Here is a 144179-nt window from a genome sequence, read left to right on the forward strand (position 1 = left end):
TTCCGAATGCACTGTATTTTATAGGCTATGCATTGGATAATGGCACAAAGCTCTAATCAAATTCAGAAATGTATATGCTTTTGAATGACATGTCTGGTTTCGTGGGATGTACCGGGTTACCCGAAAGAAAAGTGATTTATTCTCTGGATGGGACATTTGTAAAATACCAGGAAAATATTCAACCCTAATGGTGATTGAAGGAATTTGCTGACAAAATATATGGATAGTTTACTATAATTTCATCTGTCAAACAGGTACAGGCCTTCCTCTTTTTTCTTAAATAGGAAGGAATATGCTCCAACACAAAGCGCTCTTATTGTTAGTAGCCTAAAGTCATTTTCATTTGAAGACCGTTTAAATGAATTAGACCTTCTCGAATTAGTCTACTTTCAGGACCTGTGCTCTGTCCATCTCCGCAGCTCCCACTTCATAGTAATGTAAATTACTCTATGGCTTATTGTGAGATCAATAACTCTAAAGAAATAGTTTCATTATATGCAATGAAACACATTGCTTTAATTCAAATCAATTATAGTCGTAGCTCTAGTTGTCCTCGTCTTCAGGTTCTCCCTCTCAAACTGAACAGGACATCAGTAGGCCTAGTCCGCGCCACAGATTATTTTAATTTTTTACACCCTCACACCTCCTGAAATCAAATCAAATGTTATTTGTCAAATGTGCTGAATACAACAGGTGTAGACATTACAGTGAAATGCTTAATTACAAGCCCATAACCAACAATGCAGTTTTAAGAAAGTGCCACAGTACACAGCACAGTTATTGGTAGGTAGCACAAAGGGTTTACCTCAGCAAAAACAGGGCAGGCCAGGGCTCATGCTTACATTTTTATTTGTTTTATTTAACTAGGCAAGTCAGTTAAATAGCATGCTATAGAGGCAATGTATGGTATCACTGTATAAGTGAGTTAGCTAGCATGCTTTTTTAACATTTTAAAATGTATTTTTAAAATGCTATAAATGTAATATGTTATTGCTCTATAAGGGAGTTAGCTAGCATGCTTTAAATGTAATGTGTGTTATTGCTCTATTAGTGAGTCAGCTAGCATGCTCTAGATGTAATGTGTGTTATTGCTGTATAAGTGAGTCAGCTAGCATGCTCTAGGTGTAATGTATGTTATTGCTGTATAAGTGAGTTAACTAGCATGCTCTAGATGTAATGTATGTTATTGCTCTATTAGTGAGTTAGCTAGCATGCTCTAGATGTAATGTGTGTTATTGCTGTATAAGTGAGTCAGCTAGCATGCTCTAGATGTAATGTGTGTTATTGCTCTATTAGTGAGTTAGCTAGCATGCTCTAGATGTAATGTGTGTTATTGCTCTATTAGTGAGTTAGCTAGCATGCTCTAGATGTAATGTATGTTATTGCTGTATAAGTGAGTTAGCTAGCATGCTCTAGATGTAATGTATGTTATTGCTGTATAAGTGACTTAGCTAGCATGCTCTAGATATAATGTATGTTATTGCTGTATAAGTGAGTTAGCTAGCATGCTCTAGGTGTAATGTATGTTATTGCTGTATAAGTGACTTAGCTAGCATGCTCTAGGTGTAATGTATGTTATTGCTGTATAAGTGACTTAGCTAGCATGCTCTAGATATAATGTATGTTATTGCTGTATAAGTGACTTAGCTAGCATGCTCTAGATATAATGTATGTTATTGCTGTATAAGTGAGTAAACTAGCATGCGCTAGATGTAATGGCCGCATTAGCTAATACACTGTTGTTGTTACAGATTCATCAACATCATTGAGCCATCAACATGATTGAGCCCTGCACATCTATGTAAGAGTGGCAGGTAGCCTAGCAGATAGAGCGTTGGGCCAGTGAAACCAAAAGTGAAAAATCTGTCGACGTGCCCTTGACCAACAAATTCTTATTTAAAATGACGACCTACCTCGGCCAAACCCGGACAACGCTGGGCTAATTGTGCGCCACCCTATGGGACTACCAATCACGGCCGGATGTGATGCATCCTGGATTGGGAACGCCTATCCATTGCAGTGTAGCCTAGTTTTATATACACCATCCCAGCAGCACAAAAACTAGGGAAGGAAGTCCATTTTCGTAGAAATATAACTTTGCACTGTGCTTCTCCGTGCATGGTCTTGGTATAGCCTCTGCCTATAGTATAGGCTATGGATCATGTTGGATTCTAACTACTTTATTGAACTTTGTATAGGAAAGTTACTGTGAGGTGAGTACAGAAGGTGTCTGTCCAGACATGTTTTGTTCTTGCTGTGTATTAATATTTCTAAGGATGGAGGTTAAGAGCAACAGGCTAGTCTCAGTTCCTGATAAGTTAGGTTAGTTTCTATGTAACTAGGGCAAGGAGAGAGGTGGAACTCAACATCGAGATGAGGACAACAGTTGAAGAGAGAAGAAACCTCTGGGAGGAGGGCGGCAGGGGTCCACCCCAACGACACTAACCACAGTTCTATCTCACACACCTCTCCGCTCATGCTGCTCTGGACTCAGGCAGGGCCATGACAATGTAATAAGTAAGAGGAACAGAGACTGATTGTTTATCTTAGAAGTGGTGAGTGGTGACTCCACCTAGTTGGAAGGTATAAATATATGCTTGTGTGACTTGTATGTTGTATTTGCAGCTGAAGCATCCAGTGGGTTTAATAAAGCTGGTTTGTGCTTTTACTAGTTGTCCATCTGCGTTTCTACTCTGTTTGTTCAGAACTTAGCTTGATATTGCGGACCCAGCAGAGAATCAGGGATGAGGGGCATGATGAGATACTATAATATGCAACTAATTCTCAAACCCTGAGCAATGAGACATTTAATTGATTACAAATTACATGACCCTCCCGTGAATTTAATTAAAAAAATACTAAACCCTCCCCAATTTTCCGCCGTGTAACAATGGTGTACATTTAAATCTCTCCCTAAGAAACATTTGTTTAATGATATACATACTTTGAAAATACCACGTTTATTAAATTGTCTTCTAAAACTTGATTTGTTATTTTAGTCATTGGTGATGAATGTATTTGGATAACTGCATTGAAGTTGATTGATCTGCTCATGAAAAATAAATATTCTAGATTCGTTTGTGCTGCTCAACCTATGGGTTATCTATACAGAAAATATGTTTTCGTTTAATTTATGTCATTCAAACTAATTTAAATGTATATGTACAGTTGAAGTCGGAAGTTTACATACACTTAGGTTGGAGTCATTAAAACTCGTTTTTCAACCACTCCACACATTTCTTGTTAACAAACTATAGTTTTGGCAAGTCAGTTAGGACATCTACTTTGTGCATGACACAAGTACATTTTTCAACAATTGTTTACAGACAGATTATTTCCCTTATAATTCACTGTATCACAATTCCAGTGGGTCAGAAGTTTACATACATTAAATTGACTGTCTTTAAACAGCTTGGAAAATTCCAGAAAATTATGTCATGGCTTTAGAAGCTTCTGATAGGCTAATTGACATAATGGGAGGTGTACCTGTGGATGTTTTTTATTGAACCAGGCAAGTGAGTTAAAACAAATTCTTATTTTCAATGATGGCCTAGGAACAGTGGGTTAACTGCCTTGTTCAGGGGCAGAATGACAGATTTGTCCCTTGGGGATTTGAACTTGCAACCTTTCAGTTACTAGCCCAACTCTCTAACCACTAGGCTACCCTGCCTAGTGGGGTACGTTCAAGGCCTACCTTCAAACTCAGTGCCTCTTTGCTTGACATCATGGGAAAATGAAAAGAAATCAGTCAAGACCTCAGAAACAATTGTAGACCTCCACAAGTCTGGTTCATCCTTGGGAGCAATTTCCAAATGCATGAAGGTACCACGCTCATCTGTACAAACAATAGTACGCAAGTATAAACACCACGCTGCCGTCATACCGCTCAGGAAGGAGACGTCTCCTAGAGATGAACGTACTTTGGTGCGAAAAGTGCAAATCAATCCCAGAACAACAGCAAATGACCTTGTGAAGATGCTGGAGGAAACAGGTACAAAAGTATCTATATGCACAGTAAAACAAGTCCTATATCGACATAACCTGAAAGGTCGCTCAGCAAGGAAGAAGCCACTGCTCCAAAACCGCCATAAAAAAGCCAGACTACGGTTTGCAACTGCACATGGGGACAAAAATCGTACTTTTTGGAGAAATGTCCTCTGGTCTGATGAAAAAAAATTGAACTGTTTGGCCATAATGACCATCGTTATGTTTGGAGGAAAAAGGGGGAGGCTTGCAAGCCGAAGAACATCATCCCAACCGTGAAGCACGGGGTTGGCATCATCATGTTGTGGGGGTGCTTTGCTGCAGGAGGGACTTGTGCGTTTCACAAAATAGATGGCATCATGAGGATGGAAAATTATGTGGATATATTGACTCAACATCTCAAGACATCAGTCAGGAAGTTAAAGCTTGGTCGCAAATGAGTCTTCCAAATGGACAGTGACTCCAAGCATACTTCCAAAGTTGTGGCAAAATGGATTAAGGACAACAAAGTCAAGGTATTGGAGTGGCCATCACAAAGCCCTGACCTCAATCCTATAGAAAATGTGTGGGCAGAACTGAAAAAGCATGTGCGAGCAAGGCCTACAAACCTGACTCAGTTACACCAGCTTTGTCAGGAGGAATGGGACAAAATTCACCCAACTTATTGTGGGATGGTTGTGGAAGGCTACCCGAAACGTTTGAGCCAAGTTAAACAATTTAAAAGCAATGCTACCAAAAACGAATTGGGTGTATGTAAACTTCTGACCCACTGGGAATGTGATGAAAGAAAATAAAAGCTGAAATAAATCATTCCCTCTGCTATTATTCTGACATTTCACATTATTCAAATAAAGTGGTGATCCTAACTGACCTAAGACAGGGAATTTTTACTATGGTTAAATGTCAGGAATTGTGAAAAACTGAGTTTAAATGTAGTTGGCTAAGGTGTATGTAAACTTCGGACTTCAACTGTATCTACTCAATAGATGTTTCTACACCTCTACAAGCCAATTAGCTAGCCCCCAGTTGTTTCTACAATGTATACAAATACAGGTTTTGCAGTATAAGGGACATGTTTTCATATTCAATTTCATATTGAACAGTTCAGGTATGACACACTTACTATTGGGGAATGGAACCAGAGAGGAAGCTTGAAGCCCTTTCCATGCCTCATTGTTCAGATTGGAAGCGCTGTGAACTCACCTGTGAATGCCCAAGTCTACCACAACCTTTCCTATTTTGTTCGTAAGCACCACAGCACTTTAGGCAGCCATTGTTCAAAATGTGTTCATGTGTCCAGTACAATGGGAGGGGGTCTGGCATGCACAGGGGAGGACCAGGAGGTTGAGCTCAGACTTCTATTTAGGACTAGGATCCTATCCAGAGTTTCCAGATTAAAAGTGAGGACAAAACCAGCCTGCCTCTCTCCTTCCACACTGGGTCCTGATTGTGACAGTTGAGCCCAGTTTGCACTGCAGGATCCAGATATGGCATCAGTGAAGCTGGAAGACTGCAGTCAAACACTGGAGCTGAATGTCAACATTAAAGACGAAGAAGAGGAGAAGAAGAGGAAATCTGTTAGTCATGGTAAAACCAGGGTCTAGCTATGAATTATCTTAAGATATTAGACCTCCATAAGTTATGACCCAGTCTATTGCTATGTTGAATTCTGACATTACACATCCCTGAAGCACTTCTGACTATACATGTAATTACGGAAGTTCAATCAATAAGGCTGGTCTGAATGGTTCATCACTTCATTCATCTAGTAAACTCTATGGACACAGATTAAGCCTAGTCCTGGAATAAATTGCACTTTTAAACTGAACTCACTGAAATGGCTTTTCTCAGACATGGTTTAAAATAGTCTCAGACTTGCCATAGTCTAGATTTAAAAAGTCTGACTTTCAGAAGGATGATTATAGTTAACCTAGATCTAAGCAGTGGGGAACCATGAGGGCCTTCAGAGAAGGCTAAGGATTGATATAAATGTATAGAATTTTTTTAAAGAATTTCGATTTTAATTTGTATTTCATCTATACAATAATTGTAATCATTTTCTGATTTCATCTCTTCAGTTTGTGTTGGAAAGAGGAGGGTTAAAACTGAAGAAGGAGCAGACCAAAGTGCAGCGTGTGTGTCGTTACACATTTTATTTTCACTGTGAAACTATGCAGTACATAAACATAAACTAAAGGGGGAAAAAGAACGTGACGCAGAGGTGAAACACACTAACTCACAAAAAATCTCCCACAAAGCCAGGTGGAAAAAAACACCTACTTAAGTATGATCTCCAATCATCCCAAACAAAACCCAACATAGAAATGCGAAACTAGAACATAACAACATAGAAAAACTAAACTAGAAAACCCCCATCACACCCTGACCTACTCTACCATAGAAAATAACAGCTTTCTATGGTCAGGACGTGACACTCTAGATAGAAAAATCAAGCTAGCTCAGCCAGCCATTTGCTAGAGTCATGGGTAACAGCTTATATGGAGAGTGTCTGAAAGTGGGTGTGTTGACAGAAGTGGGAGGATAAAAAGAAGTGGGTGTATGGACAGCAAATCCACTAATTGGGAAGATTGGTTACAACAGAAGACCATTTTGCGTGGCTGATTGTTGTTTGTAGAATTTTAGCTAAGCAAAACCCTAACCACATTTTGCAACACCCTAAATTGGAATACTAATATATCAAATACGGGTGGGGGGAAACAATTTGGAGATAATATTATTCACATAACATTTGATCTTGTATCAAATATCTCTGGTAGTATTTCTGCCACAAGGGAACTGAAGCAATTGTCCACTTGGTGGAGCAAGAGTTCCACTGACCGTCGCCTTTTCCAAGCTGTCCTGTGGTCCATCAAACTGCATTTGAATGTTGAACCACATCATCAACGCAAATATTGTGAACAATAAAAATAGCCTGTCTTTTTATATCTGTCTGTAAAGCCTTGTATGATAAGACCATTGTGAGGAGGCCTTCATAAAGTTGACCTCCTAAATTACTAGAGACCAAACTTCAAAGATGTCCATGGTACTGGACTGCAGTAAGAGCTAGGCCGGAGCTGTCCTGACGTATGGTTCTGGCTGCCTTACTCAGTCACTACAACAAACTTCATATCATGGACATAAAATGCCATTAGGCCTATTGAAGATACCATATATGTAAGTTACTTGTTTGGTGTCTTGTGAATCAACCTGTATGGGCATTAGGGTTGAATATTTTACCAGTATTATACAAATGTTCCTTCCCGAGAATAAATCACTTTTCTCCCGGGTAACCCAGTATTTTCTGCCAAAACCGGAAGTGTCATTAAAAAGCATTATAACACATATAAATGTCTGGATTTGATTAGAGCTTTGATCAGCATGAAAATTCAAACCTGATGCTACCTGTCCCGACTACTCCCGCTCGTCCTCTCTGGCACTCGTTGTCAACAGTTTACTCATCATTACACACACCTGCCACCATCGTTACGCGTACCTGCCCTTCATGAGACTTACCTGGACTCCATCACCTTCCTGATTACCTCCCCTATATCTGTCACTCCCTTTGGTTCTTTCCCCAGGCTTTATTGACTCTGTTTCATGTCTGTATGCTACTCGTGTTTCTTGTTTTGTTCCATGTTCATTTATTTATTAAATTCACTCCATGTACTTGCTTCCCGATTATTAGCTTACACGTTACACTACCTGAGCCTGATGAGACATATATTAAATACATTTTATGAGCCTTATATTAAAGACATTTAATGAGCCCAAGCCCAAAAAAGGCCAAATGATTGATTGTGCTGTTATCCAATAGGTCCACCAGGGGCCAGATTCACAAAACTTTCTTAAGAAGAAAGTTCTTCTTAACTGCCATTTATCCCTTAAATATACACTTAGGAAGAAAGTTAAACAAAGTTGGTTTTCCCATTTTCTTGCACTTGTTCTTATGTTTCTCCTTTTAAGCTAACAGTTAAGAAGAAATTTGATTCTTGAAAATAATGTTCTTAATTCCAATAACTAAACCCTTAAACTCAGGGCAGTGAGAGAAAAAGCTCTTCAAAGCCATTGAACATGTTTAATTCACTCACAAACTTCATTTGAAAGTTTCAGTATTGGTTATTTTAAACCCAATAAAAAAATGTAGAACCGTAATCTCAGTAAGAAATATGCTAACATGATTGGCATTGTTAGATATATAGCTATCTAAAAGTGGTTGCCTAGCAACAATCACTTAAGAAGAATTGTAAGAAGATATTTGAGAAGTTGGTTAGAAAATCATTAAATCTTAAGATATTGTTGAGAAATTGCACTTATTTTCATAATTTTGTTGTTTGATACAAAGTATTGGAAGATGTTTGGTCTCTCTGAAGGCCTAGGTCCTATAGTCACGGGTCACCACTGGATCTAAGTGAAGGCTTCAATTAAACCTGTCCAGAGGCAGGTTTAACTTGAGATTAATGGATGTTGGCCCCCAGGTTGACCTTGGCAATGAGAGAAACTGGATTACCTGGACTATTTCAATGATCTCAGAACAATTAGTGTTTTATGAAGAGTCTTTCATCCTGTGTTTAATATTTATTTATTTTTTGTTTAGAATGTTTAGAATGGTATCATGTTAGGGGTTAAGACAATGGGATGATTCTGGAAGGTGTTCCGGAAATACCATTTTCAGAAAGTGTCACTTTTTGCCAATACTCACCTTCCTTAAAAGTAAAAATTATCCTTCACATATTCAGTCAGTTTATGTACTGTTTATTATTTCTCCAGTGGATGTAAATTCTGGTGTTATACGTAGAGGAGTAGGCAATCAATACAATTTCACAATTTTGATTACACTGAGTTTGATTAAAAAATGACACTTAAATTACAATGTTTAATTCTAATTTCATTATAATTGTCATACCGTTGTAAACACCAAATATTAATCATACAACTAAATAAAGTGTATATAGTGCATAAAACAGTCCCAAATTAAATGTGAAATAAAATAACAAAAAATTCACTGTAATATGCAGCAAACTAGTGTTTTTCCAATGTTGTAGCTGTCATATTATGGTCATGATATGCTTTGCAATGTTGATGACAATGGAGTAGAGATCTATTAGTGGCAGACATCTCTAAAAAAGTCTACCAGACATTTTTACAGCAATCATTTTTTTTTACATAGTGGTCATCAAAGTTTACTGTAATGTAACTAGTTTGTAAAAAATGACAACGCTAAAGAATGTGGAGATAGACCATGTAGTTATTTAACACTTTATTATGTATAATCTCTATTTAATAAATTACAAAAACAATACATAGTGTGTGTGTCTATGTACTGTGCTTGCATGTCATGACTTGAAACACATTTTTCAACATTTGCTAAACAACACTCCCGTTAGGCTACTGCAGCATAACTCTACCTGTGATGTAGTTATTATCTCTATCTGTGGAGTAGAGTGCGTCTGACTCAGTTTCTCTACCAGAAAACATGTGATACTGTAAAGTGCTGTGTATTCGCGCGCACAAATGTAGGAGCAAACTGAAGAGCTACTGGATGACTTGACTGCGATTTGCAGGTGTGGGCTCACCAGAAGCCAAGGCAAGTTTTTATAGACTCCCTAAATCAGCTGGCATCTGATTGGCTCACTTGCCAAGGTATTTGAATGATCACGGCTGTTGACTAGAAAACAAACTACTTGGTAAATCTAAGATTATACGTAACAATAGATACATTCCATGTTTATTCTTTCTACGTTTTAAGATTCTTCAACACATCAGACAACTGTTCATAAAATATATCAAAGTTAGCTAGGTAGCTATCAACTTTGACAACTGAAGACCACCATGTTGAATGAACATTTTTACTCAGGATGTACAGTACATTACCTACCGTACGTTGATGAAGTATGTTACATTTATCTCCAAACGGCTGCAAACTCATTGGGTTTGCTTCTTGCAAAAACGAAATATCAAAAGCCTCTTTAATTGAAAACATGTTATGCTGTTCATGTCAATAATAAAATGAAAGTTCTGTGCACTCCAAAATTAAGTGTCAATTTAGCACAACTATTTCACCAATACCGTGTTTCCCTCAATCAAATAAATCAGTTAATGTAACTGTCAGGGTTTACAGATGGGTAAAGGAAGCGTTAGGAAAGGTAGAGTCAGGCAGAGTGGTTTTGTTTTGATTTCATGCATCTCAGAAGAGCAGAAGGAGAGAGTGTTGTGGCTTCATAAAATGTCGACATCTGAAGTGGGGTGCTTTGATCTTCAGAGCAGAGCACCAATAAAAAGGTGTTATATCTGGAGTTTAATTAAGGTGTTATATAAAGGTGGTATAAAAGGTGTTATATATGGAGTTTAATTAAGGTGTTATATAAAGGTGGTATAAAAGGTGTTATATCTGGAGTTTAATTAAGGTGTTATATAAAGGTGGTATAAAAGGTGTTATATATGGAGTTTAATTAAGGTGTTATATAAAGGTGGTATAAAAGGTGTTATATCTGGAGTTTAATTAAGGTGTTATATAAAGGTGGTATAAAAGGTGTTATATATGGAGTTTAATTAAGGTGTTATATAAAGGCGGTATAAAAGGTGTTATATCTGGAGTTTAATTAAGGTGTTATATAAAGGTGGTATAAAAGGTGTTATATATGGAGTTTAATTAAGGTGTTATATAAAGGTGGTATAAAAGGTGTTATATATGGAGTTTAATTAAGGTGTTATATAAAGGTGGTATAAAAGGTGTTATATCTGGAGTTTAATTAAGGTGTTATATAAAGGTGGTATAAAAGGTGTTATATCGGGAGTTTAATTAAGGTGGTATATAAAGGTGGTATAAAAGGTGATATCTGGAGTTTCCTCGGACATTGAGGTTCATCGTCTTAAGCAGAAGATTCCAGGAGTGGTTGGAGCACTAAACTGTGTAGTAGATGGAAAGGAGGAAGAAAGTCAATCAGTTTTACTGTTGTTTGAAGAATAGTATCTGTCTATTCATGTGAAGCTGGGATACATAAGATACACAGTGAGAGTTTTTATGAATAAGCTGTTGCAGTGACAAAATTGCTAAAAGTATGGCCATGTATCAAGTGTGTGCCGATGGATTCAATATGTTATTGAAGAATCTGATGATGTACGGGGAAGCAATTGTGGTGGAAATCACATTGACGAATTCCCAGAGTGCCCTGCTTGGTAGTGAAGGAGTTTGAAGTAGCAAGGATGTTGTCTGTACAGTAGAGTAGTTCTCTTACAGGGAGGCGTGGGAAATAGTTGAAGGAGTGGAGCTGAGGAAGCTATAGCAGTGGATGCCCCGCATCCTGTTGAGATTGAAAATGTCGTTCACCAGTTGAGGGATGCCGATACACGGATTGTAAAGAATTTGTATTTTGTTGCATTTATTATGCAGGTGATTATTTATACTGCCCAAACGTACAATAAGTCTAAGAAACTGGGCATACTGTAATTGTATGTGCGGCTGAATGTTTTTTGAGTCTCCAGGAATTACCAGGTGAAGCATTGCAGGGAATACTGGCTGAAAATGTTACCCCCTCCCAGGCCCCTGAGTCTGTGTAGAGATGTGATTTTGATTGGACTGTGACTGAAGATGTTACCCCGTCCCAGGCCCCTGAGTCTGTGTAGGGATGTGATTTGGATTGGACTGTGACTGAAGATGTTACCCCGTCCCAGGCCCCTGAGTCTGTGTAGGGATGTGATTTGGATTGGACTGTGACTGAAGATGTTACCCCCTCCCAGGCCCCTGAGTCTGTGTAGGGATGTGATTTTGATTGGACTGTGACTGAAGATGTTACCCCCTCCCAGGCCACTGAGTCTGTGTAGGGATGTGATTTGGATTGGACTGTGACTGAAGATGTTACCCCGTCCCAGGCCCCTGAGTCTGTGTAGGGATGTGATTTGGATTGGACTGTGACTGAAGATGTTACCCCCTCCCAGGCCCCTGAGTCTGTGTAGGGATGTGATTTGGATTGGACTGTGACTGAAGATGTTACCCCCTCCCAGGCCCCTGAGTCTGTGTAGGGATGTGATTTGGATTGGACTGTGACTGAAGATGTTACCCCCTCCCAGGCCCCTGAGTCTGTGTAGGGATGTGATTTGGATTGGACTGTGACTGAAGGAGTGGGATGTTTTTTTAATTGATCTGTTTTTGTATTTTGTGTGATGACGTCCCTCACATCCCCCGTCCCCCTTTTCTACAATGGACATATTTTTGTTCCTCCAGTTTTCTAACCGTACAGTAAATGGTGGCAGACACATATGATGAATGATAAGAGGCTGTATGCTCTCTTATAAAGGTCCTTACTACTGAATAGTGTTAGTTCACATTACATTTGTGTGAACATCATTTACCAAAGAAGAAGTCATTTGTACATCAGTCCAATAGATGTCTCTGTGGTTACAGGTGCCAAGCGTATGGGCATGTGGCAGCAGTGTGTTGGAGGGATGTTCCTAGGTGTGAGAAGTGTGCAGAAGGTGCATTAGTGTAGTAGTATTGGGGGAAGAAGTGCTATGTTTTAATTGTACGGGTGCCCATGGTGCTGGGGTTCAGAAGTGTCTGGTGGGAGAGAGGCAGGTTGAGATTAATTGAGTTAGAGTAGTGCAGGGGGTGTGGTTAGAGTAGTGCAAGGGGTGTGGTTAGAGTAGTGCAGGGGGTGTGGTTAGAGTAGTCAATTAAGATAACCTTTATTGCTACAAGTATGTAATAGCATGTTAACACTTTCTAATATCGAAAGAACATGTCATAACATGCTAGGTGACAAATCCGTCAAGTTATTACCACGTTCAGTGAAGGTTGTTATCTGTTGTTTTTTTGTCAAACCGAGTGAGTGAAGAACGCAAACAAATATTTGAAGTCTCATAGCTAGAGATTTGGGGTTAGAATAGAAATACCTTTTATCATTAGTGGTACATGGGTAAAATCACTGAGGAAGTCCAAAACATATTGTAAGCTATGTGTTGTGATAATTGCATTGTTTGCGCTATAACCTGTTAGTTCATATGACTTGCCCCTGTGGTATATAAATATACATTTTATTTCACCTTTATTTAACCAGGTACGCTAGTTGAGAACAAGTTCTCATTTACAACTGCGACCTGGCCAAGATAAAGCAAAGCAGTGCGACAAAAACAACAACACAGAGTTACACATGGGATAAACAGACGTACAGTCAATAACACAATAGAAAATCTGTATACAGTGTGTGCAAATGAAGTAAGGATGTAAGGCAATAAATAGTTTCCAACTTCGGTCATTTTTGCAATTCGTTCCAGTCATTGGCAGCAGAGAACTCGTAGGAAAGGCGGCCAAAGGTGGTGTTGGCTTTGGGGATGACCAGTGAAATATACCTGCTAGAGCGCGTGCTACGGGTGGGTGTTGCTATGGTGACCAGTGAGCTGAGATAAGGCGGAGCTTTACCTAGCAAAGACTTATAGATGACCTGGAGCCAGTGGGTTTGGCGGTGAATATGTAGCGAGGACCAGCCAACGAGAGCATACAGGTTGCAATGGTGGGTAGCATATGGGGCTTTGGTGACAAAACGGATGGCACTGTGATAGACTGCATCCAATTTGCTGAGTAGAGTGTTGGAGGCTATTTTGTAAATGACATCGCCGAAGTCAAGGATCGGCAGGATAGTCAATTTTACGAGGGTATGTTTGGCAGCATGAGTGAAGGAGGCTTTGTTGCAAAATAGGAAGCCGATTCTAGATTTAATTTTGGATTGGAGATGCTTAATATGAGTCTGGAAGGAGAGTTTACAGTCTAGCCAGACACCTAGGAAGTCAGAACCGTCCAGGGTAGTAATGCTAGGCAGGCGGGCAGGTGCGGGTAGCGATCAGTTGAAGAGCATGCATTTAGTTTTACTAGCGTTTAAGAGCAGTTGGAGGCCACGGAAGTAGCGTTGGATGGCATTGAAGCTTGTTTGGAGGTTTCTTAACACAGTGTCCAAAGAAGAACCAGATGTATAAAGAATGGTGTCGTCTGCGTAGAGGTGGATCAGGGAATCACCCGCAGCAAGAGCGACATCGTTGATGTATACAGAGAAAAGAGTCGGCCCGAGAATTGAACCCTGTGGCACCCCCATAGAGACTGCCAGAGGTCCGGGCAACAGGCCCTCCGATTTGACACACTAAACTCTATGTGAGAAGTAATTAGTGAACCAGGCAAGGCAGTTATTAGAGAAACCAAGGCTGTTGAGTCGGCCGATAAGAATACGGTGATTGACAGAGTCGAAAGCCTTGGCCAGGTCGATGAAGACGGCTGCACAGTACTGTTTTTTATCGATGGTGGTTATGATATCGTTTAGGACCTTGAGCGTGGCTGAGGTGCACCCGTGACCAGCTCGGAAACCAGATTGCACAGCGGAGAAGGTACGGTGGGATTCGAGATGGTCGGTAATCTGTTTGTTCACTTGGCTTTCGAAGACTTTAGAAAAGCAGGGCAGGATGGATATAGGTCTGTAACAGTTTGGGTCTAGAGTGTCTCCCCCTTTGAAGAGGGGGATGACCGTGGCCGCTTTCCAATCTTTAGTAATCTCAGACGATAAGAAAGAGAAGTTGAACAGACTAGTAATAGGGGTTGCGACAATGGCAGCGGATAATTTTAGGAACAGAGGGTCCAGATTGTCTAGCCCTGCTGATTTGTAGGGATCCAGATTCTGCAGCTCTTTCAGAACATCAGCTGTCTGGATTTGGGTGAAGGAGAAGCGGGGGGGGGCTTGGGCCAGTTGCTGCGGAGGGTGCAGAGCTGTTGGCCGGGGTTGGGGCAGCCAGGTGGAAGGCGTGGCCAGCCGTAGAGAAATGCTTATTGAAAATCTCGATTATCGTGGATTTATCGGTGGTGACAGTGTTTCCTAGCCTCCTGGCCTTATATAGGCCTAAGGCCTAGACAATAAAACGCAGTGGCAGAATAAATTCAACCACACATTTGTTTCCTTACCATTACGGAGAGCTACATCTGTCCAGTGAACTCTACAAAACATATTGCATGTAACAAACAGTTAAGTGACCTACAACATGGTCAAGCAAGGTAATGTTGCTGACATTTTAGGACTACTATACAACTATTGATTTAGAACCATGGAGAGTTACCGCAAGTCAAAGAAAACAGGAGCTGCCTCCACTATTCCAGCACCATTTCAACTTCAACATTTGAACATCATCTAATCATCTATGCTTAGTCTTTTTGGTAAAAGATACCAACAACTGTTTAGTCCAATCAAAGTAAGATAAATATGATGTAGCTGTCCATGGCACTGATGTATGTGTGTGCAAGTAGAAAAAACATCTCACCCTACTCGTAGAGAAACACCAATGCCATCCTCCTCTTTCATGTTGCCTGAACGGTCAATGACTGTCATAGAGTAAAGGTTTTAGTTTTTGTTGTCCTAGGCTACCTGGCTAAAATACTTGCTCGCTAGGCTAACTTCCTTTCATAGGAAACAATGCTCCTGGCCACCTAGGTAACATTAGCATTCGGAAAGTATTCAGACCACTACACATTTTGTTACATTACAGCCTTATTCTAAAATTGATTCATTAAATTACCTCATTAATTTACACACAATAGCCCATAATGACAAAGAGAAGAAAAGTTTTTTTTAAACAAATACCTTATTTACAGAAGTATTCAGACCTTTTGCTATGAGACTCGAAATTGAGCTCAGATGCATCCTGTTTCCATTGATCATCCATGAGATGTTTCTACAACTTGATTGTCTGTGCACAATCATGTTTGTACCATGTTTTGTGGTGCTACCATGTTGTGTTGCTACCATGTTGTTGTCATGTTGAGTTACTACCATGCTGTGTTGTCATGTGTTGCTGCCTTGCTATGTTGTTGTCTTAGTTCTCTCTATGTAGTGTTGTGTTGTCTCTCTTGTTGTGATGTAGGTTTTGTCCTATATTGTCACGTCCTGACCTTAGAAAGCTGTTATTTTCTATGGTAGAGTAGGTCAGGGCGTGACAGGTTTTTTTTTCAAGTTTAGATTTTCTATGTTGTTATGTTCTAGTTTTGTATTTCTATGTTGGGCTTTTTTTGGGATGATCTCCAATTAGAGGAAGCTGGTCATCGTTGTCTCTAATTGGAGATCATATTTAAGTAGTTGTTATTCCCGCCTGGGTTTGTGGGAGATTGATTTTGAGTTAGTGTATGTTGTAACTCTTCGTCACGGTTTGTTATTTTTATTCATTTAGTTTATTTGTATATCTTGCATAGTTTCACAGTGAAAATAAAATGTGCAACGATACACATGCTGCACTTTGATCCGCTCCTTCATACAACAAACGTGACACATATATATATATATATATATATATATATATATATATATATATATATATATTTGATCCCCGTCCCCGCAGGAGGCCGTTTGCCTTTAAGTAGGCCGTCATTGTAAATAAGAATTTGTTCTTAACTGACTGGCCTAGTTAAATAAAGGTAAACAATAATAATGAATACAATTGGGAGTCCACCTGTGGTGAATTCAATTGATTGTACATGATGTGGAAAGGCAATGATGGAGGCCACTGTGTCCTTGGACCTTCAATGCTGCTGAAATATTATGGTACTCTTCCCCAATCCTGTTTCGGAGCTCTATGGACAATTCCTTTGACCTCATGGCTTGGTTTTTGCTCTGACATGCACTGTCAACTGTGGGACCTTATATAGACAGGTGTGTGTCTTTCTAAATCATGTCCAATCACTTGAATTTACCACAGGTGGACTCCAATCAAGTTGTAGAAACATCTCAAGGATGATCAATGGAAACAGGATGCAGCTGAGCTCAATTTTGAGTCTCTTAGCTAAGGGTCTGAATACTTATGTAAATAAGGTATTTCAGTTTTTCAATTTTTTTAAAATTTTTAACATTTCTAAAAACCTGTTTTTGCTTTGTCATTGGAATTGAGACTGAACGATCTATAACTCACATTTGTGCATTTGGTTGGGTTGACCAGAAAGTTAAATTGTTGCTTTAATATTAGGAATTTGATGCAGGGACTGTGGTTGAAATTTAGCCGGCTGGCTAAAACTGGCACTTTTACTGAAACGTTGATTAATGTGCACTGTCCCTGTCAAGGCTGTGGGTAACTGGTGAAAGGAGTCAGGCGCAGGAGAGCTGAGATGCGTGGACAAGGTATTTAATTCAAAAAACACCAGTATAAACACAATACTGTGGTGCTGGAAAAATACCGGTACCACAAAATAAACGGGCGTAAATACAAAACCCGGTAACAATATATCAGCCGTCAGATACAGCCTTCCAATAAAACAAACACGCACACAAACATGGGGGAAACCAGAGGGTAGCTATAACATGTAGCTATAACATACTGAGTGAATGAGAGCTGTCAGGGGATTAGCTCCAGTGTGAATGTGGAGGGAAGTGTGAGCTGAGTTTTTTTATCTATAACGTTATCTAAGTGTTCCGTCCACCATCTCCCATCGTAGTCTTGGACTACTAATAATAGCACGTGGTGTTATTGAGCACTGGTGTTGTTTTATATGTATAGGAAGTAGCGGTCTATAGCATTTCTGGGAATTGTCTATGTAGTCTGGGACCACTGTACCATAGTCTCTGGGAGGCTAGAGAACCGTTGAAAATACATATGGTGCATAGGATGCACATGGTGTGGATGTGAATGCCTAAGTATAGAAGTTATGTAGGGAAAAGTGAATGTGAATTTCCTGCACAGCAGGACATGCAAACTTGTGTATTTTAGGTTTAAAAAGGCTTCTAAAGTTAGTAATTTCCACTTTAAAATGTCAGACTTCATTTGCCCTAACGAAAAATGTATCAACCCCTACAGAAAATGTCCATTAATTATAATCCACATTTCCTGTTGCTGCAGGATTATGTTCCTACTGTAGAAAACTGGCTCAAATTAAGATCCTTCACCTGTTTAAAGCAAAGGATGGGTACAAAAAAGCTGACTACTGTAAAACCTTAGTAGTGTATGGGTGAAGTGGGCCGTGGTACTCATTAGAATTTCTTATTTTTTTTTCAGCTTTTGATCTTCTCATTTAAAACATGGTTTTTGTCACACCCTGATCTGTTTCACCTGTCATTTTACATTTTAGTCATTTAGCAGACGCTCTCATCCAGAGCGACTTACAGTAGTGAATGCATACATTTCATACAATTTCATACATTTCAAAAAAAAAAAATTCTGTGCTGGCCCCCCGTGGGAATCGAACCCACAACCCTGGTGTTGCAAACACCATGCTCTACCAACTGAGCTACAGTCCTTGTGATTGTCTCCACCCCCTCCAGGTGTCGCTTATTTTCCCCAGTGTATTTATCCCTGTGTTTCCTGTCTCTCTGTGCCAGTTTGTCTTGTATGTTTCCAAGTCAACCAGCATTTTTCCCGTTCTCCTGATTTTTGCATTCTCCTTTTTCTAGTCCTCCCGGTTTTGACCCTTGCCTATTTCTGGACTTTGTACCCGCCTGCCTAACCATTCTGCCTGCCTTGACCACGAGCCTGTCTGCACCTCTGTAGCTCCTGGACTCTGATCTGGTTTTGACCTTTTTGCATGTCCACGACCATTCTCTTGTCTACCCCTTTGGATTAATAAACATTGTAAGACTCCAATCATCTGCCTCCTGTGTCTGCATTTGGGTCTCACCTTGTGCCTTGATAGTTTTTGTGTTTAATTTCCATGGTTTTACATCAAAAGCTGATTTACATTACTCAACATTTCCACACGCAAAAAGCTGTTAATAAGGTGTGTCGTCTATCTGAGGTAAAAGTACACAATAATGACAAAAGGCAATAGAAATAAGGTAGTTATTAGTATTTATTCAATATTACTGTGAAATACTAAGAGCTGATTTTCCAGAGGGAAGCGAAAAACCAGAAACCCATTTAAGCCAATATGGGATAAACTGGAAAATTATTCCCTGATCTCTTTTAACAAGACAATCGAGCAAGCTCCTGGAAAATACAACAATCTTCAACATAAACTTTGTAAGTTACTTTAAAGTTTACTGAAGACACCCCTAGTACTAAAATACTGTACCTGTCAGCAAAAGTGAGTTATCAAAAAATACATAATTTACAGCAAACATCAGACATAGGAACTTTTGTACATATAAATCAGGGGTGGCCAAAATGGTTGTGCAGGCTTTTTTCTCCAGCACAGTTCTACCACATCTGATTGGACTATTCAAGGTTCTGATAAGCAGATGACTAGAGGTATGGTGTGTTGTAGAACAGTCAGAAGTTACAAATATCACAGCTGAGATGCAGCAGAGTGCTTCCTCTGAAGTTATATGACTGTGTTTACACATTCAGCCTAAGACCCCAAATCTGATTTCCTTTCTATATCCAATCTTTTTTTCAGACCCATATCAGATTTCGGCATTCACACTCAGAAGTCACACAGAAATGCAATTCTCATTTCCTGTCACTGCTCCTTTACATTTTGGGGTGGTGGTCATGGTAACGTCACGTGCCAACAACAAAAAAATCTGAGCATTCAGACAGAGGTCGTATATGGAGGATGGGGTTTGTATCAGGATTCTGCTCCACATATGGAGGTGTTATAAATAGGATATCAAAAGATCAGATTCAATGTGTTTTTTTGCTGTTTACACATTAGGGAAAATAACAGATAGGTATCATATATGCAAATAACTGTCAAAAAATCTGAATTGGGCTGCAATAAGGCGGCATTTACACAGGCAGCCCAATTCAGATATTTTTTTAATGAATTGGTCTTTAGATTGGGCAAAGGATCAGAATGGGGGTGCATGTGTAGACGCAGCCCAAGTACCTCAGAAAACCATGAGGATGAAAGCCAACATGACATTAGATACCATGCTTACCTCATCCACCTCAGGAACTTGCAAATGTTTTAGAACATGGTGTATGTAATCTGCTGAATGTAATCTGCTGGATGTAAGCTTTCCATGCTCAACTGGAAGCGTCAATAGACGATGAAGTGTGACGCCTCCCACAAATAATAAATAAATACAAAATACACAAATAAAAACATTTAAATAAATACATAACATGGAAAAGATTTGAAATGTGTTATCACTCTGATTTACAGAGATGACCCATGGTGTAGTGATTAATAATAATTAGGTGGGTGCTTATATTCGTCCTATTTCACACAGTGTGTATTATAAGCATGTCTGAATTGGAAATATGTTTTTTTTCATATCCCAACTCCCCCTGAGACACCGGCCAGGGTCTGCCACTATCAACGGCGACCCCGGAACAATTAGGGTTAAGTGCCCTGCTCAAGTTCAAACTAGCGACCTTTTGGTTACTGTCCCAACGCTCTAACCGCTAGGCTACCTTTCGTAGTAGTTCCTGTCCAAACGACGTCACTAGGTGTGGTGAGGGGCTCAGGTGTTCCAGGGGACATCATCTCAGCACCAGGCCAAGGCACCTCAAACTGCAAGAGAAACAGAAACTGGTGCCAGTATAACGTTTCATCATATTTTCAGAGTTAGAGTAATGACACAGAGGAGATCAATGCCCCCCTCTCTTTCTCTCACACACACACACACACACACACACACACACACACACACACACACACACACACACACACACACACACACACACACACACACACACACACACACACACACACACACACACACACACACACACACACACACACACACACACACACACACCTACCTAACAGGGATCAGCACATTTCCAAATCAGTTTCTCTGTGTTACAGCTGCCCTACACGCTTAGTAACAATAGATAATGAAACATTTGAAGTAATTTATTTGACTCTTACACACAAAGTAACTTGATAAAGTGAATAGGATAACAACCTTGTATTTTCTATGAATAAAGTGTTTGAATCATCCTCCTTGATTTGTTGTTGAAGTCAAATTCTTTCTATAGGGGAAGTTCCAGTTTCAGAGTCAAATGCTTCTTCCATGTGGAGGCGCTTCAATGTCACTGTATTTTCATTGGCTACATTGTCATGATATGGAGGGTTCTTCAGATGTTATCTTGAGTTTGTCTATTTTCTATAAAACCAGCTTGATGTCAAAGCCTATGCTCAACTTGTAGAAGCTTAACTTGAAACTAAAAGTACAGACAGAGAGACAGAGACAGAGAGCCTGACAGACAGACAGACAGATGTATATTTACATACAGATAAGTAGGTAAGCTGAGCTCCAGAGAAGACATTGTGCAGTAACTCTGCCTCAGACTTGTAGTACCACTCCGGTTCAACCAACACCATGCTCAGCAGTTTCTGAGAAACAACAAAGAAAGATAAATATATCATCACATTTCAATTTGGTAAATTCAGAGATCTTTGTGGGGAATATTGTGTCTATGCAGTCTATCATAAAGGTTTAATGCAAAACCTGCCAATGGGCCTACAGTCATTGTGGAACCTTGGAACCACTGTAAAACATAGTTTGAAGAAATGTTGGAATTTGCAGTGCAACCTTCAAAAGGAATATGTGCAAATCGATTGTTTTTGCAAAAACTTTGAAATATGATATTTTGACCACATACACAACATCTAAGTAATATAATCATAATGAATCTAGTTGCGAGAGTCCTCCTGATTTCAGGGTTATCAGGCTCTGTGCATCAAAAAAGAGAACATTTGATAAAGTAATCTGAAAGCAGTCAAATCTCATATTCCACTGGAAGGCACAGCACATATTCCAGAATAACAGCATTAATGGTTCCAGGGAAACACATGTAAGTTTGACAATCAAGATCATAGTAAAACTGTACTTTCTCTCAGATACTGTATCTGAAAAAAGACCCGATCTTCAATCACCCAGCTAAAGATTGAGGGTTTATGGAGGGTAAGTTTGGGTAATTTGTTCTTTTCATACATTAAAAGAGACAGAATGAACCAATCACTGCACCTGTGGATGAAATATATTGAAAGTGACCAGTACAATGATATGATTCACAGGCAAAGCATAAGAAGGCAAGTAAATAGGTTGACTATAACAATAAGTAAATAGGTTGACTATAACAATAAGTAAATAGGTTGACTATAACAATAAGTAAATAGGTTGACTATAACAATAAGTAAATAGGTTGACTATAACAATAAGTAAATAGGTTGACTATAACAATAAGTAAATCGGTTGACTATAACAATAAGTAAATAGGTTGACTATAACAATAAGTAAATAGGTTGACTATAACAATAAGTAAATCGGTTGACTATGTCTTTGCACTATAACAACAAGAGTCACTGAGTTACCACTGATCCAGATATTGGAGACTAGATTGAGCTAGCCCACAAAGAATAAACACACACACTTACAGTACAAACATGCCAATTATCATGTATGTATTTACAAACCATGGCCTCTTTCACCAGCCAATGAGACTTGATCATTGACTGGAATCACCATAGAAACCTCCTTAGTGGCACCACCAGAAGGTACCACACACTTAACCTTGGTGTCTGTCAGGTAGACTGGACACTACCACTGTTGCAGTAGTTGTCACAGTGACAGTTCCATTGGGATGGGTGACATTGACCATAGTAGACTTTTCCAAAGCAATGTGTTCTGTGTGGTCTCAGGCCACTATCAGAGAGTCGTCCCGTGGCAAAACAATTAAATATTTTATACTCTATTTCTTACCTACAGTAAGTACAAACACTGTCTACTTGAAATCATAAACCCTACTGTTAATTACAATATGTGTCTTACTAGACTTGTGGATTTCAGTCATCATGTTGAGGGTTGAGTGTTGATAGTTCTTCCTGTTCTATGTCATGGACTGTGGGAATTTGGGCTAAAGATTGATTGTCAAACTTACAAAAACAATGTAAAAGTAATACTGTAATTTCTCTTTGTCAACAGCATGGTAAAACTTACCTTCTCATTGTATTTCTCAGTTTGCACCACAGTACCACAGCTCCACAGCACACAGCAATGAAACACAGTGAACCCATCACTGAAACAATTACTGTTGGCTTAACTGTGAAAGATAACAAGATGAGAATGGTACAATTCACAGATAAGAGTCAGAGATTAGTTGTGGTCATTATATTAATGACTGACCACTGATCCTGTCACCATCAGTGACCTCAGGTACACCTAGCACAGAACATACAGAGACAGTACTTCAGAATGACACCAGCATGTTGGTTGTTACTGTAGGCATGTACAGAACCATTTCTCACCAGGAAATGAAGCTTGAGTTCTAGCTGGAATAATCATGGATACGTTCTTGGTGACACCTCCAGAGAACAGTGACACCACACAGACAACCCTGGTGTCTTTGTCAGGTAGACTGAATGCTGCCAGTGTGGAAGTTATGGTGACAGTGACATTGGGATGGGTGACATTGTGGAACTTTCTAGAATTTCTGTGTCATCCCAGGTTACTATAGGAGCAGGTCGTCCAGTAGCAGGACAGAGTGGTGTGACTGTTGATGGTTTGTGTGGTGAGTGAGGGTCTATTCAGCTCTATAGTATAACAACAAAACACAGTGAATGTAAATACTATAATGTTTTCATGTACATCAAGGTCAAGTGGATGCATGATGAGTTAAGGGAATTGTTCCTGGGTTAATCATTTACACACAGGTCAAGGTAGAACGGATTGAAGGCATTGGCGGCCATTGTTCCTGTTTTAAATGGATAACACATTGTTTGAAGACCTCAAAAGTAGGCTAATGTTAAGGTGAATCCTCAATTTAGATTTTAGAGTGTAATGTCTCTTTAACCCCACTTTACAGTGATTGTATTTTACCATTAACTCGGAGGCCGAGTCCACTGATAGCTCCATCTGGATAGGCGTTAAACAGACACTTGTCGCAGGACTCGTCTCTTCTTTTTATTTTACTAAAGGCAGTCAGTTAAGAACAAATTCTTATTTTCAATGACGGCCTACCAAAAGGCCTCCTGTGGGGTGGGGGCTGGGATTAAAATATAGGACACAATACACATCACGATGAGAGAGACCTAAGACAACATAGCATGGCAGCAACACATTACAAAACAGCATGGTAGCAATACAACATGGCAGCAACACAAAACAGGGTACAAACATTATTGGTTACAGACACCAGCACACAGCACAAAGGGCAAGAAGGTAGAGACAACAATACATGACACATCCATAACCTGAGCAGAAACCAGATTGCATACCAGAGAGACAACTATAGACATCAAGAAAGCCAGTCAGTTGATTATTGACAAGTTTTTCCAGCAGTTTTGATAAGCAGGGCAAAATAGAAATAAACTCAGCAAAAAAAGAAACGTCCTTTCACTTTCAACTGCGTTTAGTTTCAGCAAACTTAACATGTGTAAATACTTGAATGAACATAAGATTCAACAACTAAGACAAACTGAACAAGTTCCACAGACATGTGACTAACAGAAATGGAATAATGTGTCCCTGAACAAAGGAGGGGTCAAAATCAAAAGTAACAGTCAGTATCTGGTGTGGCCACCAGCTGCATTAAGTACTGCAGTGCATCTCCTCCTCATGGACTGCACCAGATTTGCCAGTTCTTGCTGTGACATGTTACCCCACTCTTCCACCAAGGCACCGGCAAGTTCCCTGACATTTCTAAGGGGGGGTTTACGTGCTCAATGGGATTGAGATCCGGGCTCGTCGCTGGCCATGGCAGGACACTGACATTCCTGTCTTGCAGGAAATCACGCACAGAACGAGCAGTATGGCTGGTGGCATTGTTATGCTGGAGGGTCATGTCATAATGAGCCTGCTGGAAGGGTACCACATGAGGGAGGAGGATGTCTTCCCTGTAACGCACAGCGTTGAGATTGCCTGCAATGACAAGCTCAGTCTGATGCTGTGACACACCGCCCCAGACCATGACAGATCCTCCACCTCCAAATCGATCCCGCTCCAGAGTACAGGCCTCGGTGTAACGCTCATTCCTTCGACGATAAACGCAAATCCAACCATCACCCCATGTGAGACAAAACCTTGACTCGTCAGTGAAGAGCACTTTGTCAGTCCCGTCTGGTCCAGCGACGATGGGTTTGTGCCCATAGGCGACGTTGTTGCCGGTGATGTCTGGTGACGACCTGCCTTACAACAGGCCTACAAGCCCTCAGTCCAGCCTCTCTCAGTCTATTGCGGAGAGAGTCTGAGCACTGATGGAGGGATTGTGCGTTCCTGGTGTAATTCGGGCAGTTGTTGTTGCCATCCTGTACCTGTCCCGCAGGTGTGATGTTCGGATGTACCGATCCTGTGCAGGTGTTGTTACACGTGGTCTGCCACTTCGAGGATGACCAGCTGTCCGTCCTGTCTCCCTGTAGCGCTGTCTTAGGCGTCTCACAATACGGACATTGCAATTTAATGCCCTGGCCACATCTGCAGTCCTCATGCCTCCTTGCAGCATGCCTAAGGCACATTCACGCAGATGAACAGGGACCCTGGGCATCTTTCTTTTGGTGTTTTTCCAGAGTCTGTAGAAAGGCATCTTTAGTGTCCTAAGTTTTCATAACTGTGACCTTAATTGCCTACCGTCTGTAAGCTGTTAGTCTGAACGACCGTTCCACAGGTGCATGTTCATTAATTGTTTATGGTTCATTGAACAAGTAAGGGAAACAGTGTTTAAACCCTTTACATTGAAGATCTGTGAAGTTATTTAGATTTTTACAAATTATCTTTGAAAAAGACAGGGTCCTGAAAAAGAGAAATTTATTTTTTTGCTGAGTTTAGGCCTATAACAGTTCAAATCAGCTTGATCTCCCCCTTTAAATGAAGAACGAACTGTGGCTGCCTTCGAAACAATGGGAGAGGAGAGACAGGTTAAAAAGGTCAGAGATAGGTTTGGTGATGATAGGGGCAGCAACCTTAAAGAAGAAAGGGTCTAAACCATCTGACCCAGGAGTTTTGGGGGTCAAGTTTAAGGAGCTCCTCGGACTCAGTGACAGCCTGCAGGGAGAAACCTTTGGAAGATCGGTCTTGCCGAAAGGTTGTAACCAGAATGGTTAACATCAGCACTCAAAACACTCTTCCTTAACCATGTCACAGTAATGACCAAGCTATACAGAGCACCCTCTGTATATCTTGGAAAAAGGAATCCTTGATAGAATTATTCTTTCCAGCTCATTTTGTCCAAAATGAGGTTGTAGGTTTGGAGTTTCGATCTGGAGTTAAGGTTATGTTGTGGAGGGTAGAATCCTGTATATGTCTCTGACGAAAAATACAAGTTTATTTAACTCCAAAACTATGTTATTGTAAAAAACATGTTGAAAAATGTGAGAGCTCACATGCAGCAGTGTCTCTCTTAGCAGAGGGAGCGTCCACTTGACACTCCTCTGATGACGATAGAACAGTTCTGCAGTCCCTCGTCTTCAAACTCCACTTTCCTCTGAAAATCTTTGTTAACAAATCAGCTGTGGTGTTTGCTGTGAGAAGCCATATTGTCTCTTTTTGCCAGGTGACTTGCAGCATGTCTTTCATGAGTTCACAGTTTAATACTGCATCTTCTCCTAAGGGTTGCTGTGACAACCTGCTGTGTTTTCATTTTTTTTAAATAATGTGTTACGCTTGTTCGGGTAGCACTCCTCACAGGCAGTTTGGGGTACGCTTTTTTTGTTGGTGAGATGAAACTACCAAAATTCTGAAAGGTATTATTGTACATCAGAATTGCAACAAGATTTGTACAAGCCTAAAATCTTGGTCCGTAATCGTAACATGTTGTTTGTATGTACACAGATGAAAGTTCACGTTTATGTTTCATGTATGGCTATTCTTACAATCCTAACAATTTAGAATGGATTTTCTTACGATCCTTACAATACATACGATCAACGTTTTGGAAGATATCTGGCTCCACAGATTTATGACACATTGTATAACAAGCGATGTCACAACATACACTACAACGTTGTTTAAACATTTTATTTATAAAGTAGAAAACAAACACACAACAAAGTACATTACAACATTGTGTATCTTACAGCATTTGATTAAGAAAAAGTGAAGAATTATGAAAACCACAAAAAAGTCTAGTGTGGATTTATCATGTTTCATCATTAACCAACTACAAAATATATTTACAAACGGTATTTATTAAGTATAAAATAAACAGCAGGCCTATGTGTGTCAGCCATTCAGTCCACTATTCAGTACCCACAATGCCTATGGATAGAAACGGTCTTTAAACCACACAGATGTGTGTGAGACAGTATGGTAGTAACTCAGTTCTCACAACCCTCTAACAGTTTTATAAGATAGAAAAGTTAAAACTGTCAAGTGTTGACAGCTATGGTCTAAAACAAACAGAACTGACCAGAGAGTTTAAAATACACTACCATTAAAGTGATCATTACACTTTTATTTAATCCATTTTAGAATAGTTCCAAAGGCTGAGCCTAAAATAGTGTATAAGACGTCATACAAGAAGTTTTGTTGTGAATCATATGTTGATGAGGTAAATAATATTTGCTGGTCTTTGATGTGTAATGAGGAGCAACCAGACACTGCACTTGACACATTTATGAAATTGCTTATTCCAGTTACTAATTAGCATGCACCCATTAAGAAAATGACTGTAAAAACTGTTAAATTCCTGTGCATTGCTGAGGAATTGAAAAATTGTATGGTTGAGAGGGATGACGCAAAAGGTCTGGCAGCCCAACTGATTGGCAAACGTATTGCAAATTAAGAAATCACGACTAAACAAAATAAAACTACACTATGAAACAAAAATAAATGATATAAAGAATCATAGTAAAAAGCTTTGGAGCACCTTAAATGAAATATTGGGAAAAAAGGCAAACTCAGCTCCATCATTCATTGAATCAGATGGCTCATTCATCCCAAAACCAGCTGATATGCCAACTACTTTAATGACTTTTTCATTGGCAAGATAAGCAAACTTAGGGATGACATGCCAGCAGCAAATACTGACACTACACATCCAAGTATATCTGACCAAATTATGAAAGACAAGAAAAGTGCTTTTGAATTCTGTAAAGTCAGTTTGGAAGAGGTGAAAAAATTATTGTTGTCTATCAACAATGACAAGCCACCAGGGTCTGACGATCTGGATGGAAAATTACTGAGGAGCTGATGATAATGCCACTCCTATTTGCCACATCTTAAATTCAAGCCTTTTAGAAAGTGTGTGCCCTCAGGCCTGGAGGGAAGCTAAATTCATTCTGCTACACATGAATAGTAGAGCCCCCTTAACTGGCTCAAATAGCCAACCAATCAGCCTGTTACCAACCCTTAGTAAACTTCTGGTAAATTTTTTTTTGACCAGATAGAGTGTAATTTCACAGTAAACAAATTGACAACAAATTGACAACAGACTTTCAGGACACTCAACAAGCACAGCACTGACACAAATGAATGATGATTGGCTGAGAGAAATTGATGATGAAATGATTGTGGGGACTGTCTTGTTAGACTTCATTGCAGCTTTTGACATTATCGATCATAGTCTGCTGCTGGAAAAACATATGTATTATGGCTTTACACCCCCTGCTATAATGTGGATAAAGAGTTACTTGTCTAACAGAACACAGAGGGTGTTCTTTAATGGAAACATAATCCAGGTAGAATCAGGAATTTCCCAGGGTAGCTGTTTAAGTAAAGCCAGTGTGTCTGTGTATACAGATGACTCAACACTATACACATCAGCTACTACAGCAACTGAAATGACTGCAACACTTAACAAAGAGCTGCGGTTAGTTTTGGATTTGGTGGCAAGGAATAAGTTAGTCCTAAATATTTCCAAAACTAAAAGCATTGTATTTGGGACAAATCATTCACTAAACCCTAAACCTCAACTACATCTCAAAATGAATAATGTTTAAATGGAGCAAGTTGAGGTGACTAAACTGCTTGGAGTAACCATGGATTGTAAACTGTCATGGTCAAAACATATTGATACAACAGTAGCTAAGATGGGGAGAAGTCTGTCCATAATAAAGCACTGCTCTGCCTTCATAAAAACACTATCAACAAGGCAGGTCCTACAGGCCCTAGTTTTGTCACACCTGGACTACTGTTCAGTAGTGTGGTCAGGAGCCACAAGTGTAGTTGTCTCAGAACAGGGCAGCACGGCTGGCCCTTAAAAATACACGGAGAGCTAACATTAATGACATGCAAGTAAATCTCTCATGGCTCAAAGTGGAGGAGAGATTGACTTCATCAATACTTGTTTTTGTAAGAGGTGTTGACAAGCTGAATGTACCAAGCTGTCTGTTTAAAATACTTGCACACAGCTCGGACACCCATGCATACCCCAATCGACATGCCACCAGAGGTCTCTTCACAGTCCCCAAGTCCAAAACAGACTATGGGAGGTGCACAATACTACATAGATCCATGACTACATGGAACTCTATTCCACATCAGGTAACTGATACAAGCAGTAGAATCAGATTTAAAAAGCAGGTAAAAATACACCTTATGGAACAACGGGGACTGTGAAGAGACACATAATGGTACAGACACATGCATACGCATACATTGTGATATTGCTGTATGGTGGTATTAAACATGTTGTATTGTAGAGATGTAGTAGTGTAATAATGTTATTTGATGTACTGTTTTATATTTTGTTTTATATGTAATGTAAGTACTTTAATATGTTTGGACCCCAGGAAGAGAGAGTAGCAGCTAATGGGGATCCCTAAAAAATACAAATAACATACTGGAACAACAATGGAGCAATGCAACAAATGCAACTCATTTGCATGTACAGTGGGGGGGGAAAGTATTTAGTCAGCCACCAATTGTGCAAGTTCTCCCACTTAAAAAGATGAGAGAGGCCTGTAATCTTCATCATAGATACACTTCAGCTATGACAGACAAATGAGAAGAAAAAAAATCCAGAAAATCACATTGTAGGAATTTTAATGAATTTATTTGCAAATTATGGTGGAAAATAAGTATTTGGTGAATAACAAAAGTTTATCTCAATACTTTGTTATATACCCTTTGTTGGCAATGACACAGGTCAAACTTTTTCTGTAAGTCTTCACAAGGTTTTCACACACTGTTGCTGGTATTTTGGCCCATTACTCCATGCAGATCTCCTCTAGAGCAGTGATGTTTTGGGGCTGTCGTTGGGCAACACGGACATTCAACTCCCTCCAAAGATTTTCTATGGGGTTGAGATCTGGAGACTGGCTAGGCCACCAGGACCTTGAAATGCTTCTTACGAAGCCACTCCTTCGTTGCCCGGGAGGTGTGTTTGGGATCATTGTCATGCTGAAAGACCCAGCCACGTTTCATCTTCAATGCCCTTGCTGATGGAAGGAGGTTTTCACTCAAAATCTCACGATACATGGCCCTATTCATTCTTTCCTTTACACGGATCAGTCGTCCTGGTCCCTTTGCAGAAAAACAGCCCCAAAGCGTGACGTTTCCACCCCCATGCTTCACAGTAGGTATGGTGTTCTTTGGATGCAACTCAGCATTCTTTGTCCTCCAAACACGACGAGTTGAGTTTTTACCAAAAAGTTATATTTTGGTTTCATCTGACCATATGACATTCTCCCAATCCTCTTCTGGATCATCCAAATGCTCTCTAGCAAACTTCAGACGGGCCTGGAAATGTACTGGCTTAAGCAGGGGGACACGTCTGGCACTGCAGGATTTGAGTCCCTGGCGGCGTAGTGTGTTACTGATGGTAGGCTTTGTTACTTTGGTCCCAGCTCTCTGCAGGTCATTCACTAGGTCCCCCCGTGTGGTTCTGGGATTTTTGCTCACCGTTCTTGTGATAATTTTGACCCCACAGGGTTATATCTTGCGTGGAGCCCCAGATCGAGGGAGATTATCAATGGTCTTGTATGTCTTCCATTTCCTAATAATTGCTCCCACAGTTGATTTCTTCAAACCAAGCTGCTTACCTATTACAGATTCAGTCTTCCCAGCCTGGTGCAGGTCTACAATTTTGTTTCTGGTGTCCTTTGACAGCTCTTTGGTCTTGGCCATAGTGGAGTTTGGAGTGTGACTGTTTGAGGTTGTGGGCAGGTGCCTTTTAGACTGATAAGTTCAAACAGGTGCCATTAATACAGGTAACGAGTGGAGGACAGAGGAGCCTCTTAAAGAAGAAGTTACAGGTCTGTGAGAGCCAGAAATCTTGCTTGTTTGTAGGTGACCAAATACTTATTTTCCACCATAATTTGCAAATAAATTCATTAAATTACAGGCCTCTCTCATCTTTTTAACTGGGAGAACTTGCACAATTGGTGGCTGACTAAATACTTTTTTTGCCCCACTGTATGCAGTCTCCATGACTAGCACTCTACCAGGATGTTCAAATAAGGTTGTACTAATACATTTAGAATGGACTGGAGATTGTTGTGGTCCTGAAAGACATTAACATCAATGATACTGATAAGAGTCAAATCATCTGTTGTAGTAGTGTACTGATATAACTGCTTTGTGGGTATTTACAGTTACATATTCTCCAGGGAGGACATATGATGCTGAAAAACAATTCAGTGTTTTCTAATCTATTTCTTACCTACAGTAAGTACAAACACTGTTTACTAGAAACCATAAACCCTACTGTTAATTACAATGTGTCTTACTGTTAGATTAGACTTCTAGATTTCAGGGTCATCATGTTGAGGGTTGAGTGTTGATGGTTCTTCCTGTTCTCCTGACTTCCTGTAGGATTTGGGGTAAATATTTATTTCGTAAGTTTGACAATCAATGTCAAAGTAATACTGTATTTTCTCTTTGTCATCTGAACAGTAAAACTTACCTTCACATTGTATTTCTCTGTTTGCACCACAGTGCCACAGCAGCTCCACAGCACACAGCAATGAAACACAGTGAACCCATTACTGCACCAATCCCTGTTGGCTTAACTGTGAAAGATGACAAGATGAGAATCATAAAATTCACAGATAAGAGTCAGAGATTAGTTGTGGTCATTATATTAATGACTTACCACTGATCCTGTCACCATCAGTGACCTCAGGTACACCTAGCACAGAACATACAGAGACAGTACTTCAGAATGACACCAGCATGTTGGTTGTTACTGTAGGCATGTACAGAACCATTTCTCACCAGGAAATGAAGCTTGAGTTCTAGCTGGAATAACCATGGATACGTTCTTGGTGACACCTCCAGAGAACAGTGACACCACACAGAGAACCCTGGTGTCTTTGTCAGGTAGACTGAATGCTGCCAGCGTGAAAGTTATGATGACTGTGACAGTACCATTGAGATGGGTGACATTGACCATTGTGGAATTTTCTAGAATTTCTGTGTTGTCCCAGGTTACTATAGGAGTAGGTTGTCCAGTAGCAGAACAGGACAGAGTGGTGTGACTGTTGTTGGTTTGTGTGATGAGGAGTGAGGGTCCATACAGCTCTATAGGACCACAACAGACACAGTTCACAGTGAGACCACAATGATTCAATTTACATGATTTAGTAAATGATTCCATTTTGATAAATGGTTTCAAGACATTGGATGTATGATCTAATAAAATGGCTGCTGTTCTGTGTCAATCATTTACAGTACATTATGTTATCAGATTTTACCATTTACATGGAGGCAGGTCCTTCCACTGATTGGTCCATCTGGAAAGGTGTTAAACAGACACTTGTAGCAGGACTCATCTCCTCTTGACACTCCTCTGATGACAATAGAACAGTTCTGCAGTCCCTCGTCTTCAAACTCCACTTTCCCCTGAAAAGGTAGGTTGACATTGGGACCTCGTTTGCTGTAAGTGGCCACATTTTCATTCGCCCCAGTTGTCTCTTTTTTGCCAGGTGACTTGCCGCACATCTTTGAGTGTCATGAGCTCACAGTTTAAGACTGCATCTTCTCCCAGGGTTGCTGTGACAACCTGCTGTGTTCTCACCAGATGAGAGAGCCCTGCATGAAGAAAGTTACACAATACTTAGTACTTACTACATTACAAACTCTCTCTCACACACACACACTCAGTTGGTAGAGCATGGTGGTCTTGTGGGTTTGATTCCCATACTATAAAAAAATGTAAGTCGCTTGGAGAAAAGAGTCAGCTAAAAGCTATATTTTTAAATATATATATTTATAGATTCTGTCGCACAGGGCTTTGCCTTTTTCTGTTTTTGACTATTTATGTTAATACAATGTGCAGGAGGGCCAAATTGCCAATTGTATGACTTTGAGGCAATTTGTGTTGCATAGTTTAGTGTAGTGTATTGTAATGTTGTTATGTAGTGTAGTGTAGTGTTGTGTTGTGTTATGTAGTGGTGTTATGTAGTGTAGTGTTGTGATATGTTGTGTTATGTAGCGTTATGCAACTTGAATAAGGAAGAGTGAGACAGAATGAAACATGTTTGTGATGTCATCATGAAATGTGTAGAAAGTTCTACTTTGCTGAAAGCAGACAATAACCACTTTATTATGAGGCATTTCATCACTTTACCTAAAGCAGTCAAAGATGACTTTATAGTGAAGCCATAACCAAGTGGCGGACCGCGGTCCAGATCCACACCTAGAATACGGACCCCACCTATTAATACGGACCGCGAGTCCCAAGATCTTTTTAGGAACTCAGTCAGGCTTTCAACTTACAGCTGTTGGTAGCTGCAATAGTAGAATCAACAAGGTACACTTTTAAAATATGGTAGTGCACGGGCAGTTTTCCTCTTATGTCATTCCCTGACAGAGCTATTTCTAACTTGATCAATATCCTGTTGATCAACTACTAGCCCAAGTCAGCTAGATAGCTGGTTAGCCTAACTTATCTATCTACATCTTGTAGTTGTCATGGCCAGATTAAGTGACCAGGGGCCTCGACCCCCAAGGGCCCGGCATTTTGTTGAATCACTCAGGTACAGTATCATATGAACACACATAAGACATGTCAAAATGTGTAGAATTGCAGGAAATTAGCTTAAAAACATCTAAATGTTCTCTCCACCAACAAGAGGGCTGTGAACAGTTTGAACAGTTTGGGGTGGCATGGGTTGTGAGGTTGGGGTTTGTTTCTATGCCGATATATTACAATATCCATCTGGACCTTTGTCACCTCGGAAAGTTGTGTGACTGGACCTTCTCAAATAGTAGTTGAGTACCCCTGTTATACTGGCTAATAAGTATGCTATAACACACCATGAGAAAGATGATGTGCTGCTCATTGACAAAAAATGTATAAAAATGCATCACACTGACGGTCATTATTATGCTGTATGATCCTTGAGGAAAAAGTGACCAGCAGTTATGAAGCACTATGTTGCTGTATATTATAAATCATTATGGTTAGAATTATAATGCATTAGGAGACTTTATGAGACTTAATGAGTATTTATTTGTCGCTATAACTATGCTTATACCACATGATTAACCTATCAGTGCATTATGAGTACATGTATAATGCTGTATAGTGCATCATGCATATGGGATTCATAGAAAGTGTTACAGTATATACAGTATATACTGTGCATTAGGAAAGTATTCAGACCCCTTGAACTTTTTCACATTTTGTTACGCTACAGCCTTGTTCTAAAATTGAATAATTTTTTCAAGAAATCTGAGTAACTGACAGCATTATGGTTTAGTAAGTGACTGCAGTATGGGTTAGTAACTGACTGGAGTATGGGTTAGTAAGTGACAGCAGTATGGGTTAGTAAGTGACAGCAGTATGGGTTAGTAACTGACTGCATTATGGGTTAGTAAGTGACAGCAGTATGGGTTAGTAAGTGACTGCAGTATGGGTTAGTAACTGACTGGAGTATGGGTTAGTAAGTGACAGCAGTATGGGTTAGTAAGTGACAGCAGTATGGGTTAGTAACTGACTGCATTATGGGTTAGTAAGTGACAGCAGTATGGGTTAGTAAGTGACTGCAGTATGGGTTAGTAAGTGACTGCAGTATGGGTTAGTAACTGACTGGAGTATGGGTTAGTAAGTGACAGCAGTATGGGTTAGTAAGTGACAGCAGTATGGGTTAGTAACTGACTGCAGTATGGGTTAGTAACTGACTGCAGTATGGGTTAGTAACTGACTGCAGTATGGGTTAGTAACTGACAGCAGTATGGTTTAGTAACTGACAGCAGTATGGGTTAGTAACTGACAGCAGTATGGGTTAGTAACTGACAGCAGTATGGGTTAGTAACTGACAGCAGTATGGGTTAGTAACTGACTGCAGTATGGGTAAGTAACTGACAGCAGTATGGGTTAGTTACTGACAGCAGTATGGGTTAGTAACTGACAGCAGTATGGGTTAGTAACTGACAGCAGTATGGGTTAGTAACTGACAGCAGTATGGTTAGTAACTGACAGCAGTATGGGTTAGTAACTGACAGCAGTATGGGTTAGTAACTGACAGCAGTATGGGTTAGTAACTGACTGCAGTATGGGTTAGTAACTGACTGCAGTATGGGTTAGTAACTGACTGCAGTATGGGTTAGTAACTGACAGCAGTATGGGTTAGTAACTGACTGCAGTATGGGTTAGTAACTGACAGCAGTATGGGTTAGTAACTGACTGCAGTATGGGTTAGTAACTGACTGCAGTATGGGTTAGTAACTGACTGCAGTATGGGTTAGTAACTGACTGCAGTATGGGTTAGTAACTGACAGCAGTATGGGTTAGTAACTGACAGCAGTATGGTTAGTAACTGACCGCAGTATGGGTAAGTAACTGACAGCAGTATGGGTTAGTAACTGACTGCAGTATGGGTTAGTAACTGACACCAGTATGGGTTAGTAACTGACAGCAGTATGGGTTAGTAACTGACAGCAGTATGGGTTAGTAACTGACAGCAGTATGGGTTAGTAACTGACAGCAGTATGGGTTAATAACTGACTGCAGTATTGGTTCATGTGTTGAATTATTAAAGTAACAAACTACAGAATGTGTGGACATCAGTGAATATAAGGAACTATGACTATAGATACATTTACATTACATTTAAGTCATTTAGCAGATCAATCCTCTTACTTTGTTCACTGATTAAATCATAGTTTATACAGTGACTGACTACACAGTAAAAAGTGACTCACTACAAAGTGAATTTCACTACATTCATAATGTAATTTATCTGTATATATATTTTAGTCTATCTGTGTAGTGGAAGATAAATTAAATAAAATAATGAATGCAGAGTATTGAAATAAATAGGTTTGAACAGTTAAATAGGTTTGAAAGCACCTCATTTCATAAAGAAAAGCAACAGCGTCAGCAATACTGTGTCAATTAAAATAAAAAGCTGACAAATGCAGTATATCATGTATAAAACAGATATAACTCACCTTTAGGGAGGACTATTTGCTGAATAAACAGGTAGTTGTGGAGCGTAGGAGCCATGGTGAAAATGTGAGTTCTCACATGAAGAATTTTGAATTTCCCACCTGACTGAATGGACCTATCACAAACGGACCTTTTGGGCGAAAGGCCCTCCCCTTACACTAAAAGTGAAAGTAAACTCTGCTGGTGTATTACCAGTGTTAGTTGAACTCTTAAAACAGATAGGAGCTGACATATTACACACACACACAGCCAATGGAGCCTGGTGCAGCGCTATAACAACCTAGCCCTGATTGTGATGTTACTGTAAGCAGAGCTAGAACAAAGTAGTCCTGATTTTAAATGGGGATTTTACTGTAAAACAAGGTGACAATGGGTGATTTTTTAAATACAGCGTATAGTTTTATATCAAACGGGGAGAACACAATATATTTAAAGAATGCTTTTGAATCTTAAACAATATAAAACATTATACAGCTCAAGTGAGAATAATAGCCTGATTTATTAACAGTGTCAAATCAAGTGGGGTCAAACACAACAAGCAACATCCATGATTAAAATAAATACAAACAGGAACTAAAACTTGATACACTTAAATCTAGTGAACAAGGTACAGTATATCAAACAATCAAAGTGCAAAACATTATCATCATCACCATTATATTTTAAGGGCTCAAATACATTCATACATTGTATTGATATAAAGGAGGTAAAACATCCATGTATCTGTATTACTATAGGTACAGTATGTAATAATAACAGCATAAACCTCACATTAACACAAGTGCTATCATATTTAAATGGATTCAAGTTAAATGAAATAGGATATTCTCCCCGTCTTCTTCCTGGTGTGTCATAAAGTCAACTGTAGGTGGTGCTGTGTTCTAATAGATTTTATTTCCTCACTGACAAACCTCATCTCTCAAAACTAAAGTGCAATTTCAAAATAAAAAAACAGTATTTGTGACATTATGTAATGTATGGTGCAGGTGTAAATTAGCTTACATATGACTGGGGAAGAAATATGACTCTGACAACTCAAAAAGGTTCAATATATGTATCTAGAACACAGTGCCTCTACCTGTCTGACTGTCTCATTAGAAATGTTTGTCATAACTACATCCTTCTAAACGTAGGAACTGGGCTAATAAAGAACACTAATAAAGAACAGGAAGGCCTGCACACTGTTCATCCTCCCAAGACTCCCAGACACTCTCATCCTCTTTCATGAATAGTAGTACTGTATCTTGCTAGTCGCCATGCATTTAATATGACCTTTGTCATTCAATTAGAATATACTGTAATATTCTAAAGATAGATTAGTAGTCTGGTTGAGACATTTTAGAGGATCTCATCTCTTGAGGAACAGGGCTCTTCTGCAACTGGACTCTAAATACCAACAGCGCTCCGATGCTCAATAAAAACCTCTGTCAGCTAAAGTACATAAGTATAGCAATCAACACAGATGAACATTTACACACTTTCCCCAAAAGCGTCCTGCTCGTCTGCTGTGGTTGCTGCTTGCCTGTAACCTGCCAGATAGAACGTGAAGGTTAGACTTTACTGTAGGTAGTAAAGACATACAGTGCATTCAGAAAGTATTCAGACCCCTTGACTTTTTCCACATTTTGTTACAGCCTTATTCTAAAATGGATTACAATGTCCCCCCCCCCCCCCCCTCATCAATCTACACACAATACCCCATAATTACAAAGCAAAAACAGGTTTTTAGAAATGCTTGTAAATATATATATATATATATATATATATAAATATATATATATATATATATATATATATATATATATATAGTGCCTTGCGAAAGTATTCGGCCCCCTTGAACTTTTGCCACATTTCAGGCTTCAAACATAAAGATATAAAACTGTAATTTTTTGTGAAGAATCAACAACAAGTGGGACACAATTATGAAGTGGAACGAAATTTATTGGATATTTCAAACTTTTTTAACAAATAAAAAACTGAAAAATTGGCCGTGCAAAATGTCGCAAAGTTCAAGGGGGCCGAATACTTTCGCAAGGCACTGTATATTTTTTTTTTTAAGTATCCAGCCCCTTTACTCAGTACTTTGTTGAAGGACCTTTGGCAGCGATTACAGCCTCAAGTCTTCTTGGGTATGACGTTGCAAGCTTGGCACACCTGTATTTGGGGAGTTTCTTCCATTCTTCTCTGCGGATCCTCTCAAGCTCTGTCAGGTTGGATGGGGAGCGTCACTGCACAGCTATTTCCAGGTCTCTCCAGAAAATGTCGAACTGGTTCAAGTCCGGGCTCTGGCTGGGCCACTCAAGGACAGTCAGAGACTTGTCCCGAAGCCACTCCTGCGTTGTCTTGGCTGTGTGCTTAGGGTTGTTGTGCTGTTGAAAGGTGAACCTTCACCCAAGTCTGAGGTTCTGAGCATTCTGGAGCAGGTTTTCATCAAGGATCTCTCTGTACTTTTGTCCATTCATCTTTCCCTCGATCCTGACTAGTCTCCCAGTCCCTGCCGCTGGAAAACGCTTGGCATTCAGGCCAAAGAGTTCAATCTTTGTTTCATCTGACCAGAGAATCTTGTTTCTCATGGTCTGAGAGTCCTTTATGTGCCTTTTGTCAAACTCCAAGCGGACTTTCATGTGTCTTTTACTGAGGAGTGGCTTCCATATGGCCACTACCATAAAGGCCTGATTGGTGGAGTGCTGCAGAGATGGTTGTCCTTCTGGAAGGTTCTCCCATTTCCACAGAGGAACTCTGGAGCTCTGTCAGAGTGACCAATGGGTTCTTGGTCACCTCCCTGACCAAGGCCCTTCTCCCCCAAATGCTCAGTTTGGCCGGGCGGTCAGCTCTAGGAAGAGTCTTGACGGTTCCAAACTTCTTCCATTTAAGAATGATGGAGGCTACTGTGTTCTTGGGGACCTTTAATGCTGCAGGCATTTTTTGCTACCCTTCCTCAGATCTGTGCCTTGACACAATCCTGCCTCGGAGCTCTACGGTTTTTGCTCTGACATGCACTGTCAACTGTTTGACCTTATATAAACAGGTGTGTGCATTTCCAAATCATGTCCAATCAATTGAATTTACCACAGGTGGGCTCCAATCAAGTTGTAGAAAAATCTAAAGTATGATTAATGGAAACAGGATGCATCGGAGCTCAATTTCAAGTCTCATAGCAAAGGGTCTGAATACTTATGTAAGTAAGGTATCTGCATTTTTATTTTAAATACATTTGCAAACATTTATAAAAACCTGTTTTTGCGTTGTAATTATGGGGTATTGCGTGTAGATTGATAACGGAAAAAAACTATTTAATCCATTTTAGAATAAGGCTGTAACGTAACAAAATTTGGAAAAAGGGAAGGGGTCTGAATACTTTCCGAATGCACTGTACACTTTATCAGTAACCATTCTAGAGCTCTAAGACATGACTTGCCCACAGCTGATGCTTCACACAGTTTATTTCATAAAGCCAGAGACATATTTTATATATATACTGCTCCAAAAAATAAAGGGAACACTTAAACAACACAATGTAACTCCAAGTCAATCACACTTCTGTGAAATCAAACTGTCCACTTAGGAAGCAACACTGATTGACAATACATTTCACATGCTGTTGTGCAAATGGAATAGACAACAGGTGAAAATTATAGGCAATTAGCAAGACACCCCCAATAAAGGAGTGGTTCTGCAGGTGGGGACAACAGACAGCTTCTCAGTTCCCATGCTTCCTGGCTGATGTTTTGGTCACTTTTGAATGCTGGCGGTGCTTTCACTCTAGTGGTAGCATGAGACGGAGTCTACAACCCACACAAGTGGCTCAGGTAGTGCAGCTCATCCAGGATGGCACATCAATGCGAGCTGTGGCAATAAGGTTTGCTGTGTCTGTCAGCGTAGTGTCCAGAGCATGGAAGCGCTACCAGGAGACAGGCCAGTACATCAGGAGACGTGGAGGAGGCCGTAGGAGGGCAACAACCCAGCAGCAGGACCGCTACCTCTGCCTTTGTGCAAGGAGGAGCAGGAGAAGCACTGCCAGAGCCCTGCAAAATGACCTCCAGTAGGCCACAAATGTGCATGTGTCTGCTCAAACGGTCAGAAACAGACTCCATGAGGGTGGTATGAGGGCCCGACGTCCACAGGTGGGGGTTGTGCTTACAGCCCAACACCGTGCAGGACGTTTGGCATTTGCCAGAGAACACAAAGATTGGCAAATTCGCCACTGGTGCCCTGTGCTCTTCACAGATGAAAGCAGGTTCACACTGAGCACATGTGACAGAGTCTGGAGACGGCGTGGAAAACGTTCTGCTGCCTGCAACATCCTCCAGCATGACCGGTTTGGCGGTGGGTCAGTCATGGTGTGGGGTGGCATTTCTTCCTGACTGCCATTAGGTACCGAGATTAGATCCTCAGACCCCTTGTGAGACCATATGCTGGTGCGGTTGGCCCTGGGTTCCTCCTAATGCAAGACAATGCTAGACCTCATGTGGCTGGAGTGTGTCAGCAGTTCCTGCAAGAGGAAGGCATTGATGCTAGGGACTGGCCCGCCCGTTCCCCAGACCTGAATCCAATTGAGCACATCTGGGACATCATGTCTCGCTCCATCCACCAACGCCACGTTGCACCACAGACTGTCCAGGAGTTGGCGGATGCTTTAGTCCAGGTCTGGGAGGAGATCCCTCATGAGACCATCCGCCACCTCATCAGGAGCATGCCCAGGCGTTGTAGGGAGATCATACAGGCACGTGGAGGCCACACACACTACTGAGCCTCATTTTGACTTGTTTTAAGGACATTACATCAAAGTTGGATCAGCCTGTAGTGTGGTTTTCCACTTTAATTTTAAGTGTGACTCCAAATCCAGACCTCCATGGGTTGATAAATTGGATTTCCATTGATTATTTTTGTGTGATTTTGTTGTCAGCACATTCAACTATGTAAAGAAAATAGTATTTAATAAGATTATTTCATTCATTCAGATCTAGGATGTGTTATTTTAGTGTTCCCTTTATTTTTTTGAGCAGTATATATATATATATATATATATATATATATAGAGCCAGAGAGAGATGATATACTATGGTTCTGATTATAGACATTCACTCAATTGGTCTTTCTAAGGTGTTATTACATCACATCTAGTCTCTCATGACTGTTAAGCAAACAAGACTAACAAAAGTGACATCATCAGATAATCTTGTGCTGACTCACCTTTTTTCTTTTGAAGCATGACACTGCCGCAGATGACTAAAATGGAAACGATTAGGAACACTGGAATGCCAACCGCCCACGGGGATGTCCTCCTGTCATCTGGAAGGTGAAACATTATTATAATTTAAAAAAAATTGATTTAACTAGGCAAGTCAGTTAAGAACAAATTCTTATTTACAATGACGGCCTAGGAACAGTGGGTTAACTGCCTTGTTCAGGGGCAGAAGGACAGATTTTTACCTTGTCAGCTCGGGGATTCGATCTAGCAACTTTTCGGTTACTGGCACAACGCTGTAACCACTAGGCTACCTGCCGCCCCTATGAAATTGCAGTGATCATGCGTTTGGAGAGATCCATTTCTTGAGAAGAGGAAGCTGGGAATTGTACATCCTCTTTCCAAAGAAGTCTGTTTGAATAGCATGTTGATATGGATTTCCCCCTTTAACATATCATCCATCCTTCATGTAGCTTCCCTGAGGGGCTGGAAACTACCCAGAACTCAATAAAACAATTGACTCTACAGGGAGTGACTCGTGATTCTTTACCACAGTAGTCAAAATTAAACTTAACTGGTGAGATTAGATAACAGCACTACTAGCATCACAACATTAGGCTCTGGCAACAAGCCTGATCTCATTGTGCTCACCATTCTGTTGGAATGTTAGAATAGTGAGCTGTAGCACAATCTGGCTGGTTCACTAGACTATCCCAAAATGTCACTGGAGATGAGGTTTTCTCAATGTTGTTTTCAAGTTGAACCATTCTGTACTGACACGCTAAAAGTGTATGGTCTAAAAGTATATGACACGTCAACATTACGTACCTTCTTCAACCTCCCTCTCTCCAGGGAGAATAGGAAGCAGGACCCGCTCGTGTCTCTGTGTCCTCATCCCATTGTTTACGATACAGTCCACGTATCCCCCTGAGCCTGGCAACAGTTGGAGGGTGATGTTGCTAATGGCTGTGACAGTTTGGTCTTTGTTAATGACAGTCCAGTTGTTAGGTGTCTTTATGGGTACTGCTGCAGAAATGTTCCATTGGATCCAAGGTGCTGGTTTACCCGTGGCAGAGCAACTGACCACAACTTCCATGTCTGCTTTAGATTCAGTGCTGGGGACTTTTTGCATTGTGGCTCTCACTTCAGATACACCTTTGAATAGATGAAACAGGGAATATTAGATCATATTGATTTTATTTATTTTACAAAGCAGGTCAATTAAGAATACATTATTATTTACAAAGATGGCAAAAGGAATCCTGTGGCGCAGGGGGCAGGGATTAAAGGTCTAGGACAAGACAGTCAACACAATAAATCTGAGAAGTCATAATTCCATTTCATATTTTGGTTAAAAGGCTTAATAAACCCATAATAAACCCTTGGCCCATACTGTATGATTCAGAAATCATGCCTTAGCAAAGATCCCACTGTAAGACTTTTCTGTAATTTCAACAGTAAAACACTGTAGGATGCATAGTATAATACCATAAATGTGTTTTACAGCTGTAATTTTGCTTTATAGTACCATTTTCCTTACTGTAAAACATTACAGCATCCATTTACATTTACTGCAAGGATGCTGTAATATGTCTTTACAGTAAGGAAAATATTAATGTAAAACATATTACAGCAGCTCTGCTGTAAAGCAAAAATACAGTATTAAGCTGGCTACTGTGGTGCCAGTGTAATGCTGTAATTTTACAGGGAAAAGTTTTACAGTGATGCTATAAAGGGTGACTAAAGGATTATGCTATTTGGCAAAGAACCAGATGCAAGGGCCTTTAGGCTTCCTGTACACAGGCAGCCCAATTCTTATTTTTCCACTAATTGGTCTATTGACCAATCAGATCAGCTCCATTGCCAATAATTGGACAAAATATCAGAATTGGTCTGCCTGTGTAAACAAAGCCTAACATTACCCTCTATTTTATGATTTTGCTCATAATTAGTTGTGAAGCATATATGTATTGTTAGACTTTATGATTACTGTATAACAGTGTTTTCCCAAAAGGATTCTCTCCAAGAATACCCCCAGAGACTTTTTAGGCTCCTATACTACTAGCACACCTGATTCAAATAGGCCTAATCAAGGGCTTGATAATTAGTTGAGCAGTTAATTAATTAGTAACTAGTAAATTCGTTAATTCGTTAATTAATTACTTGACTAACCTTGAACGGTAAGACATGTCTGCTTGGGTATTGAACCACTCGGGTAAACATTGAAGGAACAAATATAGCAGGCTTCGTCCGTCCATGTTACATTCTTCACGGTAATGGACGACGAGTTGAGAGATGCCTCCGTGAAAACCACCTTGCCTCGGTGCGGGTCTATGATTTGAGCTCCAAACCGCTTGCTGTAGGTGGCCAGATTCTCCACCGAGTCGTCTTTGAACAGCCTCTGCCAGGTGACTTGCAGCACACCTGTCGAGTCCGCATGGGTGCAGGTATATGATGCGTCGGCATTGAAGTCAACCCTGGTGTCTCCTCTAGCTACGATGTTGACAGAGACTGCTAGAAATGGAAGAAGGAATGTTTAACGGGTAAATAAAAGTTTAGCCTTACAAAAAAAAGCTATGACCTGTCAAACGTGGGAAATGTTCCTTTATCTTATACAAGCAGAATCAACTGATCAGATCCATGGAAAATAACGTACCTTCAGACAGCACGCATAAGATAATTAGGTAAGTGTTCATTCTCAGCTGGTGAATGTTGACAAGATCATGTTTCTGTTTCTGGCGTTGGACCTTTAAATATTGGCGAGTGAAAGTGAAAGTTAGCGGGTGGCGTTGGGCGGTTTCCGGTAACCAATGTAGAATAAACATCGATTAAGTTATTATATTATTATATTTGATTAAGTTATTATATTTGAGTAAGTTATTATATTTCTATGGAAGAAACGAGGTTGTTCTAGTATTTCTGTATGGCTCACAATAAGCTTAATGTCATACTGTAGCTGCATGTCTTTGTAGTTGATATACAGGACCTAAGATAAACATCTGCCAAATGCGTGTAGATTTTGGCATTTGCGGGTTAAGATGTCTATTTCACCTGCCACGTTGACGGGTGGTCATGGCTTCACAGTGCGAGCATTTCACTCGCATTTGTGAATAAAAATAGTAAAGTATGATCACATGTATAGTTAAATAAATGATGCAGCAGCTGTTTTCTGAGTATTTCTGCCGTTTTGTTTCATAGCTGGTAAATTAATCGCACAAAGTCAAAGAACTCCGAATCTTAAATAACCTATTCCACCTCGCGCTGCATGCATGGCTAGAGGCTTTTCTCACGTGAAGAGCGGAATGAAAGATACATTTCCATATCAGAAGCGCTGAGCACACGGGGGCGGTTCTTGCCCCTGTGACAACAATTTTGGACCCCCTTGTGGCCCCCCTAAATGTGGAGTATGAAATCATTTTTACATAACTAATTTCTGCTATCGGCCTTTTTTTACATCCATTATTAGACAGTGGCAACGTGGAACACTACTGATTATGAACGTGGTATTTTGCCTGCTAATGCCTGCAATGCAGTGAAGAAAACGATATGACAACATTAACGTCTAATGTGACTGGCCCCTCTAACAGTACAACTGGCCCCAGCTGGGAATAGTATTTGACCAAGTGGGAGGGCTGAGTCAAGGTTACTGTAGAATAGAATCATAAATGAAAGAGAAACTGTCCAGGCTGTAGGGTTATTACAATACTCTGACCACTCTCAGCCTCAAATCAAATGTATTGGTCACATGCACGTGTTTCCTGTGGCTCAGTTGGTAGAGCATGGTGTTTGCAACGCCAGCATGGTGTGTGCAATGCCAGGGTTGTGGGTTCGATTCCCACGGGGGGCCAGTACAACAACAAAAAATGTATGAAATGTATGCATTCACTACTGTAAGTCGCTCTGGATGAGAGCGTCTGCTAAATAACTAAAATGTAAATGTTTAGCAGATGTTATTGTGGGTGTAGTGAAATGCTGGTGCTTCTAGCTCTGACGCTGCAGTAATATCTAACAGTTTCACAACATATACCCAAAAAACACTTAAATCTAAGTAAGGAATGGATTAAGAATATATAAATGTATGTCAGAGTGGCATTGGATTAAGATACAGTGGTATAGAATACAGTATATACATATGAGATGTCCAATGCCGCTCTGACATATGTGTGTATATATGTCCTCAGTCGTAAGTGTTATGCTGAATCCAGGAAAGGATGAGCAGTCAGAATGATACTTACAGTAGCCACTCCTTATCTGATGACTAAGCTACTGTAAACTTTGATATCCTGTGATTGTATTGAAATGTGTACTGAGTCATCTGCTGGAACTGTAGGTAGCCTAGAGTTAGAGAGGCGGACCAGTAACTAGAGTGTTGCTGGTTCGAATCACAGGTCCGTCAGGAAATACAGTATGATGCTGCACCACAGCACACGGACCCTCAGGGTATGCATATGTCAGTGTTTACAGTGTCAAAACACTGTATGGTGGCAAATGGATGTGTGTAGTTTCCATAGAAACCCCTGAAAGGAGAAATAGAGCAGCAAGGTGTTTTAATCTGAACAAAACATGTTCATTATATCTTGGGAAGTACCTTTCTTATATCCTAGTTGGCAGGTGTGTTCTTATGTTACTGTGGTGACATTGATAAATGTAAAGCTGTCTCACTCAACCAGAGGATGATTCCAGCTGCATCTCACTGCTTAAATCTAGAAACACAGACACTGAAGACAGACAATACATTTTCTGAAGTATACATCTTTCTTTGATCAATTAATGTAGAATATCCAGCATATGGACCATAAGGTACAGAACAAGTAGCAAACACTAGGTGGAACAACAATAAAAAGGTATGGATAGAAAATTCAGGACACAAAATTCAGGACACAATCAAACGATGCAAGAGAATAAAGTAGACGGCCTGGGTCATGGATAATTGTTGTTTGTTGAATGATTGCTGTGTGTTGATGTATTTTTGCTGAGCTCTTCCTTTTGCTGCCCTCCTTTTTTCCCCCTTTTTTTTTAAAGCATAACCCTGAGGTTGGGACTGGCCAGAGTACTGTAATAACCACAGCAAGTTCCAAACCAATTGGCTGCTAATGCTCCACCCAAGAAACTAAACACGCCTACATTTAATTCATAAGCCTAAAAGATAAGAACATAAAATGCAACTGCAACAAGAATAGCAGCATACATTTCAGTCAATTTACATAATTCAACGTTTTACAATGTGGGAAATGATGACTCCATGTTATGGGAATAGGGTGAGGATTTTATTTCGAGATTTTAAATCTATTACAGTAGTATGTGTGTGTGTCATAGAGGTTTACAGTTTTCACCACATGCTTCTCACATGCCCAAAGTATGTGCGATTCTGGTAATTGAGTCAGCAGGATGTTCCCCGATGCTGGTCCTGAGTCTCTCTACAGTGTTAGGGGTCGTGGTCATGTCCGCCATGCCGAGGAGATTCATTACTTTGTTGCATCATTACTTTGTTCCCACAATTGAAAAACATTCTATAATTGTACCAAGTAGCTTAGCTATGTGGCCCAACAGGAGGTCTGAGTCAGGGTTACTGTAGAAAAGAGTCAAATGAAAGCGGAACCATCTGGGCTGGAGGTTTATTACAGTACTCTGGCCACTCCCAACCTCAGGGTTATGCTTTAAAAAAATGTGTGTGACAGTCCTTGCCTTTTAGTACTTTGTTACATGTTTTTTGCAGACCCCAGGAAGAGTAGCTGCTGCCTCTGCAAAAGCTAATGGGGATTCTAATAAACAAATATGCTGATTCCAAATCCAGGAAGGATACGCAGTCAGAAAGATACTTACAGGAGGCGCTCCTTATCTGATAAATAGACTGCAGCGGTCAACAACCTTTTCTGAGTCAAGGAACCTGCAGACACGGTGATCTGAGCTATCTGATTGGCCAGCGGTAGTCCTATAGGTGCACTTGATTTGCTCTTTGGGCCTGCCTGGTAGGTGGAGTTCTACCTTCTAGGTCTGCTGAATCAAGTGCACCTACCGCCATAAGCTTGAAACAAATAAAAAAATAGGAAGGCAAGGCTTTATCGTTGGGTTTTTTACAGACGTTTGGTGATCGACTAGGAGCGCCTTGGAGATTGACCATTTGATCGCGATTGACCGGTTGGTGTAGAAAAGGCAGGCCAGCAACTGGAGGGTTGCTGGTTCAAATTGCATGTCTGTCAAGAAAGATGTAATGGTACTAGAAATCCAATTTTAAAAGGTGCAATATGCAGAAATCCCCATTTCCTGGTTGCTAAAATTCTAATAGTTTGCCTCATTTCAATTTGACAAAACAAGCAATGGTTTGTGTAGAGAATAATTGTACCATCTAAACCGCTGTGAAATATATTTTTATTAAACAAAAAAGATTGTGTTTTCAGATGTTTGAAGCTGGTGTACAAAGCAATGTTTGTCAGACCATGGGATGTCCCGAAAATCGGTCTTCTCACAAAACCGTCTGAATGGTTTGGCCTACAAACCTATTAGGACCCCTCTATGGAAAGATGAGACTCTCATGTTCTCCGTTTTGCTTGGGATTTCTTGGAACTTGCCAGAAGTCGGTACAGCCGATCTGCCAACCTCTGTCTGTAGCGTCCGAACAGTTTTGGCTACACACTAATATGAAAGTTGAGAGTGAGACTTGTCTCACCTGGTCCCCGGTACCAGTTGAAAAAAATGAATGGAAGTATATATGGAGACTGTTTAGAAAAAAGATGATTGTTTCCTGATCTTTCTTATATCTCTCAGATATAGGACAGACACTTCAGAACAAACTTTCTTTTGATTTTTTTGTGGGGTACTATCTGTTCCATGTAGTGAATGTGTTATTCAATGTTTATGGACTAATAGCAGTAAGGCCAAATATAACATTTTCATTGTGTATATATATATACACAACTAGTACTACATTACATATCACTACACTCAGTGGTTATTACACACACTCACACGATACTGTACTTCCTGTGGGTCTGCCATTCTTGCACTATGGACATGCCATGGGCATTATATGCCAGTCACCTCCCTGCCAGCCTGTATGTACTTCAGTACAGGTTCGCCCCCTCATCCCACAAATGTTTGTCATGTGAAATACCCCCCCCCCCCCCCCCCCCCCCCCCCACCCCAACTGTGGCCGTACATTTGATGCCTTACACTTTGGAAGCTGTGAATGTGTGAAGTTTAGACTGTAACCTATATATATATATATATATATATATATATTTGTCACGTCCTGACCAGTATAGAGGATATTTTGTTATTGTAGTTTGGTCAGGACGTGGCAGAGGGTAGTTTATTTATGTATTACGGGGTTTTTTGTCACTGGTCTATGTTTGTATTTCTATGTGTATATTCTAGGGTAGTTTTTCTATGTGTAGGTTGGGTGCTGGACTCTCAATTGGAGGCAGGTGTTTCTAGTTGCCTCTGATTGGGAGTCCTATAAATAGGTATGTGTTTTGTTTGTCACTTGTGGGTAGTTGTTTGAGAGCACTGCTTTTGTTGAGCCTGCTTCTCTGTTCCTGTCGTTAGTTTGTTTATTGTTTTTCCGTGGTGTTCTCATTATTATAATAAATATGTTGAGCACGCAACCCGCTGTGCCTCGGTCCCATTCTCTCTTCCACGACAGCTGTGACAGAACTACCCACCACAACAGGACCAAGCAGCGGAGGAAATCTGGCGGGGACCGGGGAACACGGCTGGTAAGGGAGCCCGAGAGGCAGCCCCAATAAAAAAAATTGGGGGGGGGGCACAAGGGCAGTTTGGCGGGGCGAGGATGGAGCCCCAGGCCAGCTCCCCGTACCCTTTTTGGGCAGAGACATACTGGACAGGTCCCGTGCTTTGGGGTGATGGGTGCTGTGGCGAGGCCGGGTATTTTCAGGCCGGTACGCGCAGTACCAGCACCCCGCATGTGCCAGGGGAAAGTGGGCATCCAGCCAGTAGGGGTGATCTGGAGCCGCCCGCCAGTCTGGAGCCGCCAGAGCCGCCCGCCAGTCTGGAGCCGCCAGAGCCGCCCGCCAGTCAGGAGCCGCCAGAGCCGCCCGCCAGTCAGGAGCCGCCAGAGCCGCCCGCCAGTCAGGAGCCGCCAGAGCCGCCCGCCAGTCAGGAGCCGCCAGAGCCGCCCGCCAGTCAGGAGCCGCCAGAGCCGCCCGCCAGTCTGGAGCCGCCAGCCAGTCTGGAGCCGCCAGAGCGGCCCGCCAGTCTGGAAGATTTACATGTCTTTGGGTGATACCACATTCCAGAGCATGAGTTAATGTTTCTGTTCTATAAGGTACCAGGGAGAGATGAATCCATGGCCAGACCTGGTCTCTATACAATGAGAACAGTTTTTATAGTAGATCCTTATAATTCACAGCAGACAGTATCTTTCATACCAATCTTAACCTTGTGACCCATTCCATACATCTGCTGGTTGTCATGTAGACTGAAGGGGGTGTGTCTTGGCTATAAAAGACCTTTGTCTCGGGGCTCTCAATGAATCATCTGAGGGTGATTCGTTGACCAGCCATCATTATCGTAGAGCACTCAATCGATTCACTTTGTGTGTTGTATTGACCTGCTCCCTTATTATTAAGTGAATAAAGATTTAGTTTAAGTATAACTCTGACTTGTGTGATACGTTTGTCTCTCATTTGATAGTAAAGAAATTAACCACCACACTCTGTCAGGTTGGATGGGGAGCGTCGCTGCACAGCTATTTTCAGGTCTCTCCAGAGATGTTCGATTGGGTTCAAGTCCGGCTTCTGGCTTGTGCCACTCAAGGACATTCAGAGACTTGTCCCGAAGATTGTCCTGCGTTGTCTGAGGTCCTGAGCGCTCTGGAGTAGGTTTTCCTCAAGGATCTCTCTGTACTTTGCTCTGTTCATCTTTCCCTTGTCTCCCAGTCCCGGCCACTGATAAACCTCCCCACTGCATGATACTGCCACCACGCTTCACTATAGGTATGGTGCCAGGTTTCCTCCAGATGTGACGCTTGGCATTCAGGCCAAATAGTTCAATCTTGGTTTCATCAGAACAGAGAATATTGTTTCTCATGGTCTGAGTCCTTTGGGTTCCTTTTGGCAAACTCCAAGTGGGCTGTTTACTGAGGAGCGGCTTCCATCTGGCCACTACCATAAAGGCCTGATTGGTGGAGTGCTGCAGAGATGGTTGTCCTTCTGGAATGTTCTCCCATCTCCACAGAGGAACTCTGGAGCTCTGTCACAATGACCATCGGGTTCTTGGTCACCTCCCTGACCAAGGCCCTTCTCCCCCGATTGCTCAGTTTGGCTGGGCAGCCAGATCTAGGAAGAGTCTTGGTGGTTCCAAACTTATTCCATTTAAGAATGATGAAGAGCACTGTGTTTTTGGGGACCTTCAATGCTGGAGATTTATTTTTTTATTTTTTTATCTAAATTTAAAATAAGGCTAACGTAATAAAATGTGGAAAAAGTCAAGGGGTCTGAATACTTTCCGAAGGCACTGTATACAGTACTGCCACACACAGGTCAGAAGTCTACAACAGCTCAATATATTGGAGGTGTCGAAGATACATTTATTTTTTTTCAGTTGCGTGTATATTTTTATTTAGACATTTTTTTGGAAGTACAGACAGTTAAATTCGAAGTTTACCTACACCTTAGCCAAATACATTTAAACTCAGTTTTTCACAATTCCTGACATTTAATCTTAGTAAACATTTCCTATCTTAGGTCAGTTAGGATCACCACTTTATTTTAAGAATGTGAAATGTCAGAATAATAGTTGAGAGTGGCGTCTACATGAACTTGACGACTACATGAATTTATAAAAAAGGTTTCTGCAGTTACCCTTCTAACTTCATCCTGCAGCAATTGCCTGCATTGTGGTAGGCTCTATTGTCAACCAATCATTATCTGTTTTTTACTCACCCTAACGTGACCAAAGACATGACTGAAACAGGAATCAACTTTGCCATGATTCATACAGATCTTTACAAATTAATGTTATGTTTGAGGCTCTCTCTCACTAATTGATTGTACAATGTACACTCGTATGATATCAGTTTGTGAGTGTGTGATATGGGGGTTGGAAACATATTTATTTCGACATTATAAAGAAAACGTTTTTGGGCAACTCATCCATGTTGGTCTGAATAGCCTTGCTATTGGAAAACGACATTAGTGTCTGACTTTCGGCTGTCGCAGATGCATCCCCCCAGATTGAATTTAAGAACACACCTGAAGTCATAAAATGTCTAACTAGTAATTTGTTACGCTAACTAGCTAGCAAGAGGTTGCATAGCAACAGCATCAACTTCTGGTAGACAGGCGAAGAGCTAGTTCCCTCAACTGAAAGCATACTGTTCGTTTACAGTATACTAAAATGAACTAATAGTATGCAGTATATACTCATTAAGTATGTAGTATACAGTATGTTAGTATGGGTATTGGAACACAGCTCTAGACTTTCCTTTACAGTCAGTTACTTTAGCCTTACCACTAAAATGTGATAATGGGACATCTTGGGTTTTTACAGTAGATGTCACATTGGAATTACCTACGTAGTGTGACTCTGGGTTCACAAGTGCTGTCTAACTTTTGGGCCGGTCAGATATATTAATTGTGCTACAATTTACTTACTGAAAGACCAGAAAGAAGAGCGATGTTAGAGTCATAGTTTTTTTTTTTTTTACTTTACATTGTTTTCTGTGAATGTGCAATATTTTAGCCCTAATTTATTTATTTCAGCTCAATGGAAAGCTTCTTTAGACCCCATGTATTTTCTCATTTCCTTGCAGTCATGTGCGACCCCTGCTGGTCCAAAACGTGATGTTGGTTCTCTGGGACCAGTAACTGTTTATGATACTGACAGTACATTTTCATTGTGGAGCACGTGGAGCATGATTTTATTTATTTTTTAATTTATTGTACATTTAGTACGCGGTAAATTGCTGCGTGCCACTCCTGCCGCCAAGAGTGGCTTGCTGGTAGGTGTGCTTGCAGCATATAGCGTCAAGAATCTCTGTCTGCAGGTATGTTTTGATGTGAGAGGATGCCAATCCCCAGTACCGTCATCACCACCTCACCCGCTCTTAAGAGAACCTTCGGCCCAACTAGGGGCCCAAGGCTGGTTAGGAGACAGCGCTAAAGACACTATTATGTAATTGTGATGAACTGAGAGAATATTAAGTTTAGTAGCACTGTAATTCATTAATCATATGCTGCGTTCCCTGCTTCTCTGTTCTTACCTCGTTCCCTTTCTGTCTTTTACACCTCTCTCGCCACCTCTTTCTTCCTCTATTTTTATAATGCACATCAGATGTGCATTGAAGTACAGATTGAACGTGTATTTATAATATTACCATTATAATATTTATAATGTATTTATAACACATGGATAATGAACTTTCAATAAAGCGTTTCACATTCTCTACTGGCTGAAATTAAGTTTCTCATTTGATGAAATACTACACCTATCCTGTGTTTATCAGATCAATGCAGATGAAGGAAATTAGATATTGAGATGAACTGGTTTTAGAGTACTTACACGATGCATAGGAAGTGTAGTGTTTTTAAATTATATTTCTGTATAAATGAATTACAAATCAGCCTTTAATTAACTAGTTAAATCATGTTTCTAATCTATTGCATAGTTAAAATGTGTAAACATTAATGTCCCAGGACCAAGATTGATAAACACTGTTGAAGTGTATAATTGTAATACATACATGCAGACACAGTATCATTCAAAGACTGGAATTTGATATGACTGAAAAATTATCTCAAAAACATTCATACCTGAACTGCACCTTTATTTGCCATTAATGTTATTCAAACTGTTTTGAAGTTGATACAGCTATGATAGCTGAGGTTCATAGCTAGGTTCTGAACTAATATGTACAGTCGTTGCCAAAAGTTTTGAGAATGACACAAATATTAATTTTCCCAAAGTCTGCTGCCTCAGTTTGTATGATGGCAATTTGCATATACTCCAGAATGTTATGAAGAGTGATCAGATGAATTGCAATTAATTGCAAAGTCCCTCTTTGCCATGCAAATGAACTGAATCCCCAAAAAACATTTCCACTGCATTTCAGCCCTGCCACAAAAGGACCAGCTGACATCATGTCAGTGATTCTCTCGTTAACACAGGTGTGAGTGTTGGAGATCACTCACACCTGGAGATCACTCTGGCATGCTGATTGAGTTCGAATAACAGACCGGAAGCTTCCAAAGGAGGGTGGTGCTTGGAATAATTGTTCTTCCTCTGTCAATCATGGTTAACTGCAAGGAAACACATATCGTCATCATTGCTTTGCACAAAAAGGGCTTCACAGGCAAGAATATTGCTGCCAGTAAGATTGCACCTAAATCAACCATTTATCGGATCATTAAGAACTTCAAGGAGAGAAAGTCCAGCAAGCGCCAGGACCGTCTCCTAAAGTTGATTCAGCTGCGGGATCGGGGCACCACCAGTACAGAGCTTGCTCAGGAATGGCAGCAGGCAGGTGTGAGTGCATCTAAACGCACAGTGAGGCGAAGACTTTTGGAGGATGGCCTGGTGTCAAGAAGGGCAGCAAAGAAGCCACTTCTCTCCAGGAAAAACATCAGGGACAGACTGATATTCTGCAAAAGGTACAGGGATTGGACTGCTGAGGACTCGGGTAAAGTCATTTTCTCTGATGAATCCCCTGTCCAATTGTTTGGGGCATCCGGAAAAAAGCTTGTCCGGATCAGACAAGGTGAGCGCTACCATCAGTCCTGTGTCATGCCAACAGTAAAGCATCCTGAGACCATTCATGTGTGGGGTTGCTTCTCAGCCAAGGGAGTGTGCTCACTCACAATTTTGCCTAAGAACACAGCCATGAATAAAGAATGGTACCAACACATCCTCCAAGAGCAACTTCTCCCAACCATCCAGGAAGTTGGTGACGAACAATGCCTTTTCCAACATGATGGAGCACCTTGCCATAAGGCAAAAGTGATAACTAAGTGGCTCGGGGAACAAAACATTGATATTTTGGGACCATGGCCAGGAAACTCCCCAGACCTTAATCCTATTGAGAACTTGTGGTCTGTAACGGCCGTCGTAGTGAATGGACCAAGGCGCAGCGGGTTGAGTGCTCATCTTTAACTTTTATTGAACACTAAACAAGAAACCGAACGACAGCTAGACAGTTTTGCAGGCTACACACACAGCAATGAAAAATCAATTTCCCACAAAAGACAGGTGGAAAAAGGGCTACATAAGTATGGCTCCCAATCAGCGACAATGAAGTACAGCTGGCCCTGATTGAGAGCCATACCAGGCCAAAACACAGAAATACAAAACAAGGATAGGGAACATAGAATGAACATAGAAATATAGAACATATATCAAAACCCCAAAACACACAAAACAAACTCCCCCTGACCAAACTACTATAACAAATAACCCGTTTTACTGGTCAGGACGTGACATGGTCAATCCTCAAGAGGCGGGTGGACAAATAAAAACCCACAAATTCTGACAAACTCCAAGCATTGATTATGCAAGAATGGGCTGCCATCAGTCAGGATGTGGCCCAGAAGTTACTTGACAGCATGCCAGGGCGGATTGCAGAGGTCTTGAAAAAGACGGGTCAACACTGCAAATATTGACTCTGCATCAACTTCATGTAATTGTCAATAAAATCATTTGACACTTATGAAATGCTTGTAATTATACTTCAGTATTCCATAGTAACATCTGACAAAAATATCTAAAGACACTGAAGCAGAAAACTTTGATGAAATTAATATTTGTGTCATTCTCAAAACTTTTGGCCACGACTGTATACCAAACGTTTTAGGGTCCATACACAGATCGGCTCCAAGGCTAACTACACATCCGTAGGAATACATGTATTTTTATCCTCTACTGCACAATAAGCAAGAAAATAGTTCGCTAGCTACGTTAATTAATCTGCATTGCATGGCAAATATCAGCAAGGCAAGCTTACAAAAGTGTACATTACACCCACTGTTTCACAAGACGTCAGCCTGGTTTGCTGGTTGCTTCAGGTGTCCCTAAAACATTAAACAACCAGAATTACAATGTCCTACTCATGTCACAACACCCATAAAGCTAGCCAGCTAATGTTAGCTAGTCAGCTAGCTTGCTAAATCACGATTTTTGTAAATTAACTTCATGACAAAAGCATATGCATAATCGTTAGTCTCCACATTAACTAACATATTCCTCTCAACTGTACATATGTGTTGCATGATACGTTATCACTTTGTAGTATTTTTGCAAGCCATCTTTGCTGAAGAAAGTCTCCAGCCATGGGTTGCATAGCGTCAAATTCGTCATGGAAACCACTCGATATGATTGGTCATCGCCCAGCGGTCGCCGCTGGTGATTTGCGTCAAAGTCGGGAAAAGTTTTCCTTTTTCACCGCCTCCCAAGCCCTCGCCGCTTCTCACCGCTTTCCTTCCATTGAAAATGAATTGAATGCGGAATTTCATAATTAATGGAGGCGGGGTTTTCTGGCAACACCGCTCGGCACCATAGACTGTTCTCTCTGCTACCGCACGGCAAACGGTACCGGAGCGTCAAGTCTGTGGTGTTATTTGCATATTGCATCCTGATTGGCCATATGCTAATGAGGGCTGTGGTAAGGTAGGGAGGGGTTCATGATGAAAGCATCTCTCGCATGGGGTCTTGTAATGTGAAGCAATGTCAAGTTAGCATACATGTGTCTTCATAAAGATACCTCCGTTAGTAGTTATTTTACTCACATACAGACAAGTTTGACTACACGACATGGTGTCAGAAGCGGGATAGAACGAGTGTATTTACTTACAGAGTTTAGCTTACAGTACATGGTTGAAAAGTTTTGGGAAGAAAATCGCGGAGGCTAATCAGCATGGAAGACGTTGCGGGAGAAGCGCAGAAGCCAGCGGCGGCAGTGGGAAGAGGCCAGCCTCCCGTGCAAGGTGCAGCGGGAGGGGCACAGATACTCGCTCATACAGGCCCAAGTGCTACATTTAGCATACAGCCGTTAGATTTTTCTAAACCTCAAGAATGGACCAGATGGATTAGGAGGTTTGAGCGCTTTTGTCAGGCGATTAATCTTCACACATCTACGGAGGAGAACCAGGTGAATACTCTCATGTACTGTAATGGGCGACGAAGCACATTACGTTTTGAGGGGTCTAAACCTAAACGAACTCTAGCAAAAACATTATGGACAAATAAGAGACGGATCTCATGCATTCTTTATTGTTAAAAAGAACGTGATGTATGAGAGGGACGCTTTAATGTGCGGAGACAGGGAGGAAATGAAACGGTGGATTATTTTGTCACAGCTTTATATGCCCTAGCAGAGTATTGCAACCAGAGCCGGTCCTGACCTCCCTGGGGCCCTAAGCAAAATTCTGCTAAGGGGCCCTCCTACCTGACCCGTGAGCCATGTAAACCATTTACCATTGCCACACAGTCACACCTGACACCTCAGTGCTCCCACATCAATCCTCCCTCCTTTAAAACAGTTTGCTCCATCTGTCTGTCTAAGAATAAGTAGACCAATACAGAACAGAATGAGGCACAAACAAAATATTTATTGAATAAAATATTTTCTATAGAATCATAAATTATGATAATATTCACTTAACATTAACATAAGAAATTGTAGAAAATATAAAATGTAGGAAAAAATCAAATATAACACTTCGCTTTGGCTCTGCCTGGTATTTAGTCCAGTCCTCACAATATTAGCTTTGTCTATACAATGTCAACATAAGCCTATAGGCTATGTCTGCAGCTGCACTACCGTTCAAAAGTTTGGGGTCACTTAGAAATGTCTTTTTTTTTTTTATTTAAGAAAAAGAAAAGTCCATTAAAGTAACATCAAATTGATCAGAAATACAGTGTAGACATTGTTAATGTTGTAAATGACTATTGTAGTTGGAAAAGGCAGATCTACGTAGGTGTACTGAGGCCAATTATCAGCAACCATCACTTCTGTGTTCCAATGGTACGTTGTGTTAGCTAATCCAAGTTTTTTAATTTTAAAAGGCCAATTGATCATTAGAAAACCATTTTGCAATTATGTTAGCACAGCTGAAAACTGTTGTTCTGATTTAAAGAATCAATAAAACTGGCCTCTTTAGACTAGTTGAGTATCTGGAGCATCAGCATTTGGGGGTTCGATTGCAGGCTCAAAATGGCCAGAAACAAAGACCTTTCCAATAAAACTCCATCAGTCTATTGTTCTGAGAAAGGAAGGCTATTCCATGCGAGAAATTGCCAAGAAACTGAAGATCTCATACAACGCTGTGTACTACTCCCGTCACAGAACAGCGCAAACTGGCCTTATGTAAATATTACAGTGGGATCCTTCGATTATCATGAAAAAATGTGACAAAGAGGAGGAATTTGTATACAAAACAAATGTGACTATGTGAATGAATATCGCCGACAACTATCTAAAGGTGACTTCTATCGCAAACTGAATAATGACCCTAGAATTTCAGCATATTATCTCATCTACAGTGGAAAGCTGTTTGGAATCAGGACAAATCATCAAAAAATAATGTGAATTTCTATGTGTGACATTTCCTAAGATACCAACTTGTTATACAGTTGCAAAATTACACAAACAAGTGTCTCCTCCCCCAGGTAGCCCATTGTAGCAGCAATTGACTCTGTGACGGCCAACATTTCTAAGTTTGTGGATCACCACATTAAACCGATGGTTGAGAATCTCCCATCCTTATGTCAAAGACACTAGTCACATGATCTCATTGATAGAGAGATTAGAAGGATACCAGAGGGCACCCTGCTGGCCACTTTTGATGTGGAGAACTTGTACACTAACATCCCACATACTGAGGCTTGCAGGCGCTGCAACACTTCCTTCAGCAGAGAGACTACCCTTGCTCCATCCAATGATTGCATCTTACAATTTACTGAACTGGTATTATCCAAAAACGACTTTGTCTTTGAGTCAGACTTTTTCCTTCAAAGCCTATGTAGGACAAACGAAAAGACAATTAAAACAACGCATAGCTGAACACCGCAGCTCAATCAGGTGTAAGAACATTGACTATCCATTAGCAGCTCACTTTGTTGAAGCTAACCATCCCATCTCCTCCCTCAAATACACAGGCATTGAGCATGTTGCTCTACCAAGGAGAGGAGGAAACATCGGGATCCTACTATTACAAAGGGAGGCTTACTGGATATTCTATCTAAAAACATTGACCCCTAGTGGTCTGAATATTGACTTTGATTTCAGGCCCTTCTTATGAAAAATTCTCTCTCTTATGAGCAAGTTCTATAAATGGATAAATGGTAAGTTTGTCAGACGTTTTTAGACCTTTAAACGTAGATTTCAGTTGAGATAAGTCCATGTTCTAGGCCATCTGGTTTGAAGATTCAGCTATTTGCCAGACTCCCAAATCAATGGAGAAGATAAGCAGCATGTCCTTTACAGATCTGCTGTGCTCATCTTTTCCATCCATTTGGAGTTCAGGCATATAATGTGGATTCGTCTTAACATAAGGCTACTTTTGAGGTCTTAAACAATGTGTAAAATCCCTTTAACACAGGAACAATGTGTAATATCCATTTAACACAGGAACAATGTGTAATATCCCTTTAACACAGGAACAATGTGTAATTATCCCTTTAACACAGGAACAATGTGTAATATCCATTTAACACAGGAACAATGTGTAATATCCCTTTAACACAGGAACAATGTGTAATATCCATTTAACACAGGAACAATGTGTAATATCCATTTAACACAGGAACAATGTGTAATATCCCTTTAACACAGGAACAATGGCCTCCAAACATCATAGATCAATTTGACCATGTGATGGGCATGAAAACATTATAGTATTTACATTGACTGTGACCTGTTTGTTGTTTTCCTATAGAGCTGTATGGACCCTCACTCCTCATCACACAAACCATCAACAGTCACACCACTCTGTCCTGTTCTGCTACTGGACGACCTGTTCCTATAGTAACCTGGGACAACACAGAAATTCTAGAAAATTCCACAATGGTCAATGTCACCCATCTCAATGGTACTGTCACAGTCATCATAACTTTCACGCTGGCAGCATTCAGTCTACCTGACAAAGACACCAGGGTTGTCTGTGTGGTGTCACTGTTCTCTGGAGGTGTCACCAAGAACGTATCCATGGTTATTCCAGCTAGAACTCAAGCTTCATTTCCTGGTGAGAAATGGTTCTGTACATGCCTACAGTAACAACCAACATGCTGGTGTCATTCTGAAGTACTGTCTCTGTATGTTCTGTGCTAGGTGTACCTGAGGTCACTGATGGTGACAGGATCAGTGGTAAGTCATTAATATAATGACCACAACTAATCTCTGACTCTTATCTGTGAATTGTACCATTCTCATCTTGTCATCTTTCACAGTTAAGCCAACAGTAATTGTTTCAGTGATGGGTTCACTGTGTTTCATTGCTGTGTGCTGTGGAGCTGTGGTACTGTGGTGCAAACTGAGAAATACAATGAGAAGGTAGGTTTTACTGTTCAGATGACAAAGAGAAAATACAGTATTACTTTGACATTGTTTTTGTAAGTTTGACAATCAGTCTTTAGCCCAAATTCCACAGCCCATGACATAGAACAGGAAGAACTATCAACACTCAACCCTCAACATGATGACTGAAATCCACAGGTCTAATCTAACACATATTCAAATGAGTTGCATTCCTGCATTGTTGTTCTAATGTTACTCATGTCACTTACATACTTCATAAAACAAATATGTGAATTACCCTTATTTATACAGAACAATATGTTAATTACCATTCATACGGAACAATATGTCAATTGCCCTCTTTACACACAACAATATGTTAATTACCCTCTTTACACACAACAATATGTTAATTACCCTCTTTATATACAACAATATGTTAATTACCCTCTTTATACAGAGATTTTGTTTTAATTACCCTCTTTATACAGAACAATATGTTAATTACCCTCTTTATACACAACAATATGTTAATTACCCTCTTTATACAGAGATTTTGTTTTAATTACCCTCTATACAGAACAATATGTTAATTACCTCTTTATACAGAGATTTTGTTTTAATTACCCTCTTTATACAGAACAATATGTTAATTGCCCTCTTTATACAGAACAATATGTTAATTACCCTCTTTATACAGAGCAATATGTTAATGACTCTCTTTATACAGAACAATATGAAAACGTTTCTAAAGGATTACTGAGCGACTATCATACTGTCACACACACATCTGTGGCACGGAGACTGTTGAGTTGTCTCCGACAGATACTGACAGATACTGATTAGCTGACTGAATGGTTAATGACACACACATAGTCCTGCGGGTTATTGTATAAATATGTTCATATGTAGCCTATGTAAATATATTAGCAGTTTGGTCATGAAGAAACCCTAGAAGTGTATGCTTCATTCTTACATTTGTTATAAATCTAGGTGTTGTAATATTATAGCCTACACAATGTCATCATAATGTACTCTGTGGTGTGTTTTGTGTGCGTTTTCTTTTCATTATTCAATCACTTTATAAATCACATGCTGTAACAATGTTGTAATTTATGGAATTGTCATAAATCTGCTGCTGGCAAAGCTTAAACGAATTGTCTGATTCTTCTGCCACTCGAGACCAGCCAATGTTGCAAACAATTGCCACTAGGGGTCGCCTGAATATAATTTAGGGAGAGAGGTGGTAGAGAAACGGTTTTGATAGTTTTGCAGCGCTCATGCAACATCGCCAACAGCCTACCCAAGACAGTCCATAGACAGTCCGCTATATAGGTTCACTTGACTTGCAGTCTCTGTTCTCTGACGCCACTCATGTTGAGGCGGAACGCATCACACCCGATCTGTTCAGCTTTAAGACTTTTGAAGCATAGATTTGATAGTCGAATTGTAGAATAGTGTGTTATTGCAGAGGACGGAATTAAATAAATCCAAATAACTCCATGTACTGCTCAACGGGTAAGTCTTTTTTTTTTTTTTTAACCTGTATTCATTTGCTATAGGGCCCAGTTAAAATTAAACATTGTGTTCTGTTTCATATGCATATAAATACGTTCATAATAACGTTGTCTATATTGCATTATTTTCTAAAGGTGGGAGAAGTCTGTAGGGTTAGCCTATACATTACGTCAGTGGTGTAAAGTAGCCTACTTAAGTAAAAACACTTTAAAGTATTACTTAAGCCGTTTATTTTGGGTATATGTACTTTATAAATCTTTTTTTTTTTTTTTTTTTTACTTTTACTGCTCAGGCAGGACAGGATTATGATCCAGTTCACGCACCTATGAATATAACGCGTTGTCTTCCCTACTGCCTCTGATCTGGCGGACTCACTAAACAGAAATACTGCGTTTGTCAATGATGTCTGAGTGTTGGTCTGCCCATGACTGTCCGTAAAAAACAAACAAAAAATCGTGCCTTCTGGTTTGCTTAATATAAGGATTTTGATGTATAGCATTTACTTTTACTCAAGTATGACACTACTGTACACTCAAGTAGTATTTTACATGGCGACTTTTATTTTTACTTGAGTAATTTTCTATTAAAACATCTTTACGTTTACTCAAGTATGATCATTTAGTATTTTCCCACCACAGCATTACGTTAATAATATTGTTATAACAATTGTTTATATCATGTTTATATATTTTTGTATCCCAGTGCAGTTTTTAATCAAGGATTATGTTAAATATAGCATCATATTGAAGTTGGATGAAATTGTATTTTGTGCAATTGCCTTTTTTTGACTAGGACCTCATTCAACTCATGTGGATAATCTTTTAGCCTACATATTGCTAGTAGGCTTATCTCAACCTTTTATTGAATTAATATCGTCAATGTATCACCTTATATGCTCAATAGACCCCCCTTTCCCCTCCAAAACAATGTCCTATTATAATCAAATTGCCTAATCATGGTAGTGAATCCATCAACAGAACAATTCCAGAAAACCCATAGGTTGGTACATCAACTGAACAAGCCTTAACAGGCTCTGTACTCCTCAAATGCCTACATTGAATCAAGTCTGGTGATCTAATCACATAGAATGTCTGGACTCCCCAGTCTTTGATTTGGACATTAGGGAGTCCACACACCTTGTTACTGACAACTAAACAAACAGCTGTTGAAGATGTTAACGCTCTGCACACACCTGCACACTGTTTGGCCCTTGAGGACCAGTGTACTCTAACATGTTCCGTTCTTGTATAGGCCTACTGCCTGTGAAAGGCCAGGTTTTCCTTTACTCCGTGGCAATGAGGTTGACCTTTAAGTTTGTTGGCTGTGCCATGCACCCTTTGATATGGAATCAGTCAAACATGGCCCAGTAATAATCTATGCCATGATATTCAGTGAAATCCAAGTCAGTTTGATACAGGAATGGAGTTTCTGTGTCATGTTTTTCAAAGAGATGCCTGAAGGGCATGGATTCGAGGGTCTGTTATGGGACTGTTTCATCTTGAAATACTGGTTTCTATGTTTACATTCACTCCATATACTATGTTTTATTAACAATAAGATGTCAGAACTACTTTTTTAATGTGTATAGTGGAAAAAGAGAGGAGCCGTTTTAAACTTTGCCCAACGGGCAGACGGCATGTTTGAACCCAGACGGTTTACGTGGTAAAAGACCCAATGAATTGCCTATAAAAGACTGGTGGGTTAGCTCTGATCTGGCCGTGTGGTTATATCAGTTTTTCTTTCATTGTCTAAGTGAAGGTTGCCTCTGTAGCTGATCTGAGGTCAGTTTGGCTATGTACCTCCACAAGAGAAGGGATAATCATTGTGGTTGTGTAAACGGATCCCAAATCAGCTCTTAGGGACACCCTCTGCCTGGAGGGCTGTTTCTCCTTGCTTTGTCACAACTTCCCACTGGCTCTCTTAAACAAGTGGATTTCCCAGCAACGCAGACACAGGAGCTTAACCACAAGTGTTTTTTATAGCCGCTGAACCACGCTGGGCTTGGCTGGCAGACCTCTAAGCCTATGCTCAGACAGACAGTGCTTTACACTACGCCTGAATCCTATAGGCTGCTGTACGTATCCACCGTGCTCTATCATGGCTAGTACTGGCTGTTATAGTGGTCCCTCTGTTTCTTTTGTCATAGACTCATCTTGCGTCGTTCACAGATTTTTGCTTCTGGTTTGATTGCACAAATGTGTTTTTTTGAGACCGGGGCCTGGTGCATTGCAGACATCAAAGCAGCACAGCTGGCCTTCTGTTTGCCAGGTGATTACAGTCCCAGTGGGTAGGAGTGCAGCACAGCTGGCCTTCTGTTTGTCAGGTGATTACAGTCTCAGTGGGTAGGAGTGCAGCACAGCTGGCCTTCTGTTTGCCAGGTGATTACAGTCCCAGTGGGTAGGAGTGCAGCACAGCTGGCCTTCTGTTTGTCAGGTGATTACAGTCTCAGTGGGTAGGAGTGCAGCACAGCTGGCCTTCTGTTTGCCAGGTGACTACAGTCTCAGTGGGTAGGAGTGCAGCACAGGGGTTAAGACCTATAATCTGACAGAACTGATGAGTATGCTCCTGCTGCTGTTGTTGATCTGTTGAGTCAATCCCCATGGCGATAGCCCCTCAGACTAACAACACTGTTTGTGTCACTTAGCGTAACCAACCTGGTGCGGTGCAATGCTACTGAAAATAAGCTCCAATTGATTAGAGTTTAGTTTTCATCCACTAAGCAGAGTGTTATAATGCTACAGTACATCAAAGGTTAGAATGTAATGTTATACAGTGGCAAGAAAAAGTATGTGAACCCTTTGGAATTACCTGGATAAGATCTGATCTTCATCTAAGTCACAACAACAGACAAACACAGTGTGCTTAAACTAATAACACACAAATTATTGTATTTTTTGTTGTCTATTTTGAGTACATAATTGAAACATTCACAGTGTAGATTGGAAAAAGTATGTGAACACCTAGGCTAATGACTTCTCCAAAAGCTATTTGGAGTCAGGAGTCAGCTAACCTGGAGTCCAATCAATGAGACGAGATTGGAGATGTTGGTTAGAGCTGCCCTGCCTTATAAAAAACACTCACAAAATGTGAGGTTGCTATTCACAAGAAGCATTGCCAGATGTGAACCATGTCTCGAACAAGAGAGATCTCAGAAGACCTAATTGTTGACTTGCTGTAACGCCCTGGCCATAGAGGGGTTTTTTGTTCTTTATTTTGGTTAGGCCAGGGTGTTACATTGGGTGAGCGTTCTATGTTTATTTTTCTATGTTGGTTTGTTTCTTTGGTTTGGCCGTGTGTGGCTCCCAATCAGGCACAGCTGTAGTTAGTTGTTGCTGATTGGGAGTCACACATAAGTAGTCTGTTTTTCCTTTGGGTTTTGTGGGTGATTGTCTTCTGTTAGTGTGTTTTCCTGACAGGACTGTTTTGCTGTCGTCTTTGGTTTATTTTTGTCAAGTGTTCTCTTTTTTCAATTAAAATTCTAATGATGAACACATCCTCCGCTGCACCTTGGTCTAATTCTGATGACGGCCGTTACACTTGCAAAAAGATGGAAAGTGTTCCAAAAGTATCTCTTAAAGCCTTGATGTTCATCAGTCCACAGTAAGACAAATTGTCTATAAATGGAGAAAGTTCAGCACTGTTGCTACGCTCCCTAGGAGTGGACGTCCTGCAAAGATGACTGTAAGAGCACAGAGCAGAATGCTCAATGAGGTTAAGAAGAATCCTAGAGTGTCAGCTAAAGACTTACAGAAATCTCTGGAACATGCTAACATCTCTGTTGACAAGTCTACGATACGTAAAACACTAAACAAGAATGGTGTTCATGGGAGGACACCACGGAAGAAGCCACGCTGTCCAAAAAAAAACATTGTTGCACATCTGAAGTTTGCAAAAGTTCACCTGGATGTTCCACAGCGCTTCTGACAAGATATTATGTGGACAGATTAAACTAAAGTTCAGTTGTTTGGAAGGAACACACAACACTATGTATAGGAAAAAAAGGCACAGCACACCAACATCAAAACCCCATCCCAACTGTAAAGTATGGTGGAGGGAGCATCATGTTTTGGGGCTGCTTTGCTGCCTCAGGGCCTGGACAGCTTACTATCATCGAGGGAAAAATGAACTCCCAAGTTTATCAAGACATTTTGCAGGAGAATGTAAGGCTATCCGCCAATTGAAGCTCAACAGAAGTTGGGTGATGCAACAGGACAACGACCCAAAACACAGAAGTAAATCAACAACAGAATGGCTTCAACAGAAGAAAATACGCCTTCTGGAGTGGCCCAGTCAGAGTCCTGACCTCAACCCGATTGAGATTCTGTGGCATGACCTCAAAAGAGCGGTTCACACCAGACATCCCAAGAATATTGCTTAACTGAAACAGTTTTGTAAAGAGGAATGGTTCAAAATTCCTCCAGACCGTTGTGCAGGTCTGATCCGCAACTACAGAAAACATTTGGTTGAGGTTATTGCTGCCAAAGGAGGGTCAACCAGTTAATAAATCCAAGGGTTCACATACTTTTTCCACCCTGCTCTGTGAATGTTTACACGGTGTGTTCAATAAAGACATGAAAACGTATAATTGTGTGTGTTATTAGTTTAAGCAGAATGTGTTTGTCTATTGTTGTGACTCAGATGAAGATCAGATCAAATTTTATGATCAGTACAGGTAATTCCAAAGGGTTCACAAACTTTTTTTCTTGCCACTGTAGGTTATAATGCTCTGTTATAATTGGTTATAATGCTGAATAGAGGGTTACAATGTTGAGAGAGTTGTGTCCTCCTCTGGTTCCTGGATCCAGCTACAGGAGTCCGTCTGCCAGTAAGATGAGGTTGCTACAACGCTGACCGACAACACGTCTCACACACTGGATCACAGGTAGGGGAAGTAAAAATCAGATGAAACTTTATATGCTGAAGTTCATTGTGACTGTTGGCTGTGGATGTGCCATGGTACTATTTGTAACAGTAGTCATGTTCTTTATCAGTAACCTGTATGCCACACACTCCTGCAGACCAAGATGTGTGGATCTGCCCTGTCTCGGTGGCTGATGCTGTGTCTGCAGCTATTGGTGATGCTGGTTTTCAGGACACAAGGTAGCCAACACTCAACATATTTCACTACGTTACAGTAGGTTTAGGTGCCATGTTGAATCAAAAGTAGTGGATATTTCCAATAGAAAATGCTATTCTTCCTTTGCAGTGAGAAAGCATGTTTGACTTGGTATGTGGTCGACCACCTTAAAATAGTGAATTGTATTGAGTTTCAGTGCTTCTCGTTGGTTGACTTCCTGTCATGTGTCAGGTGAGGTTATCGCCCCCTCCAGCATGACCGCTGTGGCGGGCCTCCCCTTCACGCTGGGCTGTAACATCACCATAGCGACTGGCGACACGGTCAAGCAGGTCCGCTGGCTGAACAAACACAAGCAGGTTCTCTTGGCGTACGAGCCGGGCGAGTCGGTCAGAACCACCTCCCACCAAGACAACGTGGAGCTAACTTCATCGCACCTTAACGTCAGCGCCATCACCATCAAGAGGGCGGGGCCTAACGACGAGGGCTGCTACCACTGCATCTTTGACATCTACCCCAGCGGAGCACAGGAGGGAAAGACCTGCCTCAGTATCGAAGGTGAGTTTGGCCTCAGTCTAAACAAGGTGGTTTGGTAAACCACGCTCATGTGATGAGTAGCCTTGACTGAGATCTGAAGACTTGCATTAGTGCCCAGAGGTAATGCATAGGCTTTAGCTCAGCATGCTAACCCTGTCTTGGGGGAGCAAGATTTGAACCCCGGTCAGTCACACTAGCAAGGACTTCCAGATATACTGTAGATTCCAGGACTATGGCATGCAATAGCTTCCTTAATTTCTCCTCCTCCTACTCTCTCTCCAGCACCAGGTGACCTTTCTCATAGGGTTGGCACATTCCCAATTGTTACATTTTTCTAAATTGTAAAACAAAGCCCCCTGTGAATTTGTTTATTTTTACAAGGCTTGTAGTTCCCATGTTTTTCAGCACAGTTGATTTGTCTGCTGATTGTGTAAGGTAATGAAAAGTCAGCATGCTCACTTGGCCCTCCCGTCCCGGAATATATCAGTTGTGGATAATCAGAAACAGGAAGTGGGTTGAGGTCAGCCATACTCAACAGACCAGGGCCCCGATACTTTCTCTAACTATAACGACCATACTGCTGTATATATAGTGTATGTGGACACCCCTTCAAACTGGTGGATTCGGCTATTTCAGCCACACCCATTGCTGACAGGTGTTTAAAATCGGGTACACACCCATGCAATCTCCATAGACAAACATTGGCAGTAGAATGGCCTTACTGAAGAGCTCAGTGACTTTCAACGTGGCACCATCATAGGATGCCGTGGAAACGCGTTCTCTGGATTTATGAATCACGCTTCACCATCTGGCAGTCTGAAAGGACGAATCTGGGCTTGGCGGATGCCAGGTCAACGCTACCTGCCCGAATGCATAGTGCCAACTCAAAAATTTGGTGGAGGAGGAATAATGGTCTGGGGCTGTTTTTCATGGTTCGGGCTAGGCCCCTTAAGGTTCCAGTGAAGGGAAATATTTTTGTGTATATACACTGCTCAAAAAAATAAAGGGAACACTTAAACAACACAATGTAACTCCAAGTCAATCACACTTCTGTGAAATCAAACTGTCCACTTAGGAAGCAACACTGATTGACAATACAGTTCACATGCTGTTGTGCAAATGGAATAGACAACAGGTGGAAATTATAGGCAATTAGCAAGACACCCCCAATAAAGGAGTGGTTCTGCAGGTGGGGACCACAGACAACTTCTCAGTTCCTATGCTTCCTGGCTGATGTTTAGGTCACTTTTGAATGCTGGCGGTGCTTTCACTCTAGTGGTAGCATGAGACGGAGTCTACAACCCACACAAGTGGCTCAGGTAGTGCAGCTCATCCAGGATGGCACATCAATGCGAGCTGTGGCAAGAAGGTTTGCTGTGTCTGTCAGCGTAGTGTCCAGAGCATGGAGGCGCTACCAGGAGACAGGCCAGTACATCAGGAGATGTGGAGGAGGCCGTAGGAGGGCAACAACCCAGCAGCAGGACCGCTACCTCCGCCTTTGTGCAAGGAGGAGCAGGAGAAGCACTGCCAGAGCCCTGCAAAATGACCTCCAGCAGGCCACAAATGTGCATGTGTCTGCTCAAACGGTCAGAAACAGACTCCATGAGGGTGGTATGAGGGCCCGACGTCCACAGGTGGGGGTTGTGCTTACAGCCCCACACCGTGCAGGACGTTTGGCATTTGCCAGAGAACACCAAGATTGGCAAATTCACCACTGGCGCCCTGTGCTCTTCACAGATGAAAGCAGGTTCACACTGAGCACGTGACAGACGTGACAGAGTCTGGAGACGCCGTGGAGAACGTTCTGCTGCCTGCAACATCCTCCAGCATGACCGGTTTGGCGGTGGGTCAGTCATGGTGTGGGGTGGCATTTCTTTGGGGGGCCGCACAGCCCTCCATATGCTCGCCAGAGGTAGCCTGACTACCATTAGGTACCGAGATGAGATCCTCAGACCCCTTGTGAGACCATATGCTGGTGCGGTTGGCCCTGGGTTCCTCCTAATGCAAGACATTGCTAGACCTCATGTGGCTGGAGTGTGTCAGCAGTTCCTGCAAGAGGAAGGCATTGATGCTATGGACTGGCCCGCCCGTTCCCCAGACCTAAATCCAATTGAGCACATCTGGGACATCATGTCTCGCTCCATCCACCAACGCCACGTTGCACCACAGACTGTCCAGGAGTTGGCGGATGCTTTAGTCCAGGTCTGGGAGATCCCTCAGGAGACCATCCGCCACCTCATCAGGAGCATGCCCAGGCGTTGTAGGGAGGTCATACAGGCACGTGGAGGCCACACACACTACTGAGCCTCATTTTGACTTGTTTTAAGGACATTACATCAAAGTTGGATCAGCCTGTAGTGTGGTTTTCCACTTTAATTTTGAGTGTGACTCCAAATCCAGACCTCCATGGGTTGATAAATTGGATTTCCATTGATTATTATGTGATTTTGTTGTCAGCACATTCAACTATGTAAAGAAAAAAGTATTTAATAATATTATTTATTTCATTCAGATCTAGGATGTGTTGTTTACATGTTCCCTTTATTTTTTTGAGCAGTATATATATATATATTTCCCTTTATTATTTTCCCCTAACCCTACAACCCCTGCCCTAATTGGAATAAATTAATGGACAACAACACTTAGGCCTCTTCTTCCAGCTTATACATACTATATACATTTTACAGACACAATGTATTTTACAATAATAATCTTTTGTTTGTTTTTAATCCCATCCTTCAACTACCTCCAACCCCTCTCATATACATTGGCAAGAAAAAGTATGTGAACCCTTTGGAATCACCTGGATTTCTTAGTAAATTGGTCATATAATATAACATTTGATCTGATCTTCATCTAAGTCACAACAATAGACAAACACAGTCTGCTTAAACTAATAACACACAAACAATTATACATTCATGTCTTTATTGAACACACCATATAAACATTCACACTGCAGGGTGGAACAAGTATGTGAACCTGTCACAGTTGTTGTCGGTGAATGAGGACCAAAACGCAGCAGGTACGTGAATGCTCATCTTGATTTTTAATTAATCTCAAAAATGAACATACAAAATAACAAAACATGAAAAACGAACACTCGACAAATAAACAGTCTGGTAAGGCACAAGGCTATACACAGAATAATCACCCACAAATCACACATACAAACACACCCTAATATATGGGACTCTCAATCAAAGGCAGATAGACAACACCTGCCTTCAACTGAGAGTCCCAACCCCAATCAACCAAACATAGAAACACACAACCTAGACTAACCATAGAATTAACTAAACATAAACCAAAACCCGGAATTACTAAATCAAACACCCTTTACACAAACACACCACCCCGAACCACATAAAACAAATACCCCCTGCCACGCCCTGACCAAACTACAAAACAATTAACCTTATATACTGGCCAGGACGTGACAGTACCCCCCCCTTAAAGGTGCTACCCCAGAAGCACCTTAACAAAAAATAACCCCAAGCAACACCAAAAAAAAGTCCCCTTTTCTAAAGGGAGGGAAGGGAGGGTGGCTGCCGTCAACGACGGCACTGTGCTACACCCCCCCTCCCCAACCCACCTATTTCTGGAGGTGGCTCTGGTTCCGGCCGTTCCAGGCTGTCGGGCCACTCTGGCATCGCCGAGGGGCAGTCGGGCCAGTCTGACATCGCCGGGGGGCAGTCTGGGCAGTCTGGCAATTCGGGAGAGTCTGGGCAGTCTGGCAATTCGGGACAGTCTGGGCAGTCTGGCAATTCGGGACAGTCTGGGCAGTCTGGCAATTCGGGACAGTCTGGGCAGTCTGGCAATTCGGGACAGTCTGGGCAGTCTGGCAATTCGGGACAGTCTGGGCAGTCTGGCAATTCGGGACAGTCTGGGCAGTCTGGCAATTCGGGACAGTCTGGGCAGTCTGGCAATTCGGGACAGTCTGGGCAGTCTGGCAATTCGGGACAGTCTGGGCAGTCTGGCAATTCGGGACAGTCTGGGCAGTCTGGCAATTCGGGACAGTCTGGGCAGTCTGGCAATTCGGGACAGTCTGGGCAGTCTGGCAATTCGGGACAGTCTGGGCAGTCTGGCAATTCGGGACAGTTCAGGGCAGTCTGGCAATTCGGGACAGTTCAGGGCAGTCTGGCAATTCGGGACAGTTCAGGGCAGTCTGGCAATTCGGGACAGTTCAGGGCAGTCTGGCAATTCGGGACAGTTCAGGGCAGTCTGGCAATTCGGGACAGTTCAGGGCAGTCTGGCCACTCCGGCAGGTCAGGGCAGTCTGGCCACTCCGGCAGGTCAGGGCAGTCTGGCCACTCCGGCAGGTCAGGGCAGTCTGGCCACTCCGGCAGGTCAGGGCAGTCTGGCCACTCCGGCAGGTCAGGGCAGTCTGGCCACTCCGGCAGGTCAGGGCAGTCTGGCCACTCCGGCAGGTCAGGGCAGTCTGGCCACTCCGGCAGGTCAGGGCAGTCTGGCCACTCCGGCAGGTCAGGGCAGTCTGGCCACTCCGGCAGGTCAGGGCAGTCTGGCCACTCCGGCAGGTCAGGGCAGTCTGGCCACTCCGGCAGGTCAGGGCAGTCTGGCCACTCCGGCAGGTCAGGGCAGTCTGGCCACTCCGGCAGGTCAGGGCAGTCTGGCCACTCCGGCAGGTCAGGGCAGTCTGGCCACTCCGGCAGGTCAGGGCAGTCTGGCCACTCCGGCAGGTCAGGGCAGTCTGGCCACTCCGGCAGGTCAGGGCAGTCTGGCCACTCCGGCAGTTCAGCGCAGTCTGGCCACTCCGGCAGTTCAGCGTAGTCTGGCCACTCCGGCAGTTCAGCGCAGTCTGGCCACTCCGGCAGTTCAGCGCAGTCTGGCCACTCCGGCAGTTCAGCGCAGTCTGGCCACTCCGGCAGTTCAGCGCAGTCTGGCCACTCCGGCAGTTCAGCGCAGTCTGGCCACTCCGGCAGTTCAGCGCAGTCTGGCCACTCCGGCAGTTCAGCGCAGTCTGGCCACTCCGGCAGTTCAGCGCAGTCTGACCTCTCCGGCAGTTCAGCGCAGTCTGACCTCTCTGGCGACTGTTGACTGGCGGGCAGCTCTGACGATGACTGTTGACTGGCGGGCAGCTCTGACGATGACTGTTGACTGGCGGGCAGCTCTGACGATGACTGTTGACTGGCGGGCAGCTCTGACGATGACTGTTGACTGGCGGGCAGCTCTGACGATGACTGTTGACTGGCGGGCAGCTCTGACGATGACTGTTGACTGGCGGGCAGCTCTGACGATGACTGTTGACTGGCGGGCAGCTCTGACGATGACTGTTGACTGGCGGGCAGCTCTGACGATGACTGTTGACTGGCGGGCAGCTCTGACGATGACTGTTGACTGGCGGGCAGCTCTGACGATGACTGTTGACTGGCGGGCAGCTCTGATGATGACTGTTGACTGGCGGGCAGCTCTGATGATGACTGTTGACTGGCGGGCAGCTCTGATGATGACTGTTGACTGGCGAGGCTGGGTTGACGCACTTGTAGCCTGGTGCGTGGTGCTGGTACTGGGTTTACCAGATTATGTACACGCACCTCCAGGCTAGTGCGGGGAGCGGGAACAGGACGAGTCGGACTGGGTTGACGCACTTCCGGGTCCGCACGAGAGACAGGAGCTAGAAACCCAGGGCTATGGAGGCGCACAGCCGGTCTAGATCTTACCTCCTGCACAACCCGCCTTGGCTGGATGGAACTAGTAGCCCTGTACGAGCGGGGTGCTCGTACAGGGCAGACTGGGCTGTGCAGGGGCCTGATGGTAGCCGTGCGTAGAGCGGGAGTTGGGTAGCCTGGTCCTCGGAGGCGTACCGGCGACCAGATGCGCTGCGCAGGCATCCTCCTACCAGGCTGGATGCCCGCTCTAGCACGGCACCTGCGAGGGGCTGGAATAACGCGCACCGGACTGTGCGTGCGTATGGGTGAGATAGTGCGCTCCTCAGCGAAACATAGCGCTCTCCACCCCATACGCTCCTCCATATAACCACGAGTAGCTGGCTTCCGGCTCTTCTTACGCCTAGCCAAACTACCCGTGTGCCCCCCCAAAAATTTTTCTTGGGGGTGCCTCTCGTGCTTCTCCTTCAGCGCGTACTTGGCCTCGTACCACCGCCTCTCTGCCTTGGCTGCCTCAATTTCCCACTGCGGGCGTCGATAATCCCCAGCCTGGTACCAAGGTCCGGCCCCGTCCAGAACTTCCTCCCAAGTCCACTTCTCCCGCCAGTCCAACTCGAACTCCGTCTGCTCCTTCCTCTGCTGCTTGGTCCTTTGGTGGTGGGTGATTCTGTCACAGTTGTTGTCGGTGAATGAGGACCAAAACGCAGCAGGTACGTGAATGCTCATCTTGATTTTTAATTAATCTCAAAAATGAACATACAAAATAACAAAACATGAAAAACAAACACTCGACAAATAAACAGTCTGGTAAGGCACAAGGCTATACACAGAATAATCACCCACAAATCACACATACAAACACACCCTAATATATGGGACTCTCAATCAAAGGCAGATAGACAACACCTGCCTTCAACTGAGAGTCCCAACCCCAATCAACCAAACATAGAAACACACAACCTAGACTAACCATAGAATTAACTAAACATAAACCAAAACCCGGAATTACTAAATCAAACACCCTTTACACAAACACACCACCCCGAACCACATAAAACAAATACCCCCTGCCACGCCCTGACCAAACTACAAAACAATTAACCTTATATACTGGCCAGGACGTGACAGAACCCTTGGATTTAATAACTGGTTGACCCTCCTTCGGCAGAAATAACCTCAACCAAATGTTTTCTGGAGTTGCGGATCAGACCTGCACAACGGTCTGGAGGAATTTTGGACCGTTCCTCTTTACAAAACTGTTTCAGTTAAGCAATATTCTTGGAATGTCTGGTGTGAACCGCTCTCTTGAGGTCATGCCACAGCACCTCAATCGGGTTTGAAGTCAGGACTGGGCCACTCCAGAAGGCGTATTTTATTTTTTCTGTTGAAACAATTCTGTTGATTTATTTCTGTTTTTTGGATCGTTGTCCTGTTGCATCACCCAACTTCTGTTGAGCTTCAATTAGTGGACAGATAGCCTTACATTCTCCTGCAAAATGTCTTGATAAATTTGGGAATTCATTTTCCCGTCGACGATAGCAAGCTGTCCAGGCCCTGAGGCAGCAAAGCAGCCCCAAACCACGATGCTCCCTTCCCTATACATTACAGTGGGGATGGGGTTTTGATGTTGGTGTGCTGTGCCTTTTTTTTCTCCACACATAGTGTTGTGTGTTCCTTCCAAACAACTCAACTGTAGTTTAATCTGTCCACCGAATATTTAGCCAGTAGGCTGTGGAACATCCAAGTGCTCTTTTGCAAACTTCAGATGTGCAGCAATGTTTTTTTGGACAGCAGTGGCTTCTTCCGTGGTGTCCTCCCATGAACACCATTTTGGTTTAGTGTTTTACGTATCGTAGACTCGTCAACAGAGATGTTAGCATGTTCCAGAGATTTCTGTAAGTCTTTAGCTGACACTCTAGGATTCTTCTTAACCTCACTGAGCATTCTGTGCTGTGCTCTTGCAGTCATCTTTGCAGGACGGCCAGTCCTATGGAGAGTAGCAACAGAGATACTTTAGAGATACTTTTGTAACCCTTTCCAGCTTTATTCAAGTAAACAATTCTTAATCTTAGGTCTTCTGAGATCTCCTTTGTTCGAGGCATGGTTCACATCAGGCAATACTTCTTGTACATTGTTGTGAGTGTTTTTTATAGGGCAGGGCAGCTCTAACCAACATCTCCAATCTGGTCTCGTTGATTGGACTCCAGGTTAGCTGACTCCTGACTCCAATTATCTTTTGGAGAAGTCATTAGCCTAGGGGTTCACATACTTTTTCCCAATGTTTAAATTATGTTTTCAATATAGACAAGAAAAATACAACAATTTGTGTGATGGTAGTTTAAGCACACTGTTTGTCTATTGTTGTGACTTAGATGAAGATCATATCAAATTTTATGACCAATTTATTCAGAAATCCAGGAAATTCCAAACGGTTTACATGCTTTCTCTTGCCACTGTATCTCTGAAGACCATCCAGTGAAGGGAAATCTTAACGCTACAACATACGACATTCTAGACGATTTTGTGCTTCCAACTTTGTGGCAAAAGTCTGGGGAAGGCCCTTTCCTGTTTCAGCAAGACAATGCCCCCATGCACAAAGCGAGGTCCATACAGAAATGGTTTATTGATATCGGTATGGAATAACTTGATTGGCCTGCACAGAGCCCTGACCTCAACCCCATTGAACACCTTTGGGATGAATTGGAACGCCTACTGCGGACCAGGCCATAATCACCCAACATCAATGCCCGACCTCACTAATGCGCTTGTGGCTGAATGGAAGTAAGTCCCCACAGCAATGTTCCAACATCTAGTGGAAAGCCTTCCCAGAAGAGTGGAGGCTGTCATAGCAGCAAAGGGGGGACCAACTCCATTTTAATGCCCATGATTTTAGAATGAGATGTTCATCGAGCAGGTTCCACATACTTTTGTTCATGTAGTGTGCATAAGGTTTTAAATGGGTCCAAATGATTTCTATATTTAAATGCCTTGCTGAAATGTAAGCCTCCAAACACTTTGTCATATCTCTCTAACCCACTAGTATGAATGTGCTCCTCCCATTCCAATGCTCACCTACTGATACCTTCCTCTGTCTCCCTGTGTCTGACCCAGTCAAAGTGGGCAACGAGGGTAATAAAACAGCCATCAGCGGGAAGCTGGCCACCATGTCCTGCTGGTACGGCCTCCCAGACAGGGTACGCCAGGTCCTGTGGAGGAAGACTGCAGAGCAGGGCGACACGACCACGTTGGCCTCCTTTGCCAAGCGAGGCCAACCCAGCATTGAGGAACCTTATCGGGGACGCATGACCCTGAACCCCTCCCTGGGAGACACCCAGCTGTCCATCAGGCCGGTGAAGACGGAGGACGAGGGCTGCTACACCTGCGAGTTCCACACCTACCCAGAAGGCACCAGGAGTGCCACGGCCTGCCTCTTTGTATATGGTGTGTATGGATGGGGGTTATTAGGGGTCATTTGGAAGGTTGTATTGTTGAAATGAACTTATATCTCAGGGAGTATATCCACTGAGGCTATTGCTGTAAGGAAAGTTTTAATTGATAATGGTTTTTGCTGGAATTTCCTGCTCTCAATCTTCACTGATAAAGATGTGGCTCAAAACCAGTAGCAGTCATCTACTGCCCAGCCATTCTAGTATACTTTATATTTAGTTTGTTGGAAAACGTAGCCATGTGCCCCAAGGTAGTCAATTGTTGTGCTCATTGAAGGCCAAACAGGCCCATTGAGACTGGATGAGAGGGTGTGTGTTTATGTCTATACACTCCAGGTCATTAAAGGGCCATGTGTAATCACACTGTAATCACATTGTAATCACACTGTAATCACACTGTAATCACACTGTAATCACACTGTAATCACACTGTAAAAATTTGATGATTTCCCGGATGATGTTGTCATAGTAGACATTCTAATAGTAAATTGGAAGGAATAGTAGATAGGAAGGAAGTCGTATTATAAGATGATACACTTCTCCCTGTCTGTGTGTGTGTGTGTGTGTTTCCCAGATATAGCACAGGAAAGGGAAGAGCTTTATGTAGCCAGTGGAAGGAGCCAGAATGGGTCACAATGCTACTGTTTAGACCTGCTGTGGAGACACTCTATTGTACAGTTACTAAACCCAGGGCCCTTTAGGGGTGGAAGGCTACCCTTTAGTGCAGGGCTGCCCAACCCTGTTCCTGGAGTGATACCCTCCTGTAGGTTTATATTCCAACCCTGGAGGATGGTATCTCTCCAGGAACAGGGTTGGAGTATAAACCTACAGGAGGGCATCTCTTCAGGAACAGGGCTAGAGTATAAACCTACAGGAGGGTATCTCTTCAGGAACAGGGTTGGAGTATAAACCTACAGGAGGGTATCTCTCCAGGAACAGGGTTGGAGTATAAACCTACAGGAGGGCATCTCTTCAGGAACAGGGCTAGAGTATAAACCTACAGGAGGGTATCTCTCCAGGAACAGGGTTGGAGTATAAACCTACAGGATGGTATCTCTCCAGGAACAGGGTTGGAGTATAAACCTACAGGAGGGCATCTCTTCAGGAACAGGGTTGGAGTATAAACCTACAGGAGGGTATCTCTCCAGGAACAGGGTTGGAGTATAAACCTACAGGAGGGTATCTCTCCAGGAACAGGGTTGGAGTATAAACCTACAGGAGGGTGTCTCTCCAGGAACAGGGTTGGAGTATAAACCTACAGGAGGGTATCTCTCCAGGAACAGGGTTGGAGTATAAACCTACAGGACGGTATCTCTCCAGGAACAGGGTTGGAGTATAAACCTACAGGAGGGTGTCTCTCCAGGAACAGGGTTGGAGTATAAACCTACAGGAGGGTGTCTCTCCAGGAACAGGGTTGGAGTATAAACCTACAGGATGGTATCTCTCCAGGAACAGGGTTGGAGTATAAACCTACAGGAGGGTATCTCTCCAGGAACAGGGTTGGAGTATAAACCTACAGGAGGGTATCTCTCCAGGAACAGGGTTGGAGTATAAACCTACAGGAGGGTATCTCTCCAGGAACAGGGTTGGGCTGTTTTAGTGCATTCTGCCCACTGAAATATAAGAACCACAAATGTTATGCCCTTGGTGGCATACTGAGATAGATACGAGTATTTCACACTGGAAACTCAACATTGCCTATTGTAATTTCACAGTTATGGAATTTAAGTTATAGAATTTGACTTTGATAGAATGCCTCTTAGATGCTGTGTGGCAGGCTATGGACTGATTACAGAAGTCCTTAGATGCTGTGTGGCAGGCTATGGACTGATTACAGAACTCTTCTTAGATGCTGTGTGGCAGGCTATGGACTGATTACAGAAGTCCTCTTAGATGCTGTGTGGCAGGCTATGGACTGATTACAGAAGTCCTCTTAGATGCTGTGTGGCAGGCTATGGACTGATTACAGAAGTCCTCTTAGATGCTGTGTGGCAGGCTATGGACTGATTACAGAAGTCCTCTTAGATGCTGTGTGGCAGGCTATGGACTGATTACAGAAGTCCTCTTAGATGCTGTGTGGCAGGCTATGGACTGATTACAGAAGTCCTCTTAGATGCTGTGTGGCAGGCTATGGACTGATTACAGAACTCTTCTTAGATGCTGTGTGGCAGGCTATGGACTGATTACAGAAGTCCTCTTAGATGCTGTGTGGCAGGCTATGGACTGATTACAGAAGTCCTCTTAGATGCTGTGTGGCAGGCTATGGACTGATTACAGAACTCCTCTTAGATGCTGTGTGGCAGGCTATGGACTGATTACAGAAGTCCTCTTAGATGCTGTGTGGCAGGCTATGGACTGATTACAGAAGTCCTCTTAGATGCTGTGTGGCAGGCTATGGACTGATTACAGAAGTCCTCTTAGATGCTGTGTGGCAGGCTATGGACTGATTACAGAAGTCCTCTTAGATGCTGTGTGGCAGGCTATGGACTGATTACAGAACTCCTCTTAGATGCTGTGTGGCAGGCTATGGACTGATTACAGAATGTGAGTGTTGGGACTTGGGAGTGATAAAGTTGTTAGAGGGAGGGGTGATGATTTTGGAGACAGGAAAGAGGGGATTTAAATGGGCTGAGACCCAGGGGATGACTGGGTCACTGTTTTCCCTAGACACAGGCCCTCTCTGTCTGTCTGTGTCTGTGTGTGTGTGGTGCTCTGATCAGTATGTCTCTGTGTGAGTCCCTCTGCTCCAATCTCATCCGAACAGCCCTGCTTTTGTCCACTGTAAAGACAGCAGTAAACCCAGGCACCGATGCCCATCTGTCATTCCGTCCTGTTTCCATGTTGTGCAGTCTGATATAGTGAGGTCTCATTGTGTCAGATGGAGACTGGAGGGTTGGAGGCCATGTCCTGTTTCCATGTTGTGCAGTCTGATATAGTGAGTTCTCATTGTGTCAGATGGAGACTGGAGGGTTGGAGGCCATGTCCTATGCCATGATGAAGACAGAGGAACTAACACAACACCAGACCACACAATAAAACAACAAATACCAGACAAGATAACATCAGTCAGACCACACCAGACCAGATAACATCAGCCAGACTACACCAGACTAGATAACATCAGTCAGACCACACCAGACTAGATAACATCAGTCAGACCACACCAGACTAGATAACACCAGTCAGACCACACCAGACTAGATAACACCAGCCAGACTACACCAGACTAGATAACACCAGTCAGACTACACCAGACCAGATAACACCAGCCAGACTACACCAGACTAGATAACATCAGTCAGACCACACCAGACCAGATAACACCAGTCAGACTACACCAGACTAGATAACACCAGTCAGACCACACCAGACTAGATAACACCAGTCAGACTACACCAGACTAGATAACACCAGTCAGACCACACCAGACTAGATAACACCAGTCAGACCACACCAGACTAGATAACACCAGTCAGACCACACCAGACTAGATAACACCAGTCAGACCACACCAGACTAGATAACACCAGTCAGACCACACCAGACTAGATAACACCAGTCAGACCACACCAGACTAGATAACACCAGTCAGACCACACCAGACTAGATAACACCAGTCAGACTACACCAGACTAGATAACACCAGTCAGACCACACCAGACTAGATAACACCAGTCAGACCACACCAGACCAGATAACAGCAGACTAGATAACACCAGTCAGACTACACCAGACTAGATAACACCAGTCAGACCACACCAGACTAGATAACACCAGTCAGACCACACCAGACCAGATAACATCAGCCAGACTACACCAGACCAGATAACATCAGTCAGACCACACCAGACCAGATAACATCAGCCAGACTACACCAGACTAGATAACACCAGTCAGACCACACCAGACCAGATAACAGCAGACTAGATAACATCAGCCAGACTACACCAGACTAGATAACACCAGTCAGACCACACCAGACCAGATAACAGCAGACTAGATAACATCAGCCAGACTACACCAGACTAGATAACATCAGTCAGACCACACCAGACTAGATAACATCAGTCTGACCACACCAGACTAGATAACACCAGACAAGATAACACCAGTCAGACCACACCAGACCAGATAACATCAGCCAGACTACACCAGACTAGATAACACCAGTCAGACCACACCAGACCAGATAACAGCAGACCAGATAACATCAGTCAGACCACACCAGACCAGATAACATCAGTCAGACCACACCAGACCAGATAACATCAGCCAGACTACACCAGACCAGATAACATCAGCCAGACTACACCAGACCAGATAACATCAGCCAGACTACACCAGACTAGATAACATCAGTCTGACCACACCAGACTAGATAACACCAGTCAGACCACACCAGACCAGATAACACCAGACAAGATAACACCAGTCAGACCACACCAGACCAGATAACATCAGCCAGACTACACCAGACTAGATAACACCAGTCAGACCACACCAGACCAGATAACAGCAGACCAGATAACATCAGTCAGACCACACCAGACCAGATAACATCAGTCAGACCACACCAGACCAGATAACATCAGCCAGACTACACCAGACCAGATAACATCAGCCAGACTACACCAGACCAGATAACATCAGCCAGACTACACCAGACCAGATAACACCAGCCAGACTACACCAGACTAGATAACACCAGTCAGACCACACCAGACCAGATAACATCAGTCAGACCACACCAGACCAGATAACATCAGCCAGACTACACCAGACCAGATAACATCAGCCAGACTACACCAGACCAGATAACATCAGCCAGACTACACCAGACTAGATAACACCAGCCAGACTACACCAGACTAGATAACACCAGTCAGACCACACCAGACCAGATAACATCAGACCAGATAACACCAGACCAGATAACACCAGACCAGATAACACCAGACCAGATAACACCAGTCAGACCACACCAGACCAGATAACAGCAGACTAGATAACACCAGTCTGACTACACCAGACTAGATAACACCAGTCAGACCACACCAGACCAGATAACATCAGCCAGACTACACCAGACTAGATAACACCAGTCAGACCACACCAGACAAGATAACACCAGCCAGACTACACCAGACTAGATAACACCAGTCAGACCACACCAGACCAGATAACACCAGTCAGACTACACCAGACCAGATAACATCAGCCAGCCTACACCAGACTAGATAACACCAGACCAGATAACACCAGACTAGATAACATCAGCCAGACCACACCAGACCAGATAACATCAGTCAGACCACACCAGACCAGATAACATCAGTCAGACCACATCAGACCAGATAACACCAGACCAGATAACACCAGACCAGATAACACCAGACTAGATAACATCAGCCAGACTACACCAGACTAGATAACACCAGTCAGACTACACCAGACTAGATAACACCAGTCAGACCACACCAGACTAGATAACATCAGTCAGACCACACCAGACAAGATAACACCAGACCAGATAACACCAGACCAGATAACATCAGCCAGACCACACCAGACAAGATAACATCAGCCAGACCACACCAGACTAGATAACATCAGCCAGACTACACCAGACTAGATAACACCAGTCTGACCACACCAGACCAGATAACACCAGCCAGACTACACCAGACTAGATAACACCAGACTAGATAACATCAGTCAGACTACACCAGACTAGATAAGAACATCAGTCAGACTACACCAGACCAGATAACATCAGCCAGACCACACCAGACTAGATAACACCAGCCAGACCACACCAGACTAGATAACACCAGCCAGACTACACCAGACTAGATAACACCAGTCAGACCACACCAGACCAGATAACAGCAGACCAGATAACATCAGTCAGACCACACCAGACCAGATAACATCAGTCAGACCACACCAGACCAGATAACATCAGCCAGACTACACCAGACCAGATAACATCAGCCAGACTACACCAGACCAGATAACATCAGCCAGACTACACCAGACCAGATAACACCAGCCAGACTACACCAGACTAGATAACACCAGTCAGACCACACCAGACCAGATAACATCAGTCAGACCACACCAGACCAGATAACATCAGCCAGACTACACCAGACTAGATAACACCAGTCAGACCACACCAGACCAGATAACAGCAGACCAGATAACATCAGTCAGACCACACCAGACCAGATAACATCAGTCAGACCACACCAGACCAGATAACATCAGCCAGACTACACCAGACCAGATAACATCAGCCAGACTACACCAGACCAGATAACATCAGCCAGACTACACCAGACCAGATAACACCAGCCAGACTACACCAGACTAGATAACACCAGTCAGACCACACCAGACCAGATAACATCAGTCAGACCACACCAGACCAGATAACATCAGCCAGACTACACCAGACCAGATAACATCAGCCAGACTACACCAGACCAGATAACATCAGCCAGACTACACCAGACTAGATAACACCAGCCAGACTACACCAGACTAGATAACACCAGTCAGACCACACCAGACCAGATAACATCAGACCAGATAACACCAGACCAGATAACACCAGACCAGATAACACCAGTCAGACCACACCAGACCAGATAACAGCAGACTAGATAACACCAGTCTGACTACACCAGACTAGATAACACCAGTCAGACCACACCAGACCAGATAACATCAGCCAGACTACACCAGACTAGATAACACCAGTCAGACCACACCAGACAAGATAACACCAGCCAGACTACACCAGACTAGATAACACCAGTCAGACCACACCAGACCAGATAACACCAGTCAGACTACACCAGACCAGATAACATCAGCCAGCCTACACCAGACTAGATAACACCAGACCAGATAACACCAGACTAGATAACATCAGCCAGACCACACCAGACCAGATAACATCAGTCAGACCACACCAGACCAGATAACATCAGTCAGACCACATCAGACCAGATAACACCAGACCAGATAACACCAGACCAGATAACACCAGACTAGATAACATCAGCCAGACTACACCAGACTAGATAACACCAGTCAGACTACACCAGACTAGATAACACCAGTCAGACCACACCAGACTAGATAACATCAGTCAGACCACACCAGACAAGATAACACCAGACCAGATAACACCAGACCAGATAACATCAGCCAGACCACACCAGACAAGATAACATCAGCCAGACCACACCAGACTAGATAACATCAGCCAGACTACACCAGACTAGATAACACCAGTCTGACCACACCAGACCAGATAACACCAGCCAGACTACACCAGACTAGATAACACCAGACTAGATAACATCAGTCAGACTACACCAGACTAGATAAGAACATCAGTCAGACTACACCAGACCAGATAACATCAGCCAGACCACACCAGACTAGATAACACCAGCCAGACCACACCAGACTAGATAACACCAGCCAGACTACACCAGACTAGATAACACCAGTCAGACCACACCAGACTAGATAACACCAGCCAGACTACACCAGACTAGATAAGAACATCAGTCAGACTACACCAGACTAGATAACACCAGTCTGACCACACCAGACCAGATAACACCAGCCAGACTACACCAGACTAGATAAGAACATCAGTCAGACTACACCAGACTAGATAACACCAGCCAGACTACACCAGACTAGATAAGAACATCAGTCAGACTACACCAGACTAGATAACATCAGTCTGACTACACCAGACTAGATAACACCAGTCAGACTACACCAGACTAGATAACACCAGTCAGACCACACCAGACTAGATAACACCAGTCAGACCACACCAGACTAGATAACACCAGCCAGACTACACCAGACTAGATAACACCAGTCAGACCACACCAGACTAGATAACACCAGTCAGACTACACCAGACTAGATAACACCAGTCAGACCACACCAGACTAGATAACACCAGTCAGACCACACCAGACTAGATAACACCAGTCAGACCACACCAGACTAGATAACACCAGTCAGACCACACCAGACTAGATAACACCAGTCAGACCACACCAGACTAGATAACACCAGTCAGACCACACCAGACTAGATAACACCAGTCAGACCACACCAGACTAGATAACACCAGTCAGACTACACCAGACTAGATAACACCAGTCAGACCACACCAGACTAGATAACACCAGTCAGACCACACCAGACCAGATAACAGCAGACTAGATAACACCAGTCAGACTACACCAGACTAGATAACACCAGTCAGACCACACCAGACTAGATAACACCAGTCAGACCACACCAGACCAGATAACATCAGCCAGACTACACCAGACCAGATAACATCAGTCAGACCACACCAGACCAGATAACATCAGCCAGACTACACCAGACTAGATAACACCAGTCAGACCACACCAGACCAGATAACAGCAGACTAGATAACATCAGCCAGACTACACCAGACTAGATAACACCAGTCAGACCACACCAGACCAGATAACAGCAGACTAGATAACATCAGCCAGACTACACCAGACTAGATAACATCAGTCAGACCACACCAGACTAGATAACATCAGTCTGACCACACCAGACTAGATAACACCAGACAAGATAACACCAGTCAGACCACACCAGACCAGATAACATCAGCCAGACTACACCAGACTAGATAACACCAGTCAGACCACACCAGACCAGATAACAGCAGACCAGATAACATCAGTCAGACCACACCAGACCAGATAACATCAGTCAGACCACACCAGACCAGATAACATCAGCCAGACTACACCAGACCAGATAACATCAGCCAGACTACACCAGACCAGATAACATCAGCCAGACTACACCAGACTAGATAACATCAGTCTGACCACACCAGACTAGATAACACCAGTCAGACCACACCAGACCAGATAACACCAGACAAGATAACACCAGTCAGACCACACCAGACCAGATAACATCAGCCAGACTACACCAGACTAGATAACACCAGTCAGACCACACCAGACCAGATAACAGCAGACCAGATAACATCAGTCAGACCACACCAGACCAGATAACATCAGTCAGACCACACCAGACCAGATAACATCAGCCAGACTACACCAGACCAGATAACATCAGCCAGACTACACCAGACCAGATAACATCAGCCAGACTACACCAGACCAGATAACACCAGCCAGACTACACCAGACTAGATAACACCAGTCAGACCACACCAGACCAGATAACATCAGTCAGACCACACCAGACCAGATAACATCAGCCAGACTACACCAGACCAGATAACATCAGCCAGACTACACCAGACCAGATAACATCAGCCAGACTACACCAGACTAGATAACACCAGCCAGACTACACCAGACTAGATAACACCAGTCAGACCACACCAGACCAGATAACATCAGACCAGATAACACCAGACCAGATAACACCAGACCAGATAACACCAGACCAGATAACACCAGTCAGACCACACCAGACCAGATAACAGCAGACTAGATAACACCAGTCTGACTACACCAGACTAGATAACACCAGTCAGACCACACCAGACCAGATAACATCAGCCAGACTACACCAGACTAGATAACACCAGTCAGACCACACCAGACAAGATAACACCAGCCAGACTACACCAGACTAGATAACACCAGTCAGACCACACCAGACCAGATAACACCAGTCAGACTACACCAGACCAGATAACATCAGCCAGCCTACACCAGACTAGATAACACCAGACCAGATAACACCAGACTAGATAACATCAGCCAGACCACACCAGACCAGATAACATCAGTCAGACCACACCAGACCAGATAACATCAGTCAGACCACATCAGACCAGATAACACCAGACCAGATAACACCAGACCAGATAACACCAGACTAGATAACATCAGCCAGACTACACCAGACTAGATAACACCAGTCAGACTACACCAGACTAGATAACACCAGTCAGACCACACCAGACTAGATAACATCAGTCAGACCACACCAGACAAGATAACACCAGACCAGATAACACCAGACCAGATAACATCAGCCAGACCACACCAGACAAGATAACATCAGCCAGACCACACCAGACTAGATAACATCAGCCAGACTACACCAGACTAGATAACACCAGTCTGACCACACCAGACCAGATAACACCAGCCAGACTACACCAGACTAGATAACACCAGACTAGATAACATCAGTCAGACTACACCAGACTAGATAAGAACATCAGTCAGACTACACCAGACCAGATAACATCAGCCAGACCACACCAGACTAGATAACACCAGCCAGACCACACCAGACTAGATAACACCAGCCAGACTACACCAGACTAGATAACACCAGTCAGACCACACCAGACCAGATAACAGCAGACCAGATAACATCAGTCAGACCACACCAGACCAGATAACATCAGTCAGACCACACCAGACCAGATAACATCAGCCAGACTACACCAGACCAGATAACATCAGCCAGACTACACCAGACCAGATAACATCAGCCAGACTACACCAGACCAGATAACACCAGCCAGACTACACCAGACTAGATAACACCAGTCAGACCACACCAGACCAGATAACATCAGTCAGACCACACCAGACCAGATAACATCAGCCAGACTACACCAGACTAGATAACACCAGTCAGACCACACCAGACCAGATAACAGCAGACCAGATAACATCAGTCAGACCACACCAGACCAGATAACATCAGTCAGACCACACCAGACCAGATAACATCAGCCAGACTACACCAGACCAGATAACATCAGCCAGACTACACCAGACCAGATAACATCAGCCAGACTACACCAGACCAGATAACACCAGCCAGACTACACCAGACTAGATAACACCAGTCAGACCACACCAGACCAGATAACATCAGTCAGACCACACCAGACCAGATAACATCAGCCAGACTACACCAGACCAGATAACATCAGCCAGACTACACCAGACCAGATAACATCAGCCAGACTACACCAGACTAGATAACACCAGCCAGACTACACCAGACTAGATAACACCAGTCAGACCACACCAGACCAGATAACATCAGACCAGATAACACCAGACCAGATAACACCAGACCAGATAACACCAGTCAGACCACACCAGACCAGATAACAGCAGACTAGATAACACCAGTCTGACTACACCAGACTAGATAACACCAGTCAGACCACACCAGACCAGATAACATCAGCCAGACTACACCAGACTAGATAACACCAGTCAGACCACACCAGACAAGATAACACCAGCCAGACTACACCAGACTAGATAACACCAGTCAGACCACACCAGACCAGATAACACCAGTCAGACTACACCAGACCAGATAACATCAGCCAGCCTACACCAGACTAGATAACACCAGACCAGATAACACCAGACTAGATAACATCAGCCAGACCACACCAGACCAGATAACATCAGTCAGACCACACCAGACCAGATAACATCAGTCAGACCACATCAGACCAGATAACACCAGACCAGATAACACCAGACCAGATAACACCAGACTAGATAACATCAGCCAGACTACACCAGACTAGATAACACCAGTCAGACTACACCAGACTAGATAACACCAGTCAGACCACACCAGACTAGATAACATCAGTCAGACCACACCAGACAAGATAACACCAGACCAGATAACACCAGACCAGATAACATCAGCCAGACCACACCAGACAAGATAACATCAGCCAGACCACACCAGACTAGATAACATCAGCCAGACTACACCAGACTAGATAACACCAGTCTGACCACACCAGACCAGATAACACCAGCCAGACTACACCAGACTAGATAACACCAGACTAGATAACATCAGTCAGACTACACCAGACTAGATAAGAACATCAGTCAGACTACACCAGACCAGATAACATCAGCCAGACCACACCAGACTAGATAACACCAGCCAGACCACACCAGACTAGATAACACCAGCCAGACTACACCAGACTAGATAACACCAGTCAGACCACACCAGACTAGATAACACCAGCCAGACTACACCAGACTAGATAAGAACATCAGTCAGACTACACCAGACTAGATAACACCAGTCTGACCACACCAGACCAGATAACACCAGCCAGACTACACCAGACTAGATAAGAACATCAGTCAGACTACACCAGACTAGATAACACCAGCCAGACTACACCAGACTAGATAAGAACATCAGTCAGACTACACCAGACTAGATAACATCAGTCTGACTACACCAGACTAGATAACACCAGTCAGACTACACCAGACTAGATAACACCAGTCAGACCACACCAGACTAGATAACACCAGTCAGACCACACCAGACTAGATAACACCAGCCAGACTACACCAGACTAGATAACACCAGCCAGACTACACCAGACTAGATAAGAACATCAGTCAGACTACACCAGACTAGATAACATCAGTCTGACCACACCAGACTAGATAACACCAGTCAGACCACACCAGACCAGATAACACCAGCCTGACCACACCAGACCAGATAACAGCAGACTAGATAACACCAGCCAGACTACACCAGACTAGATAACATCAGTCTGACCACACCAGACTAGATAACATCAGTCAGACCACACCAGACTAGATAACACCAGTCAGACCACACCAGACCAGATAACAGCAGACTAGATAACACCAGCCAGACTACACCAGACTAGATAACACCAGTCAGACCACACCAGACTAGATAACACCAGTCAGACCACACCAGACTAGATAACACCAGCCAGACTACACCAGACTAGATAACATCAGTCTGACCACACCAGACTAGATAACACCAGTCAGACTACACCAGACTAGATAACATCAGCCAGACTACACCAGACTAGATAACATCAGTCAGACCACACCAGACCAGATAACACCAGTCAGACACCACTGGAGGACTGGAGTTGAGAACCACTGTTGGGGGTCATGGAGGACTGGAGTTGGGAACCACTGTTGGGGGTCCTGGAGGACTGGAGTTGGGAACCACTGCTGGGGGTCCTGGAGGACTGGAGTTGGGAACCACTGTTGGGGGTCCTGGAGGACTGGAGTTGAGAACCACTGTCTTACACTGTATATACTGTCATTCACCATAAACATGATCTCTCATCCATTGTGTGTGATGTCTCCCTCAGTGCTGCCCAACCCAGAGATCACCTACATGGCCTCCAGCGGGGTCATCGAGGCCAACTGCACGGCCGCAGCCCGTCCTGCAGCTCAGATGGTATGGAATGTGGAGGGGGACAACCGGACGCTGGGGCCGTCCGTGTCCTCATCCTACGACCAGGGGGACGGCACCACCCTGGTCACCAGCACCCTCCTCCTCCAGGAGGGCCTGCTCCATGACCTATCCGTCAAATGCATGGTGCACCACCGAGGCCTGGACTCGCCCATGTCCGTCAACCTCAATGGTGAGCAGCTCAGAGAATCATATTGGCTCAATAAAGATTTATATATTAGCAGTAAATCATTAATACATGTCTTATAATTGATCTAATAAAGGTATGTTAATGATACTTTTTTTTAATAAAGTGTCACCCAGATTTTTTCTGCTTATGAAGACAAGTCTGCTTAACAGCCCTCGCAATGTGACAGTGCTGGGTTCAAATAGTATTTTTTTTTCAAATGCCATACATGGAGTGCGATGGGCAGGGTTTGCACTTTTAGGACTATTGTTTTGGGTCCATTCCCCCAGGAGAGGTCAATCAAGCCCAGGACTTGGGACCACTGTTTGAACCCAGGTCTGCATTGTGGTTCAACATGTGTAGAGTTGTGTGTTGAAATCCTGTATTGTAACACTGTCCTGATCTAGTTTTGTGATTGTATCCATTTGGGGGAGTGATTCCTAGGAAAGCTTCAGTTGCTATTCTAGTTATGTACAATTATGGCTCGTTTGATAGACCATTAAGTGCTACAGTTTCCAGGAAGTGGAAAACCAAAATAAGCATCAAGCCTTTTCCACAGTACATCTATCACTCTTGTTGTGAAGCTCATATCATGAGTTATGGTCAAAATGAGGCATAGTTTAATGTCCTTGAATTCAATATTGTGGTCCTGTCTGGCTCAGTTGGTCATGACACTAGCAACGCCAGGGTCCTGGCTTCGATTCCCGAGGGGTCAGATTTGTTTACCAAAAGGTATGTGCTCACTGCACTGTAAGTCATTTTGGATAAAGGCGCATGCTAAATGGTATATGCTATAAAATCAAATTGTATTTGTCACATGCGCCAAATACGACAGGTGTAGACCTTACAGTGAAATGCTTACTTACAAGCCCTTAACCAACAATGCAGTTTTAAGAAAATACCTAAAAAAAAGTAAGAGATAAGAATAACAAATAATTATAGAGCATAAGTAAATAACAATAGCGGGGCTATATACAGGGGGTACCGGTACAGAGTCAATGTGCGGGGGCACAGGTGTCGAGGTAATTGAGGTAATATGTACATGTAGGTAGAGTTATTAAAGTGACTATGCATAGATAATAACAGAGTAGCAGCAGCGTAGAAGGGGGGGGTGGGGGGGGGGGGGGTGGGGGGTTGACAATGCAAATAGTCTGGGTAGCCATTTGATTAGCTGTTCAGGAGTCTTATGGCTTGGGGGAAGAAGCTGTTTAGAAGCCTCTTGGACCTAGACTTGGCGCTCCGGTACTGCTTGCCATGCGGTAGCAGAGAGAACAGTCTATGACTAGGGTGGCTGGAGTCTTTGACGATTTTTAGGGCCTTCCTCTGATACCGGCTGGTATAGAGGTCCTGGATGGCAGGAAGCTTGACCCCAGTGATGTACTGGGCCGTACACACTACCCTCTGTAGTGCCTTGCGGTCGGAGGCTGAGCAGTTGCCATACCAGACAGTGATGCAACCCGTCAGGATGCTCTCGATGGTGCAGCTGTAAAACCTTCTGAGGATCTGAGGACTCATGCCAAATCGATGAGAATGGGGGCGTGCTCGGTCCTCCTTTTCCTGTAGTCCACAATCATCTCCTTTGTCTTGATCACGTTGAGGGAGAGGTTGTTCAGGTCTCTATGACCTCCTCCCTGTAGGCTGTCTCATCGTTGTCGGTGATCAGGCCTACCACTGTTGTGTCATCAGCAAACTTAATGATGGTGTTGGAGTCGTGCCTGGCCGTGCAGTCATGAGTGAATAGGGAGTACAGGAGGGGACTGAGCACGCACCCCTGAGGGGCCCCCATGTTGATGATCAGCATGGCGGATGTGTTGTTACCTGCCCTTATCACCAGCTGGTGGCCCGTCAGGAAGTCCAGGATCCAGTTGCAGAGGGAGGTTTTTAGTCCCAGAGTCCTTAGCTTAGTGATGAGCTTTGAGGGCACTATGGTGTTGAACACTGAGCTGTAGTCAATGAATAGCATTCTCACATAGGTGTTCCTTTTGTCCAGGTATGAAAGGGCAGTGTGGAGTGTAATAGAGATTGCATCATCTTTTGGTGTGGTATGCAAATTGGAGTGGGTCTAAGGGTTCTGGGATAATGGTCTTGATGTGAGCCATGACCAGCCTTTCAAAGCATTTCATGGCTACAGACGTGAGTGCTACGGGTCAGTAGCCATTTAGGCAGGTTACCTTAGTGTTCTTGGGCAATGGGACTATGGTGGTCTGCTTGAATCATGTTGGTATTACAGACTCGGACAGGGAGAGGTTGAAAATGTCAGTGAAGACACCTGCCAGTTGGTCAGCGCATGCTCGCAGTACATGTCCTGGTAGTCCGTCTGGGCCTGCGGCCTTGTGAATGTTGACCTGTTTAAAGGTTTTACTCACATCAGCTGCGGAAAGCGTGATCACACAGTTGTCCGGAACAGCTGATGCTCTCATGCATGTTTCAGTGTTACTTGCCTCGAAGCGAGCATAGAAGTTGTTTAGCTCATCTGGTAGGCTCGTGTCACTGGGAAGCTCTGTGCTTCCCTTTGTAGTCTGTAATAGTTTGCAAGCCCTGCCACATCCGACGAGCGTTGGAGCCGGTGTAGTACGATTCGATCGAAGTCCTGTATTGCCGCTTTGCCTGTTTGATGGTTCGTCGGAGGGCATAGCGGGATTTCTTATAAGCTTCCGGGTTAGAGTCCCGCACCTTGAAAGCGGCAGCTCTACCCTTTAGCTCAGTGCGAATGTTCCCTGTAATCCATGGCTTCTGGTTGGGCTATGTGCGTACAGTCACTGTGGGGACGACGTCCTCGATGCACTTATTGATAAAGCCAGTGACTGATGTGGTGCCATTGGAAGAATCGTGGAACATATTTCATTCTGTGCTAGCAAAACAGTCCTGTAGTTTAGCATCTGCTTCATCTGACCACTTTTTTTATAGACCGAATCACTGGTGCTTTCTGCTTTAATTTTTGATTGTAAGCAGGAATCAGGAGGATAGAAATATGGTCAGATTTGCCGAATTGAGGGCAAGGGAGAGCTTTGTATGCGTCTCTGTATGTGGAGTAAAAGTTGTCTAGAATCTCTAGGTAGATAGTGTGGGCTACAGCTTATCATGAGATTCTTCAGGTGAGCAAAACCTTGAGACTTCCTTAGATATCGAGCACCAGCTGTTGTTTGCAAATAAGCATAGGCCCCCGCCAAGTGTCTTACCAGAGGCTGCTGTTCTATCCTGCCGATAGTGTATAACCCACTAGCTGTATGTTCTTCATGTCGTCGTTCAGCCATGACTCTGTGAAACATAAGATATTACAGTTTTTAATATCCCATTGGTAGGATACACGTGCTTTCAGTTCGTCTCGTTTATTTTCCAGCGATTGATCATTAGCTAGCAGGCAAAGGCAGAAGGCAAAGGCAGATTAGCCACTCGTCACCTGATCCTTACAAGACACCCTGATTCTTTGCCGCGAAATCTCAGTTTTCTTCTCCAGCCAATGACAGGGATCTGGGCATGTTCGCGTGTCTGTATTATATCCCTCCCGTCCGACTCATTGAAGAAAAACTCTTCGTTTAATCTGAGGTGAGTAATCGCAGTTCTAATGTCCAGAAGCTCTTTTAGGTCATAAGAGATGGTAGCAGCAACATTATGTACAAAACAAATTATGAACAACGCAAAAAACTAACAAAATCGCACGGTTGGTTAAGAGCCGATAAGACGGCAGCCATCCCCTCCGGCGCCATCCACATCTCAAGGGTTGTCATATGTCTGTTGGTAAACATGGTGTGTGTGTGTGTGTTGCAGTTGGTCCGGCCCTCACTACTATCATCTCAGTATCCTGTGTGGCAGCCCTGCTCCTGTGCTGTCTGTGTGTGTGCCTCTGCAAGTACTTCCTGTGCCGAGACTGTGAGTAGCCAATCAGTTTCTGATCCTCCTTGAGTTTCCTGGTCGAAAAGGTGACATTCCATGGGCTTATTTAGTGGGGCGCAACATTCTCATGTAACCTGAACATAGAGAGTGGACACGATTCTCTCATTCAGAATAGAGAACCCTGTCCATTCAATATACATTGTAATTATATCTGCAATGTTTAAAATGTTGTGTCCTACTCAATACATTCCCTAGGTGTTTTGTAAACAGTCACAAAAAGGACATTACTGCTACTTTTGTGTAGTCTCCAACACCATGGATGTGTTGTTGCCATGGTGAGGCTAATGATACCAGTGTCCTTCAGAGTCAGTAGAGAATGTCAGTAGAGGATGCCTGGTTGCTCTTTAAAAGTGCTTACCTCGCCATCTTAAATAAGCATGCCTCATTCAAAAAATGTTGAACTAAGAACATATATAGCCCTTGGTTCACCCCAGACTTGATTGCCCTTGACCAGCACAAAAACATCATGTGGCGTTCTGCATTAGCATCGAATAGCCCCCGCGATATGCAACTTTTCAGGGAAGTCAGGAACCAATATACTCAGTCAGTTAGGAAAGCTAAGCCTAGCTTTTCAAACAGAAATTTGCATCCTGTAGCACTAATTCCAAAAGGTTTTGGGACACTGTAAAGTTCATGGAGAATAAGAGCACCTCCTCCCAGCTGCTAACTGCACTGAGGCTAGGAAACACTGTCACCACCGATAAATCTACGATAATCGATCATTTCAATAAGCATTTTTATACAGCTGGCCATGCTATCCACCTGGCTACCCCTACCCCGGCCAACAGGACCTTGCCCAAGCCCCCCTCCCCGCTTCTCCTTCACCAAAATCCAGACAGCTGATGTTCTGAAAGAGCTGCAAAATCTGGATCCCTACAAATCAGCTGAGCTAGACATTCTGGACCCTCTCTTTCTAAAATGATCCGCTGAAATTGTTGCAACCCCTATTACCAGCCTGTTCAACCTCTCTTTCATATCGTCTGAGATTCCCAAAGATTGGAAAGCTGCCACGGTCATCCCCCTCTTCAAAGGGAGACACTCTAGACCCAAACTGTTTTAGACCTATATCCATCCTGCCCTGCCTTTCTAAAATCTTCGAAAGCCAAGTTAACAAACAGATCACCGACCATTTCGAATCCCACCGTACCTTCTCCACTATGCAATCTGGTTTCCGAGCTGGTCATGGGTGCACCTCAGCCACGCTCAAGGTCCTAAACGATATCATAACCGCCATCGATAAAAGACAGTACTGTGCAGCCGTCTTCATCGACCTGGCCAAGGCTTTCGACTCTGTCAATCACCTCATTCTTATCGGCAGACTCAATAGCCTTTGTTTCTCAAATGACTGGCTCGCCTGGTTCACCAACTACTTCTCAGATAGAGTTCAGTGTGTCAAATCGGAGGGCCTGTTGTCCGGATCTCTGGCAGTCTCTATGGGGGTGCCACAGGGTTTAATTCTCGGGCCGACTCTTTTCTCTGTATATATCAATGATGTCGCTCTTGCTGCTGGTGATTCTCTGATCCACCTCAAAGCAGACGACACCATTCTTTGGACACTGTGTTAACAAACCTCCAGACAAGCTTCAATGCCATACAACACTCCTTCTGAGGCCTCCAACTGCTTTTAAATGCTAATAAAACTAAATGCATGCTCTTCAACCGATCGCTGCCTGCACCCGCCTGCCCGACTAGCATCACTACTCTGGACGGTTCTGACTTAGAATATGTGGACAACTACAAATAAAACTGACTATCCTACCGATCCTTGACTTCGGCGATGTCATTTACAAAATAGCCTCCAACACTCTACTCAGCAAACTGGATGTAGTCGATCACAGTGCCATCCGTTTTGTCACCAAAGCCCCATATACTACCCACCACTGTGACCTGTATGCTCTCGTTGGCTGGCCCTCACTACATATTTGTCGCCAAACCCACTGGCTCCAGTCTTTGCTAGGTAAATCCCCGCCTTATCTCAGCTCACTGGTCACCATAGCAGCACCCACCCGTAGCACACGCTCCAGCAGGTATATTTCACTGGTCATCCCCAAAGCCAACACTTACTTTGGCCGCCTTTCCTTCCAGTTCTCTGCTGCCAATGACTGGAACGAATTGCAAAAATCACTGAAGCTGGAGTCTTATATCTTCCTCTCTAACTTTAAGCATCAGCAGTCCGAGCAGCTTACCGATCACTGTACCTGTACATAGCTAGTCTGTAAATAGCACACCCAACTACCTCATCCCCATATTGTTATTTATCCTCTTGCTCTTTTGCACCCCAGTATCTCTACTTGCACATCATCATCTGCACATCTATCACTCCAGTGTTAATGCTAAATTGTAATTATTTCGGCTCTATGGCCTATTTTTTTGTATTACCTCCCTACTCTTCTACATTTGCACACAATGTACATAGATTTTTCTATTGTGTTATTGACTGTTTATGTGTAACTCTGTGTTGTTTTTGTCACACTGCTTTGTCTTATCTTGGCCAGGTCGCAGTTGTAAATGAGAACTTGTTCTCAACTGGCCAACCTGGTTAAATAAAGGTGAAATAAAACAAAATATAATAAATTAAAGAGTCCTGGGAACAAGCCTCTTCAGAACTGACACAGCAGACACAATGTGACCAGGGTTATGTTTGCTAAGTTATGAGTGCTTCTCATAACCCTAGTCATCTGTCTCCTACTGTGGTTGTTTCATGTGTTCTTGATGAAGAGGAGCCTTTTTGTTAGCATCGGAATGTGACGTCACCTTCCCTGAGATCTACGATCTCTAAAAGCCAACTGTCAATCTCAGAGGGAAAAGTTAGCATCTTGCTCTATGAGTTTGCACGGTTGGACCATGTCGTGTAAACAAAATGTAGAAGGCAGCTCTAATGTTTCATTGATTGCGACTCCATCTTGATTGCAACTCCCACTGGTTAGCATGGGAGTTGCATGGGAGTTTTGGGTCAATCACTTTAACTGTATTGGGGAAAAAACTGAACTGTATGGGAAAATTAATTGAACAAATTTCCCCTCTGGGATGAATAAAGTATTTATGATATGGGGTCAAGGCCTCGTCATCATATCTCTATGTGACTTCAGTGGACTCTCAGGATGTCCTCTGGGGCTTAGTAGAGAGTAGTAATAACAGTTGATAAAAACGAATTGTTTTATCTCTTTGGTAACAAGTATCTCAAACTTCTGCGACTATCAGTGTTGTTAAAGAACACTCAGTAACAGCTGGCACAAAGCTTGAAACAAAAACACAACAGTATGACCTTCAAAATGTACACTAATGGAAAGTTACCATTCCCCTAAATCACAAAACCAATGTCACAAAGGTAAGGAAACATGACTCAAAAGGATAACTCTTTGAGAGTGATGACATCTTTTAACATGGAGGTGGGAGGTCCACAGGAAAGGGAAAGGGGGCACGCCAGTCCTCTGTCATCGTCGCTCCCTTGACCCTTGACCTCTAACACCTTTTCCCATGACCTCTTCAGGGCTGGGTGAAATGGAAATAATAATAGGACTTCCCAGTTCCCAGGTAGATGCAGGAAACAGAACAGATCACACTACCAACAACAGTTGCCGTCAAAGTTATCTTTTTGGTCGGCCAAAGGAGAGAGATTTCAGGAATGGTCCATTTTTTTGGTTCTATTTCCGATTGTGAAATCCTGTGGGGACAGTTTCTGGCAGCACTAGTTTCCATTGGTATTTACCTGGCATTAAAAAGGAAATTGTATAAGTACTTTCAGGTAGTTCCTTCAAGGAATTCAACACAACAGTATTACTCAGTATTCCTACTGCGAAATCCTCCTGCCGTTTCAACATGTTTACGTCTCAACATGTTCAAACTGAAGAGGCTCATTACGCTCACTAATGATAAGATTTAGCCAATGAGAGGGAAGTGGTTCTGGGGTTACTGTGGTCTATGATAAGCAGTGGTGGGAGGGGTGATAGGTATGTCAACTTATTCTGAGAGAGGTGTAGTCTGCAAAACACTGCTGCTGAGTCTGGCACAGAGGTGTCAAGATAAGCCAGGTAGGGTTGTGGAGGAATTATAATGACAGTCCATGAGTGTTGGCTCTGTTGGCTCATAGCCATACCTTAGAAGTGGTCTAGCATTTAGCAATAGGGACAATTTGATTTCTCCATTTTTACAGATAGGCCAAGACATTTTAAAAGTTGATCGGATTCGTCGGATCTCTTTTGCACTCTTGTAAAGTTTAAGGGTCATTGAACGAACCGTCCGTGGTTTGCGTACTGCGTAGGTTTAGTAATTATTTTAGTTTCCATAGCTGATGAAAGTGTCCGACTTGACTCATAGGTTCTGACCCACTGGTCAGTCAGAGCTTTCATCACGATGTTGCTCTTCCTCATTGCTGTGTTCTTACGTGATAAGAAAGGCTGGAACTGATGAGGAAGACCTCTGCCATGTGGGTAGATGTGTTGAGGAGACTGGTACTCATCTACTCCAAACTAGTCGACACTATTTCCTGTTGAGTTACTTTTCTCAGACTGCCAGCAAAGGCTCCAAAATCAACATCCTGGAGGGCAGACATAGACATGTCCTTGTTGGTTCACCCCCTGAATCATGATGTGGATTCAAGACCACAGATGCGTCCCAAATGGCACCCTATTCCCTATGGGTCCTGGTCTAAAGTAGTGCCCTATGGGTCCTGGTCTAAAGTAGTGCCCTATGGGTCCTGGTCTAAAGTAGTGCACTATGAGTCCTGGTCTAAAGTAGTGCACTACCTGCAATTACCTGTGGAGGTAATAATTTACTTTGCATAGCTGTTTCTCATAAAGTCATTATGAGAAATATTCAGATTGGTAAATAGAATATGTGTGAGTAAATGTAACTCACTATGATTTTAATGTGTGTACAGAACTTAGAGGTGACAAACTGTCACCCCTGCCAAAAAAACACCACAGAGGTCATTTATTTTTACTATTTTAGTTTGTTTTAAGTGTTGTCTATGATTCGTGCTCCTCTCCTCTCCCCCCAGAATAACAAGTGGTTGTGCTGGCTGTCCAGTGCTAGTTTCTCAGTAGAAAGGACTTTCTCTAATCCGCTGCTTGGAGCCAGATTCACACAAAGGGCCAGGAGGAGGGAAGAGGGGGCAGAAAGAACCCAAAATCTGACAAACTGCCCAGTGGATAACAACGGCTCTCTTTTTCTCAAACTGTTCCTGCCGCATGCTAGCCCGGCCCTCACGCATTGCTGTGCCCTCAATGACATTGTGCAGAGTGCCATGACCAATCACCTGCTGGGGTCAGAAGACGGTTTTGATTATGACGTTGCTGTGAGGTTGTTGTATCAAGAGAGGCACCTGCATCTCTGATTTCAGATTTATCTCCCACTGTGTTGTATTATAGGTCAAACAACTGTATGTCAGCGGCTGAAATTACACCAACACTTGCGATGGAATGAGAGATGGCTTCTCTAATTGATCTAATATAATCTCATAATTGACAATAACCTTTGTCCAATTTGAAAATATGATATTTGTGCATCTAACTTTCTCACTCATCATTATTCACGATTCGTTCAGGATTATCTTTAACCATGGTAGCATCCACATGAATGTAGAAGTGTTAAGAAACATTCTATTCTTATTTACAATAAAAGTGACTCACTCCATTATTTACCATTCATTTCTATTGGGCACAAAATAATCTGAAACACAACCAAAACAAACAGCAAGTGCATCCAAACAAGTTTATAGAGTCAGAGTTTGATGAAATCATTGTGTGCTAGGAATATGGGACCAAATACTAAACTTTTGACTACTTACAAGTGAATTTGTCCCAATACTTTTGGTCCCCTAAAATGGGTGGACTATGTACAAAAAGTGCTGTAATTTCTAAACGGTTCAAAAATAAATAGATAAAAAATACCCTCAAATGAAAGCTGACAGTCTGCACTTTAACCTCATAGTCATTGTATCATTTCAAATCACAAACAACAAAACATTTGTCACTGTACCAATACTTTTGGAGCTCAGAGATGTGGCTAGTCTGGATGGTGGAGTAGATTATTGACATGTGTGGGGAGAGACTGGGAGCAGCATGGAACCACAAGTGGGTTTCTGTGGTTCTACTATGGTTCTACTAAATCAATGGACCAAAGTGGTGTCTGTCTGCTTCAATTACAGCTGGGAAATAGAACCCAACCCAGAACTAAAGGTATTCCAGTCAAATTCTCCAGTTCTATTTATGTCTACACAGAGTTAGCGTTTGTATGATAACATAGTCGTGGCACGCAGGAGACCCGGTCATCAGACATACTGTTAAAAAGTTTGTGTATCTTGTAGGATATGAACTTCAGCCAGTCATGCAGAAAGTAAAGTCCAGATAAGAACTTATGTTATTTGATGAAAGGGTAAGTTTGCATGGGGCACTTTTAATCTGCAACACAGGAGGAAGTGCGGGGAGTAACCATATCCTGTCCGGCACACAAACATGCTCAACCGACCTTACCTCGCCATGAGTGCAGCACTGTCGCCACAACTCTGATTGGTTGTGGGGAAGTAGGGAAAACACTTTCAGAAACAGTCTAAGAGAAGAAGGGAAATAACAGTTTTAGTTTTATCACCTTCACGTTATCTTAACCGTTAAGCATGGTCATCTATCACCAATCTGGAAACCTGGTTAGAGATCCTCTGATTGGATGGTTAGGAGACACATGCTGGTGGTTGCCTGTACATGTTCATTTACTTTTGAAGGCAAAGAAAGTAAAATATATTTTTTAAAGTTGATGCCTATTTTACTGATAAACCACCACTGACTATCCCACACTCACAAACGTACACTACTATGGAATTTCAGCCATGCTTTACTTATTTTTATTTATTTTTTATTTCACCTTTATTTAACCAGGTAGGCTAGTTGAGAACAAGTTCTCATTTGCAACTGCGACGTGGCCAAGATAAAGCAAAGCAGTTCGACACATACAACAACACAGAGTTACACATGGAATAAACAAACATACAATCAATAATACAGTAGAAAAATCTATATACAGCATGTGCAAATGAGGTAGGATAAGAGAGGTAAGGCAATAAATAAGCCGTGGTGGCGAAGAAATTACAATATAACAATTAAACACTGGAATCGTAGAATGTGCAGAAGATGAATGTGCAAGTAGAGATAATGGGGTGCAAAGAAGCAAGATAAATAAATAAATACAGTATGGGGATGAGGTAGGTAGATAGATGGGCTGTTTACAGATGGGCTATGAACAGGTGCAGTGATCTGTGAGCTGCTCTGACAGCTGGTGCTTAAAGCTAGTGAGGGAGATATGAGTCTCCAGCCTTAGTGATTTTTTTCAGTTCGTTCCAGTCATTGGCAGCAGAGAACTGGAAGGAGAGGCGGCCGAATGAAGAATTGGCTTTGGGGATGAACAGTGAGATATACCTGCTGGAGCGCGTGCTACGGGTGGGTGCTGCTATGGTGACCAGTGAGCTGAGATAAGGCGGGGCTTTACCTAGCAGAGACTTGTAGATGACCTGGAGCCAGTGGGTTTGGCGATGAGTATGAAGCGAGGGCCAGCCAACAAGACCGTACAGGTCGCAGTGGTGGGTAATATATGGGGCTTTGGTGACAAAACAGATGGCACTGTGGTAGACTGCATCCAATTTGTTGAGTAGAGTGTTGGAGGCTATTTTGTAAATGACATCGCCGAAGTCGAGGATCGGTAGGATAGTCAGTTTTACGAGGGTATGTTTGGCAGCATGAGTGAAGGGTGCTTTGTTGCGGAATAGGAAACCGATTCTAGATTTAATTTTGGATTGGAGATGTTTAATGTGAGTCTGGAAGAAGAGTTTGCAGTCTAACCAGACCTAGGTGTCTGGTTAGACTGGCAGCGATCAGTTGAAGAGCATGCATTTAGTTTTACTTGCATTTAAGAGCAGTTGGAGGCCACGGAAGGAGAGTTGTATGGCACTGAAGCTCATCTGGAAGTTAGTTAACACAGTGTCCAAAGAAGGGCCAGAGGTATACAGAATGGTGTCGTCTGCGTAGAGGTGGATCAAAGAATCACCAGCAGCAAGAGCGACATCATTGATGTATACAGAGAAGAGAGTTGGCCCGAGAATTGAACCCTGTGGCACCCCCATAGAGACTGCAGGCCCTCTGATTTGACACACTGAACTCTATCTGAGAAGTAGTTGGTGAGTTCTAAGTGTGCATGTGGTCTTTCAGGGAAGGTTGTGTGTTTTGGGGTTTCCTCTGTTCCTGGAAATGGGTGGAATGAGTGTACTGTAGACACCCTCTATAACACAGGAGGTTGGTGGCACCTTAATTGGGGCGGACGGGCTCGGGGTAATGACTGGAGCGAAATGAGTGGAATGGTATCAAATACATCAAACACGTGGTTGCCAGGTGTTTGATGCTATCCCAGCCTCCACTGTTTGATTCCATTCCAGCATCCACTGCTCTATAATGTGTCTGGATGAGTGTCACACTTGGCCAGGATGTTATGATGTTTTTGGCAGGGACCATTACATGATTTAATCACTTTCAGGAAGAATAATAAGACAAGGTTTGGTCCTGCTCCTTAAGCAAACCAGAGGAAGTCTCTACTCCGACATTAGAGGGTCAGGAAGAGGGAGTGACTAACTGACAGGGGACTGTTGTATTGAGTTGAAACTGTGGAGTAGATGATGGGAGAACTAGCACAATAACACCTCGTTTTTGGATATGATGATGAATGAAATATCTCTCTCTCTGCCCCCCCTCCTATAATCTCTCTCTCTCTCTCTCTCTCTCTCTCTCTCTCTCTCTCTCTCTCTCTCTCTCTCTCTCTCTCTCTCTCTCTCTCTCTCACTGTGTCTCTCCCGCCTCTCTCTGCCCCCCCCCCCCTCTCTCAATTCAATTCAATTCAAGGGGCTTTATTGGCATGGGAAACATATGTTAACATTGCCAATGCAAGTGAGGTAGATAATATACTAAAAGTGAAATAAACAATAAAAATGAACAGAAAACATTACACTCACAGAAGTTCCAAAAGAATAGACATTACAAATGTCATATTATGTATATATACAGTGTTGTAACGATGTGCAAATGGTTAGTACAAAAGGGAAAATAAACAAGCATAAATATGGGTTGTATTTACAATGGTGTTTGTTCTTCACTGGTTGACCTTTTCTTGTGGCAACAGGTCACAAATCTTGCTACTGTGATGTCACACTGTGTTATTTCACCCAGTAGATATGGGAGTTTATCAAAATTGGGTTTGTTTTCAAATTCTTTGTGGATCTGTGTAATCTGAGGGAAATATGTGTCTCTAATATGGTCATACATTTGGCAGGAGGTTAGGAAGTGCAGCTCAGTTTCCACCTCATTTTGTGGGCAGTGTGCACATAGCCTGTTTTCTCTTGAGAGCCAGGTCTGCCTACGGCGGCCTTTCTCAATAGCAAGGCTATGCTCACTGAGTCTGTACATAGTCAAAGCTTTCCTTAAGTTTGGGTCAGTCACAGTGGTCAGGTTTTCTGCCACTGTGTACTCTCTGTTTAGGGCCAAATAGCATTCTAGTTTGCTCTGTTTTTTTGTTAATTCTTTCCAATGTGTCAAGTAATTAACTTTTTGTATTCTCATGATTTGGTTTGGTCTAATTGTCTCTCTCTCTCTCGCTGTGTCTCTGCCCCCCTCCTCTCTCTCTCTCTCTCTCTCTCTGTGTGTGTCTCTCCCCCCTCTCTCTGCCCTCCCTCCTCCCACCCACCCTCTCTCTTGCTGTGTCTCTCCCCCCTCTCTCTGCCCCCCCCCTCCTCCCACCCTCTCGCTCTCCCACCATCCAGATTGAGATTTGACCTGGAATGGTGGAAGAAGGACTGTTTTGATGAAAAGCCAGAGTTCTGGTCATCCAGCTAGGCCTATCAGCTCCTCAGCACCATGCGCTCCATGTCTGTTAGGAGGAACAGCTCACTACAGTACTACACATCACCATGCGCTCCATGTCTGTTAGGAGGAACAGCTCACTACAGTACTACACATCACCATACGCTCCATGTCTGTTAGGAGGAACAGCTCACTACAGTACTACACATCACCATACGCTCCATGTCTGTTAGGAGGAACAGCTCACTACAGTACTACACATCACCATACGCTCCATGTCTGTTAGGAGGAACATCTCACTACAGTACTACACATCACCATACGCTCCATGTCTGTTAGGAGGAACAGCTCACTACAGTACTACACATCACCATACGCTCCATGTCTGTTAGGAGGAACAGCTCACTACAGTACTACACATCACCATACGCTCCATGTCTGTTAGGAGGAACAGCTCACTACAGTACTACACATCACCATACGCTCCATGTCTGTTAGGAGGAACAGCTCACTACAGTACTACACATCACCATACGCTCCATGTCTGTTAGGAGGAACATCTCACTACAGTACTACACATCACCATACGCTCCATGTCTGTTAGGAGGAACATCTCACTACAGTACTACACATCACCATACGCTCCATGTCTGTTAGGAGGAACATCTCACTACAGTACTACACATCACCATACGCTCCATGTCTGTTAGGAGGAACAGCTCACTACAGTACTACACATCACCATACGCTCCATGTCTGTTAGGAGGAACATCTCACTACAGTACTACACATCACCATACGCTCCATGTCTGTTAGGAGGAACATCTCACTACAGTACTACACATCACCATACGCTCCATGTCTGTTAGGAGGAACAGCTCACTACAGTACTACACATCACCATACGCTCCATGTCTGTTAGGAGGAACAGCTCACTACAGTACTACACATCACCATACGCTCCATGTCTGTTAGGAGGAACAGCTCACTACAGTACTACACATCACCATACGCTCCATGTCTGTTAGGAGGAACATCTCACTACAGTACTACACATCACCATACGCTCCATGTCTGTTAGGAGGAACATCTCACTACAGTACTACACATCACCATACGCTCCATGTCTGTTAGGAGGAACAGCTCACTACAGTACTACACATCACCATACGCTCCATGTCTGTTAGGAGGAACAGCTCACTACAGTACTACACATCACCATACGCTCCATGTCTGTTAGGAGGAACAGCTCACTACAGTACTACACATCACCATACGCTCCATGTCTGTTAGGAGGAACAGCTCACTACAGTACTACACATCACCATACGCTCCATGTCTGTTAGGAGGAACAGCTCACTACAGTACTACACATCACCATACGCTCCATGTCTGTTAGGAGGAACAGCTCACTACAGTACTACACATCACCATACGCTCCATGTCTGTTAGGAGGAACAGCTCACTACAGTACTACACATCACCAACAGTTGTTTCCCCAGGCCCCACTGCGTGAACTGGACATAAACCTTCATCCCACAAGTGACAACAACATCAACAACACTAAAGCCATGTTTCTATTAACAGTAGATATAGAGACACTTATCAAAATGTGGCTTTGAAGTTTAGTCTGTCGAGAATGGTCCCAGATCAGTTTGTAATGACTTGCCAACTCCTATAGTCATTGTTACGCCAATGGCTCAACAGATCTGGGATCAGGCTATAATCGGTCCACTCGATGAAGAAAAAAAAGTCTAGGACAAAGGCCCTTATTACAAAGTGCTTTAAAAGTAGGAGGTTTTTAAATGATACGTTCGCAAAAACGTTCTAATTACACACTGTAATGTTTTTAACAGTTACAGTGTGTTTAAGGACCAGGCTGCTTTTTTGTGTAGGAGTTCTCCTGTTATTTGTTTGTGTGATTTTGCTGCTGTTATAGGGGGGGGGGGGGTTGTTGTGTGTGTGTGTGTGTGTGTGTGTGTGTGTGTGAGAGAGAGATATCTTTATTTTATGACTCAAAAACACACAAGTTGACTTCATGGGAGTTCCAGTATTAAAATACAATTGCAATTTGCCATGTATATTACAGCTAGCTATATGACATTTAGAATACAAACAATATCATATATATTTCTCATGCTCAATATTTAACTTACATATTTACAACAGGGTATGACATAATGTCTGTCTCGTGTGTGCCTTTCCTGTTGAAGCATATTCCTACCATCTGCCCATTTGAATTGAAGGTGGAATTATAGCAGGAAAATGGTTCCATACTTTTCAGCCTGTTTAAACCTCACAACAGATGTAGGAATACAAATGAATTACTACTGTTTATTAGCAATAAACTCTTCAGCATCTTCCCAAAGTCAGTATTACAAACCCTATAGTTTAACGTCACACCAAACAGCCTACCCAAAATAGTCTAGACAACGATGGAAGTTGACGTGATTGTGTCAATGAAATATGCCATTAGATGGCAGGTTGTGTATATCAGAATAGCTTTTTAGTCCGCTGTCCCTAACAACACTGTGAATATTCCTGTTGCAGTGTCAAACAGCACTAATAGTGAGCTTCGCTGTGTGTTTCTAAATGATGCCTGAGGATTACTGGTGAATAGATCTACTGCGGCTTCAGAAAGTAATCACCCTTTGTCTTTCTCCACATGTTGTTGTGTTACAGTCTGAATTTAAAATGGATTCAATTGAGATTTTGTGTCACTGGCCTATTACAAAGTAATTAAAAATGAAAAGCTGAAATGTCTTGAGTCAATTTAGTATTCAACCTCTTTGTTATGGCAAGTCAAAATAAGTTCAGGAGTAAAAAATGTGCTTAACAAGTCAAATAATAAGTTGCATGGACTCTGTGTGCAATGACAGTGTTTAACATGATTTTTGAATGACTTCCTCATCTCTGTACCCCACACATACAATTATCTGTAAGGTCCCTCAGTCGAGCAGTGAATTTCAAACACCGATTCAACAACACAGACCACGGAGAATTTCCAATGCCTCACCAATAAGAGCACCAAAAAAGAGCTGATCAATAGCGGTGGGTAAAATCACCGGGGAAGCCAAGCCAGGGGGAAAAAGCCATTTTTCAACCTATATGTTGTGATAATTGCATTGTTTGCTCTATAACCTGTTAGTTCATATGCCTTGACACTGTGATATATAGGCCTAAAGACAGAGACAATAAGACACAGTGGCAGAATAAATTCAATCACACCTTTGTTTCACCACAAAACCGGAGAGCGACATCTGTCTGGAAAGCTTATTGCATGTAACAAACAGTTACATGACCTACAGCATGGTAGAACAAGTACATTTTTCAGACATTTTCAGACTACTAAACTATTGATTTAGAACCACAGAGAGTTACTGCAAGTCAAAGAAAACAAGTGCTGCCTCCACTAATCCAGCACCATTTCAACATCTAATCATCTATGCTTACTGTGATCCTGCGACTACCGTTTCTCAGTAAAGTATTATGTTTATCCTTAACCACTGATTCCTGGTCTGGTCTCTTCTCTGCACCTGGGTCCAACCTCACCACGTCACAAAGACTTGAAAATGGCTGTCTAGCAATGATCAACCACCAACTTAACAAAGCTTGAATCATGTTTTTAAGAATAATGCACAAATATTGTACAATCCAGGTGTGAAAAACTCTTAGACTCACCCAGAAAGACTGACGGCTGTAATCACTGGCAAGGTGATTCTAACATGTAATGACTCAGGGGTGGGAATACTAATGTAAATGGCATATTTCTCTATTTCATTTTCAACACATTTGCTAAAAATTTCTATAAACATATGTTCACTTTGTCATTATGGGGTATTATGTGTAGATGGGTGAGAGACTGTTTGGCGGGGCGGAGCAGGTGAACCCAAGTGCAGACTCCGACGTGGAGACAGGGATAAGGTATTTATTGAAAAGCGGGGGGATTGGGGTGCAGGCCAGGGAAAGCTCGGGCGGGTAGCAGGGATCCAGGAACTGAGGCTGAGGCTGGGGCAAGGGGAGTATGGGCAGGGTAAGCAAGTCCAGAGCGGAATCCAAGGAAGCAGTAGTGCGGGGGTCCAGGGCAGGGAAGCAGGACTGACGAGACGTGGGACTGGAGACAGTGACCAGAGTCAGAGAGGACGGAACTGTAGCGGAGAGAAAAGCAGAGTCAGTCTAGGGAAAACCAGGCACAAGAGAATAACAAGATCTATGCAGGAACAGCTTGAACCGCAGACTGACTGAGCAGAGTCTACAAACTAGCAGTGTGGAAGTGGCAGGGCTGAGTATTTGTAAAGGCTTGATTATGGAACATGTTGCAGCTGGTAGGGATCTGCTCCGCCTCCAGCACAGCTGTCTCCAGTCACACAATCACATACACACACACACACACACACACACACACACACACACACACACACACAGAGGGAGAGAGCACTGGGGAAGTGGCGGCAGGTTAGGGAGACACAGGATGAGAAGTAGATGGCATGGCAGGAGCAGATGTAACAGAGAGAAAAAATCTATTTAATACCTTTTTGAATTCAGGCTGTAACACAACAAAATGTGGAGTAAGTCAAGGGGTGTGAATACTTTCTGAAGGCGCTGTATGTACAGTATGTAATGCACTATTACAGGACCTACATGGACAATTAAACCATCCAGAGATGCTCTTTATTTCACTCTGTTGATCTTCATTATCAAATGAATTGTTGCAGATTACTCTGTTGCCTTTTGAAACTATGCTTTTTAAAGTATGTATTATGTGTTTATGATAATCACCATTGGAACCGCTCCTCCTTGTACCAGGATCTGAAAGTCTTGCTTGACTCCAGAGATGTTTGTGTGCCCCTTGCAACCTCCAAACGATACAAGCATGGCACCAGCCAGGTGCCAGATTTATCAGACCTATGCTTTTTGAAGATGTTTTAACTTTGAAGGGCTTTGTGAGCCATAACATACTTTTTGAGTGTGGGTGTGTTTACGGGTGTGTGTACCTGTATGAATTAGTGTGTGTTGTTCTTGAAGATTATTCACCAGGGTTTCACCACAAGAGTCCCTTTGGAAACAGATGGTCAGAATAGATTGTAGGAGGTAAGCTAACAGAAAGCCCATTCAGTCTGCCCCTCTTGTGCCCAGTTTGGACTCAATGCTGTTTTTCTTGGACCATCTGAATGGCACTGCTTTTAAACATATCTACTCTTAAATGTTCTGTGACGATCTTTCTTTCCAGACTATTGTGGCACAGTGAATGTTCTGAAATAGCCTCAAAACAAACACACACCCAGTCTCACTCCAGTTTCAGGTAGTCATATGAGTCAGGGAAACTGGGCCTACACATAAACACACACACACACACACACACACACTCATCCTGCCTCCGATTGTGATTCTCTTCAGCATGTCTGTCTTGTCTTGACTTGACCTGTCTTGGTCTGTCTTGTCCCTTTCTTGTCTTTCCCTGTCCTGTCTTTGTCTATCTTATCCCTTTCCTGTCTTGGTCTGTCTTGTCCTGTCTTGTCTTTGTCTGTCCGGCCTTGTCTGTCTTGTCTTGTTTTGTTGTCTTGTTTTGGTCTGTTTTGGTCTGTCTTGTTTTGGTCTGTCTTGTCCGGGTCTGTCTTAATAGAACAGTGTTTAAACAGTGGGATCCTAACAGAACAGTGTTTAAACAGTGGGATCCTAACAGAACAGTGTTTAACTTGTTATGGATAGGGGGCAGTATTTTCACGGCCGGATAAAAAACGTACCCGATTTAATCTGGTTATTACTCCTGCCCAGAAACTAGAATATGCATATAATTAGTAGCGTTGGATAGAAAACACTCCAAAGTTTCTAAAACTGTTTGAATGGTGTCTGTGAGTATAACAGAACTCAAATGGCAGGCCAAAACCTGAGAAGATTCTGTACAGGAAGTACCCTGTCTGACCATTTCTTGGCCTCCTTTGTCATCTCTATCTAAAACAAAGGATCTCTGCTGTAACGTGACACTTTCTAAGGCTCCCATAGGCTCTCAGAAGGCGCCAGAACGTTGAATGATGACTTTGCAGCCCATGGCTGAAAAACAGTAGCGCATTTGGATAGTGGTCGATCTGAGAACAATGAGACGTGTGTGCGCGTGCACGTGAAGAGTCCATTTTAGATTATCAGTCTTTGAACGAAAACAACGACTCCCGGTTGGAATATTATCGCTATTTTACGAGAAAAATCGCATAAAAATTGATTTTAAACAGCGTTTGACATGCTTCGAAGTACGGTAATGGAATATTTTTCAATTTTTTGTCACGATACGCGTCCGCGCGTCACCCTTCGTTACCCTTCGGAGAGTGTCTTGAACGCACAAACAAAACGCCGCTATTTGGATATAACTATGGATTATTTGGAACCAAACCAACATTTGTTGTTGAAGTAGAAGTCCTGGGAGTGCATTCTGACGAAGAACAGCAAAGGTAATCCAATTTTTCTTATAGTAAATCTGAGTTTGGTGAGTACCAAACTTGGTGGGTGTCAAAATAGCTAGCCCGTGATGGCGAGCTATCTACTGAGAATATTGCAAAATGTGATTTCACCGAAAAGCTATTTTAAAATCGGACACCGCGATTGCATAAAGGAGTTCTGTATCTATAATTCTTAAAATAATTGTTATGTTTTTTGTGAACGTTTATCATGAGTAATTTAGTAAATTCACCGGAAGTGTTCGGTGAGAATGCTAGTTCTGAACGTCACATGCTAATGTAAAAAGCTGGTTTTTGATATAAATATGAACTTGATTGAACAAAACATGTATGTATTGTATAACATAATGTCCTAGGAGTGTCATCTGATGAAGATCATCAAAGGTTAGTGCTGCATTTAGCTGTGGTTTTGTTTTTTGTGACATTATATGCTAGCTTGAACAATGGGTGTCTGATTATTTCTGGCTGGGTACTCTCCTGACATAATCTAATGTTTTGCTTTCGTTGTAAAGCCTTTTTGAAATCGGACAGTGTGGTTAGATAAAGGAGGGCCTTGTCTTTAAAATGCTGTAAAATAGTCATATGTTTGAAAAATGGAAGTTTTCGGATTTTCGAGGAGTTTGTATTTCGCGCCACGCCCAATCATTGGATATTGGAGCGGTGTTCCGCTAGCGGAACGTCTAGATGTAAGAGGTTAAACAGTGGGATCTTAACAGAACAGTGTTTAACCTCTTACATCTAGACAAAAAACATAACAATTATTTTAAGAATTATAGATACAGAACTCCTTTATGCAATCGCGGTGTCCGATTTTAAAATAGCTTTTCGGTGAAAGCACATTTTGCAATATTCTGAGTAGATAGCTCGCCATCACGGGCTAGCTAATTTGACACCCACCAAGTTTGGTACTCACCAAACTCAGATTTACTATAAGAAAAATTGGATTACCTTTGCTGTTCTTCGTCAGAATGCACTCCCAGGACTTCTACTTCAACAACAAATGTTGGTTTGGTTCCAAATAATCCATAGTTATATCCAAATAGCGGCGTTTTGTTCGTGTGTTCAAGACACTATCCGAAGGGTGACGCGCGGACGCGTATCGTGACAAAAAAATTCAAAATATTCCATTACCGTACTTCGAAGCATGTCAAACGCTGTTTAAAATCAATTTTTATGCGATTTTTCTCGTAAAATAGTGATAATATTCCGACCGGGAAACCCTGTTTTCGTTCAAAGACTCAAAGCTGAAAATGGAGTCGTCTCGTGCACGCGCGGGCCCATCTCATTGTTCTCAGATCGACCACTTACCAAATGTGCTACTGTTTTTCAGCCAGAGACTGCAAAGTCATCATTCAACGTTCTGGCACCTTCTGAGAGCCTATGGGAGCCTTAGAAAATGTCACGTTACAGCAGAGATCCTTTGTTTTGGATAGAGATGACAAAGAAGGCCAAGAAATGGTCAGACAGGGTACTTCCTGTACAGAATCTTCTCAGGTTTTGGCCTGCCATTTGAGTTCTGTTATACTCACAGACACCATTCAAACAGTTTTAGAAACTTTGGAGTGTTTTCTATCCAAAGCTACTAATTATATGCATATTCTAGTTTCTGGGCAGGAGTAATAATCAGATTAAATCGGGTACGTTTTTTATCCGTCCGTGAAAATACTGCCCCCTATCCATAACAAGTTAAACAGTGGGATCCTAACAGAACAGTGTTTAAACAGTGGGATCCTAACAGAACAGTGTTTAAACAGTGGGATCCTAACAGAACAGTGGTTAAACAGTGTGATCTAGTCACAGCTCTACTGGCCTCAGTTGGAATGTCTGCTTTAGTTGTATAGGATATTTTGTCAATTTATGGTTAAAATGCAAATGCCAATAAATCTATGGATGGTTGTAATGCAACTAATGCAGTGTTGGGTGGCCAGCTCTTCCTAGAGCTGCCCGGCCAAACTGAGCCATCTGGGGAGAAGGGCCTTAGTCAGGGAGGTGGCCAAGAACCAGATGGTCACTCTGACAGAGCTCTGGAGTTCCTCTGTGGAGATGGGAGAACCTTCCAGAAGGACAACCATCTCTACAGCACTCCACTAATCAGGCCTTTATGGTAGAGTGGCCAGACGGAAGCCACTTCTCAGTAAAAGGCACATGACGGTCCTCTTGGAGTTTACAAAAGTAACCTAAAGAGTCTCAGACCATGAGAAACAAGATTCTCTGGTCTGATTAAACCAAGATGAAACTCTTTGGCCTGAATGCCAAGTGTTACGTCTGGAGGAAACCTGGCACCATCTCTAAGGTGAAACATGGTGGTGGTAGCACCATGCTGTGGGGATGTTTTTCAACGGCAGGGACTGGGAGACTAGACAGGATCGAGGCAAAGATGAACAGAGCAAAGTACAGAGAGATCCTTGATGAAAACTGCTCCTGAGCGCTCAGGACCTCAGACTGGGGCGAAGGTTTACCTTCCAACAGGACAACGACCCTAAGCACACAGCCAAGAGAATGCAGGAGTGGATTCGGGACAAGTCTCTGAATGTCCTTGAGTGGCCCAGCCAGAGCCCGGACTTGAACCTGATCGAACATCTCTGGAGAGTCCTGAAAATAGCTGTGTAGCAACACTCCCCATCAAACCTGACAGAGCTTGAGAGGATCTGTAGAGAAGAATGGTAGAAACTCCCCAAATACAGGTGTGCCAAGCTTGTAGTGTCATACCCAAGAAGACTTGATGCTCTAATCGCTGACAAAAGTTCTTCAACAAAGTACTGAGTAAAGGGTCTGAATACTTATGTTAATGTGATATTTCAGTTTTTTATTTGTAATACATTTGCAAAGAATTCTAAATATCTATTTTTGCTTTGTCATTATGGGTTATTATGTGTAGATGGATGAGGAAAAACAAATATTAAATCAATTTTAGGACTAAGCTGAAACGTAACAAAAAGTGGAAAAAGTCAAGGGGTCTGAATACTTTCCGAAGGACCCCTAACCCCCCCCCCCCGCCAGAGTCCACACATGGTAATACTAGATATGTATGTTAGTTCTCTTGACTGCATGGTGAAACTGGAGCACTTCACAATGACAGGAAAGTGAACACAATCCGTTCCGTAAAAACAAACGTTTATTACTGAGAATGTTCTGAATATTATTAAAGTTCTAAAAGCAAATAATTAATCTAGGAGTGTAAATCAAAGGCTTATCTGGAGGAAACCCTCTGTTAGCTATGAAGGAACCTCTTGACTCTGGAACTTGGCATCACTGATTTTTCTTTGTCCTCCTGACTCCACAACTCTGTTAGACCAAAGACATGTATCATTATATCCAACTCTGTTAGACCAAAGACATGTATCATTATATCCAACTCTGTTAGACCAAAGACATTTATCATTATATCCAACTCTGTTAGACCAAAGACATTTATCATTATATCCAACTCTGTTAGACCAAAGACATGTATCATTATATCCAACTCTGTTAGACCAAAGACATGTATCATTATATCCAACTCTGTTAGACCAAAGACATGTATCATTATATCCAACTCTGTTAGACCAAAGACATTTATCATTATATCCAACTCTGTTAGACCAAAGACATTTATCATTATATCCAACTCTGTTAGACCAAAGACATTTATCATTATATCCAACTCTGTTAGACCAAAGACATGTATCATTATATCCAACTCTGTTAGACCAAAGACATGTATCATTATATCCAACTCTGTTAGACCAAAGACATTTATCATTATATCCAACTCTGTTAGACCAAAGACATTTATCATTATATCCAACTCTGTTAGACCAAAGACATTTATCATTATATCCAACTCTGTTAGACCAAAGACATGTATCATTATATCCAACTCTGTTAGACCAAAGACATTTATCATTATATCCAACTCTGTTAGACCAAAGACATTTATCATTATATCCAACTCTGTTAGACCAAAGACATTTATCATTATATCCAACTCTGTTAGACCAAAGACATTTATCATTATATCCAACTCTGTTAGACCAAAGACATTTATCATTATATCCAACTCTGTTAGACCAAAGACATGTATCATTATATCCAACTCTGTTAGACCAAAGACATTTATCATTATATCCAACTCTGTTAGACCAAAGACATTTATCATTATATCCAACTCTGTTAGACCAAAGACATTTATCATTATATCCAACTCTGTTAGACCAAAGACATTTATCATTATATCCAACTCTGTTAGACCAAAGACATTTATCATTATATCCAACTCTGTTAGACCAAAGACATTTATCATTATATCCAACTCTGTTAGACCAAAGACATTTATCATTATATCCAACTCTGTTAGACCAAAGACATTTATCATTATATCCAACTCTGTTAGACCAAAGACATTTATCATTATATCCAACTCTGTTAGACCAAAGACATTTATCATTATATCCAACTCTGTTAGACCAAAGACATTTATCATTATATCCAACTCTGTTAGACCAAAGACATGTATCATTATATCCAACTCTGTTAGACCAAAGACATTTATCATTATATCCAACTCTGTTAGACCAAAGACATTTATCATTATATCCAACTCTGTTAGACCAAAGACATTTATCATTATATCCAACTCTGTTAGACCAAAGACATTTATCATTATATCCAACTCTGTTAGACCAAAGACATTTATCATTATATCCAACTCTGTTAGACCAAAGACATTTATCATTATATCCAACTCTGTTAGACCAAAGACATTTATCATTATATCCAACTCTGTTAGACCAAAGACATTTATCATTATATCCAACTCTGTTAGACCAAAGACATTTATCATTATATCCAACTCTGTTAGACCAAAGACATTTATCATTATATCCAACTCTGTTAGACCAAAGACATTTATCATTATATCCAACTCTGTTAGACCAAAGACATTTATCATTATATCCAACTCTGTTAGACCAAAGACATGTATCATTATATCCAACTCTGTTAGACCAAAGACATTTATCATTATATTGAATGTGTTTTTTCTTCATTTGAGTTGACATAACATGACATAAATTCGTAAAGTCTTCATAAGCACTACAAAGGGTCATGTGACAGATCTGACTGTACACCTGGTTCTTTACCAAATGTGGCATAACCTTTTTTCTACCCGTTTATATAGCATCACATTGGCTTATGGATGACTTATGAAGCATCTATAGGGCTTCATTATTCCTTACATTTACATTTACATTTTAGTCATTTAGCAGACGCTCTTATCCAGAGCGACTTACAGTAGTGAATGCATACATTTCATACATTTTTTTTCTGTGCTGTCCTTAAAGGTTATGCCTGGTTTTATGTGGGACCTACATATTTTAGTGGTCATACCCTGTCTCTTAACCTGAGCCCGAGCAGCAGATCATGGTCTCATGTTGAAACTAGATGAATACATGTGGATTCAATCCGTTCATAACAACCAGTCCGAAACAAGATAATAGCTTAGTGGGAGGTGTAGCTAATTATGTGCTATATACTATACATCCACTAGAGGGCACTCTAGATCATTTTCTGTAAATGAAACCTTTAATTACCCCATACAGCGTTAACTCTGTAGTGGGGGTTCTAATAGAAGAGACTTTAAGGCGGTCCACCTGTTTTGTATTTATATAGTTTTCAGATCTCTAATCTTGGTCCTCTGATGTCAGTTAAGCACATTTTTCAGACACACTCGTTTACCTGTAAAAGTATGTGAAATATCCAACTTCCTCCTGAGAGCAGAACAGGGAATTGAGACATGAGAATAACAGGAGGAAGTTGTCCCCCCTGACTCCCCTTTCCCTGTTATGGTGCTTGTATAGTACCAACACACGCACACAAACACGCACACACACCCCAGCTAGACTTTATTGATTGCCTTATGATGAGGGTGATTAAAAATAAATGTTCATGGCAAGTTTTCTGCTCAAAATCTTTTCAGGTGTTGTTTTTCTCACTTCTACACATCCTCCCCTCCTCAGTGTCAGGAGTCAGCCACACAGTCTACTATAGGTGTAGGTCTATACATCCTCTCCTCCTCAGTGTCAGGGGTCAGGGGTAAGCCACACAGTCTACTGTAGGTGTAGGTCTATACATCCTCTCCTCCTCAGTGTCAGGGGTCAGGGGTCAGCCACACAGTCTGCTGTAGGTGTAGGTCTATACATCCTCTCCTCCTCAGTGTCAGGGGTCAGGGGTCAGCCACACAGTCTGCTGTAGGTGTAGGTCTATACATCCTCTCCTCCTCAGTGTCAGGGGTCAGCCACACAGTCTGCTGTAGGTGTAGGTCTATACATCCTCTCCTCAGTGTCAGGGGTCAGAGGTCAGCCACACAGTCTACTGTAGGTGTATGTCTATACATCCTCTCCTCCTCAGTGTCAGGGGTCAGGGGTCAGCCACACAGTCTGCTGTAGGTGTATGTCTATACATCCTCTCCTCAGTGTCAGGGGTCAGGGGTCAGCCACACAGTCTGCTGTAGGTGTAGGTCTATACATCCTCTCCTCAGTGTCAGGGGTCAGGGGTCAGCCACACAGTCTACTGTAGGTGTAGGTCTATACATCCTCTCCTCCTCAGTGTCAGGGGTCAGGGGTCAGCCACACAGTCTGCTGTAGGTGTAGGTCTATACATCCTCTCCTCAGTGTCAGGGGTCAGGGGTCAGCCACACAGTCTGCTGTAGGTGTAGGTCTACACATCCTCCCCTCCTCAGTGTCAGGGGTCAGGGGTCAGCCACACAGTCTGCTGTCGGTGTAGGTCTATACATCCTCTCCTCAGTGTCAGGGGTCAGGGGTCAGCCACACAGTCTGCTGTAGGTGTAGGTCTATACATCCTCTCCTCAGTGTCAGGGGTCAGCCACACAGTCTGCTGTAGGTGTAGGTCTATACATCCTCTCCTCAGTGTCAGGGGTCAGCCACACAGTCTGCTGTAGGTGTAGGTCTATACATCATCTCCTCAGTGTCAGGGGTCAGCCACACAGTCTGCTGTAGGTGTAGGTCTATACATCCTCTCCTCAGTGTCAGGGGTCAGCCACACAGTCTGCTGTAGGTGTAGGTCTATACATCCTCCCCTCCTCAGTGTCAGGGGTCAGAGGTCAGCCACACAGTCTGCTGTCGGTGTAGCTCTACACATCCTCTCCTCCTCAGTGTCAGGGGTCAGGGGTCAGCCACACAGTCTGGGTGTTGCTGTATAGTAGCACTTGGTGGGTGCACATATCAATCACATGTATTTATAAAGCCCTTTTTACATCAGCAGATGTCACAAAGTGCTCCTACAGAAACCCAGCCTAAACCCACATCCACGTGTCTGTCTGTGTGTGGGGGAGGGAGGGTGCTATCAGAGTCAGGCTTCAACAGTTATTTCCACTCACAGACCACAAAGAGGTGGCAGGAACAACCTACGTCCACCTCACACCATGGGACTGAAGTGGTTGAGACCAGAGAATCACCACGTGGTCTAAGTTTTGGATCACTGTTTTGAACTGAAATGGCTCATTTCCCAGATTCAGTGGGACGTTGAGACGTTGAGCATGGGGGAGCATGGTCTGTAGGGGAACAGGTGCTTCCCTATCTGACTGTCTTAAATGTCACTCATGTTTTGGTTGGGAAAAAACATACAGGCTTAATAATCAGGTTAACTGTATATGCAGTTCAGACGCAGTTAAACAAAACATAATACATAGCTTCATCCTAATTCATGTACAGTTCATCATTTAGGACAGTTCGTCGTTCAGAAAATATCATACATTTACTGAATAATACATTTAAAAAAGCAACAACACATATTTTATATAAAGTCTCATTTTAAATAGCCAGTCAATGGCAATCATCATTGCTGTTCTGTTCCAGTACATTCTGAGAGACCAGCCAAGCAGTGTCTTATACAAGCAGCACCATGGAAAGATTAACACTTATTTAAAATGTATTTAACCTTTATTTAACCAGGTTACTCTCGTTGATATAAAACAAATCTATTTTTCAAGAGAGACCTGGAGACAATGCAGATTCTCAGGTTAGACTTGCTATAAAAGGAAAAAGAACAGAAATGAAACAAGTCTTATCAGAGTATGATGCCTTGTGGGGTTAACTGTGTTCACAATACAGCCTTTATGATGTGATCACACACAACATTATCATGTATGTGTTCCGTGCAGCTCAGTTGGTAGAGCATGGCACAAAAAAAGTTTTTAAAATGTGTGCACTCACTACTGTAAATCGCTCTGGATAAGAGTGTCTACGTACAGTGGGGGGAAAAAGTATTTGATCCCCTGCTGATTTTGTATGTTTGCCCACTTACAAAGAAATTATCAGTCTGTAATTTTAATAGTAGGTTTATTTGAACAGTGAGAGACAGAATAACCACAAAAAAATCCAGAAAAACGCATGTCAAAAATGTTATAAAATGATTTGCATTTTAATGAGGGAAATAAGTATTTGACCCCTCTGCAAAACATGACTTAGTACTTGGTGGCAAAACCCCTGTTGGCAATCACAGAGGTCAGACGTTTCTTGTAGTTGGCCACCAGGTTTGCACACATCTCAGGAGGGATTTTGTCCCACTCCTCTTTGCAGATCTTCTCCAAGTCATTAAGGTTTCGAGGCTGATGTTTGGCAACTCAAACCTTCAGCTCCCTCCACAGATTTTCTATGGGATTAAGGTCTGGAGACTGGCTAGGCCACTCCAGGACCTTAATGTGCTTCTTCTTGAGCCAATCCTTTGTTGCCTTGGCCGTGTGTTTTGGGTCATTGTCATGCTGGAATACCCATCCACGACCCATTTTCAATGCCCTGGCTGAGGGAAGGAGGTTCTCACCCAAGATTTGACGGTACATGGCCCCGTCCATCGTCCCTTTGATGCGGTGAAGTTGTCCTGTCCCCTTAGCAGAAAAACACCCCCAAAGCATAATGTTTCCACCTCCATGTTTGACGGTGGAGATGGTGTTCTTGGGATCATAGGCAGCATTCCTCCTCCTCCAAACACGGCGAGTTGAGTTGATGTAAAAGAGCTCCATTTTGGTCTCATCTGACCACAACACTTTCACCAGTTGTCCTCTGAGTCATTCAGATGTTTATTGGCAAACTTGAGACGGGCATGTATATATATGTATTCTTGAGCAGGGGGACCTTGCGGGCGCTGCAGGATTTCAGTCCTTCATGGCGTAGTGTGTTACCAATTGTTTTCTTGGTGACTATGGTCCCAGCTGCCTTGAGGTCATTGACAAGATCCTCCCGTGTAGTTCTGGGCTGATTCCTCACCGTTCTCATGATCATTGCAACTCCACGAGGTGAGATCTTGCATGGAGCCCCAGGCCGAGGGAAATTGACAATTCTTTTGTGTTTCTTCCATTTGCAAATAATCGCACCAAATGTTGTCACCTTCTCACCAAGCTGCTTGGCGATGGTCTTGTAGCCCATTCCAGCCTTGTGTAGGTCTACAATCTTGTCCCTGACATCCTTGGAGAGCTCTTTGGTCTTGGCCATGGTGGAGAGTTTGGAATCTGATTGATTGATTGCTTCTTTGGACAAGTGTCTTTTTTACAGGTAACAAGCTGCGGTTAGGAGCACTCCCTTTAAGAGTGTGCTCCTAATCTCAGCTCGTTACCTGTATAAAAGACACCTGGGAGCCAGAAACCTTTCTGATTGAGAGGGGGTCAAATACTTATTTCCCTCATTAAAATGCAAATCAATTTATAACATTTCTGACATGCGTTTTTCTGGATATTTTTGTTGTTATTCTGTCTCTCACTGTTCAAATACACCTACCATTAAAATTATAGACTGATCCTTTCTTTGTCAGTGGGCAAATGTACAAAATCAGCAGGGGATCAAATACTTTTTTCCCCCACTGTAAATGTGCATGATGGTATTGAGAGGTAAACTCCCATTACTGGCCTAAACATGCACCTAGGGCTCACCTCATCTACAATACTGTGCTGCAGGGGTGTCAAACTCATGTCTGCAGGTTTTTGGTTTTTCCTTTCTATTCAGCCATAGACAAGCAGGTGAGGGGAGTTCCTTACTAATTAGTGACCTTAATTTATCAATCAACACTGTTAAAATGAAGTACTTTGTAATGCCAAAACTTGTGGCAACTGAGCTGCCACCAAATTGAAGGAGACGAAACCTTAACTTTGCTGGAGTGTTGAAACACATCATCCTGAGATGTTTTGAAACATGACATGGTGTGGTGTGCAGCACCTTGCCAGAGACTGGGAGCACTCACAGAAAAGGTTGAAAACACTATTATGGTGTGTCGAGTCCTGTCCAGAATTAGATCCCTTCTCTTTCCTCTATTTAAAGCTTCTAAACTCCATTCTGATGTTTTGAATCCTGTCTAGTGCAGAATTAGATCCCTTTGTCTGAAGTGTCTTAATGTTTAACATTGTTATGTATTTGATAATTTGACATCATATACCGTTTTGGGCCGGCATTGTCAAGCACAGTGTTCAAGTCACCAGCAGTAATTGGAGGTTGAACTGCAAAAATGTGGGATTCTACACTTGCCTCCACCATTAATAATCTCCACCATTAATAATCTTGAATGTAGGAATGGGTGCTGTCAATTTGCCTGACGGTTTAGATATCATGATCCATTATACTTCATGGCACAAGCTCAATACTAATATAGAAATATACTTGGGTTTCATCAAACATGCATGAATCATTGTGTGAAAAAATCATAAAGTCCCCCAAAAAAATATTACACACAATCCTCTAAAATCAGAGTCACGTGACAATGAGTTCAATCACTCATTTTCTTTCTTTGGTTATAGTCATAAAAAATACTGACATTTTGAGCAACATGTTAAATTTGATTTATTCTTACATTGATATGATTGCATACATTTTCTGAAATATATTTTTGGGGTATTTTGACAGTTATGAAATGACAGAGAGGATACAGATAGGTGGGAGAAACAGATTGAAGGGTTGGAGCGGGGAATTGAACCCCGTTCTTCGGGCTCTGCACAACTTGCATTCATTTTTATTAAGTATATGTTTGTTTGTTTTTTGGAGGGGGGGTTCAATTTCAATTCACCCCTGAATAATTTCTTACAGTGTGGCTGTGTGGGTGAGTGGGTAAAATTCCAGCAAAATGTACCATCTGACTGCACCTCCTGATTCTAATCTGTCTAAATAAAGCATTGAAAAAAAATATCATATCATCAATCAATATTTAGGATTATAAACCATTTGCATTTATAAACTATTAATTGTATGAGAAACACAGTTTTTGTGTTTTGATGCTGCCTTTTACATGCACTGAAACCACAAAAAGTGTTTTCACAACACTCTTAAAAAAACACCAAGTCATGTTGATGAACCACTTTGGGTCTTTCAAAGTACTTCATTTCTGTTTAAAACACATTCTGTGTATTAAAACACTTTCATTGGGTTTACATTCAAACACCCTCCAAACACCAGATCTCAGTTTAGCTGCACTATTTTCCATGGTTTCGTTACACAATCATGCATGGTGTTTTGAGACTTTCTGTTTTTATAGTGATGTAGACGGGAGGAACAAAAACCCGCAGACACTCGGCCCTCCGTGGAATGAGTTTGACACCTGTGCTGTACTGTAAAACAACACAGTCTCAATCCCACCATGTCAGGTGTACTTCACGACACTGTGGTCAGCCCTGTGTTTCCTGTTCAAGGCCCTGTGTCTTTGTGATGGTTAGGAGATCACAATCACATATAGTAAAGCACACACTCACGCAAGCACATAAACACTCACATCCCATCTACTAAATGTGGTTACTTGGAAGTTGTGGGAACGTACATTTTTGGTTTCCTATTGGTTCTGCGAAGGAAGCCATACGTTTCCTGACCGGTAAAACGGAAAGTGAAAACTTTGCCTGTTCTGGGAATGTTCATTTTTAGCTTGCAGGGAGGTTCTGAGAACGTTTACTATGGTTCCCTGAACGTTTTGGAATTAGTCCACTGCGTCACCAAGATGGAGCTAGCATGCCATGTATTTTTACTGTTACAAAGCCGTTCATTTTAATCTATTCAAACATATCCCATTTCAAAGGAAACAAGCACCCATTAAGGTCAACACACCTGAACACACTTAACAAGATAGAGTACAGAGAGAGTTTTGTTGATGTTGAGAATGGAATGTATATGTTTTTAAATAACATTCTTAGAATGTAACTAATGTTTGCTTGTGCTTTTTATGGAAAGTTTTCTTCATGATCTAAGAACATGACTTTAAAGTAAAGATTCACCCATTTTGAACGTTATAATGTTTTTGTGCATCTCTGAGTGATGTTCTATCGATTCCCTGGGTCATTTCATGTGTATCTGAGTTATTGCCGTTCAAGCAGGCAGAAATTCGGCCAGTATGATGTAGCATTGTGTCAAAGTGTCTCTCGCTACACTGGAAGTTAATAGGAGTATGACTTTTAGATCGTTAAAACGTCTATCATACGTGTCAGATTCTAATACTGGCCGATGTCATAACGTGGGAGGATGTCTTCTCTCGAATGAGCCATTGACCATATTTTCACGATATTCCTACCTTGAGAGATGTGTAATTGAACAGAGGGTCTAACACATTTCTCCTATTTGTCTGCATCTTCAGTCCAGGGTGTATTGCATGGTGCCGTTGTGAATGTCAGACTCCACTCTGTGAGGCACATCAATCTGCAGGTTTAACATGGTGAGATTGTAGACTCCTAAATTAATATTGCAGTTTGTTTAGGCAATTCTAAAGCTAACTAGCTTCTTCACATGCTGATATTGACTTTGGTATTATTGTGTGTAGCTACGTTTGCTAGCTAGCTACTAGCCAGCCAGCCCATAGAGAGAGCATTGCATTGTGTTTTTTTTAGTCATCTTGAGCTGCAACAGATTTCCACAATGATTTTCACGTTGCTACCAACTTTATTATAACGACAAAATAAAAAATGTGTTCACAAAAAATATTGTTCTCACATATTAGTGTTATGCAACACTGTAAATTATAGGAATGAGTGGTTTTGGGTGGATTTTTCCTTTAAATAGAACCATGAGGAAACCTGCGGAAAACATTATGCTGAAGTATGGTTCTTAGAACGTTATGTGCTAGCTGGGTATCCTGCACCATTCACAGAACATTGTGGGAAGGATGTGTGCAAAATAATCATAGGACAAGCATACTCTCATGAAGGTCTAAGAAATATATGGTTCTCAGAACATTATGTGCTAGCTGGGATAACACATGCACACACACATGCAGGAACAGTAGATCAGGCATGAACACACACACACACACACACACACACACACACACACACACACACACACACACACACACACACACACACACACACACACACACACACACACACATACACACACACACACACACACACACACACACACACACACACACACAGACACTGAAAGCTTCTCACTGCATCACAGGATATGCAACCGTGTGCTGCAGCATGTGGGGGTTTTGGTTTGTGTAGCACAGGAAACCTCCTAATCACATCCCAGCACAAGAGGTAAACTGCAAAACACCCTGCATAACGACAGTAACACCTCAACTAAACCCAAGGCCAGGGGATTGTCATCACTCACAGTGATTTCACTGAAACTGGTTGATTACAGTAAGGAATGGAGAATAGTAATATTGCAGTGAAAATGATATTATAGTAAATCAAATCTGATTATTTTTTTAAATAGGTAACACGCAATCACAAAAAAATGCATTAAAAAAAACAATCAATCACAGTTACATTCACAGTCAACTGATTTTCACTTGATTACAGTGCAGTAGAATATTTCATGTAGGCCTCAAGAATCAACCTCTGTAAGAAAGTTTTACCCAAAAGACCATAGTTAAAGCTGATGTTATCATTGGTAGAAGTTCAAAGTTCAGAGGCAGCCAGCTGATCGATTTCTGTAATACCAAGTATGGGTATCTGCAGCCCAACATGGCGACAGAAGTATGGGAGAGTGGGTGTATGGAAAGCGAAATCAGCTAATTGGGCAGATTTGTTGCCACTGAATACTGTTTCACATGGCTGATTGGGCTGCAAGACGAGTCGATAAGCTGGACCAGCGCACCGGGGTTGTATCGACATGCCTGCCGACTTGAAGTGCTTCCTAATGGGTATCATGCAGTGGAGGCTCCTCAGAGGAGGAAGGGGAGGAACATCTTCCTTAGTGAATTTCATAATAAATTAAATAGTAAAACATTTTTAAAAAGTTAGCCTTTTTAGAAAAAAATATTCTAAATATATTCACGTCACCAAATAATTGATTAAAACACACTGTTTTGCAATGTAGGTCTACAGTAGCCTAAAGAGCACCATGTTGTAGCTCTCATTCATAGGTTGAGGAAACCTCAAGTAGCCTAAACCTATTGATGTTACATTGAACTGGGTGAAATGAATATGAATGATAGTCATCCAATAAGCTGTAATAGAAATAAGGCCATGCTCATGAAAGAAGAAAAAAAGACCTCATCCCTCATCAGGGCTCCTGAGTGGCGCAGCGGTCTAAGGCACTGCATCTCAGTGCTTGAGGCGTCACTACAGACACCCTGGTTCAATTCCAGGCTGTATCACAACCGGCTGTGATTTGTAGTCCCATAGGGCGGCGCACAATTGGCCCAGCGTCGTCCAGGTTTGGCTGGTGTAGGCCGTCATTGTAAATACGAATTTGTTCTTATATGACTTGTCTAGTTAAATAAAGGTTAAAATAATAATAATCTTAAATGGCACCGATCGCCACTGGTATCATGGTCATTCATGTCACAGGCGGCAGCTAACGTGGCAACGTTTTCTCTCAAATGATTTTATTTAAAAGAGGATAGCAGCCTACACAAGAAGTAACTAATATTGATAACCATCTAGATGTCACCTTGATACATACAGTACATACAGTCTACTACTCAATGGGGAGGGTACGCATGAAAAACAACAACACCAGAAGACAGTACCGTTCGCTCCCGCTTGACAGGCACTACTGTCCGGTAACGGCATGGGAAGTAGCTACCTAGTAGCCAATATCAGAGTGACAGTAATATATCAGGGTGACAGTCACAGTAATATATCAGGGTGTCAGTCACAGTAATATATCAGGGTGTCAGTCACAGTAATTTTTCAGAGTGCCAGTCACAGTAATATATCAGGGTTACAGTCACAATAATATATCAGGGTGACAGTCACAATAATATATCAGGGTGACAGTCACAGTAATATATCAGGGTGACAGTCACAGTAATATATCATAAGTGACAGTCACAGTAATATATCAGGGTGACAGTCACAAGTAAGAACATGCGTACAACCCATAAAGCAACAGTACACCCATCATCAATACTTCAATTTTTTTTCTATTTTTTATTTAACTAGGCAAGTCAGTTAAGAACAAATTCTTATTTACAATGATGGCCTAGGAACAGTGGGTTAACTGCCTTGTTCAGGGACAGAATATAGGATTTGACCTAGCAACCTTTCGGTTACTGGCCCAACGCTCTAACCACAAGGCTACCTGCCGCCCCAATAAACAATCTTCAGTTTTAAACCGGAAAATTTACAATTATTCGTGTAATTCTAATACTCAGACTCATCCTCTGGCTTAAAAATAGAAGTCCCAACTCTCGCAGTATGGTAGCTCAATGTGAGGTACACTCGTAGAAAAAAGGGTTCCAAAAGGGTTTTACGGCTGTCCCCATAGGAGAACCCTTTTTGGTTCCAGGTAGAACTCTTTTGGATTCCATGTAGAACCCTCTGTGGAAAGGGTTCTTCATGGAACCCAGAAGGGTTCTATCTGGAACCAAAGGGGGTTCTTCAAAGGGTTCTCTGATGAGGACAGCCAAATAACCCTTTTTGGTTGTAGATAACACCTAGTTGTGTGTCACAGTCTGGTTGAGTGGCAAGAAATGGAAGAGAAAAAATACAGCTCAATCAAAACCGTCTGACCTATAGCAGAGCACTTTGACACACCCACTCCTTTCCACACGCCCACTACTTCCCTTTCGACACACCCACTCGCCCATACTCCGGTCGCCATATTGGGACGCAGCGACCCCCTTCTCGTAATCAGGGAGAAACAAAGACCAGTAGGACTGTGGCCCTCTGGGAAGAGAAGTTTTACTTCCTGGTTCCAGGGCTCAGGACACTCGTATGGCTGCGTACTCTGAGCCCTCCTCCTGAGGCTGTGCAGGGCGCGGTGCGGCTCGAGGCTTTACCTGATGGTTGAGCGCTGCGTACATGATATCACTCTCTTCCTCTTTCTCCTTCCCGTTGCTATAGGTATCATCCCTGTCCACCGGGACAGCTACCTGATTGGCTGCATCTTGGACGGGTGCCGGATGAGTGCGACGTGGGCCCCTGGCAGGTGCGTTGTCATAGATACAGTCCGGCGGTGGGGTGGGCTGGGCTTGCGCCTGGGCTTGGGGCCAGGGCTGGGCTTGGGGCCGGGGCTGGGCTTGGTGGGATCGGATGCTTGGTCTGTGGTGGGGTTGGGGGTTGGGTCGTGGGAATGCTTGCTGGGTCATTGGTATAGCCATATACTGCAACAACAAGTAAGCAACTTTAATACTCTGTGTATTTGCAAACCCCACTGTTGATTATAGTGGGCCACACCTGGGACTGACAGACAAGGAGAGCACCAAAAGACTCTGTTACATACTGTAAACACATTAAACACCATTCAGAATCTGTACTAATAGTACTAATGCAGGACATTTTTTTTTTATTTCACCTTTATTTAACCAGGTAGGCAAGTTGAGAACAAGTTCTCATTTACAATTACGACCTGGCCAAGATAAAGCAAAGCAGTTCGACAACATACAAAAACACAGAGTTACACATGGAGTAAAACAACATACAATCAATGATACAGTAGACAAAAATAAGACTATATACAATGTGAGCAAATGATGTGAGATAAGGGAGGAATGAAAGGGAGATGTGTAAAGTGTATGTCTGTTTTACCCGGTTCACTGTTTGGTCCTCTTTCCTTGACTTCCTGGCCGGACAGGCACCTGCAATTTCAAGGGAATCATGAACAAAACATTGAAATTAGATATCATGTCCCAGATATAAATGTCTGTATTAATATACTATGGTCATCATTAGTCTGTGTTGATATACTATGGTCATCATTAGTCTGTATTAATATACTATGGTCATACATTAGTCTGTATTAATGTACTATGGTCCTCATTAGTCTGTATGAATGTACTATGGTCATGCATTAGTCTGTATTAATGTACTATGGTCCTCATTAGTCTGTATGAATGTACTATGGTCATCATTACTCTGTATTAATGTACTATGGTCCTCATTAGTCTGTATGAATGTACTATGGTCATCATTACTCTGTATTCATGTACTATGGTCCTCATTAGTCTGTGTTAATATGCTATGGTCATCATTAGTCTGTATTAATGTACTATGGTCATCATTAGTCTGTATTAATATACTATGGTCATCATTAGTCTGTATTAATATACTATGGTCATGCATTAGTCTGTATTAATGTACTATGGTCCTCATTAGTCTCTATTAATATGCTATGGTCATCATTAGTCTGTATTAATGCACTATGGTCCTCATTAGTCTCTATTAATGTACTATGGTCATCATTAGTCTGTGTTAATGCATTAGTCTGTATTAATGTACTATGGTCATCATTAGTCTGTATTAATGTACTATGGTCATCATTAGTCTGTATTAATGTGCTATGGTCATCATTAGTCTGTGTTAATATGCTATGGTCATCATTAGTCTGTATTAATGTACTATGGTCATCATTAGTCTGTGTTAATATGCTATGGTCCTCATTAGTCTGTATGAATGTACTATGGTCATCATTACTCTGTATTCATGTACTATGGTCCTCATTAGTCTGTATTAATGTACTATGGTCATCATTACTCTGTATTAATATACTATGGTCATACATTAGTTTGTATTAATGTACTATGGTCCTCATTAGTCTGTATGAATGTACTATGGTCATGCATTAGTCTGTATTAATGTACTATGGTCCTCATTAGTCTGTATGAATGTACTATGGTCATCATTACTCTGTATTCATGTACTATGGTCCTCATTAGTCTGTATTAATGTACTATGGTCATCATTACTCTGTATTAATATACTATGGTCCTCATTAGTCTGTGTTAATATGCTATGGTCATCATTAGTCTGTATTAATGTACTATGGTCATCATTAGTCTGTATTAATATACTATAGTCATCATTAGTCTGTATTAATATACTATGGTCATCATTAGTCTGTATTAATGCACTATGGTCCTCATTAGTCTCTATTAATGTACTATGGTCATCATTAGTCTGTGTTAATGCATTAGTCTGTATTAATGTACTATGGTCATCATTAGTCTGTATTAATGTACTATGGTCATCATTAGTCTGTATTAATGTGCTATGGTCATCATTAGTCTGTGTTAATATGCTATGGTCATCATTAGTCTGTATTAATGTACTATGGTCATCATTAGTCTGTGTTAATATGCTATGGTCATCATTAGTCTGTATTAATGTACTATGGTCATCATTAGTCTGTGTTAATATGCTAAGGTAATTGTGAGCATCTTACCTTTACAACCACGCAATGAGAGCATGGATATGGTTATCACCACGATGACAAACACCACAATCCCAGCCGAGGAGTAAACATAAGGCCACACCCACTCCAGGAAGCTGTCCCTCTGACTCAGTGTACTGTCTATAAGAGAAAGAGGAATAATTTCCACTATGAACAGGTAGGAAATGTCCTCCCACCCCACATTTGAATTCATAAAAGCTATAGGCCAAAAAAATATACAAATGCAGGAAATTAGTTTTCAATGGCAAAATAATTCTGCCTGATTACACACACGCAGACACACACATATTTTAAATCAAAATGACGCTCCTGAAGAGGAGGTTTGACTCAACATGGATACTAGGTTGGTAGTTTTAACTGGCTGTTAGGGTGTTACTGGTTACCACAGTGTTTCAGAGTTAGGTGTGACATAGCATTGTGTTGTGCCTTGATGTATATTCATACTGCAGCACATTTATATCCTGTGTGCAATGCATGCTGAGCTATGAAGAGTCACAATCTCCTCCTACTGGTTGTTTCGTTCTTCTGATAGACAACTGTGGTGTCCTCAACACTCTCTGAAATGTATACAAATTGGGACCCGGTCAGGGAGGCTATTGCTAATGTAATATTGTTATTGTATGTATTTCAAACAAAAAAAAATTGCTTACCTGAGACAGTAACATTGACAGAATGACTCACAGAGGCTTCATTTAATGCACACCTGTATAGACCTGCATCGTCTATGGAAATGCTGGTGAAGACCAGAAATAAGATCCCTGTAGTGTTTGTAAAATTGGTCCACTGTGTTTGAATGAGAGTTGTTGTGTTGACAGTATTGCAGTTGTTTGATTCATCAACCTTACACCATAGTAATGGTGGTTGTAAGTTGGAACATAAAACAACAGAACAGTTAATCTTCAGTTGTTTCCCAGGTGAAGCCTTCCATACTGTGTTCCGTGTCACTCTAATCTCTGGGAAACAATCAGAATCTTGACCTGCAAAGAATTAAACTGAAGTAAGTCACTGCCTGACCAATAGTCCCCCATAAGATCCCCCATCACCTCTATATCAAATCATACACACACACAAAAAAAATAGATAGTAATAATGGCTACAAGGATAGGCCTTAAAATGTCTTTATCTGGATCGATGGTGGTGGAAAAAATGTTTTACTGAGATGAGAGGTGATTAAAGATTGCAGACAGGTGAGGGAGATTTTCCCCTACATCAGAATTTCCCCGTGGTATCAGTGAAAGTGACATGTTCATGACTAATAGAAGGGGGATACATACAGAGAGATAAAAAAAAGGGACAAAACACATTTCACATCCTGATGAGTGGGAACTCAATTAGCATAAAACAGTGGGACTACAGGTTCTAGGGAACTGAGATTCAACCCCACCTGCACTTATTCTGTGCTGCATCCTGTCTCAGACTAAATAGGACCACCTCATCATACCATGGGGGAACTTATCACAAACCTAAAGACATTCAGACTTCATAATCGTCACTGAGGAACTGAGTATATCCAAAATGGTCTCAGTTTAAGAGGTTAACTCATTATAACTGACCATCAATAACATTCAGAATGTCAATTAGTGGCAAGGAGTGTCAGACATCCCAGTATCAATGAGAGGACAGTAGAGGTGACAAAACGATAGCATCATATACCACTTGACTGTAGGCCTACCACTCAATGGCACACAACTCGATTATACCTTCCGACCACACAGGAAAGCCACAGTAGGGCTATAATAAAGATGCACTATGCAGAAATTGTTCCGCCATTTCCTGGTTGCTAAAATTCTAATAGTTCGCCTAATTTCAGTTTATGTGACAAAAAAAGCAAGTATAGTGTAGAGAATCATCGTACCATCTAAACCGCTCTGAAATATATTTTCCATACCCAAAAAGATTGTATTTTCAGCTGTTTGAAGCTGGTGTACAAAACCAAAAGTACAAGACTCAAAAAACTAAACTTAAAAACAGGGAGCATAGAAATAGCGCACATAGAACATATCTACTGCTTATTAGACTTGATTTGAATGAGAATGACCGATCTATAACTCACATTTCTATGTGAATTTTGTTGGGTTGCCCAAAAAGTGACATATCACAGCTTTAATAGAGACCATTGGTATCAAGTTATAATAACTTAATATAACAGTGGACAGCAGGTAGTCTAGCAGCTAAGAGCATTGGGCCAGTAACCAAAAGGTTGCTGGTTCGAATCCCCGAGCCGACCAGGTAAAATCATTTGTTGATGTGTCCTTGAGCAAGGCACCTAACCCTAATTGCTCCTGTTAGTAGCTCAGGATAAATTTGTCTGCTAAATTATAATTTAAATTAACTCATGATTGTTGTTGTTGAAATCATATAAATTAAAATACATGACACTAGTATTGGTATAACTGAGATGTGCCCCAAAAAATATTTCAGCTGGGTGTCAGTAAGCTACAATATCTCTGTAATGTCAATTATAAAATATTAATGTTGTTGATGGGTTCAAAATGCCAGTGTGAAATGTGGAGTATTTGCTATTCAGTGGAAACAAAATGGAAGCCAGAAGAGCGATTTGTTTCAACAACAACAACTGGAAAACAGGGAGGAGAACATTAACAACATAAATTATTCATCTTTAGGGAGGAAGATCGGGCGGACATTAAGATGACTTGGAACAAATTTTCCTACCCTGCTAATCTCTTATTTTTAGTCCCTTTATCTTTTTCTACAACAGGATATCTTTTTTTCTGTCATCGAGCTCTCACACACAAATAAAAAAAAGTGTTTTTTGCCAGGATGACAAAAACTGGAAGTCTTGAATGTGAGGATGGCATTTCAGATATTTACAAAAATGTTCACTCAAAGAGAACCACAGTTCTTTTATTTACCAGCAACACTTCTCTTACTTTGTGTTGGAACTGAACCAACCACAATATGCTGTAGTTTAATCACATACAAAAAGTTTTTTTTCTCCCCTGGGTCTAACTTACCATGGGCATCCCAGGGGAAGAGAAGCACAACCAAGATGGTGAGAGGTAGGCTGGTCCAGGACCAGCAGTCACGGGGCCCCATGGTGACTTGTAGCCCACAGGCCTTCTATAATCAGCAGGTTACACCAGAGGTGGTTTAGGAAGACAGCCACAGCATTGGTAGATGATCATCTCTGTGTGTGTGTGTGAGAGTGAGTGAGTGAAATACACTGTCTGTTCTCTCTCTCTCGCTCTCTCTTCCTCAATTTTAAATGTCTCTCACATCAGTCTTAACACACCCCAGCATCATAGTCTCTCCGTCACTGCACAAGTGTTTGTGGTAACATTTCTTCCGTTTTACTTCCTTTACCTACTCTCTCTTTCACTCTTTCTCTCTCTCCCCATGTGCTTCATCCTATCTCATCTACATAAAATTGACTGTGGTGATCACTAGGGGCGAAAATCTGATATCAACTTTGGAGGGGACAATTACATGAAATTTTCTCAAGAGCAATTCCTGAGGGGGACACCAAAAGTAGTGCTGTAACACATAGCCTACATTGTAATATGGTAAATGTATATTGAGGAACCAAAGAAATAAGGTGTTTGCCGTACTCCTAACTACCAGTACCCAAAACTACACAACTAATCACAACAGCAATACCTTTGCCTTTAACAAATCTTAGTTCAGACACCAGTTTAAGTTGAGATTGGGGGTATCCATGGCATTTTCCAATTATGTTCCTATTTTACAAGTAAAAAAAATTGAGAACCTTTCATAATGTTGCCAAACAAAGACTCAACAAACTTACCTGAGACTCCCTGTCTCTGCCAGTCTGTCCCTGCATATCTGTCCCCAACTCTGCTGTCTGTGTGCCATCTGTTGCCTGCTCTGCCTAATGACATCATTGTGAAACATTTCCATTAGAATTTCATTTCTTTCTTATGAACATTTTATCAACTAGTCTTTGAGATATTAGGCTACTAGGGTTCTTACTTTGCGTTTTGGTGTACTGAAAAATACTCTGATGTCCATCTTTTATTTTTCTGCCATTTTTCTACCTCGCTGGCTGGCTACTCACACACACAGTGTGTAGGTTATTTACAGTAGGAGATGGGCTTCTATCATCTTATCTTTTATCATTCTATTTGGGCTTCGATCTAAAAGGTAGCTAGCAAATGTGAAACGGATTAAAATGACAAGAGTTGACAGCTGTATGAGTTCACCATTTACACAACATATGCTGCAACTTTTGTAATTTTAATAGTTTGTTTCATATTGGCTGGCTTCCAACAATAGCTGAATTTGCAAAGCTAGCGAGCACCAATTCCGTTTCAGTGGTGTTTGCTATAATCTTTGCTACCCGGGTTAAATAAAGGTGAAATAAAATAAATAAATAAAAGTTCCCTTGCGACAATTTAGCTTTTGTAACGAGACCATTAAATATATTTAAGACAATGGTAGAAGAGAGTGTAGTTCTGTTCAGTTTGGACTTCAGTTTATCGCTAACCTTATCACAGGGACTTTGAAGCACTAATTTACATCATCTGCATGCTGATCTTGGAATAAATTGACGATAGCAAAGATTCCATCTTTGACGAGGCCACATAAATGGAATAGGTACTAGCTAGCTTAATAGTTAATATTCGCGCACTAGCTCTGCATATTCAGCTAGTGTGTGTGCGCGATTGACTGGATTAACCTCACGTCAGTTACGTTCATTGAGTGCCTTTCAGACAGTAGATACGACCCCTCTGTTACCTTGCCAACTAAGGAACTGGCAGTGGATCAAACCATTGTGAGGCAAAGGGTGGGGGGGTCGCAATCTTTTGAAACTTAAAAACGCGCTATTAAGTGTCTATAATCAGCACAATTGCTTTCATTGCGTATTATTAATATTATCTAAATTACATAGTTATGTTTCAGTGATATATTGGGGGGGACAAATCATATTTTTCCCAGGATGGGGGGGTCGTGTCCCCCCCGTCCCCCCCGGGATTTCCGCCCCTGGTGATCACTATAGATTAGATTAGGTTTATTCGTCAGATGCACAAGGTTGCAGATGTAATAGCAGGGTACAGTGAGATTCTTAAGCTCCGAGCTCCAACAGTGCTGGTCAAAGAGAAGTGGATGAAACAATAATACAAATAATAATACATACATATTTACAACTGTAACAATTATAAATGTCCATTGGGAGGTGGGGGCAGGATAAACGTCAGTTGGGGACACAGGGGTAGCAGGTAGCTGCCTAGTGGTGGCTATTCATCAGCCTGATGGTCTGGCGGTAGAAGTCTGACAGTTTTTGCCATGATGTACCTATACTGCCCACGTCTGAGTGATGGAAGCAGGGAGAACAGGCCGTGGCTCGGGTGGCTGAGGTCTTCTTATCACATACGACACCTGGTGTTGTAGGTGTCCTGGGGGGCAGGCAGTGTACACCCAATGGTGCGTTCGGCTGAGCATACCACCTTCTGTAGCGCCTTGCAGGCTGTGGTCTAGCCGACAGTATGCTCTCGATGGTGCTCCTGTAGAACACTGAGGGCCCTCGGGAACAGGCAGGATTTCTTCAGCCTCCTGTCAGTGTGGTTTGAAGAGTCGCTGTCGTGATTTCACCAGGGTGTCAGTGTGGGTTGAAGAGTCTCTGCCGTGCCTTCTTCACCAGGGTGTCAGTGTGGGTTGAAGAGTCTCTGCCGTGCCTTCTTCACCAGGGTGTCAGTTTGGGTTGAAGAGTCTCTGTCGTGCCTTCATCACCAAGGTGTCCGTGTGGGTTGAAGAGTCTCTGTCGTGCCTTCTTCACCACGGTATCAGTGTGGGTTGAAGAGTCTCTGTCGTGCCTTCTTCACCAGGGTATCAGTGTGGGTTGAAGAGTCTCTGTCGTGCCTTCATCACCAAGGTGTCCGTGTGGGTTGAAGAGTCTCTGTCGTGCCTTCTTCACCAGGGTATCAGTGTGGGTTGAAGAGTCTCTGTCGTGCCTTCATCACCAAGGTGTCCGTGTGGGTTGAAGAGTCTCTGTCGTGCCTTCTTCACCAGGGTGTCAGTGTGGGTTGAAGAGTCTCTGTCGGGCCTTCTTCACCAGGGTGTCAGTGTGGGTTGAAGAGTCTCTGTCGTGCCTTCTTCACCACGGTATCAGTGTGGTTAGACCAGTTCAGTTCCTCTGAGATGTGTACACCGAGGAACTTGAATCTTTTTGACCGCCTCCACGGTGGCCCTGTTACTATAAATCAGCTATGATCATGAACAGATAGATGCAGGATGTGAGACTAGTTATACAGTAAATGAAACAAATGTACATTACTGTAGACTAAAGTTATACACGTTATAGTAGGCTAAAATGATACACATTACAGTAGGCTAAAGTTAAGCACATTACAGAGTAGGCTAAAGTTATACACATTACAGAGTAGGCTAAAGTTAAGCTCATTATAGTAGGCTAAAGTTAAGCTCATTATAGTAGGCTAAAGTTAAGCTCATTATAGTAGGCTAAAGTTATACACATTACAGTAGGCTAAAGTGATACACATTACAATAGGCTAAAGTTAAGCTCATTATAGTAGCCTAAAGTTAAGCTCATTATAGTAGGCTAAAGTTATACACATTACAGTAGGCTAAAGTTATACACATTACAGTAGGCTACAGTTATACACATTACAGTAGGCTAAAGTTAAGCACATTACAGAGTAGGCTAAAGTTATACACATTACAGAGTAGGCTAAAGTTAAGCTCATTATAGTAGGCTAAAGTTAAGCTCATTATAGTAGGCTAAAGTTAAGCTCATTATAGTAGGCTAAAGTTAAGCTCATTATAGTAGGCTAAAGTTATACACATTACAGTAGGCTAAAGTGATACACATTACAATAGGCTAAAGTTAAGCTCATTATAGTAGCCTAAAGTTAAGCTCATTATAGTAGGCTAAAGTTATACACATTACAGTAGGCTAAAGTTATACACATTACAGTAGGCTACAGTGATACACATTACAGTAGGCTAAAGTTAAGCTCATTATAGTAGCCTAAAGTTAAGCTCATTATAGTAGGCTAAAGTTATACACATTACAGTAGGCTAAAGTTATACACATTACAGTAGACTACAGTTATACACATTACAGTAGGCTAAAGTTAAGCACATTACAGAGTAGGCTAAAGTTATAGCACATTACAGAGTAGGCTAAAGTTAAGCTCATTATAGTAGGCTAAAGTTAAGCTCATTATAGTAGGCTAAAGTTAAGCTCATTATAGTAGGCTAAAGTTATACACATTACAGTAGGCTAAAGTGATACACATTACAATAGGCTAAAGTTAAGCTCATTATAGTAGCCTAAAGTTAAGCTCATTATAGTAGGCTAAAGTTATACACATTACAGTAGGCTAAAGTTATACACATTACAGTAGGCTACAGTTATACACATTACAGTTGGCTAAAGTTATACACATTACAATAGGCTAAAGTTAAGCACATTACAGTAGGCTAAAGTGATACACATTACAGTAAGCTAAAGTGATACACATTACAATAGGCTAAAGTTATACACATTACAGTAGCCTAAAGTTATACACATTACAGTAGGCTAAAGTTATACACATTACAGTAGGCTAAAGTTATACACATTACAGTAGGCTAAAGTGATGCACATTACAGTAGGCTACAGTTATACACATTACAGTAGGCTAAAGTTATACACATTACAGTAGGCTACAGTTATACACATTACAGTAGACTACAGTTATACACATTACAGTAGGCTTAAGTTATACACATTACAATAGGCTAAAGTTACACACATTACAGTAGACTAAAGTTATACACATTACAGTAGGCTAAAGTGATGCACATTACAGTAGGCTACAGTTATATGTGACAGGTTAAAGGAAATACTCATAGCCTGTTATACATTAAAAAGTATTATTAAGTTCATAGTATGTGAGGATCTTAAAACATCTAAGGTTAAAAAGATCATGCATTCTGTATTAGTTGATAGAGATTGATAACATTCATAATTGTGTGAAAGTTAAAATCCATCAAGCGTACAAAAGGTAAGAATTGTAAAAGGAATGTGTAAACGTTATATTGATTACTTTATTTTGTGGTGCCTAATTGAAGGGGAAAAGTGTTAATCTGTGATCTACTAAATGCTCTTTAATCTATGAGCCTGAGATCGATTGCTCTGGTCTCCACCCAAGTTCGCGGGGAAATCGCGGTCTTTTCCTCATTACAGTAAAAGTTCTCATTGAGGAAACAATACCGTATCACCCTCGTGATTATTTCTCCCCTTTTTCAGGGGCGTAACATTTTTGGAGGCTCTGCTGAGATTGCTGCTCAGATGTCCAGTTTCCACATCCTGGTCGCTGAATTCCGAGCCAGCTAAATCTCCACATAACAACTCAGGCAGGCTGCAGTGAGGAAAGTGTTGCTGTTCGAGGGGAGCTGGAAGTTGGTGGTTAAGTACGTGTCAGCTGAGGCCATTGATCGACCATCAGAGACAGTAAGGACCATCTAATTCAGAGTCAACTCCTGCACAGTAAAAGTTCCTCCTGTTCTGTCAACATGACGACCGCCTTGGAAGAACTACAGGAAGAGGTAGTAGGAGAATTGCACACCCTGACTAAAGACAAGTTACTAGAGATATGTGATTTCCTTGACATCTCAGGCGAACAGAGAAGAGATGTTCAAGACAAATCCCGCATATCATTGATGACTCACATTATGAGGTTCCTTGAAAGAGAGGAAGCTGCAGAGTTAGAAGATGGTGGCATGTCGGAATTGTTGCTACTTAAAGACAAAATGACAGCGATGATCAGTGGCATAGATAACAAAACAGGGCAAACTGACCATGATATTGAAACAGCCGGAACACATCACAGAATAGAGGAACTGAGAACTGCAACCCCACAACAAGGGGTGGGAACTGAGCAGATTACTGCAGCCAAAGCCAGTGATTCTCTGCGTCAGCCCCAACCCCATGCTAATCTTCAGGTGAGCGTGCCGCTCTCACCCAGTGCACAGCCCAGCTCATACTGGCGCAAAGAGTTTAAAATTTCTGGTCAGATAGGTGAACCGGGCCAGAAAGATAAACTGATTTTTTCCAGCCTTGCCCATCAGATCGAGTATGGACTTAACAGAGGCTATCCTGAGGTAGAAATAGTAGACGCAGTAGTCAGGGCTATTTCTCCAGGCTCACAGCTACGCAGCTACTTGGAGGGTAAACCCCAGCTAACTCTTCCCACACTTAGATGTATCCTGCGTTCCCACTTCCAAGAGAAGAGTGCAACAGAGCTTTACAAACAGCTAGCTTCAGAAGCACAGCATAGCAAGGAGACCCCTCAAAGCTTCCTGATGCGCGTCTTAGATTTGAGGCAGAAAGTACTGTTTGCATCCCAGGAGTCAGAATCAGGGCTTAAGTATGACCCTGCTCTAGTCCAGCGCATGTGTTTACACACAGTCCTTACAGGTCTCCAGAGTGACAGTATCAGGATAGACATGCAGCCTCTCCTGCTAGATAGCGAAACATCAGATGAGGTTTTGCTAGAGAAGCTTAACATTGCTTGTGCTAATGAGATAGAAAGACGAAACAAAAGGCGGTTTAATTCCCCACAGCCTGCTACAACGGTAAGTGTAGTCCAGTTAAAAGATACGCCATCTGCAAAGTGTCCTGTGAAGGAAGCCAAAGCTAAGATACCCGCAGAACTGTTAACAGAGTTAGCTGAACTTAAGACAGGTGTAGCTTCTCTAAAAGGTCTCAGTGCAGAGATTGCTCAGATTAAGGAGACATTACAGCAGCCTATGTTTCAGTCACTGCCTTGTGCCTATGTCCCACCTCCAGTTAGGAGGCCAGATAGGGACCCCCAGCCACCTGTTTCCCAGCAGCACTATTACAGCAACTACAGTCAGCCCCAAGCACCTGACTCTGCTCAGCATCAATATGCACCTAACCTGTATACCAACCGCTCTGCTCAAGCTCCAAGGAGGTGTTTTGTCTGCCAGCAGGCCAGAACAGATGCACGCTGCACACACTGCTTCCGATGTGGGAGTGGAGAACATTTTCAAGCTGGATGTAAAATCCGGGGAGTCAGACCATCAAGAGAGGCCCCTTTAAACGGGGAAGGGTTACCGCTGAGGGACAAGTGTTAACCGTAGCTACCAAAAAGTCCCAGAAATGTGCAAATTGTGCCAGAGAAGGTTCATTTGAGAACCTGAAACAATGTTCATCATGTAAAGAGACACTGTACTGTTCCAAAGTATGTCAAAACCAACATTGGACTAAACATAAGAAAAAATGCACTCACCTGAAAATTGACTCTACCAGGGAAAGGTTTTCCTGCACAGAGGAAAATGCCCACTCTTTACCATCCCTAGCTCAAGGTTGCCACCCCCGTAAGGTCACCTCGCTAGTCGGCAGACAGTGCCTTATTGAGTGTCACCTGAATCGCCACCACCTCCAAGCCCTATGGGACACAGGCTCTCAGGTATCGGTCATTGATGAACGATGGAAAGAGAAATCTCTCCCAAACGCAAGGCTGAGAGATGTTTCAGAAATCCTGGACTCACCTGATGATCTAAGGTTGACTGCAGCAAATGGGACTGAAATGCCGTACCTGGGATGGATTGAAACAACTTTTCGGCTAGCCTCTGAAACTGACCAAACAAAGGAACTGATCATCCCAGTGCTGGTAATGAAAGGCTGTCACCTATCGCATCCCATCATAGGTTTCAATGTTATCGAGCACATCCTGACAATGACCGACAAGACTAAACAATACAGTACAGTAAAAACAGCTTTCCCAAGCCTCAAAAGAAACAAGGTGAGAGCTTTTATACAGGCTGTTAGCGCAGAACAGACAGATGAATATGCAGTGAAAACCAAGAAAGAGAAGGTTGCTGTACCAAAACACAGTAGCATTCAGATTGAGTGCCGTGTAGCTTCCCAGCCTTTCAAAGAGGACATGACAATGCTTTTCCAGCCAGACCTGAACCCGCAGTGGCCAGACGACCTTGAGTTCTTTGACACACTAGTCAGAGTCAGGAAAGGTGTTTTTCCAGTTGTCATGCTTGATGTCTCTAACCCCACTGACCACGACATTGCCCTGCTAGGACGCACAATAATTGGTACAGTACAAACCATTATGACTGTGTTACCTGCCCAGGTCTTTGAAAAAACAGTCACCCCAGCCACAGTGAATCACACAAGCGTTCAAACCCCATGTACTGCTACTGAACAGTGGGATCCACCAGTAGGTTTAAATCACCTCACCGAAGAGCAGTGAGAGGTTGTTAGGCAAATGCTTAGAGAAGAGTGTCACTCCTTCTCCAGATCAGACAATGACATTGGCTGTATTGAACGATTGAAAATGACTATTTCTCTAAAGGACTCTGAACCAGTCAAGCGCACATACATGTCAGTGCCCAGGCCACTGTATCAGGAGATGAAGGGTTATCTTTATGACATCATAGCCCAGGGCTGGGTTAGGAAGTCAAACTCTTCATATTCTTCACCTGTCGTGTGCGTTCGGAAGAAGGACGGGACCCTCCGTTTGTGTATAGATTACAGAGACCTGAACAGAAAGACACATCCCGACCGCCAGCCTATCCCTCGGGTCCAAGACATCATGGACAGTTTAGGTGGTAATTCCTGGTTCTCCCTCTTAGACCAGGGAAAAGCGTATCACCAGGGGTTCATCTCTGAAGAAAGCAGACCACTGACAGCATTTGTGACCCCATGGGGACTCTATGAGTGGATACGTATGCCATTCGGCCTCATGAACGCTCCTGCAGCTTTTCAGCGGTGTATGGAGGAGTGTTTGGAAGGGCTCCGGGATAACATCTGCATTCCTTATCTGGACGACACGCTAGTTTTCAGTAAAACATTCGACAGCCATGTGAATGATGTGCGAAAAGTTTTGCAGCGTCTCAGAGAGTATGGCATTAAACTCAAACCAAGTAAGTGTGATCTCTTTAAACCCCAGGTCCGTTATTTGGGCAGAATAGTGTCTGCAGAGGGCAGCCGAGTTGACCCAGCCGATTTTGAAGCAGTAAGAGCATTGAAAGAAATCAGACCAGAGACTGTGGGCCAGCTCAGAAAAATGATTGGTTTACTCACTTACTACAGACAGTACATCAAAGACTTTTCTAGGAGGGCCAGCTGCCTGTATGACCTCCTGAAAGCAGATTCAGAGAAATTACCTCACCACCCACGGAAAACAAAAACAAAGAAAGTAAGTAATGTGGTGCCCTCAAACAAGCCAATCCTGTGGACTGACCAGCATCAACAGGCACTTGAACAGCTGATTGTGTTTGCTTCACCCACCAGTCTTAGGTTTCCCTGATTTCACTCAGCCATTTGTTGTACACACTGATGCGTCACACCAAGGCTTGGGAGCAGTTCTGTATCAAAAGCAAGATGGGAAGCTTATGGCTCTCGAACCTTAACAGCAGCTGAGAAGAACTATCACTACCACTCGGGCAAGCTAGAATTTCTAGCTCTAAAATGGGCAATCACTGATAAGTTCCGTGATTATTTGTACTATGCTCCGACCTTCACTGTATACAGCGATAACAACCCGCTCAGCTACATTCTGTCTACTGCAAAACTGAACGCAACCACTTCCAGGTGGGTTGCAGAATTGGCTGATTTCCACTTTACAATAAAGTACAGGCCAGGCAAAGAGAACGGTGATGCAGATGCTTTGTCAAGGATGCCACTGGATGTAGAGTCACTGATGGAAGAATGTTCTGAGGAGCTTCCACCAGACACCATTGCCGCCACGATACAAGCAGTTGAGGTACAGAAAGAGGCTGTTGTACCTTGGTCACTTTCAGCTGCATCTATGTCAGTATCAGCTGAAGGTGAGACAACCACTGCAACAATCAGCTCGATCCCAAAAGATGGGATAAGAGAAGCACAAGAATCTGATCCGGTCATCCGTCCTGTGCTCAATTTCAAACTGTCTGGTTCCAAACCGCCAGTTAAAGAGCAAAAGGAATGCAGTCCAAAGACAAAATGCCTATTCAGGGAATGGGACAAATTGACAATAGACAGTGATGGCATTCTGTACAGAATCACTACAGCCCGCAAGCAGTTAGTTCTACCAGAGCAGTACAAAGGTAAAGTAATGGAAGAGTTGCACAATAACATGGGACACCAAGGTACTGACCGCACTGTATCACTAGTACGTGACCGCTTCTTCTGGCCATATATGCAAGCTGACATCGAGCACTATGTGACTAAAACTTGTAGCTGTGTCAAGCAGAAAAAGCCAGCCCATGAAACAAGAGCTCCTCTGACAAACATTGTGACGACACAGCCATTTGAACTGGTATGTATAGACTTCCTTCATCTCGACAGATGCAAAGGGGGATATGAGTACATCCTCGTGATTGTTGATCATTTTACACGTTTCACTCAAGCCTACGCCACCACATCAAAGTCAGGTAAAACTGCTGCAAATCTCATCTTCAATGACTTTGCCCTGAAGTTCGGGTTCCCGTCCCGCATCCACCATGACCAAGGGGGAGAATTTGAAAATCAGTTCTTCCATCAATTAAAGAAACTCAGTGGCATGGCGGGGTCCAGAACAACACCCTATCACCCGATGGGGAACGGTCAAGTGGAACGCATGAACAGAACAGTGTTGCAAATGTTAAAGACACTAACTGAGACACAAAAGTCAAACTGGAAGGAGTCTCTGAACAAACTGGTTTATGCCTATAACTGCACCCGTTGCAAAGTGACTGGCTATTCACCATTTTATCTTCTGTTTGGGAGATCACCCAGGCTTCCAGTTGATATGCTCTTTGGATTGTGCACAGAGGCAGGTTCCAGTAACCAGCGAGACTACGTGGAGAACTGGAAACGAGGGATGGAAGAAGCATACGCAATTGCAAATGAAAATGCTCAGAAAGCCGCTGAAAGAAGTAAGAAGTACTATGACACTAAAGTTAGGAGTTCAGTGCTACAGCCTGGCGAGCGAGTTCTGATTAAAAACCTGACACCAAGAGGAGGACCAGGAAAACTCCGTAACTATTGGGAAGATACAATTCACACAGTAGTGAGACAAATGGGTTCAGACCTGCCGATTTATGAATTGAAACCAGAAAAGGGTAGGGGACGCTCCAGGGTCCTGCACAGAAACCTGCTCATGTCCTGTGACCACTTACCTTTTGAGACACAACCAGAAATGACCAAAGATGACAAAAGTCAGAAAAAAAGGAGACATCAGCCTGAATCAGAGCCTCTAGATTCTGATGAAGACAGCGGGGATGAATATGACCTTCATCATGAGCAGCTACAGGTTCCCACATCTCCTACAGTACCTGAGGAGAGGGATGCTGAACCAGCAAGAGAGTGGGAACACAGGCCCCCACCAGTGAAACAGACAGTTGCAGTGCCAGTCCCTGATACGCAACCAGCACAGCCTCTGGTTGAAAAGCGGCTGGAGGAGACAACAACAGTTAAAGACCTGCCTGCTGAGGAGATGAACTTGCCTGCTGAAAATTTGCCTGATGATCGTCCACCAAGTGCCTTTCCTTCATTAACTGCTGCTGCTGAACCTGATGAACCAGCCTACCAGCTCCCACAAAGAGAGAGACACCCTCCAAGACGTATCACCTATGATCAGCTTGGTATCCCTTCCTGCTACAGTATCCAGCCACAGTTGTTCCCTGTCTACTCTGCACCAGGAATGGTTCCATGGCTGCCATCACTACAGCAATGTTACTTTCAGCCACCTTACATGTATGGGCTTCAGCAAACATGAGGCTACAGAGTTGACATGTTTGACCATGGACTACTGACTGATTTCACAGACTGTCACAAGAGACAATTTGCAGACTATGCATAATGATCATTAAAATTGATGGACTGTTGATCAATAGTATGAGAAAAGACTGCTTATGGACTGTTTATACAGCTGGTCAACAGATATGGACTGTGAAAATAACTTGTTAGTTATATTTGAACTGTGACCCTTGACCTCTGCTCAAGTACTACCTTACAGAAGAGGATTTCCTAGGTCCAGTGCATACAGACTGTTGAAGAAGACGATGTTGGTAATGTTGGGACATTTATTTTGTCGGGGAGAGTGTGACAGGTTAAAGGAAATACTCATAGCCTGTTATACATTAAAAAGTATTAGTAAGTTCATAGTATGTGAGGATCTTAAAACATCTAAGGTTAAAAAGATCATGCATTCTGTATTAGTTGATAGAGATTGATAACATTCATAATTGTGTGAAAGTTAAAATCCATCAAGCGTACAAAAGGTAAGAATTGTAAAAGGAATGTGTAAACGTTATATTGATTACTTTATTTTGTGGTGCCTAATTGAAGGGGAAAAGTGTTAATCTGTGATCTACTAAATGCTCTTTAATCTATGAGCCTGAGATCGATTGCTCTGGTCTCCACCCAAGTTCGCGGGGAAATCGCGGTCTTTTCCTCATTACAGTAAAAGTTCTCATTGAGGAAACATTACCGTATCACTCTCGTGATTATTTCTCCCCTTTTTCAGGGGCGTAACATATACTCATTATAGTAGGCTAAAGTTATACACATTACAGTAGGCTAAAGTTATACACATTACAGTAGGCTAAAGTTATACACATTACAATAGGCTAAAGTTAAGCACATTACAGTAGGCTAAAGTTATACACATTACAGTAAGCTAAAGTGATACACATTACAATAGGCTAAAGTTATACACATTACAGTAGGCTAAAGTTATACACATTACAGTAGGCTAAAGTGATGCACATTACAGTAGGCTACAGTTATACACATTACAATAGGCTAAAGTTATACACATTACAGTAGGCTACAGTTATACACATTACAGTAGGCTAAAGTTATACACGTTACAGTAGGCTAAAGTTATACACATTACAGTAGGCTAAGTGATGCACATTACAGTAGGCTAAAGTTATACACATTACAGTAGGCTAAAGTTATACACATTA

The 144179-nt window shown here is 42.5% G+C and overlaps 6 protein-coding genes and 1 long non-coding RNA gene across 12 annotated transcripts in view; 3 read left to right on the forward strand and 4 right to left on the reverse strand.

Moving 5' to 3' along the window:
* The window catches only part of LOC145861378 (uncharacterized), a 23687-nt gene extending 21019 nt beyond the window's left edge, over nucleotides 1-2668 (forward strand). Inside the window, exon 3 of one of the 2 annotated variants that reach the window (XM_082963674.1) lies at nucleotides 1-2668. This exon is cut by the window's left edge and continues 6199 nt beyond it. The gene's annotated coding sequence lies outside the window, so the exon portion shown is untranslated. The other variant, XM_082963675.1, reaches the window with a different exon arrangement.
* Nucleotides 2669-18760: 16092 nt separating this feature from the next.
* On the reverse strand, nucleotides 18761-23330 carry LOC106594420 (uncharacterized). The gene is made up of 3 exons (XR_006760066.2): nucleotides 23007-23330; nucleotides 22821-22923; nucleotides 18761-21214 (listed from the first exon to the last, which is right to left on the reverse strand). It is a non-coding gene; the product is annotated as an uncharacterized LOC106594420 (long non-coding RNA).
* Nucleotides 23331-26826: 3496 nt separating this feature from the next.
* LOC106573843 (OX-2 membrane glycoprotein) lies at nucleotides 26827-36239 on the reverse strand. Its single transcript, XM_045699403.2, has 6 exons — nucleotides 36153-36239; nucleotides 32450-32786; nucleotides 31971-32276; nucleotides 31849-31884; nucleotides 31660-31765; nucleotides 26827-31562 (listed from the first exon to the last, which is right to left on the reverse strand). The coding sequence occupies exons 2-5, from the start codon at nucleotides 32694-32696 to the stop codon at nucleotides 31662-31664; spliced, it is 693 nt and encodes a 230-aa protein (XP_045555359.1). The 5' UTR covers nucleotides 32697-32786; nucleotides 36153-36239; the 3' UTR covers nucleotides 26827-31562; nucleotides 31660-31661.
* A 391-nt stretch (nucleotides 36240-36630) lies between these two features.
* LOC106575849 (OX-2 membrane glycoprotein) lies at nucleotides 36631-44170 on the reverse strand. 2 transcript variants are annotated; one of them, XM_045699402.2, is made up of 5 exons: nucleotides 43995-44170; nucleotides 43511-43849; nucleotides 42167-42493; nucleotides 41344-41442; nucleotides 36631-37679 (listed from the first exon to the last, which is right to left on the reverse strand). In XM_045699402.2, exons 1-5 carry the CDS (start codon nucleotides 44161-44163, stop codon nucleotides 37621-37623), a joined length of 993 nt encoding a protein of 330 aa, XP_045555358.2. In that variant the 5' UTR covers nucleotides 44164-44170; the 3' UTR covers nucleotides 36631-37620. The 2 variants fall into 2 exon arrangements, with proteins under 2 accessions (XP_045555358.2, XP_014008026.2); XM_014152551.3 differs by having other exon boundaries at nucleotides 43511-43852; nucleotides 43995-44162.
* A 12903-nt stretch (nucleotides 44171-57073) lies between these two features.
* On the forward strand, nucleotides 57074-60938 carry LOC145861379 (uncharacterized). The gene is made up of 4 exons (XM_082963680.1): nucleotides 57074-58630; nucleotides 59224-59529; nucleotides 59616-59651; nucleotides 59735-60938. The coding sequence occupies exons 1-4, from the start codon at nucleotides 58603-58605 to the stop codon at nucleotides 59839-59841; spliced, it is 477 nt and encodes a 158-aa protein (XP_082819806.1). The 5' UTR covers nucleotides 57074-58602; the 3' UTR covers nucleotides 59842-60938.
* Nucleotides 60939-61107: 169 nt separating this feature from the next.
* On the forward strand, nucleotides 61108-108450 carry LOC106575846 (OX-2 membrane glycoprotein). Of its 3 annotated transcripts, none has more exons than XM_045699407.2 (8): nucleotides 61108-61319; nucleotides 66125-66201; nucleotides 66311-66419; nucleotides 66628-66951; nucleotides 75669-75998; nucleotides 89250-89525; nucleotides 93288-93389; nucleotides 98413-99047. In XM_045699407.2, coding segments are annotated over exons 3-8 (1110 nt in total). In that variant the 5' UTR covers nucleotides 61108-61319; nucleotides 66125-66201; nucleotides 66311-66343; the 3' UTR covers nucleotides 98415-99047. The 3 variants fall into 3 exon arrangements, with proteins under 3 accessions (XP_045555363.1, XP_045555361.1, XP_045555362.1); XM_045699405.2 differs by lacking the exon at nucleotides 98413-99047 and adding an exon at nucleotides 103207-108450 and having other exon boundaries at nucleotides 61109-61319; XM_045699406.2 differs by lacking the exon at nucleotides 98413-99047 and adding an exon at nucleotides 103207-108450 and having other exon boundaries at nucleotides 61109-61319; nucleotides 66338-66419.
* A 12052-nt stretch (nucleotides 108451-120502) lies between these two features.
* Nucleotides 120503-131572, reverse strand: LOC106575843 (uncharacterized). Of its 2 annotated transcripts, none has more exons than XM_082963681.1 (5): nucleotides 131255-131572; nucleotides 128930-129256; nucleotides 128271-128836; nucleotides 126638-126687; nucleotides 120503-126213 (listed from the first exon to the last, which is right to left on the reverse strand). In XM_082963681.1, exons 3-5 carry the CDS (start codon nucleotides 128470-128472, stop codon nucleotides 125812-125814), a joined length of 654 nt encoding a protein of 217 aa, XP_082819807.1. In that variant the 5' UTR covers nucleotides 128473-128836; nucleotides 128930-129256; nucleotides 131255-131572; the 3' UTR covers nucleotides 120503-125811. The 2 variants fall into 2 exon arrangements, with proteins under 2 accessions (XP_082819807.1, XP_045555366.1); XM_045699410.2 differs by having other exon boundaries at nucleotides 120504-126213; nucleotides 128271-128399; nucleotides 131255-131571.
* Between the last annotated feature and the right edge of the window lie 12607 nt (nucleotides 131573-144179).

Source organism: Salmo salar, chromosome 17, assembly GCF_965601325.2.
Source record: "Salmo salar chromosome 17, fSalSal1, whole genome shotgun sequence".
Lineage (NCBI taxonomy): Eukaryota > Metazoa > Chordata > Actinopteri > Salmoniformes > Salmonidae > Salmo > Salmo salar.

Excerpts from the sequence above, each read along its gene's own strand:
- LOC106573843 (XM_045699403.2), bottom strand. The coding sequence starts at position 32,696 with ATGTGCGGCAAGTCACCTGGCAAAAAAGAGACAACTGGGGCGAATGAA. Across the intron at positions 31,885-31,970 it reads AACTCAAGCTTCATTTCCTG|GTGTACCTGAGGTCACTGAT; the intron begins GTGAGAAATGGT and ends GTTCTGTGCTAG. Across the intron at positions 31,766-31,848 it reads TGATGGTGACAGGATCAGTG|TTAAGCCAACAGGGATTGGT; the intron begins GTAAGTCATTAA and ends CATCTTTCACAG.
- LOC106575849 (XM_045699402.2), bottom strand. The coding sequence starts at position 44,163 with ATGTTTATTCTACATTGGTTACCGGAAACCGCCCAACGCCACCCGCTA. Across the intron at positions 43,850-43,994 it reads CTTATGCGTGCTGTCTGAAG|TCTCTGTCAACATCGTAGCT; the intron begins GTACGTTATTTT and ends CATTTCTAGCAG. Across the intron at positions 42,494-43,510 it reads GACATGTCTTACCGTTCAAG|GTGTATCTGAAGTGAGAGCC; the intron begins GTTAGTCAAGTA and ends ATCTATTCAAAG.
- LOC145861379 (XM_082963680.1), top strand. The coding sequence starts at position 58,603 with ATGAGCAAGTTCTATAAATGGATAAATG. Across the intron at positions 58,631-59,223 it reads GTTCTATAAATGGATAAATG|AGCTGTATGGACCCTCACTC; the intron begins GTAAGTTTGTCA and ends GTTTTCCTATAG. Across the intron at positions 59,652-59,734 it reads TGATGGTGACAGGATCAGTG|TTAAGCCAACAGTAATTGTT; the intron begins GTAAGTCATTAA and ends CATCTTTCACAG.
- LOC106575846 (XM_045699405.2), top strand. The coding sequence starts at position 66,344 with ATGTGTGGATCTGCCCTGTCTCGGTGGCTGATGCTGTGTCTGCAGCTA. Across the intron at positions 66,952-75,668 it reads GACCTGCCTCAGTATCGAAG|TCAAAGTGGGCAACGAGGGT; the intron begins GTGAGTTTGGCC and ends TGTCTGACCCAG. Across the intron at positions 89,526-93,287 it reads CATGTCCGTCAACCTCAATG|TTGGTCCGGCCCTCACTACT; the intron begins GTGAGCAGCTCA and ends TGTGTGTTGCAG.
- LOC106575843 (XM_045699410.2), bottom strand. The coding sequence starts at position 131,336 with ATGGGGCCCCGTGACTGCTGGTCCTGGACCAGCCTACCTCTCACCATC. Across the intron at positions 129,257-131,254 it reads CTTCCCCTGGGATGCCCATG|GTCAAGATTCTGATTGTTTC; the intron begins GTAAGTTAGACC and ends AATTCTTTGCAG. Across the intron at positions 128,400-128,929 it reads TGTCAATGTTACTGTCTCAG|ACAGTACACTGAGTCAGAGG; the intron begins GTAAGCAATTTT and ends TTTCTCTTATAG.